Raw genomic sequence first — 144,179 nt, 5'->3', positions numbered from 1 at the left:
GTACTAGATGATAGGACGTAGAAGGCCTGTTCGAAGTTTTTAATGTGAAAAAAACGCCTAGGTTCGGTGGGGTTTTGTAGGGTAGGTCGGATTACCGAAATCATACATTTTTTTTATTTGGCCTTATGGACTTTATTCCAAATCCCTCTCCAACAATCAAGCAAGCATCGGAGAGGACTCTCATTTGAGTCCTGTATCTATCTGATTTGGACTCACAAAGGAACATTATATAAAGCCATACGCACAGTACCGAGTCTGTAAAGACAACAACAAGGAAGTATGCACAATTACACGCAAATGATTATTTTGCTTAAAACATCTTGATGTAGTGCAAGTTATTCTTGGTAATAAGGATCTGCCAATTGGTGTCAATATTTAGTGGAAGCTCAATGAATTCAGTGAAAGCAAAGTATAAGTCTTTGTTCCTTACTGTCAAGTTAATGTTGAGTGCTTCCACAGTAAGTGTGCTGCTGGCTGCAGATTTCAGACCAAACGAATGGATACTCAACGAATTAAATCAAAATACCAATAAACCAAAAGTGTACCTTTTGTCATTGAATATATCTACATAATCGTCTTATGAGTTACACTGATTTATTGAGATCTTCTCAAAATACTGGTAACCCAAGTGACCTTGCAACAAGTCAAAATTTACAATAAGTATGAAGTGGCTAAGGGAAAGGTAGTAAGATGGTGAGGTAAGGCGACGACACACTGTGGTAAAAGGATGAAGAGTCTCTGAGAACAAAATTGTAATCTTACATCTTTGAGACAAGCTTTGTAAACTTTCAATAATATTACAAGTAAAATATCTGTATCTCAAAAAAGTAAAATGCTTGTGTCGAGATGCTTAGTTATAAATGCTTCTTAAAAACTGATTACTGAAACAACCATATGCTAGTTTCAAACCATACAACTAGCAAACGTTTTTGTGTTGCGAATGTTCATTTCGGTTTTAGGAAGCTTACAAAAGAAACTTAAAGGAAGCCCAGGATGATTTTTCACTGAAATGAAAGTGTTTTAAAAATGCAAAAATAATCATTGATGTCAATTTCAGAGATCGTTAAACTTCTTTACCTCAATGTGCGATTGTTTGAAAGTTATGTTAAGATAGAAAAATTATTTTATAAAAAACATATTTGCAGTAGATCTTTTTAGGATGTGGTAAGAATGAAAAAAGTCAAATTTATATTTCATTTTCCAAGATTTGACATATTCTTTGAGATTGAAATACATCTGGAGAATTCTACAAAATGTTATTTGCAATACATGTACGGACAAATTAAAAATTACGAGTAACTTGAAATTATCGTAGTTTTTCAAATTCTTTGTTAGAACCTAAAAATGTCAACATTTTTTTAAAATGATCTTTGTCGCCATAGTCCGTAAAGGAGCCGTTTCAGTACCCTTTGCATTTGATAGTCAAGGGTTAGCTAGTGATTTCGTTCATTGATGTTTCTGGGATGTAATGGACGCAAAATCATTGGTTTGGGATCATCATCTTAAATCTTGTTTTATTGCTTTCAGTCATCATGGTTTTGGAAGACATTTTTCATAAATTTCTAGATTCAGATTATATCTTTATATCTGTACGATGTTTTTAGCTGCTTCCGTCGTAAGGTCACGTGTACTGTTCGTTGGTTTCTGTTTCAGTGCCTAGCGGCTGTTTCAAGGACAGAACAAATTTTGCCTCTTTTCTTGAAAATATTGTGTTTCAAACTAGAGAGGGTGTCATCCCATGGAGATAGGCCTACTTTTACTGTTGGCTATATAATAAACTTGCGATAGTGAGCGCGGACGGAAGTTTTACGTAAAACAAACTCTCTTGATTACTTGGTTTACTGTTGTATTGTATTACTGTCTCCCTGTGTGTTTCATTTTCAGTCGGCTTTGCCTGAAATAGATATTCAACAAATGAAAGGATAATGAGAACAGCATCATTTTGGCTGTCAGTATGGTACTGGAAAATTTAAATAAGTAATCGATAATTGAAAGTCTGACGACATTGTTAAAATCGGATAAGAAATCACTTCACAATATAATAATTAATATAAGTATTATATAGAAATAATAACATGAATAATAATAGTTTAAATTTCCCTGAAAATTTCACCATAAGAGTATTTTGGGTCGAAAAGACCAAATATATATCGATTTCACTGCCCCATGTTTCCATGGTAACCATTTTAGGGGTTGAAAATTTCGGATTTTCTAATATCCAATGAAAAGTTACTTTGATTGATATGAAAATTATCTAGTGGGGGAGTTCGGGTCAGAGAACACAAAAACTAGACTTATTTAATGTTTCAAGTTGCCATGGTAACTATTTTGGGATTGAAAATGTTACTTTTTCGCTAATTCCTATTAAAGAACTATTAATTGATGTAAAAATTGATCATAAGTTTTTTTTCTGGTTAGCACACCAAAAAAAAATCACACTCATTTTAATGTGAGATGTTTCCATGGCAACCATCCAGGAGTAAAAATTACCAGTTTTTCAAAGATTTCGCCTAAAATCCAGTGATCAACAGAATGTGTTATATCAAAGTGATATTTTGGGTAAGAAAGACCAAATATCCAGTCTAAAAAACCAGCAATCCACAGAATATTATACCAAAGGGTTATTTTGGCTTAGAAAGACAAAATATGATATCCATTTTGCTGCCCTGTGTTTCCATATTAACCTATTTGCATTTAAAATTTCATTTTATGTAAATCGGGGCCATTCTGGTCAAAATTATGTTTTCCATTAATTTTAGTATGTTAGAATTAATTTTATATAGACCAGAAATAATTTATCAAGCATTTTCAATTTGTTTCATGCGGTCATCCCAAATAAGTGTTATATAGTATAGTACTAACTTATTATGCATTCATTTAATTAAGTTTATGCCTTCAAATTAATTTTATGTGCTAAAATTAATTCTACTAGTAATTTCTACTAGTATCTCAAATTAATTTTATATACCATTATTTATCACAAGCAGTAACAGTAGCGCACAGTTTTTTTTTATTTAAAATAAACAACACCTCTTTTTCAGAATTCCCACAGCTTCAATGAACTGTTATTAGATTTCTATATAATACTTATAGCCCCTAAACTTGTAATAATAATAATAATAATAATAATAATAATAATAATAATACATTCATCAACAAGGTTACCGAAGCACAGTAGTTTATACGAAAGCCAAACCAACATGAATCGATGGCTTGCTTCGACTGATAATGCAAAATACGTAATGATATCAATAGCAACGGCTTTCAACATGATGTGATAGCGGGCGCAGTTCGGCTGAACGCCAGCTCCCTTTACCTCGCTTGCACTCTAATCAGACTTCCATTAATCCGAAGAGTGAACCCAGCGACCTTTGGCCTTTGCAGTAAAGAATAAACCTGGTTCCCGAACGCTGCTGATGTTTTTAGATTTCTGTCACTCATACGTTGTGTAAAACGTACAGCAGTGGAGTGATCCACAGAATTCACAGGTATGTGTTACAAATTACTGTTTGTCGTTAGAGTTCAGATGCCACTCTTGCCAAAGAAAATGTTTGTGAATCGTATCAAGCTTGAGGGGCTTTATGAGGCACGACTGACCTACATACACTGTAAAACTTTCCACAAACACCTGAAGAAGTGAGGTGATTATAGTAGTCACATAGACAATAACCCAATCTACTGCCTACGATCTCGGCTTACTATGATACTGTATTACAGCAGGCTAAATCACTCCCACAAGCCACAAAATACCTGTTAAAAGACTGAAGGGCGTCACCTTGATCCTTGAAGTCATTCCTTTCAGTACAAAGGCACTCAAACTTCAAGGTTAATCTCGCCTAACAAAGGGGTATACACAACAATAAAATGACTGCCAATGCGCTGACAGTCTCGAGGCAGGTAAAGCAAATATCCGATAAGACAACGATCTTCCATAGACAACAAAACGACTTCTAAGTGAACAGATTTTGATTCGAAAAACATCTTTGAGGCAAGGGACAAAAATGAATTTATTCGGTAAAAGCCTGAAGCATTCGATGTTGTTAAAGAGTACAATGAGAATAAAAGTTACCAGTCTTTCTTATGATAATTGGTTTACAAATGTGTCTGGTAAAATAACATTGGCACAAGTCAATGTATTTCGGATAAATTTCTTGCACCATACATCATGTCGCTAACATCCAAAAACCATACCAGCATGAATTAACAAACAGCAATACCAAAAACGATTCCAAAATGCACAAGTGAAATAAAACAAAAAGAATTTAAGAAGTTCCATTTAATATCAAACAAGTAAATAACAGTACTGTCACAGGCTTTTATAATCACAAAGATTGTCGTTTTTTCTCGAGTAATGAAATAATTACTCGAGTTTTTATCATCTGTTGAAAAGATCTTCTAAAAGACTCAGGGCTACTTCCGACTTTTGGAATCACTGAAAGGTGTAGATTCAGAGACCATAGAAATGTCAAAGGAAAGTACATTTAATATAGCTACACTGCGTTTTCACTATATTGCTTTGAAGAGTGGTTGGCCTGTGTAACTTACACTTAACTTGCAATGGCTGTGTTATAGATTAAAACAATAAACTTTATTTTGGTTGGTTTTATATATATATATTATATATATATATATATATATATATATATATATATATATATATATATATATATATATATATATATATATATATATATCACGGTGGCACCCAAAATAATTTGTTTACCGGTAAACACTCAGCGAGGAAAACTCTTAATAGATTTTGTCAAATCCGCGACTGAAGTAAAACGTGTAATGACTGTTATGAGGACTTTCCCTGGAAGGTAAAACAGATATTTGGAAAAAAACTTGTCAAAGTATTTACGGATAATTTATAGATGTGAAATATATTGGCGTACTGGTGAACTCTTCACAACGCTGATTTCCGTGTATCCAGAACGTAATCACGTAGTCCCTCTTCATTATCCCCCCCCCCTCGTTTTTTTTACCAGGAAATGCTGCGACTTGTACAACAATGCCGGGCGAATGTGTGGAGGACAGCATCATCAGTAGTGCCACGGTATTGCAGTTCGTCGCCAGACGAACGTCAGCAAAGTAGTGACTCGTCAACTCAAGACGGTAGGTTTAACCACAATGTCCTGCCAACAGTCAATTTGATACGAAATGTTGGGACCATGGAGCTTTAAAAAGGCTATATGGCGCCCATACCTTTATAGAATTAAAATGGCCACAGGTTTAGCCATGAATTGTACGCTGGCTTTATAAGATGTGAACTACCGGGGAGGGCTCGAGGACGAAGAAAATCTAGACTTAAATATAATCTCAGACAAGTACAATACTGTAGATGTCTGAAATATGGTGAAGTTTAACATTTAAACAAGACATGGAAAACATGAGCTAACAAATGTAATTCTTACAACCAAACATGCAGTAAGTGAATTTTTACTGACAGAAGTAATATGCTGATGAACATTGAACTAGCGACAAGAAAGGGAGTTTTAGTCTCTGCACCGTGGGCGCCTGTGTCTCGTTTGAAACAGTGAAAGGACTATCGATAAATCATTTTCAGACGTAAATTACTACGTTGACGACTAAACAAGTATTTTGGCACATTTTCCTATTTTTGTAGTTTGTTTTGTAAGCTTTTCGTCAGCCTTTTAAAGGGCATTCAATTTTACTATGCTTGTTGAAGTCCACAAAATATGTCCATTGTGGGCATTCGATTTTACTATGCTTGTTGAAGTCAACAAAATATCTCCACGCGTCCTTGTCTCAGTGGCCTTGAAATGGTCCTTTGTGCTCATTCACGGCGCATGACCCAACATAACCTCTTGCGAGATTCTTGACCCGAGCTGTCTCTAGCTCTACTGCAACAACAACAACTGTGGGCGTCTGTTAGGACCTCAAAAGTGTCGCTGACGTCAAAATGTCTTCGTGCTAAATGTGCAGTAAGATAAGGGGTTAAATTCAAGTCACATTGACGTTTTTGAAACAATATTAGCAGCTATTCTACAATTCAAGTTGGATAAAAAATATAAAAAATTAGAGCTGAGGACAATATTAACAATTGGGAGAGCAAGTGTCGGATTAGTACTGATGACGTTATAAAGTTTTACAACTTCATACAAAGATATGAATAAAAATTCTTTAGACAGCGAGGAAATCAAGTTCAACTGAAAACATTGGAACATCTTTGAGGTCAGGGACACCTACGAGGTCTTATATATCGGACGTCCTTCGAAATCAGTCAATGAAACTTGTTCATTACACAGTTACTAGAATAGCAAATTTCTTGGTACTGCATCTGCATGTTGACAAACACTCACCAATCTTGATGAATACCGAATATTTTGTAAGATTATGAAGTATGAAGAGCTGCAGTATTTAGTTCATCTTCAGATAAATCTTCTGTGTCATACTCTATAACTGTTCGTGTTCTGAGCAACACATTGCAGCAATATGCGACAGTCTGTTTTTATAGACGTTTAACAAATTTCGTCATTCTTTTCAGAGATCTACAAAGCTCCCGCCGTTCGAGTGCCAACTGTCGACAAGCTCGCGAAATTAGCAAGGAAATTTAATTTAGATACCACCGCCGACGAATTACAGCAATACATAGGTAAAGTTGAGCCTAACCAATAACCAACGAAGCATTTTCAAATTGTAATTGTAGACAACTGATTGACATTAATGAAATGCGCTCGTGATGAATAATTTCACCTTTCACTCGGTTTTGGAAAACCTACAATCATGCTTTGTGACGTCACATGGGACATCGTACTTGATGAAAATTGTGTCAACGATATATCAACACTGAAAAACGTTCCTTCCTCTGACAGATTTTATGGCATCTGCATGCAAGTCCTTTGATGTCGTAGACAGTCTACCTGAACCGTTACTTCCAGTCAAGTATCCAAGAACACCTGGTTACAGACCAAGACCTGAAGAAAACAAACACAATGCTTGGTAAACGTATCCTTTGTGCCTTGCAGTATTTCCATAAAACCGCGGTAAATGTATCGGAACAAAGTTAGCTAGTGATTGTCAGGTGTATTTAATGTAAGGAAGGAAAAACATTAGTGATAGACCATTATATTGTGAGAGAGGTGTTAGCATGAAGGCATGCCCCTGGTATTGGGCCTAGAGTCATACCAGAACAGCCTGTGTCTCTTCCACTAAGCTCGAAAACATGTACTTAAAATGGATAACTTTGTCCTTTTTTCTGTACTAAAATAGTGCATTTATCCAAGGAAGTAAGCTATTTATTGCCATGTAAGTTGATAAGATTTATTTCACCTGTGTGTAAAAAGGCCATACATACTGTTATAAGTATATTTTAAAATAATAACATTTTTTGCAAAATGAGCCGATATTTTGTCAATTGTCAGTGACCATACAGTTCTCTATTATCTTATTAATCCTACTATCTACTATCACTCCTCTCCCATGAGCTCATAGTTTATCCCTATTGATGATTTTCATTTTGCAAAATCTCGGTTGATCCCGTACTCTTCATATTTTTCAGGTATTGGCGATGTGACATAAAGGGTGCAGATACGGGCAAATTAGCAGGCAAGACCTTAGCCATCAAGGACAATATCCCAGTAGCTGGTGTTCCCATGATGAATGGCAGTTATGTTTTAGAGGGATACGTACCAGAATTTGATGCAACTATCGTTACTAGGATACTGGATGCAGGTACGAGTAATTAATCTATAAAACTTATTAGCATTAATCTTAGTCCTACGGACGTCTGTAACGTGTATGCCTCTAAGCTCGTACTACAAAGTATTGTTGAAAACAGTGAGCAGTGCATTTTAAACAGTCACCTGTAATCTAAATGTGCCCATATATGGGGAAAGGGGCCTTCCTTGGTATTCAAAATGCCCATGTGAGGGCGCTGTTTTTAAAAAGCGGCCACCCACTTAAAATCTGTGATTGGTTAGATTTTCTCTTTCCATGGTAACTGTGACAAAATTGGAACAGGTGACAGTATACCTTTAAGGAAGGGCAGGAGTTATGGGTTGGGTCATGCATCGGTTTTGTTGGTTGATATTAACCACACAGCAATCGAAAACCATACGTAGTCCACTGAAGGTCTTGTGTGGACACTAAAGGTAGAAGGTGGTCAAAAGTAATGAAAGTAAAACGTGGTAGGTTGATGTCCACAGACTCACATAACGACAAAGACTAATGCTTTCTTGACTGTCTGATTCCAATTCCAAATTCACTTGTCGTCACTGTTAGAGCTTTGATCGGTTCAGAGGGAGGCATCTTTAATAAGTGACATTGTTTGAAATCCATGCAGCATACAGACGCATATGAAGCAGAAGTATGAAAGGAAGCTGTCCGGAGACGATATTGCAAAACTTACCAAGTGACTTCTCCGATCGCAATTGAGATTGGCCATGTTCATCGTTTGTTACGTCTGCCTGCAACATTTGCCTTGGTAATGGAATTTCTTAGGTTAATTCTTTTTTCTAAATAGCATATACAATGTTCCTACAACTTGATGACTCACTGAAATTTACATTGTTCTGTCTCAGGCGGCCATATCCTTGGCAAAGCATCTGTTGAAGACATGTGTTTCTCTGGAAGTAGCTTCACATCCGTCAAAGGACCCATTCGAAATCCGCACAAGACAGATCACAGTTCTGGTGGATCGAGCGCTGGCAGTGGTGTCTTGGTAGGTAGAGTAACAAGACTGCGCATGTGCACGTAGGGGCCGTGGTGAATTAAACCACGCCCATGAGAAATTTAACTCACTGCATTTAAGGAGAGCAGGTTAACTTTTTCTATTTAGGTCGTCATGCGTAATTTGCACTACACGGATGCAATCACTGATTTTGATTTGAATATTTGTCGTTAAAACAGCGTTTCCAACTTTAAAAAAAACCATTTCAGATCGTATTTTGGAGGAATATTCACCATAATTTCGCCCTCGGATTTCGCGCTTCCAAAGTGTTGTTTGGCGGAAGGCATTAGGAGTCAAATGGAATGAACATCGTTTGCAACGCACGTTTTCATTTTCAATTGACCCTTCACTTCCAATACAAAGACTAGCCCCCCCCCCCCCCATCCCCCATTGCTAACCCAAACAATGCCGATGACTATGGACTTAAGATAGTATGCGCCTCGAAAGTGAAATACTTAAACGTTTGCTCAACCTTTCCTGAACGAAACTTTCAAGCATTCTCTTACCAAAATCAAGAATAAAATCTGTGTTATCTTGTAAAGTTTGAAACTAGCGAAACAAATTACCTAGCATTTACCGAAATTTGAAATTAACAATGGTTACCACCCCCTTGTTTTAACTCTTTGGGTAATATCAAAATTTCGATTGTGACGGTGAAGCGGTTCTTGCCCCAAGAGCTTTAGAATTAGCCCCCGTAAGCGGAAGACCAGAAAAGTATTGGAAAAATTGAGAGTACGGATATCTATCCTAGGGGTGCATTCTACCTTGATAACAGGCGTGATCAATTATGGACCTAACCAGGTGTTCCGAGATATCGTCTACCTTGTGCAGTGCTTCACCTCGTCTGAGGTTAGGTCTCTTTTGGTTTCAGGGTTGCATACGCGACGTTACTCTATCAATAACACAACATAAAGTTTTGAGCGAATCACTGTCGACGTATGTCTCCATATTTCAGTAATTTGCATTCCGTTTCTTGAAAATGGATTGCAGTGATAGAAGTGTGCAGTGGCCCTGCGATTCGCGTTCTTCCCTGTTGGAACACGCGCGCGCCCTTCAGAGACGCGACGCGAATCGCAGGGTCTGGACGTTCTTGCAAGCGACCGGTCGGATTTCTGCCTGATCCGGGTACTTTATAGAACTTTACGCATCCGTCAATCAAAAACAAATGACAAGTACCATAGCCAAATAAAATGTAAAATGAAAAATAAAAACATACCGCGTATATAGGTCTACCAGTTTCCACCCCGTTAGATAGGTTTTTCTTTTGACGTCACTACCCTTATGAATATTCATATCTTTGCAAGAACCGACAGTCGCTGTATCTGGCAGCGCGTGCTAACAGCTGCACAGCGTAGCCTTCGAATGCAGGCTTACTTTGGGCGCGCACAAAACAAGGCACAGCGACTGTGGAGAGTCTATTTTCCGACTATCCATAGTTTACCCTTTTCGGTGTTCAATTTCACATGTTCAAAAGGAATGCCCATCGACTCAGAATAAGCGTTTTGTTTTTCAAAGCACCGGACAACAATTCCTTGAAAGAGAAACTGTTAGGATAGTAAGGTAGTTAATCTACGTTTTATTTTCCATCTGCTCACAGGTAGCCTGCGGTGAGGTAGACATGGCTATCGGTGGCGATCAAGGAGGTTCCATACGGATGCCCTCGACTTGGTGTGGAGTGGTTGGTTTAAAGCCAACTTTTGGGTTAGTGCCATGCACTGGCACCATTTCCATGGAGGTTACCATTGACTTCGCAGGACCTATCACGAAAAATGTTTACGATGCAGCACTGTTACTGGAGGTGTGTCTGTTTGAACAAGTTTCGCGAAACTTCAAGTTTGCACAAATAACAGCGTTGAGGAGTGAATTTTTTGAAAAATTATCAAACGTTGTACCGGAATACGCTGTTTATTGAAATGCGCAGAGCATGATCTCAGCAGAGATACTATTTGTGTAAAATAATGACAATACTTAAGCCAAAACGTAAGTCCTATATTCTGCTCGTCATGCTTGAACCTGCAGTCATATAGTCATAGTTTTTTTTGCAGTGAACTATCTTCAGTGGATTATCATAAAAGTGCGCCCTGATCTGAGTGAGTTCAATTCAAATCAGCAAGAGAAAAGTATTTTGATGTGAAGGTAAAAAATGATGAAAGAAGTACTTTGAAAAGATCTTGATCAGCGTTTGGCACCAAATAGTACTTATCAATCTATAATTTCATTTTTGCTTGAATTGACAAAGTCAACAGATTTGCAAGTTCACACTTTTGGCATCTATTGATTGTGCAGTAACTCATTCAGTAAGTTAATTATTGATTGCGGGTCTTCTAAGCGGAGGCATGGTAATGTATACCGTTTTGAAACATCTGAAAAGTCAGCAATCACTCAACAAAAGTAATCATGTCAAAGGCATATGAAGTCAGGGCATATGAAGTCAGGGAATGATTTTTTTGTGTATCGTGTCTTGCGATCACACCTTACAGGCGATTGCTGGCTACGACGACGGTCTTGACCCAAGACAACCAGTTGATCTTGAAGTGAAAGAATACACAGAGGCGGTAAGCTGTATATTATCAAAAGTGATGTGAATTTGTCATGACCATTCGCAGATAATAACACTCTTCTATTGTTTTACCATTGTCGTGACTGCAATCAATATATTTTTGCATATTTGTTAAGAAATCATATATTTCAGAAATGACAGTGTCATATCTTATGAATCCTTTGTAAAACCTGTGACAAATTCCGAGGCCATGCTGTGGTTATGACGATGGTAGTGCTCATTTGCATATTTAATAAAATTTCCCAATTAGAGATATATATCTAGATTAACTTGACCAAAGTTGACAAAACTTGCTTTGTAAATTGAAGATACTATGATATGACAGTGATGAAAGTCCGGAGTAGAACAATTAGGAATGTATTTTTAGACTGACTCAACCAAAGCTATTTTTTAAAATAATCCTATTATGAAAAAGGCTTACGTACAAGATCGTTTATTACTGGACTCATGCCTTTGAAGACGCATGATAGTAAAAGTAAATATATATACAAAGTATAGTCAGTTGTCATCACTGACTTTTATTCAGCTGGTCACTTCTAGCAGGTATTACCACTTCATTCTGCACAGTCAGTAACTTCCACGGTATATGGCCTCGCACAGTTTTCGCATGGAATTAATGCACAGAAACACCACAAAGATGTCATTTGCAAAGTTTATTGGAAACGTAGCTGCATTTAGCAGTGGTCCCTGCCAGCTAAAAGTCAATGCCAGCAAAGCTAAGGTCGTATATTGTAGAAGTTACCGACATCAAAGAAAACGGCGACACGTGTAGAAGTAACCTGCTCAAATGGTGTGTGATAACACGTGGTGGAGAATTCGCGTTTACATACTTGAGTTTAATTTGCAACACAATGAAAGTAGAAATTTTAAGTTTTGTCGATCAAATGTCTTTTCAACGTAGTCTATAAAGCTTTGACACAAAAAATTATGATAGTAATTCAGCAGCAATGTTTTTACACACCAAACAAATAGTTTGAGATCAATGCACACATAGTTCTGCAAATTTTCGATCAGATTCGAAGTTACAATTTACGGCACCTATTTACCTAGCAAAGACATCAGCAGTCAAGACCGTTCAGCTAAACCTCAAAGGCCCGAGATCGGGATTAAGTAAGGTGTTCAGAAGATTATTAGGTGTTTGTGTCTTTTGTTTTCCCTTGAAATTGCCATCGTTATATAAATATGTTGCTAGATGTTTTGATTAAGTCCGAACGGGGGTTTAATTCAAGGATTAGAATCTGTACTGAGTTCTGTTACTTTTTGCAGTTAGTTACCGAGATACCAGGAACTAGAATTGGCATTGTGAAGGAAGGATTTGGTTTGCCAATGTCTGAAGAAGATGTTGATACCATGGTTAAGAAGGCAGCTTTTCAGATGACAAGCGTAGGTGCTGCAGTCGAAGAGGTTTCTGTCCCAGAACACACACTTGGTAATTGCAAACTTTAACATACCTTATGCCAATAACTTCTGATCTTAAGCTTGGTGTTTCTTTCATTGCAGTTAGTTGGGGTTGCATGCATTGCTTGTGCTATCCTCCCAGGGGAAAATCCTTATACTTTGTATCCAAATGTTTGTGACTTAACTGTCATTTGTGTCACCTTGATTCCTTCTTTGCATAGATGTATCAGTCCAATGCTACATGATACGCACAGTAAAGCTCAACAACGCAAAGAAAGAAGTCTACCCAAGCTAGACTCAGAAGCTTATCTTAATCATTTTTACATAGTTTACGATTCAGAAATGCACAGCGAAGTTGCAATAGTTGAATTTTCAAACGTTTGTACTTGTCGGAGATTATTATCTGATCGCAATCGCTAGCGCAACTGTTCTCCTTCAATTCTTCCAGGAGGTCACTTGTTTACGGCTTTTGGATTTGAAGGCATCGCCGGTATGATGATCAAAGGATGTGGTAAGTCAGCATCCAAATGTTGACTCTGGTCTTTGATTTAATGTGAATTATCCAGCGCATAAATGAAATAGTAATAACATGTCATTCACCGTGACGTTACACCAAAAAATTAAGTATCGATGACATGAAAAGTCTTGAGACATTTCCACTGTGGACGGCCAAAAAACCATATAACTACAGTCAACAATTATATGAACAGTTAATTACAAGGAAATTTTTCAAATGTAAATACAACTACACAAAATAAAATAATGCCAACTCATACGATAGACAGCATTAGCAGTGTCTTCATACATGAACATAGCAAAAGTGGTCAAATAAAGTGTCCGTACCACGTGAGACATGGCACAATTCTTGTGAGATACGCCCGAGGAACTAGTGCGTCTTTCTCGCACTCGTTCCTCAGCTTTTATGAGCTAAATCATAAAGGAACTTGTCTTGTCCTCCTTATCTCTACACCTTCTATCATTTTGTTTAAGGTGCTGGTAGCCAGTATAAAGGTTATTACCCATCTAGTGCAGTCAACGCATTACACAGAGGATACAGAACCAGAATTAACGATATGTCCCACATTTTGAAGGTATGTATACAGCAAGTTTAATAGTCCTGAGGGTTTCAGGACTTAGGATACAATATGTGTTTCAGAGCTTTAATTTAAATCAGAATTTCAGGACAAGGAATGCAGTGTATGAACAATTTTAATTAGTGATCATAATTTCTGAGTCAAACACGTATCAATCCAATGACATGGTCGTCGTTGTCGTCGTCATCATTATTGTTGTTGCTGATGTTGTTTTTGTTGTTATTTTCGTCGTCATGTCGGTGTTTTGATTGTTTTAAACTCAGCAAAACCCTTTGCGCACAGGCAGTTTTATCTTGCCATTGCAATTTTTTAGTCACCAAAAATCCTTTGGTGAACACTCTTTTCGAGACAATCGAAGACAGAGATGCAGCCCAATATTTATGACATAGAGAACTGTTATTCAGCGAAAGCAAGTCCATACTTGGGAAAGGCACAGGACAGTGTTGTCATAAATGCTCTATTACTATATCCCTCAGGGAGTCTTGCTTTTCGGAGAGTATCTGAAACAAGATTATGGTGGTTATTTTTATGCAAAAGCTCAGAACATTCGGATGGATGTTACTAAGGCATTCGACAGGGTATTTGAAGATTATGATGTGCTGGTTATGCCTACAATCCCCTTTAAAGCTCCCAAATTACCAAATCAAGATATCGCAGTTTCTGGTAAGTAATTTATTCCGAATTCAATATCCTATGTACACGTCTTACTGTAGCATGATCTTTCAGGTGGTTAAGCCATGACACATTATTGCTCCGTTTCATTTCATGGGAAATTCGATTGAATAGCTCTTCTGAGCATGTTGAAAAAGTTTATGGTGCAACAATATACATTGCCCGTTGCCCATGTGACAGGCCCTGTACAGACGTTCACACAACCCTATTATGCAGGTCTGTGTCAGCAAAGACTCCCATTCTGTGACGGGGTTGATGTACAGGTCTGTGGTCAGTGCTGTGCTGACATGGCTATACATACAGTGCTGTAGACACACTGATGTGACAAGGCCTGAAATTTCTGCCGGTCCCATAATAGCAATGTGAATACAGACCTGTAATAGGGTCAATAATTTTAATGTACACACGATTATGCCTGTATTCATTTCCGTCATCAAAATTGCACATTCTTCTGAAAATATACACCCCTGAAATCTGACAAATTTTCCGACCCTGTAACAGGCCCTGTAAATTTAACACTGACACACCACTGTTTGTACACAAGTATTTCAGTCATGTGGTCACAACACTGGATACACTCAGAAATTACATCACTGTATACATTCTTTTAATATCAGGCCTTAGGGACTGTTACAGGTACTGATCAGACTCTGTTACAGGCGTGTACTAAAATACGCCTGTGGTTTTCTTGCTGTGCATGTCGGATAAGGGTAGCGAAAGAGTTAAGTGTTGTAGCAATCGAAAATAGGCAACGCACAGAACATTCCGAATAAACAATCATTTTGTGTATATGGACGTAGAGAAGCTTTAAACTACTTTCATTTTTCCAATCACAGACGAACTTTCGTTAAAGTTCAGTGTGCGATTTTTCCCCACAGAAATATTTACAGCTGGATTAAATATGATTGCAAACACCGCTCCATACAACGTGACTGGTCACCCAGCTCTTACAATCAACACCGGGTTTTCTGATGGGCTACCTGTAGGCATGATGATGGTCGGAAGGAAATTTGACGAGTCGACGTTGCTCAAAGTAGCATACTCCTACGAGAAATTGCGAGACAAAAACAAATAACAAAGTGGAAAGGTGGACAATACGAGTCTGTTACTACTCATAAGACATTCTACCGGTCTTGTTTCGCCGGGCAGTGATAAACGCTCACCCTGAAAATGGCTTTCAATCAAACATGTTAAGAAAATTTGTATTGTTGAATTTTATATCACCTTCAACAAAACCAATCACCCCAAAACCTCTACTTGCGACTATATATATGTATCTTGAAAAATCGAAGCTAGGCAGGTTAAATTTTCTCACGAAGCAGAGCCGAAGAGCAGGTAAATTTTTAATCAGAATTCCTGTAACTTTCAGCTAGTCTTTCATTATTTTAAAAAAAAGTTGAATTGATGTTTAAAACAAATACTCTTCAAGTATACTTTACAAATACATTGCTTTTGTAACGCCCTGTCTTGTAGACATTTAATCTCGAAGCGTCCCTCACATGGCAAAGGCGTGTGGAGGTTGTTTTAAGATCGTACGAGAAGGAGATAGGAGATAAGGTATACGTTTTAATTAATCATTGGTAAAAACTTGAATGGGAACAATTGAGAACGGGATATTCCATGGTGTGATCTTGTTTAATCTTAAGAATCAATCGACGACTGGCGGAAATTTCCATGTGATGACCATTGTGTAATGGTGATAATTTTAGTCATGTAAGTTTAGAAAAATAGATGACTTCGTACAGGATGTACAATGGATCGAAAGAGAGATAGAATTCGTGACCAGGAACGTCGCTTAATTAAAATCTCACGTGGTGTATACTATAAATATCTTGGTGTGTCAGCTTCAGTAACTGAAAGCACTGCGATCCAGACTGGTACCTCAACTCGTATTCACCTAAATGCGAGTACATCAAATTGGTGGAGAATCCGGGCAAACTATTTTCCCCTAAAAGAGCGAAGCACTTTTTCGGTCAGCTTGCACACATAGGCTGACTATTTCGATGAGCAGGGTCTCACAACTAGGATATTAATTTTAAATTATGCATTTACATGTTAGTAGTACTATCTTCCAGATTTTTTTCAGAATATTATTGAAGTATACATTCAGATGCTATTAGTATTGTTTCCCTAAACATTTTTAGAAAACATCCTTTTTATATGATCCTAAGGAAGTCTTGAATGATCACACAAATATAAATGACAAGAATTTAGCATATCTTCTTCAAATATTAACTTTTATTATTATATATTTAATACATCTTTATGGAGCCGATTGTTTGCATATATTCTTCTGTTTTCAAGGCGTTAGACGTTCTCGGTGACATTCATTCAGGGTTATAAGCAAAGACAGCAATTTTTTTCCGAAAGTTTTCAATCTGATAAAATTCAAATGCACAGAGCATTCGCTTTCTCTAAGTGCTGGTCAAAGTCTGTTACACATACAAACATATATTTATGTGCCACTGACGTGACCTGAGCATTTTTGTTTTGCTGGTGGATTTCGACGAGTATTCCGACTGCCTCCACTGCTAAACGAACATTTTGGTGATTCGGCATCTGATTATCAAAGTCACTGTTATGTCAATAAAAATATGTGGAAATCTATTTGTTCACGGACCACCATACAAAGTCTTCACCAAATAAGATGACATTTTACATGTAGGTCTGTGTAGGAGTGGGTCATGTCAAAGGTTACATTAACGAACAAAGTTCAGATAGATTGTTCAGATTGACCTTTCAACGCAGGCGGGAAGATTATAGGGTAAGCGTTCAACATTGTTCCGCATTTCTTTCAAAACTATTGGTAGTTTCTAAACGATTTGTAGGCGGAAATAGTCCTACAGTGTTTATCTGCTCCAATCGACAGAAACAGTAACTGTTCTGTTCCAAAAATTCAGCTATCAGCATTCTGTGTCCAACAAAAGCGGTCTAACTTTCTCTGAACTTTACATAACCTGAACTTCACATACTGACTATTGTTGGTTAGGAATGACACGGTAGGTACCGCCAACTAGTAAATTTCGTAATTTTACAAAATCGTAACAAAAATATTTCGAAGGGTCATATACTGATTTTACTCATATTTGACCTTGACCTAAAATTCTCAGGGGAAAGTAGAGTTATTAGTAACTGCCCTCCCACTGGCACATATGGAAAACATGTCACCCACAATTTTAATGCCCATCGCCCTCAGTTTCTATGGTCTGCCCGCTCCCCTCTCCCAGCTGCCCCTCCCCACCACTGAAACTCCCGCCCACTTTTATTTACTAGATTACGTATATTTTTTTCCAAAAGGACAAAGAAACCTAGTGTTAATTTTGTACTGAAACATATTCTCCGGTACTAACTGCCAGAAATTTTCTCCTCGCCCCTTAAAAAACAGAAATGTCCCATCCACTGTAATTATAGACTTTTTCTCTCCTCCCGTTGACTAGTTTATTAATTTGCTCGCCCCCTGAAAAACTACGCACGAACACCTTTTTGCAGGAACAGCTTCGTTTGCGTCACCTTACAAGGAGGTACTAGCGAGTTGTCCTAGCTGATTGTTCACCTGATTGTTCAGGTGTCACGGTCATTCCAAATATTGTCGTGTGACCATGTAGACTTGAGTTACCTGTAAAATATGCGTGAAACAGCACAGTCGCTAGTGGTATGGAACACGGCAGACGGCCAATATGACCACAAAAATTGGTCCCAGGGGCCATCTACCATGTACCCTCACTTATACGAATGTCGTTATAAGTGTGTACATCTTGACGCCGATTCTTTTGAAGCGGACCATGGTTGGCTTTGCTCTAGATGACATTCATCAAATGAAAATGCCCGGAAGCAAAACGTTGAAACGTTGGTGCATTGTATGGTTAAAAATAACACACGTGCTTGACTTATCACTTTGCGGAGCCAATGTGATGCAACAACAGAAAAGGGCTTCGCGAAGTGACTAGTCAAGCATCTATGAAAAAACATATAACTTACTATTAGGCCTACGTAGGATTTTATTTTGTGGAGAGGCATGCAAAGCAAAGTAAACTGATGGATACTGATATTGAAATATTGCTATTAAAAATTTTATTTATTTATTTGCACGACATGATACATAAAATTATCAGCAAAAAATAACAAAATCGTGCATGTATTCCACATAAAATTCTAAGACATTTCCACTGTCATCCAAAATTACAAAAGACTGACAGACAAAAGACAAAAACAATCAAAATATAAACAAAAGGACATAAAAAACACTTCCGACTAAAACACTCCGAAAAGTCACAATATCAAAATTTAAATGAAATCCCTCCTTAGACGATTCACAAAGGAAGCTTGCAAATGCCTTTGTACCTTTTGTTTAAAATTATAACTAGCATCAACATTCCTTATGTTACATGGAAGACGGTGTTCCACAACTGCGAAGCTGAGTACAGAAAACTTATTTGAAAAACATTTGGCTCCTCCTGAGATTAAGCCAGAATTATTGTCAATCCTTGTGTTATGATTGTCTACATTTTGTCTCGTGATGACATTAGATGTAAGATATCATGGAGTTTGACCCCTTATTATTTTATGCATTAGATTCAGTTTCAGATGTGCCCTCGTTCCTCCTCACAAAGCCACCCTAGGTTTTCAAAGTGAACTGATCCAATGTGTTCCCTGGTGTGCATATCTAGAACAAACCTTATTATTTTGTGTATATATGATTATGTATGGTATATAGGATATTATAGATGTGAACTGATATGTCCTTTACTACCATTTAATTTTATTTCACACATACGAGCTTTGTGCATCTTTGCAGACATTTTACGACTATGGCGTCAAAGCTCCATGTCGATGAAAGTTCCCGCAGTGATAAACAAGGTAAGGTCGCCATAACTGGTATTTCTTTGGTTCGAAAGTGCGATATCGGATCAAGGTGAATACATGCATGACATCTAACGGACTCGGCAGTATGTTCAAATGGAAACTTTGGCTCAATTTCCTGTTGTCCCAACGGCCAGTTGGGGTCAAACTATAAAATTACCCTTAGGGTCCGCGCACATACATATGTTTCTCTGCGATAGTAAGATACGGAGGCGTTTGTTTGGTGATGGGCAGTTCAGTGCTTACAAGCGATCGTTATCGATTGCTCACCCAGGATTCTTTGGCAACTATTACTTCATTTTTTTTGAAAAATACTTTCACCCTTGTATTTATAAGTAGTGAATCTCGCAAAAGGGCAATTTCCTTGGTGGATGAACTCATCAAAGAAGTATTTCTGTCATCTCTGTTTTTTGGCATTGTAAGAGTAATTTTAATTTTTCCTATATAATATTAAATCGAGGGTTACATGCAGTGATAAAAGAGAAGAAAATATTTTTGCTTGAAAATAATTGACATTCTGTCAAGTGTTACATTACAAATGCAAACATTAATTCAGAGAATTTATTTGATCAAAAGAACTGGGAACTAAATGTGACACTTATGTGTATCGATATTGTGATATCAAAAATACACGACTATTCATGCCATAAATTACACGAAGAGACGCAAGTCATCTCTCTATTCTTTAGAATAAAGCATCTTAAATTCTGTTGATAGCATAAAAACCATAGGGAAGGCTGTTCATATAGTTTGTAAACACACGCCGTCACATTTGTCACCTTTTTTGCAGATGCTATATATAGAGCTCCTTCTGTCCGCGTTCCAACTTTAAACAAATTGACGGAGATTGCGAACAAATGTCATTTAGATGCAACGGACGAGTTACTGCAATACAGAGGTAAGTAAAAATCAAATCTTAGAAGGAAAATCGCGTTCTCTGTGCATGTGTGAGTAAGAACTTTTCAAAACCCTACGACAGTTGGGATTCAATGCGTTCCAGTACAAATACTCTTGTTTGAAATGATATCTGACAAAATCAAGAATATTTATGCAGACACAAAGGCAATATTGTGTAATAATGGAAATAGTTTTCATTTTATCGATTTTTGGAGCAACTAAGCAGTGAATGTAAGTTTTAAAATTTTAAGGTACTTTTTATCTTTCATGGATGAATTGAGTTGAAATGCTTTGCGTTTCCAGGTATAGTGTCTATTACATTGGAAACAACAAGTTGCACTTTGTTCTTTAACAGACTTCATGGCATGTGCATGCAAGTCCTTTGATGTTGTGGACAGTCTGCCCGAGCCGTTACTTCAGTCAAGTATCCAAGAACACCTGGTTACAGACCTAGACCTGAAGAAAACAAACTCAATGCCTGGTAAATCCTTACATTTTCATACATTCATTTCCTTCCTGTTGTGTAAATCAAAGTTAGCGTAAGATATTCTAGTACTTTCAGATATTGCAAATTTAAAATCAATATCAAATATTACATTTCAGGTACTGGCGATGTGACATAAAGGGTGCTGATACGGGCAAATTAGCAGGCAAGACTTTAGCCATCAAGGACAATGTCCCAGTAGCTGGTGTTCCTATAATGAATGGTAGTTATGTTTTAGAAGGATATATGCCTGAATTTGATGCAACCATCGTTACAAGGATACTCGATGCGGGTAAGATTTGTGTAATAAGCAAACCATGATGGGGGATAGTCGCCAGATTGATAGGTTCGTCCAACTTCGTATAGGAAGAAATTGCAAGTTGTTGCCGGGATTTCTGTGACGACGGCAATAACCTCGGCACGGGGAAGTTTATAAATCAGAAATGCCTACACTGATCGGGTTAGACGAAAAGTGAAGCCTTACCAATTCATGGGGACAAAGACATTAAACGCTGTCGCAAAATTATTATTATATTTTTGAATCGGATTCCTAGCCTGGTGTGGTACTATATGTAGACCACAGTTTCAAAGCTATTAACCTTCAGACTTTTCCCCGGGATTTACAAATGAGATCTTTTGTCCGTCGGTCAAAACCGAATGAGCACATCGAAAGGCGACGCAGAGGAAAAGGAGGCCAAAAAAACTGTCGAAAATAAACGCAGGATGGTCCTATATCAAAATAAAAGAAGCTCATTATCAGTTTCATTCAAACATAAGGGTCATTTTATGTATACTTGCCCCAAACATAGTAAAGTGATAGAATAAACTTAGGCAGACTGTCGCGAAATTGAAGCAATATATTAGTGAACACGATTGCCTACATCCAACCAATAATTGCCGCGTACGCCCGAGAAAAGCCGAGCGACTGGCACCAGTCTAATCACGTCTTTTACTGAAAAAACTGATTTGAACTTAATCGTAACCTTGGCACCCCACCCTAAATTTTCGAATTTAATTTTAATGTTTACCAAGGTGGTCGCATCATCGGCGCAGAAGACTTATGTAGGTCGGGAAGTAGTTTATCTTCTGTCAAAGGAGCTGTTAGAAATCCTCATCGTATAGACCACAGTGCTGGTGGGTCTAGCAGCGGAAGTGGTGCGTTGGTGAGTATTCTCGACAAGTAAATATGCGTAGCTGGGTGGGCGCTTAGCCAGTTTTCAGTTAACATGCAATATGCCCTCGTAACAGTCGGACTACATTTCAAGGCAGCTGATTCGTAATAAACTGTTCGACTGCAACACGGCCTTATATTAGGTATTTCATCAAATGCAGCTTCACACTTGTTTTACAGGTCGCTAGTGGTGAGGTAGACATGGCCATTGGCGGTGACCAAGGTGGCTCTATACGTGAACCGTCTGCGTGGTGCGGTGTAGTCGGTTTGAAGCCAACCTTTGGCCTTGTGCCCTACACTGGAATTCTTCCTATAGAACTCACCATTGACCACACAGGACCTATCACAAAAACTGTCTATAATGCAGCATTGTTGCTAGAGGTGGGTGATATCAATATTATAATTTACTATGTTCAGTGACAATCATCAGGCAAGCAAAAATATTAACTAGGAAAAGTTAAGAAAGTATAGACAATATACCGTCTTCCTCTGAAAAGTTTAATTTGCATATTAACTATATTGATGATTGGAACAGTTTCATTGACAGTTAAATTTACTGCTATGCCCTTAAAACGACTAGCCTGTACCTATTTTATTCAGTACAGTATTTTCACGGGGTTTCAATTTAGGGGATTCCATCTGCCACTGACGAGATTGATTCCCAGAGAATAATTAACATTCGATCAAGTCTGTCACTGTATTTGGGTAGGCAGCCATGTTACACAATGCAACTCGTGTAGACAACATTTACTATGAAAACCTAAGCCTAGGCGAATTGTATTATACACGGAATATTTCGTAATCTTTCAAATGAATGATACACTTGTGAAGCTAATAACCAGCAAAATTTAAGATAATAATAAATGATCAAATAATATAAATTTGCCGATTATTGGAATGAAATTTTGAATTTCTCACAAGCAAAATCGAAACTAAAACTTTGGTCTTTGACGATTGATCACAGCACACTATATTCTCTGGCGTACAGATACGCTCTTAGTTTTGTTTAGAGAGTTTCCAAGCTTGTGATAACAAGCTCCTAAGGTTTTGAAGAGCAGCATATGAAAGTCTCGGCCGCCATGGAATGTCTTCGTAAACTGTCGATCTTAGAAGTCGGCACTGTATACAACGTGTGGAAAACGGATGAGCAGCATGTAAAACGCGAGCAGAAATGGTACATTTATAAGACTTCCTATTACATAAATCCTTTCACGTCAGGTAATTGCCGGTCACGATAATGGACTGGATCCAAGACAACCCAGAAATCTTCAAGTTCCTGATTACACAAAGACGGTGAGTAACCGTCAAAAAGTGCCCAAACGTTGGTTGTGTTCCACAAGTGATGATTTCAATGCTACATTAACATGTTGAATAATATGTCTTCTTCTTTTCCCATTTTACCTACTAATATTTATTTAAGGAATACCAAGGTTATTTTTTCTCTTGGAAATCTGACCTTCATGAAAGGGACCGTGATTTCCCCAACAAATTCCAAGAACTTCACATTTGTCACTCATGGATGAATAATTAAATTTATGGAATGCACGAATCCTCTTAAATTCACAAATTTTCTTGGAGCATTAAGATGCATTATTTTAATTACTTTAAGGGTTGTAATTTAATATTAAATCTGCATTTTGTTACTCTGAAAACGACATTGTCGTCGATTGAAAATACTTATCACAAAATGCATGAGCCATATGCCGCAGTCATAACTTTCTTCAAACAATGGCCTCGCTGGAAACACAATCGATTCGCTATCTTGCTTGTTCAGTATGTGATGCAGGAGTTATATATTAATACCTCCCAACGAAGTAAGATGATGTGCGTTTCTTGATTACTTTGGCCCTTTATCTAAGAGCACGGACAGTTGGTGACAACGTTTCAACATTTCCAAGTATAAAATTGTTCGGAAAGAAGCATATTACCCGCTCATGTATTTTGTCTTTCGCTTGTTTATTTTTTCCTGAGCCATTTAACGAAACGTTTGGTTAAAAAATAATGTAAAATAACATTCTAACAGTATATTTGTATGACTTATTGGTAGGTGTGCCGTTTTTATTCTTTTCCTCTAATTATAATGGAATCTGACGGGCAAACACTACATGAGCGATGCCCAAAATACTTGAGCGGCTGTTGTATATGTATAAATCATTTTTTCGCAAATCTTTGTGAAAGGAATGTATTTGCGACCTATGCAATTTTTATTCCGTCAGTTGGCAACTGAATTACCAGGAATTAGAATAGGTATTCTCAAAGAAGGCTTTGGTCAGTCAAACTCTGAAGACGATGTCGATACCATGGTTAAGAAGGCAGCATATGAGATGACCAGTCTAGGTGCTTCAGTTGAAGAAGTTTCTGTCCCAGAACATAAGCTGGGTATGTTAATCGATGCAGTTAAACAGCCAGAGTACATTTTCATTTTTGTCTCGTCTCCAAATCGTCTTTTTACTTTCACACAAAAAACTTAGATTCTCTATCAAAGTGTAAAGAATACGGTCAGCTTTTTTCTGATCTTTACGTCGATAAAACAAATCTTTCGCAGATGTGATTTTCCGTTCCATGTCAGACGTTCTATTTATTTTGTCCAAAACAGGATGATGATTATGCAAATAAAATGCACAGCAAACATAGTTTTAAACTGTGTGAGTACCGACAACGAAATCACAGTGGCGTCAAAGGTCGTCTATAATAAACTAAAGGCACAAGGACTGAGCTTCATTTGTTTGTATGGAAACACTCGAAACACGACATTTTCACTTTCTTCATTATTGTCTCGAACTTCACAGCCTATCATCTGTACACAGCAATTGCAACAGAAGGAGGAGTCGACATGATGATGAGGGGATGTGGTAAGTTTCTACAGTATCCGTGAGAACGTGTAATTTGGATTAACACCGGGGAGAAAGTTACACCACGAAAGATCTCTGTCATGAGTTCAACTTATATAAATATGCATTTTCTAACCGTGCGCGATAATCATGTTCTGAGTTCCTGTACACGATATTTGTCGTTTTCTTGCACGCTGCAGGAGCTGGTTCGCAGTACAAAGGGTACTATCCGTCTAGCACCGTCAATGCGTTACATAGAGGATACCGAGCAAGGATAAACGACATGTCTCATGTCGTCAAGGTAAATAAGCTCAAAGTTTTCAAATTTCTGAGTATCGTCGACAATCTACATACAGAATCATGACCCCTTTCTTTAAATAAACGGAAGTTATTACTACAATGTTCCAAACTGCTTGCATTTCACTTAAACCTTGCGACATATTTTTGTTCAGAATAAAGGTGAAAATTTCTAGCACATTTTTTTCTCATACAAAATGTAATGTAAGATGCCTTTGCAAGGCTCCTGAGCGCTAGTGGCACTGTAGTTTTTTCCGCTCAAGATGTACATGGGTGCCTCTTGAAGAAATATTGCAGCTTCTGGTTCTGAATTTTAAATATGTTGAAACACTGTTGATGGCTTTATATTCGTTAATGTAATCTATCTATCCGTTCCACAGACCTCCTTGCTATTTGGAGATTATTTGAAACAAGAGTACGGTGGCTATTTTTATGCAAAGGCACAGAACGTTCGTATGGACATGACCAAGGCATTTGACAAGGTTTTTGAAAACTGTGACGTGTTGGTGATGCCTACAGTCCCTTTCAAAGCTCCAAAACTGGCCCTACAGGATGCGACAATTTCCGGTAAATGGAATTCAATTTGCGTTTATGGCCCTTGCATTCGTTTTTCATCTGAACCATTGTGGTATATCTACTTATCTATACTTATTGCTTGTTTTCCCGAGAGAACGTAACCATCTGAACTTAGAGTAGCCTATACTTGTGGGTTTCTCTCTGAATCAATCGCTGAATAGAAAACATCTAAGTTTCATTTTCAACATCCATAGTACGGAAATGCTATAGCATAGCTATAGCAAATCAGACTTCATTCAGCCCACTTCTCCTCATAGACAAACACAATTCACTTCGACTTTTTTAGCATCAGTACGATCATGTTGAAAAATGACACACGTCAACCTTTTGTTTCCTTTTAGAAATCTGGGAGCAGGCTACGAATTCGTACGCAAATATGTGTCCATACAACCTAACTGGCCACCCAGCTCTCAGCATCAACACCGGTTTTTCTGATGGACTGCCAGTGGGAATGATGATGGTGGGGAGAAAGTTTGAAGAATCAACGTTGCTGAAAGTGGCATATGCATACGAGAAAATGCGAGATCGAATGTAGCATTTCACCGAAAGAGGGCTTAGCATTCTCATTAGCAACCCAAATAATACAAAATTCAAGGACGACTGTTCCGTTTCAGAGAACAAGACTCTAACCTAAATGACAATACAGCAGTGTGCACATGTATATTAATAATATCCGTTGTGAATTGAATCTGCATTTTACTGATATTGGGAACTTGTCTGCAATCCTAGAATGAGCAAATAAAAGACGTATGCTCAAGTCCTAAATAAATATGTCTGATGGTCAAAGTCAGAAGTGGTCAGCTTTGAATGACTACTGAATGAGGTTTCTGCGCCATGGCTCGGAGACATTTTACATGTAGGTGTACATGTCTGAAAATGTCAATTCTGTGTTCCTGATTGTAACTCGGATAACAAGTTAACAAAGATCGGTACTCTGATTGGTGACGATTTTTGTGAATATGTTTATATTTAAACCAGAATGTGATGGTGTCAGGAAATCATTGCAAAACAGGTTCGCGTGAGCTATCATGATTCTCTCGTGCGATTAATCAAAATTAACCAAATTTGCTGGTGACGGAAACAAAATGTTGATATTCTAGATTTTCTCTGTTCCTGCTGTAATAGTTGTCCGTGAAAGTTGGTCAGAAATTAATACAAACGCTGGTAGCACTATCAAGATCAATGCTCTGAAGTTTATTTGTCAAAGGTCGCTGTTCGACAGAATAGAAACCTAATAAAATGCAATAGAGAAGGAACTATAACATGACAACAATATGACAATACTAAGTACACTGAAGGGAATCAGATTCCTATCAGATCCTATTAGGTGTGTCGGTAAAATGTTGTGTAAAAGTTTCAATGGAAGTCTCTAACTTTTGTGCCAATTGTAATTTTTATAGGCGGTAAATAAAATGGTTCACAGGCACGCATATTGGTATCAAGAATATTGTTAAAGAAAAGTTGGGCTTTAGGTGGGATAAAACGCTTACCAACTAATTTTGGTGTAATGAGCTATTGACAACTATCTTACATTGTAAAAAATTATATGAAGCACGAGGGAATGAAATAATGTTCTCATCGTCATTTCGTTGCAAGGCTGTAAAATCTGTTATATTTGCATTGGTTTTCCACTTCAGGGAGAGAGAGTGTACAATGCCCTACCATTTTACATGTAAGAAAGCATCTTGTAGTACACCAATAGCAGATATGTTTTCCCATCGTAAAAGATGGCCTCTTCTGTCAAACATTTGACCCCCATAGTCTTCGAATTCTTAATAAAAAACACTTTTACCACCTATGAGGATTTTACAATCGCTCCAAATTAATTAGTTCATGAGAAGTGTTTTTGTTTTAGAAATTTAGAAGCATATTGCGATTTGGCGAGTAGGTAGTGGAAGTAATTGGCTCTTAATAATCTGAGCTTGTCATAAAAGCAATGAAGAGAGCGAGGTTTCAATCGTATAATGCCTTTAATATCAATAATAACTTTTACAGTGCGTTTTTGTTGTACCAACCTGTTATCAGATTCGAACAGTCATGTGAATGTTATTTAAATCTTCCTTTATGACGTCACTGTTTGCCAAATCGAACTGGGCATGCAAAAAATCTAACTTTCAAGAGCGAATCTGGTAATATAAAAAGTTGTGGTTCAGTTGCAAGGGATAACGTAACAGCCAATCTGATAAAATTCCGTATACAGAGCACTAGAGCATTCACACTCTGTAAGCGCCGGTCACAGTCTGTGACACATACAAAAACACCAGTCCTGTATGTTCCACTGATATGACCAGAGCCACGGTCGCATATTTCTTATGCAAACCACAGCGGCCTGTATCTAACCACAAGCGACTGTGACCTATGACAGTATGACATGTATGCCTGTGCAGGAGCGGGTGATGTCAAAGGTGACCTTAACGACCAAAGTTCGCATCGCAATTTAATTGTTCGGAGTGAACTATCGATGCAGGTGGAAAGACTACAAGGTAACGTTAGCCTAAACAGTTTCTGCATGTCTTTCTAAATTATTTAGTAGTTTTACTTTAAGTGAAGGTAGTTCCATAGTTTTCGTCTCTTCAAGAGGACCGAAACAGTTTTTTTTCTGTTCAAAAATTCAGCTATCAGCCGCCTACGTTTCCCCAAACGTGTTTGCTCGACTTCACACACTAATAGCTAGTACTTGCATGGAGGTACGTGCTGGCAAGTCGCCCTTGATAAGCGTGAACTCGTCTCGTGTAGGTGTAACAGTCATTCCTCCAAATAGTGTAGAGTGACCATATAAATTTGAGCAGCCTGTAGAAATTGAGCAAAACAGCGCAACCACTTGTGGTTACATACACAGTGAACGGCCCATGTGACCCAGAAATAAATTGGTCACTAGGTTCATCCGCCGTGTGCCTGAGCACCTAATAACTGTCATAAGTTCAAGAATACATCTGCACACAGTGTGTGGTGTGGAGGGTTAAACATTAGTAACACAGGCGATTGGCGCGAAGCCCACGTGATGCAACAAGAAAACGGGGCTCTTCGCAAAGCAACGAGTCAAGCACGTGTGCAAATAAAATCACATTTACGCCTACAGAGGACGTCTCTGTGTTGTGTTGAGCAAATGAGCACGGCAAACTGATGAGAACTGACATATATTGAATATTTACCACAAAGTATAAAGTGGTTAAGGTCATGCAATATTTTTAAGTAAAAATGTACAAATAGATCGTTTTCTGCTATTTGAGTTTATTTCACACATACACATGTTGTTCTGCCTGTGTCTTTGCAGACATTATACGACTATGGCGTCAAGGCTCGATGACAATGCCCATTGTGATAAACCTGGTAAGGTCGCCTAGACTGGTATTTTTTTCGGTTTGAAAGTACGATATCAGATCAAGGTTAATACGTATCATCTAACAAGCTCGGCAGTATGTTCAAATGGAAATGCAGTGCACCAGAAATACTGACCCATTCCCACCTGAGTTCAAATCGCCAGTTGGGGTCAAACTGTGAAAAATGTGATCCCTAGGATTCGTGCACATACATAAGTGTCTTTGAAATGACAGGACATGAAGGTGTTGATTTAGTGAATGACAATTTGATGTTTACCGATGATATACTAGGATGGATCCATAGATTACCCAAGATTCTTTTGAAAACCACCACATCACTGTATTTGTAAAAGCAGTTTTCCCTTGTGTTTAGTAAGTAATGATGTTTCTCGCAAACATGCAATTGGAAATCATCAAAAACATTGTTTGCTCATTTTAAAAGTGATATTCGTTATTTCAATATAAGATTGATTCAAGTGTTTCTTGCTAAGGATAAGAGAGAAGATCTTTTCGCTTAATAATGGCATTCTCTATTGCCTATACTTGTCCATTAATTCACAGAATGACTTTGATCAAAAAAACGATTAGTGATTCCGTGTAATATTATATATACAATCACAGCTGTTCAGGCAGTAAACTATACGCACAGACACTAGTCACCCGTCCATTCTTCAGAAAAAGCGTCGGTATTTCTGTTTACACAACATTACAGGAAAGGCTGTTCACATCTTGTAAACACATGCTTTGACATTTTGTTGACTTTGCAGATGCTACATATAAGGCTCCTTCTGTCCGTGTTCCAACTTTACACAAATTGACGGAAATTGCGAACAAATATGATTTAGATGCAACGAGGGACGAGCTACTGCAATACAGGGGTAAGTTCGGAATCAAATCTGAGAAGGAGAACCGAGTTCTGTATAGAGAAAAAGAAACATGGGGAAACTTATTCACATGCGAGATATAAAGATACTATAAAAAGCCAAGTCGCCCAATTACAACGCAGGCAGAGGTACAAGCAGCGCTTTCTCGTGCAATATTTGTGTATCGAGGATTCGTATACAAGAAACATATCGTTGGTACTGTAATGGAACACTTTCTAATTTTAGCCATTGCTCGCAGCGACTAAGCAATAAGCACAACTTCTAAAGTTTCAAAATTTAAATGTTTCATTAATGAATTTAGTCGAAATGCTTTGTGTTCCAAGCGTAGGTGTAGTGACCCTGGAACCATATGTTTATTTCAACATTACTTCATTCCTTAACAGACTTTATGGCATCTGCATGCAAGTCCTTTGATGTTGTGGACAGTCTGCCTGAACCGTTACTTCCAGTCAAGTATCCAAGAACACCTGGTTACAGACCAAGACCCGAAGAAAACAAACTCAATGCTTGGTAAATTCTGACATTTTCATATATTCACTTCCTTCCTTTTGTTTAATTGCGTATGAAAGGTGGCATAAGATACTATGTATTTTAAATTTTGAAAATTTAAGATTAATATAAGATATTACATTTCAGGTACTGGCGATGTGACATAAAGGGTGCAGATACAGGCAAATTAGCAGGCAAGACCTTAGCCATCAAGGACAATGTCCCAGTAGCTGGTGTTCCTATGATGAATGGTAGTTATGTTTTAGAGGGATACGTACCAGAATTTGATGCAACCATCGTTACTAGGATACTGGATGCGGGTAAGATTTGTGTATTATGAGACTTGATAGGCACCGGATCGATAGATTCGTCCCACTATACTTATGAAAGATTTGTCCTTTTATCACCCAGAATTCCGTGACGACGTCAGTCATTAACTTTGGTAGAGGAAAGTTTCATAAATCAGAATTGTCAAATCTAATTTTGTCATACTAAGAATATAGCTTTACCAATTCTGAGCATCTGAGACCTTTAATGCTGTCGCAAAATATTTATTTGATTTTTTGAAGGGGATTCCTATCCCGCCGTGATACTTCTTGTAGATCGTAGTTGCAAATCACTCCTTCAGAGTTTTTTCCGGGGTAATAAATGATTTCTTGCCATTCAGGCTTACCTGGATGAGCAACACAGAAGGAGATGCGGAACGAAAAAAGAGGACAAAAGAAATACTGTCGGTAATGCATAAAGGAGGCAGCTCACAACAAAAGAAACTTATTATCAAAATTTAATTCTAAATCGTCACAAACTGGGGTTTACCTGAAGACGCTTGCACTTGCATTAAAACGTAAACTTGGAACTTTAAGGTATATGATTAAAATCTCATTTTATGATTTTACCAAGGTGGTCGTATCGTCGGCAAGGCATGCGCAGAAGACTTATGTATGTCGGGAAGTAGTTTCTCTTCCGTTAAAGGAGCTATCAGAAATCCCCATCGAAGAGATCACAGCGCTGGTGGGTCTAGTGGTGGAAGCGCTGCATTGGTGAGTATTCTCGACAAACAAATGCTCAGGCGAGCAGGCGCTTAGCTGACGGCGTTCAGTTTACATGAAATGCTTTTCGAACTTAACCGCTCAATGCCGTTGGGACATTTGGAATGCATTTTATTACGTGTCCAAAGAGTTGACAATATACAATTGTGACTGCTCAACTGCCGCACGACCTAGACCTAGCATAGCATCTTCACACTTGTTTTTTCAGGTCGCCAGTGGTGAGGTAGACATGGCCATTGGCGGTGACCAAGGTGGTTCTATACGAGAACCATCTGCGTACTGCGGTATAGTCGGTTTGAAGCCAACCTTTGGCCTTGTGCCCTACACTGGAATTCTTCCTGTAGAAGTCACCATTGATCACACAGGACCTATTACAAAAACTGTCTATGATGCAGCTTTGTTGTTAGAGGTTGGTTATATCAACATTACAGTTAAATATAAACATTTACGATCATCAGACGAGCACGAACATTGAGACTATGGAAAGCGATGAACACAGACAATATGCCGTCTTTCTCTGAAATTCTCACCTTTCAAGGGGAATTCATTGTATTGTCCTGTATTGATGATTGAGGTAGTTTCACTGACATTTAAATTTACTCTTATACAAATCAATTAAATCCATTTTTATTTAGCATTTTCACCTATAAGTGAAAATGACGAGATTAAATCCCAGTCAATAATTAATACTGGTACCATATTTGAGTTGGCAGCCAGGTAACACAATGCAATGTGTTCGTAAATGAAGTTCGTTTGAAAAAACCATAGTCTTGGCGAACCGTGTTGTACGTATGATATTTCAAGTGATACCCTTTTGTAATATATGAAATATGAAATATGAAAATTTCGACCGCCATGGAATACTTTTTCGTAAAGTGTAGATGTTAGAAGTCGGCGTTGCATAAAACGTTTGAAAAGTCATAAGTAGCATTCTTATGAAGCATGCACAGTGGTAAGTTATAAGGCTTACTATTCACTCATTTTCTTTCATGCAGGTAATTGCCGGTTATGACAATGGACTGGATCCCAGACAACCCGGAAATCTTCAAGTTCCTAATTACACGAAGATGGTAAGGAATCGCCAAAACGTGAATAACGTTGTGCTCTGCTAATGATGATTTGAAGATCACCATAAAATGTTGACTATTTCAAGTTTTTCGCATTTTTTCCATAAAAGGCTTATGAAAATAAAGGCTGTATAACAGTACCTGTGATTCCCAGACGAAACAAGGATTTGGCATTGTATATGTCACTCATGAATGAATTAATGGACCAATAAGCAAATTTATGGAATGTACGAATCCTATTAAATGCACAAAATGCCATGTGTCTTGGATAGTGATTAAGTATTGAATCTGGGTTTTGTTACCCTGAAAACCGAAACACCATTGTCGTCGATCGAAATACATATTACAAAATGGATAGATCCATACTTATGCTAAGGTCACCTTCTTTTAAAAATGGCCTTTGAGGAGACACAATCGATTAGGTTTGCTGCCTTACTTGCTAGGGATATGATGCATAAAGTATATTTACACTGTACCAGTGACAACGTACGCTACCAAATGTCAAGTATAAAATTGGTCAGAAAGATGGTATATCATTAACAGCCGTTTTGTAAATCTTTGTTAAGGGAATGTAGTTTTGCGACCAATGCAATTTTTATTCCGACAGTTGGGAACCGAGTTACCAGGAATTAAAATAGGTATTCTCAAAGAAGGTTTTGGTCTGTCAAACTCTGAAGACGATGTCGATACCATGGTTAAGAAGGCAGCATATCAGATGACCAGTCTAGGTGCTTCAGTTGAAGAAGTTTCTGTCCCAGAACATAAGCTGGGTATGCTAATCGATGCAATAAAACAGCCAGAGTACATTTTCATCTCGTCTACAAATCGTGTTTTTTACTTTTACACATTGAAACAAGTCTTTCCCAGATATGATTTTCCATTCCATGTTCAAGATATTTTGTTTTATAAAAGGATGATGAATATGCAAAGTACATGCAGAGCAAACAGTTCAATTGTGTAAATGCCTACATTTTAATTACAGTAACTGTGACATCAAAGGTTGAGTATGGAAACACACCTTTCACTTTCTTCAATATTTTCTCCATACTTCACAGCTGACCATCTATACACAGCAATTGCATATGAAGGACAAGTTGACATGATGATGAGGGGATGCGGTAAGTTCTATATAGTATCTGTGAGAACGTGTAGTTTGCTGTAAACAGCACAGAGAGAGAGAGAGAGAGAGAGAGAGAGAGAGAGAGAGAGAGAGAGAGAGAGAGAGAGAGAGAGGAGAGAGGAGAGAGAGAGAGAGAGAGAGAGTATGTGTGTATGTGTGTCTAAGTGTGTCATCTCCGAAGAGTGTTACACCTCCAAAGATCTCTGTCGTCCTCTGTCTTGCATTTAACTTATACGATAATCAAGATATTTGTCGTTTTCTTGCACGCTGCAGGAGCTGGTTCGCAGTACAAAGGGTACTATCCGTCTAGCACCGTCAATGCGTTACATAGAGGATACCGAGCAAGGATAAACGACATGTCTCATGTCGTCAAGGTAAATGAGCCCACGGTTTCCAGATTTCTGAGTATCGTCGACAATCTACATACAAAATCGTGACCCATTTCTTTAAGATGAACAAACTTCATGGACATTATTCCCTGAATGGTCCAACAGTGTTGTCCTTATATTTAAAAGTAGCCAGGTAATTTAAGAAAGTAGACGGGTGGACTGCGAGGAAGCGAAGCGACCGAGCGGCGAGTAAGCGTAGCGAACGAGGGGGAGAGCGCGAGAGGGGGGTGTCCCCCTCTCGCAAGGCGAAAAATGAAATTTTGGAGTGGAAATGGTGTTCTCTGGTGACATCTGAGGTGACATTTAGCTGAGACTGGAAACAGTGCTTTTGTTGTGTGTCTTAGACGTGGCTCACATACAACAAAACAAACAAACATGATTTTGTTTTGTTGTATTATTTATGACACACTTATGGTTTTATTTGCAGTGAAGATGTAACATTTAATCTTAAATCACCCGCTGTCTGCTCATTTCATTGCTCATTTCCCATTCTTCATTACCACATAGTAGTTTCCCAAAAACCATCAAACTCATTCTATTCTAATCAAAACACATTCGCTTTTCTTAAGAACAACATCGGTAAGATAATTCACTGTAACAGTGTTCGCATTTACGAAAAAAAAATGCGTATATAGAAAACTCATAACAATGAAAAAATGCGTAGAGAGTCGATCGCATTGGATTGAGTCTCTACGCATTTTTCATTGTTATGAGTTTTCTATACGCAAACGGTTGCGAAAGCACTCTCCGCGACTGAGCTTAGGCGACAACAAGACGAGATGAGTGCCCGCTTAACATTAAATTTTTTGCAACATTTCTGTCAATCACTCATTTTATGTGGAAAGTTTCAGATTCTCTGAGTGTAGTCTGAAAAATCGGCAGCGTCGAGTCAGAGGCACGTTACCATGTCAGTTGCTAATTTTCAGGCTAGCGATAGTTTCTGAAACTTATGACACAAAGTGAGTGATTGACAGAAATGTTGCAACAAATTAAATGCAAACCGCGCACGATCATCGCGTCTCGCTGTCCCCAAATTTGATCAAAGCAGATATGCAGCAAGGCGTCGGAAGGAAACAACTCTACTTTCTTTCAAATTTGCTCCACGAGTCCGTGAAAAAAATGATTCAGAGGGTCCATCGAAAGACACTATCGGGCAACCCAACATGGAGAAGCGCAGTGAAATTGAACCCATGCCGGAATCCACGACGTATTGTCCTGTTGTCTTAAGCAACAGGGGATCAGCGCCAAGGTGAAGCCGTGAGCCGTGACGCGTCGATGATGCGCCGGTCGGCAACACACATGCCTGTCACCGTGGATTCTATTACGTAATAATAATCAATGAAAAAAAAAAAACCCATTCAAATAAACAGTTGCTTCTAAAAAAAATCAGTTCTAGCTCATTTTTTTTTAAATCTAGAAAATGCGTCGGTATTGCTCTGAGAATAACTTGATTTGTTGAGAAGATCATATGTAGTGACCGTGACGTTGGCAGCCAGCGCGGCGGCGGAAAACTAGCTGCAGTCTCATGAACTTCGAATCGTCGATCAAAATCACATCTTTTCGGCGCTTTTTTCTCACAAATTCAGCGAAATTGAAGTTTTTCATACGTAAACTAAATATCTTTTTGGAATCAAGTATACCTTTCGAACGGGCTTTCTTCGGGTAAAATATTCCATTGGCAAGGTGCCAGTGGCCGACGCCACATTTCTTTTTGACGCCATCGTTAAAAATCATGACCTAAGATGACCTTCATACTAATCAAACCAATTACACTGCTCGTAACAAAGACAGCACCATAGGCGCGTCCATCAGCCAATCACACTATTTAACAAATAGAAGATCGGGCTCAAAAAGCCAAACGGGTATTTAGAAACAGTACTGTTTTATGTTTGTGCAGTTCCATGCGGGGAAAGAGGTAGCGAAACTGTTAATCGTATGTGTGCCGTCTAACAGCTGGCAGTGCAATCCCGAAATTACAGGTCTATAAAATAATCTAATGACGTTAAAAGTAGCCGGGAAAAATGCTAAACAGCCGGGTTATTTACCCGGCACTCGGCTTCTAAGGACAACACTGGTCCAAACCACTTCACTTGCACCCAGACGACATATTCGCATCTGAAATACATGTAAAAGGTACTATCCGCAAGTAATTTTCTCACACAAATTGTACCGTGTAAGACGTCTTTTGCCAGAAATTGTGCCATTGTACCGTGTAAGAGGTCTTTTGCCAGCAACTTGTGGCATTGTATTGTTTTTAAGATGTATACAGGTGCCACCTGAAGAGATATTCAGCTATTCAGTCATGCATTTACAATATGTTGAAACATCATTGCTGGTTTTACTCGTCTTTTTTCACGTATGCGCCATTATCTTTTCGTGCTACAGACCGTCTTGCTGTTTGGAGATTATTTGAAACAAGAGTACGGTGGCTATTTTTATGCAAAGGCACAGAACGTTCGTATGGACATGACAAGGCATTTGACAAGGTTTTTGAACACTATGACGTGTTGGTGATGCCAACGGTCCCTTTCAAAGCTCCAAAACTGCCCCTCCAAGATGTGACAGTTTCAGGTAAATAAGAGTTCAATTTGTGTTTTCACGTAGACCCTTGCAATTTTCTCTGTACCGTAGTGTTAAGTGTACCTCACTGAATTAATTGCTCGTTTTACCGAGAGAACCTGACCATTTAAAGACAGGGTAAACATCCTCTTTTTTCTGAGTCAATCGCTTGACAGAAAACATCCCAGTTTGATTTTGAATGTCTAGAGCATGGCCAGTGCATGTATAGCAAATCAAACTTCATACAGCCAAGTTCTTCTCATAGACAGCCAACAATTCAGGTCAAATTCTCGGGACCTTATTTTGCTACCTAAGTGAGTCTGAAGGTCTAAGACAGTCAACCATATTACAGTTAAAACACATAAGATTCCGGAAGCCAAATTGAAGTGTTTGGTTATACGGGATTTTCATACCAGAAATGCCTAAAAATTTGAAAAGATGCACGAGTTATGCTAGTTCCATGAACAAACAGAACTTCGTCAATGATAAGGATTACATTCGCGCTAACAATATTTATCAGTTCAATATATCAAACTCTTGCTTTGGTGAAAAGTCAACTTTTTGCCCACAGTGCATTTCAATATCTCGTAGTTTGCCCACTTAGCACAACACAAAAGCTATGTTCAGTAATGAGAATTGTTCAGCATCCGTACATTTTTAAAATAACACATGTCCACCCTTTTGTCTACATTTAGAAATCTGGGAGCAGGCTATGAATACGTACGCAAATATGGGTCCATACAACCTAACTGGCCACCCTGCTCTCAGCATTAACACCGGTTTTTCTGATGGTCTGCCAGTGGGAATGATGATGGTGGGGAGAAAGTTTGAAGAATCAACGTTGCTGAAAGTAGCATATGCATACGAGAAAATGCGAGATCGAATGTAGCATTTCACCGAAAGCAGCGTTAGCATCCTCGTCAGCAACCCAAACAATACAAAAACCAGATATGAACTGAATATGCTCACGTGTTTTACAACAGCTTCATTAATAGTAGTACGCTTCACATAACAATAAGAGATATGTTATATCACTATATGTAGCAGGTTTAATCAACTTCGCACAGTAGTTTCAAAATTTAATAACTAATTACAAAACTTTATTTAATATGCAAATGAGCTGTTGATTAACTTGACACTGCTCAATGCTTCATGGGACAATTGGTTACCCATCAGATCAACATTTCTAGTAATTTAATGCTGTAATTTTAGAGTAATGTCACTAATTACGAAGTTCAATAAATATGTAAATGAGCCCTAACTTAACTTGACACTGTTCAATGTTTCATAGCACTATTAAATATTTATCAAATCAATATCTCTGGCACGTTTCACTAAATTTGGTGCCGTAATTTCAGAGTTATATACCTAATTACAAAGTTTATTAACTATGCAAATGAACCCTTAATTAACTTCACAGTACTAAATGCTTTACACCACACTTAGATATCAGTCGGATCAGTATCTGCAGCAGATTTCATCACATTTGGTGCAGTTATATCGGAGTTATATGACTAATTACAAAACTTCATAAAATATGCAAACGACCTATTGTTAACATTACACTGCCAAATGCTTCTCAGTACAATTAGATATTTATCAGAACAGTATCTGTACCCAATTTCACTGACTTAGATGCCATAATTTTAGAATAATATATACCTAATTACAAATTTCATTAAATATGCAAATGAACCCTTAATTAACTTCACAGTACTAAATGCTTTACACCACAGTTAGATATCAGTCAGATCAGTATCTGCAGCAGATTTCATTACATTTGGTGCTGTTATATCGGAGTCATATGACTAATTACAAAACTTCATGAAATATGCAAATTAGCTATTAATTAACCCGACACTGCCCAATGCTTCTAAGTATAAATAGATATATATCAGATCAATATTTGTTGCGAGTATCATCAAGTTTGGTGCAGGAATTTCAGAGTTATCTCACTTATAACAAAAGTTCATTAAATATGCAAATGAGAAGATAATTGACATGACACTAACAGTATCATGATAATGTTCTGAGATTGTCATCTGTGAAAAGTTTCATGAAATTTTGTGCAGTATTTCTTGATATATGTCTACACTGTCATTACCGTCTCCATAGGGAAACCATTGTACGGAAAAAACGATATTGCATAACTTCATTAATATGCAAGCCACACCAACATAAATCTAATCAGTTCTTGCAAGTAGCATATCGTACCTGTCCAACAAATCTAACTTGCATCCGTTCAGGCGTTTTTAAGTTATCGTGTAAACAGACAGACAGACAGACACACACCAACAAGTATAATTCACTGAAATTTGAAATTTGTCTGCAATCTTCAACGTTGTAAATGGTGTACTATATCGTCCTGTGTGATTAGGCAATCGAATGACACACCAGTATAGCAGCCGTTCAGGGTATCGTAAAAATATAGCGGCCGTTCAGGGTATCGTTAAATCTCGGTGAGAACGGAAATCGTTCACTACTAAACACATGAAGATAAGAGGACAGGTCACATTATCGATCATCACAGGTACTCTATTGACGGGGCGAGCTCCTATTTCAATTCTCAACTTTGGAGGTCGATTTTTAATTATAGCAATTAAACATTCGAGCGATCAATATTTGTATAAGCTTACTGGTCGCAACATTGTAAATTTTGTTAATTATAGGCCTATAATTTGTATGTAAGACACAATGAAGTTGCTCAACTGTTGTAATATTTTTCAAGGGCATTACAAGAGAAAAAGAATGACTAGAAAAAATTAATAAACTTTAAACAAGTATACTCAAATCCTAAGTAAATTTGTCTCGAAGCCGAATTCAGAAGTGGTCAGCTGGAAACCACCGCTGAATAAGGTTTCCGGGCCACGGTACGGAGACATTTCACAGGTACGTGTCTTACGTTCTTGATAGTGAACTATGAAGGGTAACGAGTTAACAAGGGCAGTACTTTGATGTGAGAAAACTTTGTTGGATTTATTATATTTAAACCGGAATGCAATCAAAATATGTTAGCATACCATTACAAAGCCAGTTTTGGGTGAGCCAGGACCGTTGCCTGCGTGGGGGAGGGGGGGGAGGGGGCAGGTGTCTCCCTCCTCCCCGTAGAATTTTCAACAAACTCAGTATGTAAATTTTATGTAATTTACGCGATCCTAGCTAAACAGCTTAATCTGGCCAGGCTACGGCCCAGATGGCCCATCAATATCCTCGAGTGAGGATAATCGAAAAGAAATTTAAAAAACGTACTGGTTACGACGGAAACAAATCTCAGCTCCGGATTTCCTATGTTCCTGTTGACTACGAACATCAGTCGGGAATTAATACATATGGTGGTAGCACTATGAAGTTCTATGGTCTTATGTTTGGATCGATGAAAGACGCCCTACATACACATGATGAGGCCCACTACATATTTAAATATCCATATGTAAATGTAAATGTAATTGAAATGAAAATATATGACAACACAAAGTAGAGTTGAGAACACGAAATTTAATTACTATCAAAATATCGAAAAATCGGTCATTGAATGACGGAGAATATGTGTGACCTTCATCGGGTCGGAAATATAAAAATTAAGCTATCGGTAGTGTGAAAACAAAATTATCTCAAGCAACATTATTAAGGACAACCTAACAACGTTGTCGCACAGTGGTAGATTTATTTGACGGTAGACAATACCCCCGGGACAATACCACACTAAAGATTAAAGTTGAAAAACGGGTCAGCGGGCTATATTTTGTCGAACTTTTACAAAATGCTAGTACATTATTTAGTTGGAACATTTATAACTATGCACGATCGCTGCTGGGTTAAAAAGATATATCTTTACGGTAATTTTCCTGAGTCGCAGCAGTCCGTGGCACTTGGTGTCGTCCCGTCTCTCTTCAACGAACATCTACCCTTGTCATTTCGAAACCAGCCTGGGCGCGGCTTCTCGAAGTTCCACGCCTTGCAACCAGGATAGGCAAGGCATGACAGACAACATTCCCTTGGACTTTCTACTGTGTTTTCGATTCCGTCGATCAAATCAAAACCATAGCGTTGTGTATTTGTGTTGATATCACATTCTGAGGAAAAAAGTTAGAGTGAATAGTATGAAGTAATTGGTCTTCAGTCAGGAAAAAATCATTATATAATTTCCAGTTGTTATGGTTGCTCGATGGCAATGACTGCCGTAGACGGTGCTGAAAGAGACAAAAGTATACCCACAAAGATAAATCAGAACCCAAAATTAGTCATAACCATAACCGTGGTTTACATTTGAATTAATACCCCCATTTCAGACCAAGTCGCTGAAATACCCACTCCAGTGGGCGGTACGTATACATACTGGCAAGTAATGGGAGTGCCACACACCCCGCGTAGTTGATTGTAATAAGCCTGTAAAATAGAAGAAATCGTGTTCAGATAATTGATGAAGTTTAGCCAAAACTTTGTTACGTTTCACTGGTTTTTTAAAGACTAACAGTAACTGATGACAAACAAGGAAAGGAAACAGCTGTCAAGTGTCATTGGGACTGTCAATGAGTCATGCATTGTGTCAGCAGCCATGAGCAAGGTGCGGCCTTATAAATGGTTGTTTTGCTGCATTTGAATGGCCAAACTTCTTATAAAAGTTAAATCAAACTGAAACTTACAATGTATAAACTTAATATCTGAGCTTTCATTAGGCTGTAAGGCATTTGGTCGAGCTGAAGTACGCTAGCATAACATGAGACTTGCCATGAGGCCATCAAACTGAAGCGAGCACAATGCGGATCGCACGATCGACCGCTTCGATTTTGTCAGAAATTAGAAACATTTTTTACGAGCTATACGACGGAAACTTTACAAATTTAGCATGATGACTTTCATGCTCGCCGGAAAGGGGCTATTTTCCATGACACGCGTACGGCAAAAAAAATCGCCCGAAATACAGAAGTATAGACTTTGAACACACTACCCCTGCGTAGAGAGACGACGAACTTTCATGAGGATTGACTTCGACTGCAGCAGAATTTGGTCAAACTGACGACATGCAAGCAAACTTCCGGTGACATTGAGGAAAGGGTCTATTGTATGGTGCCTTTACATACAATAACAACTTTTGTAATGAGTTTTTACTTTAACCGCAGCGTTATCAGATGAGAACAGACATGTGAATATTGGTTTACAACTTCCCTTCATGGTGTCCCAGCTTTCCCAAACCGAAGAGGACATGGGAAAACCTTGTACAGTATATCAAGTAATACAGAAGATTAAGTTCAGTTGCACAGAATCCTACTTAGAGTTCGGCCAGGCTTCACCAAAATGAAAGTACTTTTGTAATTTTTTATCACAACATACGCTATCCCAAGTACCCTTGCAGGCAGACTGCGAAGGAGTCAAACGGAAGATATTCAAAATACAATTAATTACCTTTATAACTTCGAAGTTCTAATCGCAAGTTCGATAGGCGTGTGTTCTTTTCAGCAATTTGTCGTTCGAGGTCACTGATTTCTTCCTGTATTTGATCGATTCGACTAATGTTAGCCTCTGTGGTGTCACTGCCCGAAATTACGGGTCGATTATTTACTTCTGCCCGCTGCAGACGCATTTCGTCAATTAGTTCTCTGATTGCGGTCATTAAGTCACCAGGAATGTTATCCTTTTGCTCAACTCTCGTGTGCAGCTCGTTGATGACATTATTCTGGTAATGGGTCACCAATCTGACACCTTCCAATTCTTGTCTCACAGTTTCTACATCTCGCTCGGCAGACGCTGTCCGCAGGCGAAGCAGGTCCACGTCGTCCTCCAGATCGTTGACCTTGCTGAGTGATTGCTCAAGATCCGGGCAAACACCGTTATCGTTAGTCTTGAAGGTGAATACATAGGCACACACGTCAGGCCGGTAGCAGTAGTTTTCCTGGGAGATGCATTCCTGGCTGCGAATCAATTCCGCCTCAGCGGTAAAACAAAGCAAAACAAAGAGGAAAGCTCCAACAACGACCGCCATGCTTTGATTGCTTGACTTTAACATGACGAGTTTGCTTAAGGTATGGCAAATTATCATACCCCTATTGTATTAAATTATCATACCCTATTGTAGTCAAATTGTATTATGACAGCCGAAAGGGGGTGTCATTATACCGTTTTACCTTGAAGGGACGCACAGGAGTCGGAGAAAATCAGTATCACGGGAACAATATGTGAAGCTTTTGAGCACAGTGGTATCAGTTTTGTTTAGGGTGAACCATTTGATATCCTGGAAAGGGAAGGGGTCAACCATTTGATATCCTGGAAAGGAAAGGAGTCCTGGAAGGGCGTCTTGGGAGCATTATTTTCCTCCCTGCTTCACTAGGAATTGGTTTTCAAACTACTGCCAAATATGGCTGCTATGTTGCTTATTTTCTCTCTAAAGGACTTATTTGAGCACCTAATTGTCAATATTCCCTGTCCTTTTAGCTCATGTGTTCACACACGTGGGCTAATGTCGCAGCGATGTCTGTCTGTGAGTCTGTCTATCTGTTGGCACGATATCTCAAGAACGGCTCATCGGATCACAATCAAATTTAGTACATAGATTCAGTTTGAGAATGGCAAGAAGTGATCAGTTTTTATTGACCGTGACTTGCATATTTAATGCTCATTTGCATTATTAGCGATTTAATAAAAAAACAGACATACATTCAGAATGGCTGCACAGAATAGGATGAAATTTGCTACAAATCATAAAAGGCCATAAAAGGCATAAGGGTGTGACATGCGAAGTAGAGCTTACGAGATAGACGATTGTCCCTAAACTTCGGTCAAGTGTAGGTCGATTTAGACTTCTTACATTCATTGAGACATCACGGAGATGTGTGAGCTACAAAGGTGATTTCAATATGTTTCCATGACCTCTCATGCGTCACATGCCTTATGTATAAGGTACTAGAAAATAAGAAACCAAGCACCTAAAACTACGCCTTCAAGGAATAACGATACCAGCTCACAATTACAGCTTTAGAGACCACTAAAGTCGTAGTCTTCAATTCTGTGTTGAGTTCATTACAGCGTTTTATTTCAGGCAATTACCCAAGGAAGCAATCTTTCTCAACTACACTAGAGGAGTCATTTTTAAACATTTGACAGGCAAGTTTTTCTTCCAAAACCTTCCATCCCAGGTATAAAATGGGTCATCCCTACGTTTGAGAAAGGGTGACTAGTAAATATAGCATTGATAAAGTCGATAACGGGAGCAAGCCCTATTGACCCTTTCACATTTGTCTTCTGTACTGAAAGCCTTATACTTGGGCTTCTGTTGTATGATTAACAATAGGAAATAACATCTATCTTACTTACTAGTGGTTATCATCCACCGGCCGGAACTTACTCTACTTCAGCTCCATACTTGTGCTGTGGTCACCTTCTTTCAAAAATGGCCTTGGTGAAGACACACTCGATTAAGTCTTGCTGCCTTACTTGCTAGGGATATGATGCCTAAAGTATATTTACACCTTTCCCACAAACTAAGGTGTGGCATTTCTTGATCATAATGTCCCTTTATCTATGAGCATAGGCATTTAGTGAGAACGTACGCGACAAAATTCCAAGTATCAAACTATGAGAAAGAGGTCTATTATTAATCACTGTTTGGTAAACCTTTGTGTAAGGAATGTAGCTTCCGACCAATGCAACTTTTTGGTTTGTCAGTTGACAACTGAGTTACCAGGAAATAGAATAGGTATTCTGAAAGAAGGCTTTGGTCTGTCAAACTGTGACGAAGATGTCGATGCTATGGTTAAGAAGGCAGCATATCAGATGACAAGCCTAGGTGCTTCAGTTGAAGAAGTTTCTGTCCCAGAACATAAACTGGGTATGTTGATTGATGCAGTTAAACAGCCTGAGTACGTTTTTCATCGTTTTGCTTTTCCACTAAAAATTCTCTACCATACTCTCAAGAATGAACTGAGCTTTTTTCTGAGCTTTATCGTGATAAAACAAATCTTCCGCGGATACAATTTTCCATTCCATGTTCGAGATGTTTTAAAAAAGGATGATTATGCAAATTACATGCAGAGCAAATAGAGTATTAGAGTAAATAGAGTATTGCGCTTACTATTTTCGAAACACCTGACATCACTTCTTGGTCTTTTGGCCAGAGGTCCATATATCTTTCTTTTATGAATTTGACTTTGTTTGTGTACCGTCTATTTACTGTCTGTTCTGTGCTGTTTTGTGTCTATGTTTACAACAGTTATTGTCTTACAAATTTTGACCTAGTGTTATTGGATTGTGGATTGGTATGATTGCGATTTATTCACTTGTGTGAATGCCTACATGGCAATATTACAGTGACGTCAAAGGTTGATTATGTTGAACTAAAAGCACCAGAACTGAGCTTCATTTATTTGTATGGAAAGACTCGAAACACGACCTTTTCACTCTCTTCAATATTTTCTCCACACACGACATTTGCATTTGAAGGCGAAGTCGACATGATGATGAGGGGAAGCGGTAAGTTCTAAGTATCTATGAGAAAGTGTAATATGCATTAACAGCGAGAGAGATTTACGCCTCCGATGATCTCTTTCGTCCTCTGTGTTGCGATTAACTCATACGATAATAATTTTCTGAGCTCCTGTACAAGATATTTGCCTTTTTCTTGCACGCTGCAGGAGCTGGTTCGCAGTACAAAGGGTACTATCCGTCTAGCACCGTCAATGCGTTACATAGAGGATACCGAACAAAGATAAACGGCATGCCTCATTTCGTCAAGGTACATGAGCCCACACTTTCCAGGTTCCTGAGTATTGTCGACAATCTACATGCAAAATTATGACCCATTTCTTCAAGACGAACAAACTTAACGGAAGTTACTCTGAAAGGTCCCAACTGGTTAACTTAAAAATTGAGGGCATATCTGTGACCGGAATAACCATAAAAGGTATTAGCTGCTCGTTATTTTCTCACGCAAAATGTGTTGTGTGAGACGTCTTTTGCCAGCGACCTGTGGTACCATTTTAAAGCTATATGTTGGTGATACTTGAAGAAATATTGCAGCTATGCAGTTATTAATTTAAAATATGTTGAAATATCCCTGATGGCTTTACTCGTCTTTTTTTCACATGTGCGCCATTATCTTTTCGTCCTACAGACCGTCTTGGTGTTGGAGATTATTTGAAACAAGAGTACGATGGCTACTTTTATGCAAAGCACAAAACGTTCATATGGACATGACCAAGGCATTTGACAAGGTTTTTGAAAACTGTGACGTTTTGGTGGTGCCTACAGTCCCTTTCAAATCTCAAAAACTGCCCCTACAGTATTCGACAGCTTCAGGTAACTAGAGTTCAATTTGTGTTTTCACGTTAACCCTTGCAATTTTCTCTGTACCGTAGATTAAGTGTACTGCACTGGATTTAAGTGCTTGTTTTACCGAGAGAAGCTGACCATTTAAGTTGGGGGTAAACATCCTCGTTCTTCTTAGTCAATCGCTTGACAGAAAACATCCCAGTTTGATTTTCAATGTCCAGAGCATGGCAAGTGCATATATAGCGAATCAGACTCTATACAGCCAAGTTCTTTTTATAGACAGCCAACAATTCACGTCAAATTCTCGGGACCTTATTTTGCTACCTAAGTGAGTCTATAAGTCTAAGACAGTCAACCATATTACAGTTAAAACATAAGATTCCGGAAGCTAAATTGAAGTTTTGGTTATACGGGATTTTCATACCAGAAACGCCTAAAAGGTTGAAAAGATGCACGAGTTATGCTAGTTCCATGAACAAACAGAACTTCGTCAATGATAAGGATTACATTTGCGCAAACAATATTTATCGGTTCACTATATAAACTCTTGCTGTGGTGAAAAGTCAACTTTTTGCCCACAGTACATTTCAATATCTCGTAGTTTGCCTACTTAGCACAACACAAAAGCTATGTTCAGTAATGAGAATTGTTCAGCATCCATACATTTTTAAAATAACACATGTCCACCCTTTTGTCTTCATTTAGAAATCTGGGAGCAGGCTATGAATTCGTACGCAAATATGGGTCCATACAACATAACTGGCCACCCAGCTCTCAGCATAAGCACCGGTTTTTCTGATGGACTACCAGTGGGAATGATGATGGTGGGGAGAAGTTCGAAGAATCAACGTTGCTGAAAGTGGCATATGCATACGAGAAAATGCGAGATCGAATGTAGCATTTCTTCGAAAGCAGCGTTAGCATCCTCGTCAGCAACCCAAACATTAAAAAAACAATCACGGACATCTTATCCGTTTGAGAGACTAAGACTGTAACCAAAGTGACATTATTATATGTAAACATGTGAACACAGATGTATCCATATGACAATCTGTGAGAAACAATTGTACCATACTAAGGGACTGGTCAGTTTCTTCGGCCGGGGTGGGTGGATTATTTTTTGCCGACGTCAAAAAGTGGCTGACCCCCCCTATTCCAAATTTTGAAAACAGGGTGACCCCCCCCCCCATCCCAAATTTCGAAAACAGGGTGACCCCCCCTGCGCACGCGACAACTGTAAAACAAAAGGTGTACATAAATATATATATATATATATATATATATATATATATATATATATATATATATTATATATATATTTATATTTTATATTTTACATACATTTATATTTTAACAGTTATTCTGTGTTTTAGTGAAATTGTTGACATGTCAGTTGTAAGATTGGAATTTCAAAGTGTCAATCTTGAAGTTTGAATACAGTAGGGTACATTTTGAATGAGTTGTGAATGTATTTCACATTTTCTATGCTTAACCAGATGTCCTGAACAGAAATGGATGTCAATCATTAATATCAAAGAGGAAAGTGCAGTAAATCAAAAATTTTGATGGGTGTTAAGACTTTCCAGCCATCCAATGAAATCTCCTGAGGAGCCATAGAGAGACATTTTCGCTAAATCTGATGTGTGCAGTGTCTGAGATGACCTTTTCTTGTAACATTGAAACCATAAAAGCACAGCTAATAATGACAAAAACTGCCTTTTTAACTGTTATTTTGGTCATAAAAAAGTATCATTCTACAGAAAACCTGAGACACAAAGGAAAACAGCTGCATTAATGACAACGAAAGATATCTTGTCATTTTTCTATCTCTAAAATAAGTCACTTTATCAAATATATATTGTGAAATATTTGTGCATGTTGCTTTCTCATACTGAATTCTCATACAGAGAACAGAAAAGTATCAGGAATTGTTCACTTTCACTTAGCAAACATCAAGATATCTCTGGCATATTCTTTGATTTATTACAGTATGGTGCCCGAAGGGCGCGGAGAAAAATATGAAACATCCTGATACCTCTGATATATATTTCTTGTATATTAAAGTCATGCACAGAAAGGGCGTGCTGAAAAATGTCTGATATATTAAAGTAATGTGCTCGAAGAGCACGCTGAAAAATATTGAACATACAGATATCTCTGATATATGTATGCCTGATATCTTAAAGTTGGGCGTGCTGAAAATATGTCTTATTATTAAAGTTACGCGCCCGAAGGGCGCGCCGAAAAATGCAACTGAATGATGAAATTTGTGGCTGACACGATGCATTTTAGGCAATGATGAGCCTGTGTCGAAATTCAAAAACACACTGACCCCCCCTATTGGGCATTTCAAAAACATGGTGACCCCCCCCCCCATCACCAAAGTCAAAAACAGGGTGACCCCCCCATGAATCCACCGGCCCCAAAGGCCGAAGAAACTGACCAGTCCCTAAAACGTTTTCCCACTTAGTTATCCATAGTGTACTTGCGAGTCTGTTGTAAATTGGATCTGTGTAATTTACTGATATTTGAAATTTGTCTGCAATCTTCAACGTTGTAAATGGTATGCTAAATCGTCCTGTGTAATTAGGCAATGGTATCTTAAAATCTCGGTGAGAACGGAAATCGTTGACTACGAAACACATGAAGATAAGAGGACAGGTCACATTATCGATCACCAAAGGTACTCTATTGCCGGGGTGAGCTTCTATTTCAATTCTCAACTCTAATTATATTATAGCAAGAAAAACTCAACTCTAATTATAGTAATTAAAACATTCAAGGGATCAATATTTGTATACTGGTCGTAACATTGTAAATTTTGTTCATTATCGGCTATAATTTGTATGTCTATATTCTACAAGACACACATGAAGTTGCTCAACTGTTGTAATAGTTTTCAAGGGTATTACAAGAGAAAAAGAATGACTAGAAAAAGTTAATAAACTTTAAACATCAAGTATACTCAAGTCCTAAGTAAATTTGTCTCGAAGTCAAAGTCAGAAGTGGTCAGCTGGAAACTACCGCTGAATAAGGTTTCCGCGCCACGGTATGGAGACATTTCACATGTCCGTGTCTTACGTTCTTGATAGTGACTAGGGTAACGAGTTAACAAAGGAAAGTACTTTGATGCGAGAAAATTTTGATGAATTTATTATTTATTAAACCGGAATGCAATCATAATACTGGTAGTATACTATTACAAAGCAAGTTTTGGGTGAGCCAGGGCCGTTGCCTACGGGGGGGGGGGGGGCAGGCCCCCTCCTCCCGTGGAATTTTCAACAAATTCAGTATGTAAATTTTATGTAATTTACGTAATCCTAGCTAAATCTGGCCAGGCTACGGCCCAGGTGGCCCATCAATATCCTCGAGTAAGGATAATCGAAAAGAAATTCTCAAAACGGCCCAGGTGGCCCATCAATATCCTCGAGTAAGGATAATCGAAAAGAAATTCTCAAAACGTACTGGTTACGACGGAAACAAATGTCAGCTCTGGATTTCGTCTGTTCCTGTTGACTACGAACATCAGTCGGGATTTACTTCATATGCTGGTAGCACTATGGAGTTCTATGATATGAAGTCTGGATCGATGAAAGACGCCCTACATACACATGAAAAGGCCAACTACTACACATTTAATATCTATTGTAGGCCTAAATGTAATGTAGATGAAAATATATGACAACACAAAGTACAGTTGAGAACACGAATTTAATTCCTATCACAATATCAAAAAATCGATCATTGAATGACAGAGAATATGTGTGACCTTCAGCGGGTTGGAAATATAAAAATTAAGCTATAGGTAGTGTGAAAACAAAATTATCTCGAGCAACATTATTAAGTAATTAAATAATTCTTGTGGGGGTTCATTTCATTATTTGAACACAATTATTAGAGTTGTATGATTGCCCTCTTAATTGAATGGAATCATACCCTGTACATGTTAAGACTGTTACAGTACATACTAACCCTTTACATAACCGTAGTGTCTTAGTTTGTTGACTTTGATTGATGCATTTTCTCTGTTGACAAATGTCATCGTTCTGTTGATGTAATTTACCAACCAACGATTACCTAACAAGGAATGATATATTCTTGTATCTGTACCATGTTTGTTGGAGAATTAGTACAAGTTGAAATATCTCCTATCATTGAACACAAGTTGGTTAAGTGATAGGCCTGGCCGAACTATCGAGATAGTTACACAAGTCATACGAAAAGCCATGAAAGCAGGAGTATGGGAAACAAAAATAGACAAGGATTGTATTTAAACTGGTTAGTGACCTATATTGAATAGCGCAAAAATTTACTAAAATACAGAGGTAAAATATGATAAGTAATATCTCTAATACACTTTCAACAATACACCAAACACGATTGGAATTAATTCGTGATAATTCAATGGTGAGGTTTAGTCTGCAAATAAAAGCTCATATGCTTTTCTTTTTAAGCTATACACTTGTTTTTATAGGTAGGTTATAATATTGCAACATTCAGCTATAGGGCACCTAACAATTTTGAGAAATATGAAATACATGAAGATCCATTTATCTCAAATTAGTTCCAATCGTGTTACTATTAGATACTTGGTAGTTTCCTATGACTAATGACAATTTTGCATACTAACTGCATAGGACAACCTAGCAACGTTGTGGTAGATTTATTTGACGGCAGACAATACCCCTGGAACAATACCACACTAAAGATTAACGTTGAAAAATGGGTCAGCGGACTATATTTTGTCGATCTAATACCAAGTGCTAGTACATAATTGAGGTGATCAACTTTAATAACTATGCACGATCGCTAGGTTGTATAGATGTATCTTTACGGTAATTTTCCTGAGTCGCAGCAACTCGAGGCACTGGGTGTCGTTCCTGCTCTCTTCAATGAACATCTACCGGTACCGGTGAAATGTGGAAACCACCCTGATTGCCGCGGCTTTTCGAAGTTCCACGCCTTGCAACCAGGATAGGCAAGGCAAGACAGACAACATTCCCTTGGACTTTCTACCGTGTTTTCGATTCCGTCGAGCAAATCAAAACCATCGCGTTGTGTATTTGTGTCGATATCACATTCTGAGGAAAAAAGTTAGAGTGAAAGTATAAAGTAATTGGTCTTCAGTCAGGAAAAAAAATCATTATATAATTTCCATTTGTTTTGGTTGCTTGACGGCAATGACTGCCGTAGATGGTTATGATATTTCTTACTTATTGTATCCTACGATTTTAACATCTTTAGAACTTTGCTGGAACAGATTAAAGTATACCCACAAAGATAAATCAGAACCCAAAATTAGCCATAACCATGATTCACTTTACTAGCCTCCAGGAAATGGTTAAAAACAAACATTCGTGACGAAGTGCTATCCTTTCAGTTGGTACTCAACATTACATGTTATCAATTTATGCTTTACTGTAGTCACTCGCTATTAAAACTGATGTGATGGAAATTGCAAATGAAGACACGAGGATTGCAAAGCATACAATCAACAAGTAAGACATATTTTTGTATGCAAAACAATTACATATGGTGTAGAGCGATATGCAACATTTTCTTGTATTAAAGTTTTATAAAATAGAAATAAATGATGTTCAGACAATTGATGAAGTTTAGCCAAACTTCTGTACGTTGCACAGGTTTATTAAAGACTAACAGTAACCACCGTCCCTCCACCCACGGTGCAGTAACTGATGACAAGGAAAGAAAACAGCTGTCAAGTGTAATTGGAACTGTCAATGAGTCATTGTGTCAGCAGCCATAGGCAAGCTCCGGCCATATACTACTAAATGGTTGTTTTACTGCAGTTGAATAGCCTAACTTATTATAGAAGTTACATCAAACTGAAACTTACGATGTATAAACTGAATGTCTGAGCTTTAATTAGAATTTAAGGCATTTGGTCGAGCTGAAATACGCTAGCATAACATGAGACTTGCCATGAGGCCATCAAACTGAAGGAGCACAATGCGGATCGCATGATCTACCGCTTCGGTTTTGTTAGAAACTAGAAACATTTTTTACGAGCTGAACGACGGAAACTTTACAAATTTAGCGTGATGACTTTCATGCTCGGTGGAAAGGGGCTATTATTCCATGACACGGCAAAAATCGCCCGGAAATACAGAAGTAGTCTTTGAACACACTACCCCTGCGTAGAGAGACGACGAACGTTCTAGAGGATTGACTTTGACTGCAGCAGAACCACAGGGGAAAGAAATACACCACTATAATTGCTCAGAAAAAATTGCCAACTTGCTAATCCGCTGTCCGTATCAGCGGATTAATTGATTGAGTCAACACCACAGCCGTCACACACGTAGTGTTTTCGGAGCAATTACAGTGGTGTATACACCAGTTGGAGATAAATAATCGCACAAGCAATACGAAAAGCTGAGAATTGGAGATAAATAATCGCACAAGCAATATAAAAAGCTGAGAAAGCAGGAGTATGGGAAACAAAAAACACAAATATTGTATTTTAACTAGTTAGCGACCTATATTGAATAGCACAAACATGTACTAAAATAGAGAAGTAAAATATGATAAGAAATATATATCTTATATATTAAAAATTCAATAATACACTACGAGATACTTGGTGGTGTCCAATAACTCACAACAATTTTGCATACTAATCGCACAGGACAACCTAGCGACGTTGTCGCATTGTGGTAGATTTATATGACGGCAGACAATACCACACTAAAGATTAACGTTGATAAACGGGTCGGGTCAGAGGGCTATTTTTATCGATCCAATACCAAATGCTCGTACATTATTGAGGTGGAAAATTTACAACTATGCACGATCGTTATGTTGTAGAGACATGTCTTTATGGTAGTTTTCCTGAGTGGCAGCAACTCGTGGAAGTTGGTGTCGATCCTGCTCTCTTCAACCAATAGAAATGTCGTGAATTGTCTCCTATGTTACATTTTAGTGTATAACTGCCATCACTCGCTACTGAAAATGATGTGATGGAAATCTCAAATGAAGACAAGGCGAACAATCAACAATTAAGACGTATATTTTTGTATGCAAAGCATTTACATTTAGTATGGAACGACATACAACGTTTTACTGTAAGTTTTCCAAGCTTGAACGAACGCTCGGGGTTGATGTGGTCAAAGCTAGGGAAACATCAACAGTACCGTAAATCTTGGCATTGCAAATATGGCTGTTTTCGAGAACTGTATCCCCGCCAATTTAGTCGCATATTGTAACTTGGCGAGTTGGCAGTTGAAATAATGGTTTCTATATCGGGCTTGTCGTAAAAACAGTGAATTTAATGATGTTTCGATTGTGTAGATTAGAATAATAACTTTTTAATGGGTTTTTATTCTACCGAAGTGTTATCAGATGATGATGTCGCAGTTTTCGCAAACCAAAGAGATAGTCTCAATTGCAAGAGCATATCTAGTAATACAAAAAGTTGAAGTTCAGTTCCATAAGATCATGTGTAGAGTTTAGCCAGGCTTCACCAAAATGAAAGAAACTCTTATACTTCCACATACACTATCCCAAGTCCCTTTTAGGTCGACTATAAGGGAGTAAAAAAGAAGATATTCAAACAAACAATTAATTACCGTGATAGCTTCGAAGTTTTAAAACTTCATGTTGCAAGTTCGTTATGCGTGCATCCTTTTCAGCGATTTGTCGTTCGAGGTTACTGATGGCAAGACTGGTCTGTTCCAGTATACGGACGATTCGGGTACTGTTTGCGTCTCTCTCGTCACTTCTGTTGCTCGAAATTTCGATTTGATTATTTATTTCTGCCTGCTGCAGTTTCACTTCGTCAATTTGCTCTCTGATTGAAGTCATGAAGTCGCCAGGAACGTTATCATATTGCTCCATTCTTGTGTGCAGCTCGTTGACGGCATTATTCAGGTGATGGATCACTAATCGCACACCTTCCAGTTCTTGTCTCACAGTTCCTACATCTCGCTCACCAGACGCTGTCCGCAGGCGGAGCAGGTCCACGTCGTCCTCCAGATCGTCGACTTTGCCGACTGCCTGCTCAAGATCGGGGCAAACACCATGGTCGTTAGTCTTGAAGGTGAATACATAGGCGCATACGTCAGGCCGGTAGCAGTAGTTTTCCTGGGAGATGCATTCCTCACTGCGAATCAATTCCGCCTCAGCGGTAAAACAAAGCAAAACAAAGAGGAAAGCTCCAACAGCGACCGCCATACTTGGATTGCTCGCCATTGAATTGTTTTTTTATGACTTTAACACGCTGAGTTTGATTAAGGCATATCAAATTATCATACCTCTATTGTATTCAAATTGTTTTATGACAGCCGCAAGCGGTTTACGTTGGAGGATGGCGATCAGCTTTGTTTACGGATGAAATAATTTGTGTAGCTTTTGAGTATAGTGGCATCAGCTTTGTTTACGGGTGGACCATTTCATATCTCAGAGAGGGGAGGGAGATTTTGAACTTATTTTTGCTTCCTACTTCACTTTGAATTTGTTTTTATTTTTTTAAGTGTGCAAATTCTGGCTGCTATTTTATTTATTTTCCCTCTAAGGGACTAATTCGAGTACCTAATTGCCAATATTCCCAGTCCTTTTTGTTGAAATGTTTTTATTTACAAAAGCAAATTGTGAACGAAATGCACAACGGTGCAAAGTTGACAGGTTTAACTAACAGGGATAAGCATCTGCTTCAGGACGCTGTAAAAATTGAAAAAAAAAAAGAAACAGCCTGTACTACAGTAAGATATAACTAGTGCAGGCATCGAAGATATATTGCAGAGAAGTACAAAAAATAAATAATCATGCAGCTGAAAGTATCAAACTGAAATGATTTAAAAATTATTCATAACATGGCGGTCAATGGAATAAGATTTTATGAAAACGGGGCAACAAGAAGGCGCGACGAAAATGTTGAGAATATAACGAGTAAACGTAACTGTAGTCATGGATCATGTTTACTTCAAGTCTGTTTGCAGCCTTTTTCTCCTGATTTTTATTTTCCGAAGGCAATATCTTGGAATGCCCCTTCAATTTTCCAGACTTTCAGAAAATCAAAAATGGTCCACACCACCCAGAAGAGAAAATCAATTTGTTCTCATTTTCCATATGTTGAATCACCAAGCAATATGTAGTAAAATGCAGTGTTCACAAATGTAAATAAAAAGAGTCCAGACTCTAGTTCAGTACAATACAAGCAAGCTATGTTGACTGGAAGATTACAAGGCAAGCATTTCGACACTATTTTTGTCGTACGAGTAGCTCAGTAGCTGCACTTACAAAACCAACAAACATGCTGGAAAGGACATTAAAAGTCTCCGCTAATGAGGCCTTGAAGAAATCTGTTTTGAAGACACTTTCGCCTCAGTGATACCTTGAAGCATCATTTTCCCAGCAAAGGCAAACCATTGTTCCACTCTCCCCACTGCCAGCGAAGTAGAGTTTTACGAGATAGACGATTTCCATAAATTTCAGTCAAGTGTAAGTCGATTTAGACTTCTTGCAATCATTGAGACAACACGGAGATGTGTGAGCTACAAAGGTGCTTTCAATATGTTTTCATGAACTCTCATCGGTCACATGTCTTATGTGGTACGAGATAAATGATAAACCAAGCACCTAAAACTACACCTTCAAGGAATAACGATACAAACTCACAATTACCAGCTTTTGGGATCACTTAAATCGTTGTCTTCAATTCTATGTTTATTTCAATGCATTGCAGCATTTTATATCTGACAGTCACCCTGCAATAATTTTTCACTGTTTTAAACCACACTAATGGAATCATTTTTTAACATTTGACAGGCAACAGTTATTCTTCCAAAATCTTCCATCCCAGGTAAAAAATGGGTCATCCCTACCTTTGAGAAGGGTGACTAGTAAATATGGCATTGATAAAGTCGATAACGGAAGCAAGCCCTGTTGACCCTGTCACATTTGTCTTCTGTACTGATTTACTGTACTGGGCTTCTGTTGTATGATTTACAAGGACAAGTAGGATCTATCTTACCTGCAGTGGTCAGCAAGGTTATCATCCACCGCCCGTAACTGACCTAGACTTGGTTCAAGTCTGTGATTTGTGAATGTTTTAGCTTGGTGAACGCGATGATTTGTGTTCTGTTTTCATAATGAAACTCGCAAGTGGGGTGAACGCGATTAGTAGGTGAACGCTATGCAGGGGAGTTTCTCCCGGAATCCGGCAGAAACTAACTCACTACTGCGCAGACTCAAAGGTGACGCGTTCAATCGCGGGCAAAACCTGGCCTGCCAAATTTCCAAATAGGTTTGTATGAACTGTGCAAACGATTTTATTTTTTAGACATTCACCGACTTGAACCAAGTCTATAACTGACCCTACTTCACCTCTGTTACTGTATAAAGTCCATCGTATACTGTGCAATGCGGACTTTGAAAGCGGTACAGGGGTTACGGATTCGCAGCAAGGTATCTGTGTACATGCTTTGTGTGTTGTCAAAAGTGTACAATCACGAGTATACATATTCTGTTCTAATGAAACCAAGAATTAGCATACAATATTATGTATCGCGATAGAGCAACGATGACCCGTACCCATCTCTTTGAAGGAGCTGCAATGAATGCGCTCAGGATCGCGTTCTTCAACACCGAGATGAAACGATGCTGATATCATGACAGCCCTTTCGCCGTATCGGTGTATACCCGAAAATTTGACTTTTCAAAAGCACAACATTTTAGCGTGTTGTCAACCATATCCTAAAAGCTCCAGTATTTCATCGGAAGTTTTAACGATTTCATGAACCAATGAATTATTCTGTAGATCTCATTCACGACACAGGCGATCTGAATTCATGATGCTAAGCCTTGCCACCGGATTGATTTTGTGTCCCAGAAATCACGGTGTGAAAAAGGAAAAGGGGTCTTCCCAAATGAACAGAACTAAGACGCGATTATCTGGATCTGACGTCGGGAAAAAAGTATCAACATGCAGCAACGACGCAATCGGTGCTCTGTATCAATCATTCGAGGGTGGATTTTTGCACGTGCGTCGGTGAGCTCGATTTCATACAAACTGACAAAAACGCTTTTTTAAACTGTTCATGTCCTGCGTAGGGAGACAGTATCTTCAAATTTGTCACATTAGTGTTGTGTTTCTATCGGTGTAAACTTTAAGGACTTCCAATCCCCGTCCATCTGGCTTTAAAATCAGACTGAATCAAATGTGCGGCCTTTAAGAATGGGCCTCTTTTGTAGAATTATCTAACGTTCACGGGCCTGATCGCTGGATTTATTGAGAAGCTGCTCGTCCGCTGAGTTTCCTTCAATTAAATTTGAGAATAATCTGTCTGCTATGAGGTTGTTTCTCATTTACTATAAATATTGAGCGTATAAGATTGGTATTACTTTCAAAATGTTAAAGTCAAAAGAAATATCACTGTTGAATATTTGATTTATTAACTTATTTGCGAGCAAAAGCCGTGTGGCACATTGCCCTGTAAACATTGTTAGAAAGAATTATAATCTTATGTAATTAATATAGATAAGCGTGATGAAATATGGCTTGATCCGTCCTCCACGTACATACTAAAGTCATTCATTGTAACCTGTCTCGACTAAAATTATTTAAGGAATTGCTACAGGTTTATCAAATCTGAGGATACCAATGAGGGCCGGCAGCAGCCTAGCTGCGACAAATCGTGAACATTACACTGTAAATGGTTACTCGTGACATTAAATAAACGTCATTTGAAGAGCTCCTATAGTGTTATTAATTTTTTGAAAGAGAGCAAGTCCAAGAGAAGGCCATTTATGACATCACACAAACTCCATTTAGTGGCCGTTCTGTTCGTCTCTCAGCTGCTCGAACGCATGGGCAACCTTCAAAAGCGTCGACTCCTCAAACTTCCTTCCAACAATCATCATGCCAACAGGAAGGCCATCGGAAAAGCCTGTGTTAACAGTAATCGCTGGGTGACCAGTCAGGTTGTACGGAGCAGTATTGTCAATCATATTCAGAGCGACATCAAACATTTCTGGAAAGGGCAGAAGAGAAGAGAAAGTTGTACTGTTACTGGCCTGACTTCGCTTGAACAGATTTACCCGAACCTCCTGAAGGTTGACTGAATGTTCTTGTGTTGAGCTGACGATTAAAGACCATCGTAGTAATTTGCTATTCATGACATTCGTGATATCACTGCAACAACGCAATTTCATTTGCAAATTAGTAACTAATATTAATGAAATATTGTCATACCAAACGTTTTAGACGATACTACACTAACGAGGTTTAAATCGTACTTCGACATTATATTCGCCTGATAGTTCATTTCTCGTACGGCGTAATGAGATCTCGCGATACTTCGGTATCCAATGAGTAGTCAGTTGCCAACTGGGTGAAGCAAGCAGACAGACACTTAACTCCGATGGTGTCTGTACAGTTCAGCTCAATTCCACTGAAACGAGTTACTTTTACGCTACCCATGAGACTGTAAATAACGCTCCGTTTGTCCTGTTTCATATGACTTGACACCATCCTGCAAACAATGAAGCTGCGCAAAATCTCGTGAAGTCACGTTAAATGCCGCAGAAGAAAATGTATTTTGCTGATATTCCTTCAAACTATAAGGACATACAGACCCTCTTTTTCTGTGGTTTATTATGGAAGTGGCCAATGGATATGCAAGTAACAACAAACATATTTTTAGGCCTGAAATCATCGTCCTATAAGATGCTATGCAATGACTTTAGTTGTATTTCGAAAGTTATTCGGAGTTGACTTAGCTGTCACCATGAGGAACATATATCTGATATTAATCTGACGTTTTTTGACATAAAATCACTTTGTCATCTTTAATACTAAAACGTACATATTGTTTCATGCTTCGAATGGCAGAATGGCAGCCTGCCTTGCCTACATGTAAAAACATCCATCCACACTTTGCTTATGGCCATGCCTCACTGTGCAATGAATGTAGATTTTAGATTCTTTTTATGGAAATGTGAAGGTTTCAACTGTATCTTCGTATGATCTTTGCCCCGATCCATCGCTAATTAAGACAAAAAAACAAGTTACCCTATATTTGTGTCTACATATGTACACACTTAATTCATTTATATGCAAAAGTTCACAACAATGTCATATACTTATTTATTATAAGTATTCTTGTCAAGTTTTGTTGAGTATAATGCTACTATTCCTGAAACATTTCCACTGTTGAATGAATAAGAATCGTGCGAAAGATTCCTCATTTTAAATATTACACCAACCATGCTTGCTAAAGTATAGTCAGATTTTGAGACTGACGGACTGGGGAATATGATGCTGAAATTATCCAAAAGTTAACGTCTGTACCAAGTTGCACATATACCTCGGATTGAGACCCCTTCCTTTGGTAGTTTCGGTGCTTTGGCGGGCACTGTGGGCATTACCAAGACATCGTAATGCTCGAATGTCTTGTCAAATTCTTCAGTGACGTCCATACGAATGTTCTGAGCCTTAGCGTAGAAGTAACCGCCGTATTCGTGTTTCATATAATCTCCGAAAAGCAAAATTGTCTGTGGAACAAATTAGAATGCACTTTATTATAGCGCTCAGGGCGACTTCAAGATTTAAACCACTCTTAAACTTACGATCATCTTGAAGATAAGACAGAAAACGGTCGCAGGCGGATATAAAATGAATTGTTTAATCGTGTCTTGTTCAATTGCAACTAATATGGGTTCCAACAGTTTGCCAATAGCAAGATCACGAAAGTGGGTTACATAAATTACCAATGAGGGCGCTTTACCTTCAAAACGTGAGACATGTCATTTATCCTCGTTCGATATCCTCTGTGCAAGGCATTCACGATACTTGATGGGTAAAATCCATTGTACTGCGAGCCAGCACCTACAATGGGCGCATGAAACAAACTGATATTTTGCCAAGCCTGGACACATACAACCATCACAAAATTACGCTTGCAAATTTGCGAACAGCACGTACCCGTGCCTTCGGAGCTTTGTAAATAGGAAGCGCATGTTTAGTGTATTCGGCAGACATAGCAATGAACGCAAAAATATCGGGTAATCATATAAATTTAACGAGTAATATACCTGCAAACGCTGACCAGACTGGTATCACTTATGTTTCCTTGAGATGATAATGGATTATTGGCCATACTGTCGACGATATCGTAAAGTTCTTCATTGAAAATTTCCACCTCGAGTGGATTTTATTTTGTGATAACTACATGACTTGGAAGCACTCTTTCAATGCAATTACGTCAACAACAAAACCGCTCAAAGCTTACCGCATCCTTTCATGACAAGATCGGCACAACCTTCGAAGTCAATCGCTGGAAAGAGTTTGTTTGCTGCAGAAATTTAAACAAAATTATCAAACAAACGAGCTATCAACATGTATTAGATCAAAATAAATGCACCGGCTATCAGAGTTGTACTATAAATCATTGAATTGCATTTGGAATAATCGAAATGCGTTGTTGGACGCATGTTGGTGAAGTCAGAAACAGAGAAACTGCTCCTGATACCTGGAGAATAATTTTTGCACGTTTCATTTGCGTCGACCCCATTTTTGCATCTATTTTTGTACTTTGCATGTTTAAGTCAGCTGCTCTTCGTATGACATTGCTAGGATAGTCAGCACCTCTCAAGTAAGGCGCTGGTGCTTTATCAGGTATAAACTGGGACAAAATTATCGAATAAATGTGCTGTCAAGTTCTACACTAATGATTCATTGAATTACGTTTGCAATGATCGAAATAAAGGGCGTTGTTGTACGTCTGTTGGCTCCTGATAAAGACCAAAACAGATATTTCCTTCTGATACCTGTTGGAGAATTATTGATTATCTTCATTGGTTGTAGATAATCAGGGTTGACAAGACACGTGTATTCATTGAGTACACAATTGTGTACACAATGGAAGAGCCAGGGACCTGGTGCCTAAAGCACTAGCTTTCGGAGACACTAAATTATCACCACAGTTTTAATACTCACCGATTCTGTGTGCAGGTACAGAGATCTCTTCAATTGTGGCACCGATGTCAACCATTTTAAATGCTGAATCCTGAACCATAGCATCAACTTCTGCATCAGATTTTGCAAGACCAAACCCTTCTTTCAGAATGCCAATTTTTATTCCTGGTATTGTAGTTGTTAACTGAAAGGAAGGTTTTCCCAAATTTAGTCGTTGAGACGCCAAGAGTCACGCAAAATGCGATCTACATTTAGATTGGAAAAGGTCGCTTGGAGCGAATGTGAATGAAGAAACTGAAGTGGAAGACTTCGACAGGAGAACAAAGAGCTGAGGGACATGAAATTCGAGTACATTAAAGGTATAGTGTCACCTGTTCCAATTTTGCCACAGTTATCATGGAAAGAGAAAATCTAACCAATCACAGATTTTAAGCGGGTGACAGCGCCCTCGCATGGGCATTTTGAATGCTGAGGAACGCCCCTTGGACCATATATGGGCATATGTAGATTATAGGTGACTATATACCTTTAAAATGAGAAAGACACCTTGACCTAACCATCGACACCCTTAGCTTGCGTCACATTTACCAATATCTATCCAGGCAATATCTTTACTCGACGCACATATGCCTTACCATTTTGGTGTATTCGGGAACTTTGAGATCCACGGGTTGCCTTGGGTCGAGCCCGTCATCATAGCCAGCAATAACCTGTATAAAAGAAAACACACATATTGAGGAGAGGGTCTTCCCTTTAGCAGCTGTAGATAGTTCCTCAACGAGGAAAGTATCTAAGTAGTTTTGTCAAAATTGAGTGCCATCGGTATTTACAACTCTATCAGTGTGTCATTCCGGTGAGTTTCAAAAATGAAACTTCTGTGCTGTGCAGTCCGTTAAGTATATATTTTGACGATTAATACCTGCACATCTTTGAGTTTAGCATTTTATTTGTTGACATACATACATATTGAGGAACTTTTAAGAAAGATATCAGTCATCCTTATGCTTTCTGACATACGTATGTCCCGTCTGTCTGTCCGCCCCTTTCACTCGGTCTCTCATATGTTTTTTATTTTTATTTTATTTATTTTATTTTATTTGATACACAGATCAACGGGCAAACCCACTAACAGATCTGCGAAACAAAAAAGTCACACCATCACAAGACAAATGTACAAGACAACCATAAAAGTAACACGTTACATTAAATTGAAAAAAAACATACACGAATCAAAAAGGAGAACTGTTAAAATGACTGGATAAAATAGTTTTAAAACTACACAGCGTAGAAAAAATATCTATATTACATTTAAAAGAGATATCATTAAAAACAGACATGCATCTGGGCACTGTCGAGAATTTTCTGCAATTAACAGAACACAAGTCTGGTTTAAAAAGGGGTTTCTTGCGTAAATTTCTACTGGGGGCATAAAAGCAGATTTGATTTAGAATATTTGGAGAATCATAATGTGAATGGATTATTTTGTATAAAAAGCACATGTCAAGGGTTAGTCTTCTATTGTGTAACTTAGGAATGTTCAGAATTCTGCAATAAAATGGGTAGCTGGATTTACTGCAGTGAACATTGAGTTTGCGACAAATGTATTGAGTTTGCGACAAATGTATTTCACAAACTTAATCTGTTTGTTTGTCTGTCTCTGTCTCTGTTTCTATCTCAGTCTGTCTGTCTTTGTCTGTCTCTCGCTCTCTCATATTCTTGAATTATCAATAGATGCTCAAGTTCAAGTATTATATTCTTATAGACCTTTCATTAATTAAGAGTTGGGCATGGGAGGGTCATGTTTCTCAAACCTGGCCTTGCAGAGGGTCACATTGTACAAAATTCGAGAAAAAATATCAAAATACGAAGCGGAATAAGCTTCTTCAGTAGTTTCCATCATCTCCCATTCAGGAGGATAAATCATAGGGAGCTTGTCACTGTATTTGAAATTATTCAGAGAAATGACATAATCTATGTATCTTGATGTAAAGTTGGAAGTTTTAGCCAAAGAGACCTTCTTTTCTTTGACTAAGTTTTTGTATGTATTCCGCTTCGTATGAATATAGAAATAACTAAGCAAGCAAAGAGGCGCAAAAAGTACTCTATGGCACGGTCCTCCACAATAAGGGGGGACCGTATCTATGGGAATGACCAGGCACTGTTCGAAAATGTGTGCTTGCAAATTCAACACACTTACCCAGGTATTGAGTACTCCATATGGGTGAATTATAATGAGTACTAGTATATTTTTTGGTGAGAGTAAAACTTAGTATGTTATGAACATGAACAACCCGGTCAAATTCCAAAGAATAATCGAATGATAGGGGCACAAATGAAGGGGTATAAAGAAATGGTAAACATGGGGATTAATGATGGGGCAAAGCAGCTCTGGTAAGGTCGTACGAAAATATAAAGCGTTAAAAATGTCATGTTTTACAAATTAAAAAGGGGAGGGTCACATTTTAGAAACAGGTACTGGGGAGGGTCACATTGTACATGATGGAACACCACTGATTTCCCCAGGTCAACCCCCTCAGGGTAACTGAAATCTTCCCTTCTTCCACGGCATTAATTACACAAACTTACTTCCAGAGCCAAGGCTGCGTCACGGACATTTCTTGCAATGGGTCCTGCACAATCGATGGTGAATTCGAGGGGGACGATTCCAGTGTATGGCACTAACCCAAATGTTGGCTTCAAACCGACCACACCGCACCAAGATGCGGGCAGACGAATTGAACAGGCTTGGTCACAACCGATGGATATGTCCACTTCACCGCTGGCAACCTAAAAATAATCAATCCGAGATTATGTAGACGTTTAGCTGTTGTTCATTGGATGAGTTTGTTTTGAAGAAGGTGCAGACCGCAGTCCCTGGACCAAGGAGGCACTGAGTTTGATGGAGGGACGTGTTACAGACCGGCCTTGTCAACGGGAAAATTGAAGCTTTAAGTCAAATCTGGGATCCTAAACTATTGCTCTTTCATATGTTCTGTGAACGAATGTACTACTCTGGAATTGGCAGGAATATATATCTTTACTTTTTATGTTTCTTCGTACCTAATGTTCTCAAAATCTACCGTCATTTTAAAGTCGAATATTCAGCTTCATTTTCCTTTCGAGACGCTCTCGTCACTTGCTATTTCATTGATTTCGAATGTAGAATTCATTTCCTCAGTTGTATTTCTTGAATAATTGCGTAGAAAAGCTTTCATGGGAATAGCAATATCTTTATCGTAAATCACATTATCCTCAACAAACAAATAATAATTATTTCTCCTACCTCTTTTGCTACTACAACTACTACTACTACTAGCGCAACAAATAAGCTCGTTCGCAAGTAGCTGTTATATACTGCCCGCATCTTTGTGAAGCATTCGACACTCACCGATGCACAACTCCCACTACTGGATCCCCCAGCACAGTGGTCATTTTTAAAGGGATTCCTAACTGCGCCCGTGGCAGAGACAAAGCTGTTACCAGAGAAACACAGATCTTCAGTCGACGACTTGCCCATGATACGACCACCTATACTAGGCAATACAAATAATACTTTTTGTTAGTACATTAATGAAGCAGCTTTAAGAACGGTAGTCTCGTTCCAAGCGAATGAGCACGTCTGCAATCATGCCACACTGTCACAAACATAACACGATTAAATACACCAAATTCTCCCTATTCAGTGGCAAAGCTACATCTTAACATTGTTTTGAATTCATAACAACTCGTCACACCACATCTGAGACTCCAAGGCACAATGCACCATCGAACTGGCGATAAGGTATGCACTGAAAGTGTGTATAGCCAACTAGTGGTTCTCAGAAAGTTGAGAGCTCCAGGGGCTTGTCGCACCTGCATCCAATATCCTCGATATGACAGTAGCGTCGAACTCTGGCACGTATCCCTGCAGTATGTAACTTCCGTCCATCATCGGAACACCAGCTACTGGGATATTGTCCTTGATGGAGAAGGTCTTGCCTGCTAATTTGCCTGTATCTGCACCTTTTATGTCACATCGCCAGTACCTGAAATGTAATGTCTGATTTAGTTCACAATTTTGCAATAACTCAAAATACACATGTCATTATATCTTTCATAGAGAGCAATCACAAGACAAGAAAAGAAATGAACATGTGAACATGTCAAAATTCAATTTACCATGCATTTAGTTTGTTTTCTTCAGGTCTAGGTCTGTAACCAGGTGTTCTTGGATACTTGACTGGAAGTAACGGTTCAGGTAGACTGTCCACGACATCAAAGGACTTGCATGCTGATGCCATAAAGTCTGTAGAAGGGCAGCAAAAAACACCCGTTACAAAGAAAAGCCGATAACTATTATCTTGTAGTTGTGCACAACAACCTCAGTCAATAATAAAGTTCTGCAATCGTCACGTGACGTAAAAATAACTTAGCTTATTCGCCGAATATGTTCTTCATATTGTAGGCATACGTCTGTGATCTTGTTCAAATACGTAAAGGGTTTTTACCCGATCCAAGGGTATTAACTGTACTGATTTAATCGACATGCGATGTATCTTCTATTCGAACTTTCATGAGACTCGTTGCATCAAGTATATTTGAATTAACTGCACCCCTGGACATAGGGGAGCGTTCAGTTGTCACAGCCAGGGTGGACCGGCAAATTCCTCTTGCACCTTTCTGAAAATAATAGAACCCTCTACCCACTCAAAATACTTTGATGCCCCTTTAAAAAATAATAAAAGAATTGATGACCCCCACGTTGCACACCATTGCCAGGGAAAATTTTGATATTTTGTTATTTCAATATTTAAGCTTATGTTGTATCTATAAGCGCTACAGTAACTCTAACTTTTGACAGTATTTTGGTATTTTTGTTCCATGTATCAACTGCAGATTATTGGTCTCCTTCCAACAGCATTTTGAAATACCAAGTATTGTCACAACGCGACTTGTCAGCGTGACATGTGCATTGTTATTGTTGAAAACTAAAGTCCGGACCTGAATTTGATTACCAACACTAACAACGCAGGACACAGACATACTGTCAATGTCAACAGACTGGGTACTGGGTATTTCAATATGCTGTTAGAAACAAAGAAACTGTCGCTGGCACATGCAACAAAAAACATTCCTGAAAAAATACATGCATGTTGCATTGAGCATGCGTTATTTGGTGTAGGATTACAGTTTGTGAATATATATTTTTTACAGTCTATTTTAATATAGAATTAAATTCAATTGCTAACAATGTAATGGCCGCTACCACTACATATATATGCATTCTTTGTATTGACAAGAACATCAAGACCATCATATTTTTGTGTAGTACTGCCACGAACTCACGTATCAGTAAGCCTGCATCACATAGCTTAATGATTTGGTTCTCAAATATGTATTATGAGACTGTTGATATTAAAAGCAAAATAAATATATTTTGTAAAATGTATCTGAAAGAGGGCTTACTTTTAGACACATCGACCATGAAGTAACATATTCTAGTCAATGTAAAATGTTTGCCAATGGGCAATATTGACCCATATATAGGGTGTTAGCCATGTCCCACAGGCAAATACTTACCAAATTGTTATTAGAAAGTTGTTAATGTTGTAACTTCAAATGAATATAGTATACTAAATGTATTAGCGGATGAGATCTGACTTCGTTTAAGATCCACCGTGGAGTAAAAATAACTTGTGGCAATTAGTATATGTTTTCTGTCATATGGACCCCAATAAATAAGATGTAGAGGCTAAACCATAGACCCTCGAGAAAAACCCATGTCTTATATATAGACACTTCCCAAAATTTTAGTAGAAGGCTGTTGACATTGACACTTTGACTAAATATAGTGCAATAAATTTATTTATCCTAAATACATTTTACCTTGATACAGATTCATGATAGAGTAAAATACAATCTATGTCAATTATATTGTGTTTTGTATTACGGTGGACCTCTCGAATGTATATACGGTATATGCCATGTTTCATATGTCGACACTTCCCAAATTTGTTTGAATGCTATTGAAATTGAAACTTCGTTTAAATATACTGCAATAAGTGCAATATTCTTAATACATCTTTCTTTTATTAAGATCCAATATGGCGTGAAAATGATTTGTGTCAAGTAAGCATATGTTCTGTTATGTGTGCCCCAATGTATAAAGTATAGGCTAGGCTGTGTCTCATAGGTAAACGCTTCCTAATGTTTTTTATCAATAGGCTGTTACCATTGAAACTTGAATTCAATATCGAGTACTAAACGTATTATGCTTAATTAATTTTACTTTGATACAGATCAACCATGGACTAAAAATACTCAAGTTGTGTCAAGTATCATATATTCTGCGTTTATGTATAGGTCCCATGTATAAGCTATATGCTAAGCCATGTTTCATAGTTGCACCTAACTTTAACTGCAGCATGCAAAGAGCCTGCAAGACCCACTCTGCTGGTCGAACCGTTGCAAGATAAGTATGTATAAACTTGCAAAGACAAGAGGTCAATAAGAGTGAAAACCCATGTATTTGTAATTAACACGATGGAACTAATTTGGGATAATTGGATGGTGAAGTAATGTCTGTTTAACCTGCCAATGTAAGCTCGTCTGCTTTCCTTTTTAAGGTATACACTTGTTTTATGGGTAATTTGTAATATTGCAACAATCAGCTATAGGGCACCTAACACCTGTGAGAAATTTTAAAAATATGAAAATCCAATTATCCCAAATTAGTTCCAATCGAGTCGTATTCAAACCACAGTGTACTAACTTCAGAGAATGAAAGCGCCTTTATTTCGTCGCATGTTTGTGTACTCTTAAAATCAAGTGACCCTCTCTGCACTGTTTAAAAAAGCATTACCACCCCCCCCCCTTGCAGTTTCCCAATTTCAGATAAACCCCTCCCCTTCCTACCCGGGTTGTAATGACTGAACGTCCTCTTACATATAAAAGGAACACAAGATATGTCAACGGTTGCCACCATTAAAGGTATCTATGGTACGCGTTCGTAACATTCAACCACATTCTCCGTGCCTACCATAGCATAAAGACCGCTCTGTTTACTGTCACTACAGATTTTCGACTCGTGTAATCCTTATATGCGACTGAAGGTACATGCAATACTTCAATTTGTATATATCCGAGAGAGCTTTACATTCATCCATCGTTTTGCTTCAGTTCTGAACTAACCTCTATATTGCAGTAACTCGTCCGTTGTTGCATCCAGTCCATATTTGTTTGCTATTCCCCTTAACTTGTTTAAAGTTGGAATGCGGACAGCAGGAGCCCTGTAAGTATCTACAATGAAATCGGAATGTAAAGGTATTAGATACCAATAACTTTATGAACAGTAACAGCTCCATAAACCGCATCTTTTGATATTGTCCATTATTTTTGAACATCACATGTTTCTATTGATAATTGAATTCCATTCCGCAACTCATTCGTTAACAATGGCATTGCACATTAAAAACAGCGAGATGGTGTTGACATAGCTAACGATTGTAGTTCAACACATTTTATTTAGGAAAACAAAAATCATGAACACATCATCAAACTTTATAAGCAGCGTCGCTTAATCGAAACATAGATGTGAAAAGAGACCCAGATCGAAAGAACAGCTATCTTTCCGGGTTGTACTCCAGACGGATCATTCAAAGAAACGTGTATTTTCATCACAGTCACTGACACACTTTGCAGCCCTTTGACCTTTGATCTAGACTAGCGACACCAATAAGAGACAGAAAAGGTGCAAGAGACTGTTGGTAGTCTACCTTTGATCGAATGTATTTGGAATGTAGAAAATATTATGTCACATTTTCGAAAAAAAAAAGATAGCTGTAACCATATTAGTGATGAAGGCAGCGTTGACTACTCAAAATCATACGGTAAGCTTGCCGGCAGAGAAGAGTATAGCTTTGTAGACACCTGCAAAACGGGTTTATAAGAGATATGAGGGTTGGGGTCAAATACGCGTTCGCGTTAATACCAGTTTCTTCATCGCATCTAATCCCCGCCATCATAGGCTCGCAGTTTTTTGAAATCTTCATGACCTAGTAATTTGTGATATAACAACAGGGAACCTGGTCTTTGCGAGAGAGCACTTGGTGCATTTGTTGAACACCTATATAGAGGCAACCTTGTGTCCCCTCTTTCAGACTCTGACCCGGAACGGATCTGTAAAAGGTGGCTGTGGCTTATACATTTGTGCATTGGCCTTCAACATAAAACATACCGTCAATATCTTTAGGAGGCTCGTATTGACCACTTTGCGATGTCGAACTGAAGTTTTGTGAACCAAATAATGCCGTGGACGTTCGCAGGCATTTCGGAGGAGATTTCAGTGAAAGACTTCGTTTCCATAGCCGCTGCATACCTGTAAAACAAAATGAGGTCGATGAATGGATTTTAGGGTCTTACTTGTATGAATTTTGTAGAGACAACGTAACTGATGTCCAAGCATATGTGATAACAATTTTGTACAAAAAAGCAAACCTAAATTACTTGTCCGTTCACACTACAACAACTGTGCTGTCTTACAGTCTCGAAAGGTCAGCCCACTCGAACCTTTACCAGTCGAAATTCGTACCAGTCGATCGTCTGTTAACGTCGGGAATTCTAGTCATTTGCACCGGTGTCACCTGACCTCTCACTGACCGTTGTTGGTTGCAGAGCTTGGTTCACCTGTATATGACCCCTTAAACAACTGAGGCCAGAGCAAGCGATAGTCTGATGATATTCAATTAGAATTCAAAACAGCTCCAATGATGAGTGTCATTCAAGGTAAATAAGTAGTTTACCAGGTCCAAGAAACAAATAGAAAATGACAATAACAATTGGGTTACCTTGAACCACTAATTAGTCGTTCTATAGCATGTGTCCGGAATGGGTAAGTCCAAGGTCATTCAAGTGGAGTGACCGTGGCAAATCACGGTTGCTGTGCCGCATAGTTACTCTTCCCCGCTGGTTTGGAAACTCACAAGACTCGTTTGTTTCAATCCATGTCTCGGTAAGCACTTACGATTATTTACCTTCCAGGTAAAGAAGTGTAAATGAAGAGCAAAACAAGATAGGGGTAGAGTGACCATCCATCGGTATGTGTACCCTACTAACAAGATTGACCCATGTGACATTTTTAATGTAATCTGGTGAAGCCACAAAGTTACTGTTGTGAGTCAAAACCAGGTATGCTGTCACTCATCATTCAAGAAACAGGTTTTTACCATATTTCGATACAGCATCTCCATACCTACCATAGAACTGCTCAAATGATTTCACTAATCTACTTTCCGAGAATCCTGCCTTACCAGCTTTTGCGCACAAATAGGCTGTGTCTCATACGAAAGTCTTAATGTGAGATACAAGCTCTTCCTATGTCAGGAGTTGCACATGTGGAAAGTATGCACGTAAGCTGAAGCAGGTGGCATATTACTTGACAGAGGGGAATGTTTATTATTTCAAAATGAAATTCGTCCGTTTTGTCACCAAGCTTTACATCCTGTGTGTCTTGTCTAATTTCGAAAACATGTCTAGTATATGTTGCTGAGTCCGCACTTTAAGTTGTTTCTTTGATTACATAGTCATCTGGGGTAGATGTTGTGGAGATGATTGGATGTACAATGATTGTTTAAATGTATGTGATCATCACTATAGTTATGTGTTATCAAAACACTCGGCAGTCCTCTTACATGCCAATCTGTGAAGGGACTGCATAGGAATACAAGATTAAGTCTGTAAGAAGCACTGCACAGTTTGTTTTCCATGAGAATGCCTATAGTTTGCCTTAACGTCATACCAGCAAATTTTATAGATATGTTGTCAATTCAGAGACATGGCATGTTTACAAGCCTGGGGAGTAAGTGACGTTTTCACTGTCGTTTAAGCGGAATTCAAAAATTTGATTATTTTCCGTCATTTAGCGTACAGCGGGAAAATACAGGCCAATTTTGAGTCCAAATATAGGTAACTTTGGGGTAACTTGCTTCTCTTGTATCAAAATTGCAAAATCACCCCTGATTCCAGAGGAAAGTTGCAGGCACATTGTTGAGGCTGCTTGTAACCAATGAAGGCTGTGTACAGAGTGCGGAGAACTCAAACATTATTTTAATAAATAATCATTCACAGTCAGGTTATTAGAACTATTTAGGGATTGTCGGATTATGGAAACTTGGTCAAATTTTTTTTAAAGAGAGAAAAAAAAAACAATACTAGCAGACAGTGATTCATCTGAAAGTATCATTACAAATGGTTCCCCTGCTGCGTTTACCACGTGACAACGTTCACTTCATCATAGATTTGGCTGACAATTTGAAACCTTAGGAAGTCGAACTAGAATTTTTTATCCTAAATCGTTGGTATTTCAGACCTGTTGTACTCAACTGATTCTTTTTATGATATTTTTACAGCAAATGTGCCTTGGTAAAATACATTGCTTCTTGAATCAAGGTTGGTCCTTTCAATAGCATGTCTAGAGTAACGCAGTTTGTCAGGTTTTCACGTTAACTTAATGCATAAGAGGATAACAATGTTTGAGGACGCTACTAAGACATCATACAAAAACGCCGATACCACGCATTCCAGTTACACAACCATGTAGCGTTCCATGTGCGATTTTCAGCGACCAGAATGCGATTTAGACTGAAAGATTCAGTCGTGTACGGGCGCTCCGGGGCACTGCGACCTACGACCGTATGTACGTCGCAGTGCGCCGGAGCGCCCGCAGCGAGTGAATCTTTCAGTCTGAGTGTGATTGAAACGTGAAAGTGATCACAGTACCCAAAACTTGTAAAGTTATTAACTAAGTCCGACTGGGCACAAAATTAGGCGTAAACGTTTTCTGCCAATAAAGGTAGATTTTCTCTCATGTCCGTAACAAGCTACCACTGAAATAAATACTCTGACAAAAGCTGAATAATAAGGTTTATCCACTCCACGGAGTCCACTTTTCGGTTCTTTTAGTGTGAGTTGCATTCAAATACACTGGGTGAGTGGGGCTGGAGGAACTGCGATTGAAATCTTAATTCATCTTAGAACCCCTCAATATCCTTAAGTCCATCTTAATATATGATCAAAAGGTTGAATCCCCCACTATTATATAGCCTAATATTTATTAAGCCAAAAACATTAAACTAAAATTTTGATATTTTTCATTATTATTTGTGCGCTTTGTAGTTACTCCAATCCCTTGTTCCGCACCCTATTAAAGGACTTTCATACTTTTCATCAACCTTCTAAAAAGAAATGATATCCGGCAGATAATGCAGTGACCGAACAGTGCAATTATTGTGCGATGCAATCAATAGTATTATTTGGTAGTATTATGTTGAGCCTGTGAACATATACAGTACATTTGTACCGTTGACAAAAGAATTTTAGTCCGGACGCCAATTCAATCATGAACAATAGTAAAAACATATACAGGCTTTGTTGACACATTGAATATTGTGGGCAAACTGTAGTGAGATAGCAAGGAAATGTAGTTGAAAACAATTATCAGAACTTGCAGCATCTGTCCCCTGTTACAAGGTCCCCTTGTTGATTTTCTGATTGAAATTCAATGGCATTCATTCTGTTTTATATTTTTGAAAAGAACATTTAAGGTCATGGGGGCTATAAGATGATTCCAGAAGTTGTTTGATTATATTTAACATCAGAGCCATTGAATGGCACAATTATTGTTTGTTGTTGTTGAATTACCCACCAAACTGTGGAATCTGGAAAAGCAAAAAAAGGGAAGCCAAAAGAATTCCGATCCCACCCCTATACCAAGTGCAAACCGTTCAAATACCCCTCTACAACCCCAGAACATTCAAATCTCCCTTGCATTCTTCCAGTCTCCCCCCCCACTCCCCCGCCCACCCTTTACTTGTGAATGCAGCTTCAACAGAGTACAGATCACGCCGTAGATACACGACGTAAAAGCTAGAATATTAGTATAGGTTGGGTGCAGTCATCGTCTCTATTACTGTTAAAACAAGGTCACGAGTTGAAAGGTCACAGAATATGATATACCAGCATTTTACCTTTCGAAACCTTCCCGCTTGTTGCATCAGTTTCACTTGCAGTCACAGTTCAAATATAGCAGTCCTTCCAGTTCACGGCCTGATTGCAATTCGTAAACTATCAAGCGAGAGCTCTTCGGACTTCGAATGGGCTGTCACTGAGTGGCACTTCATTGAAGACCCGGAAATACAAGTACAAGTGTTAATACTTTATAAAGAGGTAAGGGTGTAAGTGCCATTTTCAGGTCTTTCATTTGACATTTTTCTTTGAAATGGCACCTTCAGTTTATAAAAGTACATGAAAAATGATGCTGAATCGCGCAGTATATGTATGCCGAGACTGTCGACGGTCCAATGTGCCGCCTTTTCTTTCTTTTACATGTATTGGTACAGCCTCTCGCAAATATTGGGGTTGGATTGGGGTCCGTCGAATTCGGCCGAAAATCACACGAAACGAACGTTTTTTGAGCAAATTAAGTACCAGGTATGAATGTTGAGAATGCTAGGGAACGATCGACGGTTACATGATAGACGAACTTGCTACTTTTCACAGTAAAATCGAACGTCGAAAATGACATGGTTGCATAATCCCTATAGGAAATAGCCATTCTGTTTCCAGACTTGGGTTGTTTCTCGCTTATGTACATACGTCTATGGGGCGAATATTCCCATAAGTATCCGCTGACCTCCCTCCGAGCTCAGACATTTTCTCCGTTCTGTGACGGAGCAGGTCGTACAATTTGCATAGTTCATTGCGCATGCTAAGTAGACATTGCCAATATAATCTACAAGATTTTTTCGCTTTAGCTTGTGAAAGAACCTTCTTTTACGGGCCGGGGTACCATCAGTCAACTCACCCGATTCCAACTCGCCCGATACCAACTCGCCCGATTCCAACTCGCCCGATGCCAACTCGGCCGATACCAACTCGGCCGATATTATTTTGCAATTTTATGAGTACCTGGTACGCTAGCTCTGCATGGCAGGGCTGTGTGTTTACCGGCGTTATACGGAGGCTGTATAACGCCGGTAAACACACAGCCCTGCCATGCAGAGCTACTGGTACGCTTGCTGCGAATCCGTAGCCTTTGCCAATCGGGTAGCTTGGTCATTGGAGTGGAAGAATATGACAAGGAGTGGCAGGGCTCGTTTTTGCAGCAACTGGTACGCATAAAACGTTTTATTTCTAACAACAAATATTTCTAACATAGAGAACCACAGGTGCGGCTTAAAATATGTGCCAACACGGAAAACTTTTTATTTGCGACTTTCACGTTTTGCAAATCTCTTGAAAGAATAAATTTCGTTTGGCTTCTTTACGTATAGGGATAGTTACTGCGTACTGGCTCCCCGGGGGGGGGGTTTAACTCCATGGCTAATAGTACGGGGGGGGGGGGGGGCTCCTCACGAACATGGAAACCCAAACTGTTGTGATACCAGTTTTTAGCAAAAAAACCTACCCTTTCTGATACCATACAATATAATAATCAAATCAGTCTAAGAACAGTCGGACTGTTCTTAATATGTGTGATTGTCTCAGTCCACTTCCACTGTAATTGTGTGTTGATGGAGGCACTGTCAACCGGATGATACCATCACCATCCAAGGCACCATCAGCAATATGATCAATATTAGGGGTGGACCATTTGATATCCTGGGGGGGCTTGGAAGATTTGGGGGAAAAAAGATGCCAGGTGGAGTTGCTCGAAAAAAAAATCTGGCTTTAAGTGGCTGATGGAAAAACAATTATGGACCATTGCGACTCGGAAAAAAAAATCTTGGCAATTGTTCGATGCACACTGCAGCATCAATAAAAATCAAGCAGTAGCTCTGGAGTTTTATAAAGCATAAACCATTTCAAGCTTGAGGAACAATAACTTAGAATTTATTAAACGAGGAACTGAAATAAATACACAAACAAAAACACTGAAAAATTGTCAAAAGTTACAGCTACTATCACTGTAGCTTTCAGCAACTGAAAACAAGAACTCGTCTGGAACAAAACCAATAAATATTTGTCAAAAAATAAAGCAAAACACCAACACTTTAATAAAGTCTCAATGACACTGTGCTCTTTTGGTTTTAATTGGTAATAGTACATACAAGTTCTCATACTGATTGAGTTCAGCAGACATCTGGTCAGCCAGGGAGCAATATGTCACATGGAAAAGTTCAATCATCAGTATTTTGTATGAAGTCATACAATCATTGTTCCTTTTCAACTATAGTGTCAACAATTGAATATGAACAATTGTACAGTATACATGACCTTCTGATTAGAGGAAGTATGCTGAAATTGAAATTGCTCACCAGTGTTTTCCAGAAATGTGTAAATCTGAATGTATGGATTTTGTCAAAATACCACAAGAAGAGATACAGCCTGCCATGAACTGGGTCAAGTGGACTCAGTCAGTCAAGTGGACTGTTCAACTAATATCACTCAAACCAGGACACTTGTCAGACAATGACATATTTTTTTCAAGCACAAGTAAATGCCATAAATGTACATGATTTTACAAATATATGTAGGATACCATCATCTCTTCTGATGACACCAGTGATGTTCTCAGAAAAGTTTTCACTGTAAGTTTGTTAATGCTTAATGTAGAACTCAGTAAACAGGTTTGATTTGTATTTTCAGTGTGTTACCCATGGTATAAATAAGATCTATAAACTGATATTTTTGTAAAGTGAATCAAAAATGTACATGTATTTACATATCTTTATTTAGTTTCTTGAATATAGTCTGTGTGCGATAGAACAGCATCTTGTTACTGGGTGTGAAAAACCAAGCAAACAAACATTGCACCGAAATTTGGTAAAAAAAAATATATCTCGAAGAAGGAAAGTGAAAAAAAAGTTGCCAGCATATGCCCTGTAGAAAAAAAATAATTCATGGTGAAGCAGGTGGGAAAAAAATAATGGCTCTCCACCAATCTTCCAAGCCCCACCCAGGATATCAAATGGTCCACCCCTTATTGTTGACTGTTTCTTGTCTCTTTATCTTACGTATAGGCCTACATTTACGACTCACTCGCCTTGCGTACCAGGGGTACCAACAGTCCAACCGACAGATCGGAAATTTTGATGGTAGATCTGGGATGTAGATACATGGGTTTCCAGTGTTGACAGCATGATTTTTTAACAAATGTCAGTTTGTGTTTAAAACCGGACCCTTTCTCATACCAACACCTCGTGAAAAGTATACCCTTTCTGATAACAAACAGTGCAAAAAAAGGACCCTCCCCGTATAGCCATCTATGGGAGTTACCCCCCCCCCCCGGGACTGGCTCACTTCTTTAGGAACAGCAGGACCGTCTTTCACGAGTTACTGGCCTGGCATGACATGAAAATAGCTGGCCTCGGGCCATCGGGTTAGCGTACATGGAATCTACAACACCGTGACCCTATCTCAAAACAACGGACGAGTTGGTATCGGGCGAGTTTGAATCGGGCGAGTTGGTTCTGGGCGGGTTGGAAAAAGTGCGAGTTGACTGTAATTCTGTTTTACTTTACCAACCCTTTAGGAAGTGAGGAAAAACCCTGTCGCCAAATAGAAAACTTTCCCCTGAAAGGAATTTATTTATTTTCCTACAACCAAATACCTAATCAGTGATATTTTAAAAAGTATACGTTACGGTCAAAAGGCAGAGAGGAAATTCTTCCGTACTGATTTCCTGTATTATTGTACTTGGGCCTCAGCCCAAGTACATTTGTTTTCATTCCGTGGAAAAAACTGTAAGGTATAACCATTTCTGGCTGAGACCAGGGAGGGCAAAATGTATTGGCTTCATCTTTCTTGGCATAATAAATGGCGTAATGATGTTAACTGAATGGAAGTGCTGCTCTCAGCCAGTCTTGAATAAGTGAGATGTGAATATAAATGCTTCTCTATCTGAGTTTTGGCCACAAAATCTTCTGAATATAATCAAAATGTGCACCTAAATGCAACAATTAATACACCCTCCGTTTCCTAGGCGATGGCACGACCCTTGCTACACCCACTGGACGAGCCAAAGTGGGAGGGGTAATTTCGGTTTGGTCGAACAGGAGGGCTCGAGACCAGAATTTAACATTTAAACTTGAAACATGTTTAATCACTGATAAGATGTGGATTAGTGTTAATCAAAGAGAAAGTTTGAAAAGGAAAGGTTTTATATCCCGGACTCAATGAAAAACATTACGACTGGAAACTGTACCCCCGTTGAGAATAGTAATGCCCACAGCGATGGAGAACACTTATCCTTGACCTGAGAAAACCAGACCATCATTTCGAAATAGAGCTGCAGATTCGAGAAGCTCGTTAAAAATAGCTAGGTACACCCCAAAGGGGTGGTTTCGAGTCTTGAGGGCAAATTTCGCCTCCTTCATTTAGAAATCGTACGTTTGTTTTTCCAGGGGAACACATCATTTGACACAAAATTTGCATGAAAAGGGGTCGCCAGTAAGCACGTGGTCAAATCTGGCATAAGAAACAATATGAAATGTTGGGTAAAGCCAGTCCAAAATAAACTGATTTGAACTTTTGTGTTTTGTAATTTATACCACTGCAGTAACATGACTTTTTTTTGACAACATCACACAATGTAATACGTTTTGAAACTGAATACTCCGACGTATTCTGTGTCCCCTTTGCTAAAAAATACGGTATGCCGATTACCATGTAAGGAGATGATGACGTCAAGACAGATTTGTAGTGCGTTTGGTCTTGGATGGTGCACGAAGTTTTGTCGAGGTAGCTTGTGTATTTATTTCCTAAATGGGAGATATTAGGGTCGATCTAAAAGAAGGCCGAAAAATGTTATGATACTCTAAGCGAGCTGAACTCCAATGCGAATGGTTGGATAATTTGGAGGATGTCTAGACTGATCTCGTCTCATTAAGATTATTTGGCAGTCAGTATTGAATTTCAACTGCGTCACAAGTTTGCGTCGAACGGTCAATGAACGATATTTGGAAATCTGGAGACATGGCACATCGCAGTTTTATTTTAGTATTTTATATTTTACAAAAGATGTAAGAAGCAATGATTTTGTTGAAAATTCTGAAAAAAATATAGGAAGATTTGATCGCGAACACATTTTCACTTGGGGGTCAACTAGCCCTGCGTACGATGCTGTGTGTTCCGCTCAGCTAACCGCCCCGCTCACCACAGCCCTGCAAAGACCCGTACGCGTACCGTTGGGTCGGTGACTTCAAATCCATTTTGGGACTTGACGTAAAAAGCCAAATTACTGCCGAAATTCAGCGTTCTTGGGCCCAAGTCGTATCCCAGCCTACCTCAGCTACTCGATCGCTTCCAAAAATGACAGTCTTTTATTCACTTCTCGTAAATAACCGTCGATGTCGGCAACTCTCTCGCTGGCCCTGCGTACGATGCTGTGTGTTAGCTGTAGCACATAGCATCGTACGCAGGGCTAGGGGTCAACATGGGGTCGCAGCCATGTTGCCTCAAAACTTATTTCTGTCTGCACTCAAAACTCAAAAATGTCGCATATGAACCTGAAAAATCGATGTAATTTTGTAAAACTTCGGCGAAATTTCAGCCTAATGACAAAATTTCATCTAGGTAAGGTAAATTTACTGAAATTTGATCGACAAATAATCCTGAGCTTGAACGTGACAGCGCGCCTTCTCCGGGAAGTCATGCATCCGGCCAGCTGCCCATATGGCCGGGTGCATGAGATTGTTTTCAAGCGACGGCGGCAGACCGTACGGGGCTCTGGATATGAACCTACCGCCGGTGTAGCTGTAATAACTGTTGCGTTGTTTTTAATCACCACGGACGAAGTCCGAGGTCCGTGCGTCCGTTCACGCCTAGTACCCAACCCATACAGATGCACGTCGATTTGTTTCACAATGCTTTCAAATTTGGCCGTGTTAGAGGACTTTTTAGTTTACACCTCCATAGACTCCATGTATAAGGCAGTTCTCCATAGATTCGCATGTATGATGCCAAGAAAAATAAAAATTTAGTTTCTCATCGTATTCATATTGCCTAAAGGATGCAGTGACACAGTTTTTTTGTCCCCACGGATAAAGTCCAGGGGCTTTTAGATTGGCTCATATCTGTCCGTGAGTCCATCAGTGAGTCCATCGGTTCACGCAGTATCTCAGACATTTTGACAAAATATCATGTGACCTTGATGACCTTTGACCTCAAATATACATTATTGTCCATAACTCAGTAACCACAAGTGCTAAACCTTTCCTATTTGGTATGATGGGACACCTATGACGCCACATATTGTACCCCATTAATTATGTGCATATCTAATTATGGGCGAGCCAATAGAGCAAGAGGTCTGATTTCTGGTATATAGGGATAAGTTAACAATATAATTTGTTTGACAAAACTTCACGTGACCTCAATGACCTTTGACCTCAAATATACATATTTGTCAACAACTCAGTAACCTCAAGGGCTACACCCTTCATATTTGGTATGAAAGGACACCTTATGACACCATATATTGTACCTCATTAATTATGTGCATATCTTATTTTGAGCGAGCAAATAGAGCTAGAGGTCTGATTTTTGGTATATAGGAATAACTTAGCAATACAATTATTATGACAAAATGTGACGTGACCTCAATGACCTTTGACCTCAAATATATATATTTGTCCACAACTCAGTAACCACAAGTGCTACATCCTTCATATTTGGTATGATAAGACACCTTATGACACCACACATTGTACCTCATTAATTATGCGCATATATAATTTTGAGCGCGCCAATTGAGCTGGAGGTCTGATTTTTGGTATATAGGAATAACTTAGCAATACAATTATTTTGACAAAATGTCACGTGACCTCGATGACCTTTGACCTCAAATATATATATTTGTCCACAACTCAGTAACCACAAGTGCTACATCCTTCATATTTGGTATGATGGGACACCTTATGACACGACATATTGTACCTCATTAATTATGCGCATATCTAATTCTGAGCAAGCCAATAGAGCTGGATGTCCGATTTTTGGTATATAGGGATAACTATAGGGTAGAAATCTAAATATGCCCATCAAAATATTAGACATCTACCATCGAGAACACAAGAAATTTGCTGTAATTTGAATATTTAAGGAGTTTAAGCAATTCCCGCTATAAATAAAGAACCCCTGCCTCAAACTCCACAAAAGTTGCTAGACATATTTTGCCGTTGTCATGCCATTGCTTCGTTTAATAACCAGTTAATCAAATGCCTCATTGACAGGAGGAAATTCAAGACCATATTTGAATAGTAGTATATATTGTCCTCAAAATTACTCTATCACGGCCCAAGTACTCATTGCCTTCAGCAATACTGCCTTGTTATTATTATTATTATTATTGTACTTGGGCCTCAGCCCAAGTACATTTGTTTTCATTCCGTGGGAAAAAACTCTGTAAGGTATAACCATTTCTGGCTGAGACCAGGGAGGGCAAAATGTCTTGGCTTCATCTTTCTTGGCATAATAAATGGCGTAATGATGTTAACTGAATGGAAGTGCTGCTCTCGGCCAGTCTTGAATAAGTGAGATGTGAATATTAATGCTTCTCTATCTGAGTTTTTGCCACAAAATCTTCTGAATATAATCAAAATGTGCATCGAAATGCAACAATTAATGCACCCTCCGTTTCCTAGGCGATGGCACGACCCTGCTACACCCACTGGACCAGCCAAAGTGGGAGGGGTAATTTCAGTTGGTCGAACAAGAGGGCTCGAGACCAGAATTTAACATTTAAACTTGAAACATGTTTAATCGCTGACAAGATGTGGTCTAGTGTTAATCAAAGTAAAAGTGTAAAAAAGGAAAGTTTTATATCCCGGACACAATGAAAAACATTACGACTGGAAACTGTACCCCCAGCTGAGAATAGTAATGCCCACAGCGATGGAGAACACTTATCCTTGAGCTGAGAAACCAGACCATCATTTCGAAATAGAGCTGCAGATTCGAGAAGCTCGTTCAAAATAGCTATACACCCCATAAAGGGGTGGTTTCGAGTTTTGAGGGCAAATTTCGCCTCCTTCATATAGAAATCGTACGTTTGTTTTTCCAGGAGAACACACCATTTGACACAAAATTTGCATGTAAAGGGGTCGCCAGTAAGCACGTGGTCAAATCTGGCATAAGAAACAATATGAAATGTTGGGTAAAGCCAGTCCAAAATAAACTGATTTGAACTTTTGTGTTTTCTGATTTATACCACTGCAGTAACATTACCTTGTTTTGACAACATCACACAATGTAATACGTTTTGAAACTGAGTACTCCGACGTATTCTGTGTCTCCTTTGCTAAAAATACGGTATGCCGATTACCATGTAAGGAGATGATGACGTCAAGACAGATTTGTAGTGCGTTTGGTCCTGGATGGTGCACGAAGTTTTGTCAAGGTAGCTTGTGTATTTATTTCCTAAATGGGAGAGATTAGGGTCGATCTAAACGAAGGCCGAAGAATGTTATGATACTCTGAGCGAGCTGAACTCTAACGCGAATGGTTGGATAATTTGGAGGATGTCTAGAATGATCTCGTCTCATTAAGATTATTTGGCGGTCAGTATTGAATTTCAAGTTTGCGAAATGAGTATTCCGTCGAACGGTCAACGAACGATATTTAAGAAATCTGGAGACATGGCACATCGCATTTTTATTTAAGTATTTTATATTTTACAAAAGATTTAAGAAGCAATGATTTTGTCGAAAATTCTGAAAAAAATATAGGAAGATTCGATCGCGAACACATTTTCACTTGGGGTCAACTAGCCCTGCGTACGATGCTGTGTGTTCCGCTACAGCTAATCGCCCCGCTCACCACAGCCCTGAAAGACCCGTACGTAGGTCGGTGACTTCAAATCCATTTTGGGACTTGACGTAAAAAGCCAAATTACTGCCGAAATTCAGCGTTCTTGGGCCCAAGTCGTATCCCAGCCTACCTCAGCTACTCGATCGCTTCCAAAATGACAGTCCTTTATTCACTTCTCGTAAATAACCGTCGATGTCGGCAACTCTCTCGCTAGCCCTGCGTACGATGCTGTGTGTTAGCTGTAGCACATAGCATCGTACGCAGGGCTAGGGGTCAACATTGCAACATGGGGTCGCAGCCATGTTGCCTCAAAACTTATTTCTGACAGTGTCTGCACTCAAAACTAAAATGTCGGATATGAACCTGAAAAATCGATGTAATTTTGTCAAACTTCGGCGAAATTTCAGCCTATAGACAAAATTTCATCTAGGTAAGGTAAATTTACTAAAATTTGATCGACAAATAATCCTGAGCTTGAACGTGACAGCTCGCTTCTCCGGGAAGTCAAGCATGCAGCTGCCCAATGACACAGTTGTCCATATGGCCAGGTTTATGAGATTGTTTTCAAGCGACGGCGGCAGACCGTACGGGGCTCTGGATATGAACCTACCGCCGGTGTAGCTGTAATAATAACTGTTGCGTTGTTTTTAGTGCCCACGGACGAAGTCCTGGGGAGTTATAGGTTTGGTCATGACAGTCCGTCCGTCCGTCCGTTCACGCAGATATCTCAGACATGCCCTGGTCAATTTCTTTCAAACTTTGCACAAGAATGGTACCCAACCCCATACAGATGCACGTCGATTTGTTTCACAATGCGATCGAATTTGGCCGTGTTAGAGGACTTTTTAGTTTACACCTCCATAGACTCCCATGTATAAGGCAGTTCTCCATAGACACCATGTATAAGGCCAAGAAAAATAAAAATTTAGTTTCTCATCGTATTCACATTGCCTAAAGGATGCAGTCACACAGTTTTTTGTCCCCACGGATAAAGTCCAGGGGGCTTATAGATTGGGTCATATCCGTCTGTGAGTCCATCAGTGAGTCCATCGTATCACGCAGATATCTCAGACATTTTGACAAAATATCATGTGACCTCAATGACCTTTGACCTCAAATATATATATTGTCCACAACTCAGTAACCACAAGTGCTACATCCTTCATATTTGGTATGATAAGACACCTTATGACACACATATATGTACCTCATTAATTATGTGCATATCTAATTTTGAGCAAGCCAATAGAGCTGAGGTCTGATTTTTGGTATATAGGAATAACTTAGCAATACAATTATTTTGACAAAATGTGACGTGACCTCAATGACCTTTGACCTCAAATATATATATTTGTCCACAACTCAGTAACCACAAGTGCTACATCCTTCATATTTGGTATGATAAGACACCTTATGACACCACATATTGTGCCTCATTAATTATGCGCATATCTAATTCTGAGCAAGCCAATAGAGCTGGATGTCCGATTTTTGGTATATAGGGATAACTATAGGGTAGAAATCTAAATATGCCCATCTAAATATTAGACATCTACCATCGAGAACAAAAGAAATTTGCTGTAATTTGAATATTTAAGGAGTTTAAGCAATTCCCGCTATAAATAAAGAACCCCTGCCTCAAACTCCACAAAAGTTGCTAGACATATTTTGCCGTTGTCATGCCATTGCTTCGTTTAATAACCAGTTAATCAAATGCCTAATTGACAGGAGGAAATTCAAGACCATATTTGAATAGTAGTATATATTGTCCTCAAAATTACTCTATCACGGCCCAAGTACTCATTGCCTTCAGCAATACTGCCTTGTTATTATTATTATTATTATTATTATTATTATTATTATTATTATTTTGTGGTTTCCAAAGCTTACATAAAACGAAAAAGACTAACATTTTGACAGGACAGGAAACGCCAGCTGAAAGCCATATTAGAGGTGTTGCTAAACACATATTTTCCGCTGCAAAAAGTTTTAATATTTTATTAAAGCCCGGCAGACAGACACTTTATCAAGTTCACCAAGCTTAATTTTCAATTTTGATAAAAAAGAGGGTGAAAATTATCTCCATGGCAATTAAGCAAATATTTACAACGAAAACATCACGAGATTTCTAAAAGTTAACAGTATTTGCGAATAGAGGTCACTTTCGCAATTTCCGAAGTTATTTTGTGAACACTTGTCAAGGAAGTGTTCGAAGATTAAAGAAAACTCCTCCACGCTTATGGTGTCCAATCCATGCCAAAATTACTACTTTGATTTTACAACACAACATGCCATTCCGAATTCTATTTTACAATTCAACATGCTATTTCACAACTCATTTTGTTTAGATACACAATGTACTAAGCTGCGTTTTTAGACTTGTGCAAAGTTCGCATTTCTCTCTCTGTGCGAGGGGACCATTTCGCGTCCGCCATTTTGAATCTTGTTCGATAGCCAGTAACACTCCCTGCTCCGCAGAGCTAGCTTTAGAATGGGATGTTGAATTGTGAAATAGGATTTGGAAGTCCATGATGTGTTGTCAAATAGCATGTTGAGCTGTGAAATAGCATGTTGAATTGTCAAATGAAGAGCATGTTGAGTTGTAAAATAGGATTTGGAAGTCCATGATGTGTTGTCAAATAGCATGTTGAGTTGTGAAATAGCATGTTGAATTGTCAATGAAATTGGGAAGAGCATGTTGAGTTGTAAAATAGGATTTGGAAGTCCATGATGTATTGTCAAATGAAATTGGGAAGAGCATGTTGAGTTGTAAAATAGGATTTGGAAGTCCATGATGTGTTGTCAAATAGCATGTTGAGTTGTGAAATAGCATGTTGAATTGTCAAATGAAGAGCATGTTGAGTTGTAAAATAGGATTTGGAAGTCCATGATGTTTGTCAAATAGCATGTTGAGTTGTGAAATAGCATGTTGAATTGTAAAATAGAATTCGGAATGGCATGTTGTGTTGTAAAATCAAAGTAGTAATTTTGGCATGGATTTGGACACCATACACGGCTTTTCATTTCATTTCTCCATTGTACAACATACATTGTGACGCAAATAGATAACGACTTTCCGATGCTGCTCGTCGAATTATGAAAAAAAGGTTGACACAAGAATACCTTGAAAAGATTACAGTAGCGTGTAGTTGTGACACGAAAATAGTTTGCAGCAATCTGTACTATCTGACCGCACCAGCTATGCGTGTAACAAAATTATTTAATTGTCTCAGAACTGAGTAACCTGCACTATAGCGTTAATCTCCTATTTTGTTAAGAAACGACGAAATCATCTCAATTCCAAGCATTCTTCAATATGCTCACGGCTATCCATTGTCTTCAGTTTCACTTTGCTGCAATCTGCAATAACCGACAATCTATGACTCGGCTCCGAGTAACCTTCACTAACGTTAAAACTCCGTCTAGGCTAAAAAAATTACCAATCCGTCTCAGTCTGCAGCATCCTCCAATACACTCAGGACTCTATCAAAGTCCACACATAAGAAAAGTCAATCACTTTGCAGCTATCTGCAATATCCAACATGGTAAGTGTAGGTACAAAAATGATTAAAGTCTCAGCTCGGAGCAAACTGCACTAACGTTAAACTCCGTCAAGGCTGAGAAATTACTTATCTATCTCAGGCCGTAGCATTCTCCAATACACTTAGGACTCTATCAAAGTCCACAGATATGAAAAGTCAATCGCTTTGCAGCCATCTGCAATATCTGACAAGCTATGTATAGTACAAAATGAAATAATGTCTCAGCTCAGAGCAAACTGCACCAAGGTTAAAACTCCGACAATGAAAACAAATTTCAAATCGCTATCGCAGTCTTTTGCATCTACAATAAACTCAAAACTGTATCTACAGTCCATGCATACGAAAAGTCAATAGTTTGCAGCCATCTGCAATATCTGACACGCTATGTATAGTACAGAAATTATAAATGTCTCAGCTCGGAGCAAACTGCACCAAGGTAACAATTCCGACCATGTAAAGAAATTTCAAATCTATGTCAGTCCGTTGCATCCATAATAAACTCAGAACTGAGTCTCTATCTACAGTCCATGGATACGAAAATTCAATAGTTTGCAGCAATCTGCAATATGCAATACACAGTGTGTATGGAGAAACGGTCAAAATGTCTCAGCTCGGAGCAAATTGCAGTAACGTTAAAACTCCGTCCAGGCTACGATATTACAATTCTATCTCAGTCTGTAGCATTCTCAAATACACTCAGGACTCTATCAAAGTCCACAGATACGAAAAGTCATTCACTTTGCACCAATCTGCAATATCCGACACACTATGTGTAGGTACTGAAGTTAGTAAAGTCTCAGCTCGGAGCAAACTGCACTGACGTTAAAACTCCGTCCAGGCTACGATATTACAATTCTATCTCAGTCTGTAGCATTCTCAAATACACTCAGGACTCTATCAAAGTCCACAGATACGAAAAGTCATTCACTTTGCAGCCATCTGCAATATCCGACACATTATGTGTAGGTACAAAATTATCAAAGTCTCAGCTCGGAGCAACTGCGCTAACATTAAAACTCTGTCCGGGCTAGGAAATTACTAATCTATCCCAGTCCGTAGCATTCTCTAATAAACTCAGGACTCTATTATATGTCCACCGTTACGAAAAATCTTTCACTTTGCAGCAATCTGCAATATCCGACACGCTATGAATAGTACAAAAACAATAAATTCAGGACTATCTAAAGTCCACGGATACGAAAGTCAATTATTTGCAGTAATCTGCAACATGCAATACGCTATGCATATTACGAAACGGTCAAAATGTCTCATCTCGGAACAAACTGCACTAACGTTAAAACTCCATCCATGTTAAGAAATTACTAATCTATCTCCGAGTCAGTAAGTAGCACCATCCAATATACTCGGCATCCTATCTATAGTCAACATTTAAGAAAAATGCTAAGTTTCCAACAACTGTATAGGCCTAGGACGAGTTAAAATGTCTCAGCTCCGAGTCGGAGCAAATAATCTCAGGACTATATCTAAAGTCCATGCTTACGAAAAATTTAATCACTTTGCCACAATATCCGACATGTTATGTGTAATACATAAATTATCAAAATGTCTCAGCTCGGAGCAAACTGCACTAATGTAAAACTCCGTCCATGTCAAGAAATTACCAATCAATCTCAGTCCGTCGCATCCTCCAATATGCTCGAGTCGCCGTCTATAATCAACATTTAAGAAAAAACCCCGAGTTCCCAACAAACCCCAATATCCAATACGCTGTGCATATGACGAAACTTTTAAAATGTCTCAGCTCGGAGCAAACTGCACTAACGTTAAAAATATTTCCATGATAAGAAAATTCAAATCTATCTCAGTTCGTAGCATCCTCCATTTTGCTCGACACTCTATCTATAGTCAATATTTTAAAGAAAAAACGCTAAGTTTCTAACAAACTGCAATATCCAATACGCTGTGTAGGCCTATATGACGAGACTTTTAAAATGTCTCACTCGGAGCAAAATGCAGATGAAAACTACATCCAGGCTTCGAAATTTAAAATCTATCTCAGTTCGTTGTATCCTCCTATAAGCTCATAACTCTATCTTAAGGCCATGGATACGAAAAGTCAATCATTGGCAGCAATGTGCATGATCCTATATACGCTGTGTATATGACGAAAACGGTTATAATGTCTCAGCTCAGAGCATACTGCACTAACTAACGTTAAAACTCCGTCCACGCAAAAAATGACCAATCACTCACGTTTGGTTGCATCCACAATAATCTCAGGACTATATCTTGGCCCAAATTTACAGAGCAACTCACAATCTAACCCCTGACTATGTAGCCAGTATGTTCAATAATTATATCCCTTCCAGATCACTTCGTCTTCCAATCAGAACCTCCTTAAAGTTCCCAAAGCACGTACACTTCTTTATCAAAACACTTTGTCTGTTGCGGGTGTGGATGAATATAACAATCTCCCCCAAGCAATCATAGCTTTAAGAAATCTTGTAACAACTTTCTGTATTCTATTTACTTGTCTGATGCTTCTTCGTAGTTTTTTTGATATTTGTACTCTGTGTTTTTCGTGTTTTCAAGTTGGTGATGTAATATGGTTTTCTTTTGTCTAATCGACCTCAATGAAAAGAGGTGTTTCATCTATGGAGTTATCGAATTTAAAGGCACTGTCTGTAAAAACCTGCAGAGCGCCTATATGAGGTGGCCAAGGGTAAATTTCAAAAACATATAAATTATATACCAAAAGATAGGCCATGATCTAACTAAAGTACCAGTATAATAATTTTGTTCTGCTACCTTCTGTTACCATAGTAACAGCGTTTGAAAAGTAAGACGTCAATGGCGCAAATGTTTACATCAAACGGTCAAAAACAACATTTCTATATAACAAATATACAAATATTTCACCAATTATTACTTGCCTTGTCTAATTTTTCAATCGTACAAGTACAGTAAAATAGTTAGGCGAATGGTCAAGTGAATTAAGACAATGGGTATAATTTGACCTTTGACCCCATGTTAAGTTCGTGATAGCGCCCTCAAGTGGCCATGTTTTTCGGATTTGTGGAAAGAGAGAAAACTTCTCAAATTCAAACGTGTTTAACTCAAAAAGGAAGCGGGACCGTAATAAGTTGATATAATATTTACATTAACCCATGACCGATGTCTAATAATCCGATTAAAAACGTGCGGGCCCTCATTGTTTTTTTGCGTTAATTTTATTTTAAAATTATGGAAAATTAGAAATATTTGCTAAGCCTTCCCGTTTTTTAAAAACTGTTTACTGGAGAAAAACTAAACTGGATTGTGATATCTTGTACACTATGAAACATCATTTTCAGTTCTATCAAAAATATTAAAAATCATATTAATTTGGCAAAGTTTGTTGCCATGGCAACACTCCTAAAATGGCGTTTTCTCGTCATTTTCAATGATTTTCACTGATTCTAGCACAATCCCGCGTGTCCCTGGCGGAATGGATAGTGCTCATATGTTATTATTCTTAAAATATGTACATTTTAGTTGTTAAATTTCCTTGTACTGCTTTTATTTCTGTTTCCACTGATATCGATCAGACTAGTATAAATGATTGAAATTATTAATGTTTTTGTAAATTCTTGCAATAATTATACAATTAGTTAAATTGTATTATACCAATTATTCTGCTGCATGCATAGTTGTTAACATGAATAAATATTACACGTCACAAAAAAAATACTAGAAATGTTGTGTTATTTATTCGATATGGCACTAAATTTCGGTTAAGGGCAAAGGTCAAAGGTCACTTTTCTAACCATCAGAACTGCTTGATTTTATTAGGGATCTATGGGGAAACGAATATTTGGCGAACAGGAGTATTTTAGTGTTCACAAACATACAACCTTATGTCATCGAACACATACAATATTATAACACATTTTGGAAGAATCCAAAGAATCTTAAGGTATACTGCATCTCTGTTATTTTTGAATTTTGCGCATAGTTCTGCGCAGTATGTCACAGCTCATTTTCGGTATGCCAAAACAACCCTTTCTGTCGATGTTTATGTACACGTTTCTGTCGCCTCCATTTATCACTTGTAAATATGATTCAACCAGTCCAATTATGGGAGACTAAATCATATAAAGAAGTTATGGCAGCATTTTGAAGTGTTTTATCATAAAGACGGTGAGTGCATAGGAGCAGAATATGCCCTATGCTGTGTAATAACGCACTTACAGTGAAACTTTTAGAGTAAGTTGGCATTTGAATAGTAGCTTTTAATTTCGCTCTGTTGTTTATGATGCGGTTTATAATATGACATTATTTGTTTGATATGTACACCCATGATATTTCCATACCATATCATCATTTTTTACCATTGCAACCGAACTAGCGGGCATCATCTAACACTATAAAAACATTCATATAGTCTACCTTGACTTCTTCTACTTTAAAAGTTTACGTTGTGACCCCCAAATTTTTTAGCCTTATTTTCTTTCAAATATCGCCTATAATTTATTCTGAAAGTTTCAACAAAAGTTTAAATCTGGAAATGGCAAAAAGAGTCAACGGTTTAAAACGTGACAATTTTACAAAATTCGAAGTACGTAATTCAGCATTGAAAAAGACACAAAATGATGATATAGTGCAAAAAAATATCGGCTTCGGTAAAGTTATTCTTTCATGATGGGTCCATTCTATAACGACCTGAAAACATGACAGCACAACCAAAACAATTATATTTAAAGTCGTTATGAAAGCGTATCGGGAAATTTGGCGCCACCAAAAATAATGACCGATAGAAGGCGCTCTATCCCAAAAACTACCTTGATGACCCCATATTTTTATTACACAAATAACACCGTCTCGTTACTGAAACTGTCCGAAAACTTGTGACAGTACTAAATCTACTAGGGCTGTGAACCCAATAAGGTGTGTCTACAATATTACACATTAATATTAGCCAAGTAGATAAAGTTTTCTTTTAACTTTTACGTGCACACTGAAGAGATGATATTGTGTTGCAACTCCGTTAACTCCATACTTAAAATGTCTTCAATGGCATTTTGAATTTCTGGAGTCAGTTCTTGATCTTCCATAGAGAGACTTGTTGATGTTGAATGCAACCTTCTCTTGGCTGTTAAAACGTTGAAGTGACTTTTGATCTGTTTGCCTGTCAACCACTCATGGGGTTGGAAGATACGTTTGCCATCTTGATCTTTCGCAATCCTCATCGATTTCGCTGTGTCCTCGGGATTAGCCTTCACACCGCATTTCTCTCCATTAACAAACACATCTTCTAGCCACTGTTTAACTTCTTTAGGCCAAAGTAAGTAAATTCTTTGTTTTGCGTCCGCGCGCGCCTAGGTTTTTGGAGATTTTTAAGGGAAAAAAACACAAACGTTCCTTTTAAAATTTCGCCGTTGGTGGCGCTATTTGTCGCAAAAACAGGTCGTGGCTTTTTACTTTGCGGCGAAACACTCCTTTACGGCAGTCGGATTTCACTAATGGACCATGCGGTGACGTAAAACGGTACTCTCTACACATTTACCCCTGTCGATACTCGCCGCCTCACAATCATTCTCGCTGTCTGTTGTGGCTTTACCTGTTGTTGCTTTGCCTTGTCACGAAAGAAAATTGATGAAAGCAGGGAAATAATCGACGTTACAAAACAGGAAACCTTTGCACGGCAATTAACTTGAAGGCATAGTCATCGCGAGCAACCCGGACTTAAACAGAGAGAGATTCAGTCGGCCGGTTGGACTTGAGTAAGCTTATGGCAGATGGAAAAAATCGGAAGTGTTGAAGCCTATCATAGTTTATCAGTCTTTCAGGTTTGCCAAAAATTTGGTTCATCTGTCCATTTTAACTTTAAACAAAACAAACCAGTGATCAGTCCTGTAAACGAAATGCCTTTACGTGCTATTTTGTTCAGTTTGGGTAAGGGAAAGTTATCCTTAAGGATAAAATTCCTCTGTGAAAGTTCAAACTTGTAGTAGGCAGTCGTAGCTGCTTTTGAAGGAGGTCACACTTTCTGCATTAATGACATCGGCTGGTAATTTATTCCAAGTATCCACAACTCTTGTTGAAAAAAGTACTTCCTTGTGTTAAGTCGAACGGCAAGTTCTCGAGTCTGCTGCTAACTCAAGTGAAAGGTTACAGTGGTCGTAGTCTTTTTGATAATTTTGTAGAGTTGAATCATGTCGCCACGAATTTTTTTTTTGTTTAAGTGTTATAAGTATTATTAAACCAAGCTGTTTGAGTCTGTTTTTGTTAATTGTAGTGTGGGGGTTCAGGTATCATTTTTGTTGCCCTGCGTTGCACTTTTTCTAAGATGTTTATGTCCTTTTGTAGCCATTGTGACCAAGCTTGTACCAAATATTCGAGCAAAACAGCAAGTTGCTTGTAAAGACGAAGAATGACATTTTTTGATTTGATTGACAGTGATCGTTTGTTTAAACCAAACATTCTGTTTGCCTTTTTGCAAACTTAACACACTTGCTTGACGGCTTTAAGGTAGAATGAAGAATTTTTTGGCTTGTCAAAATCAGCTTGTTGAATTTTAGGGTCACTACAATTTCGCAAGGGGTGATATTTCTTGGTATTGTCAGTAAGTTCAGAGTTCAGAACTAATTTCAACGTCAGTGTGATTAATGTAGATTAGAAAGAGTACTGGTCCAAGAACTGAACCCTGAGTGACACCACTTGTGACGTATTCTCCATTCACATGATGCTCCATTTATGACTACTCGTTGTTTTGTATATGTCAACCAAGCTTTGATCCACTGTAGAATATTTCCATTTATACAATGATACTTCATCTTTTCAAAAATCTGGGTGTGGTACTTTGAAAGTGCAAGGAAAATAGATGTGAAGTGTCCACCTAAATTCGGGTCTGATGAGTCTGTGCTTTGAGACTGGCAATTGCGAAATGTTTCATTGATTTGATGGAAAGGAAAGGTGCTGGTTTTACGGATTGTCCCAAGGAAGGTACAGGGAAGACTTTTGTCGATAATATCGCCAGTGTCTTGTTCTCTCTGATACCCCATACAGAGGCTTTAAGTTACCCGATCTGTTTAGTGCTTTCTTACAAAACAAAGACACCTATCAGCAAACTATGACATTCCATCAGAGCATAAACATTACCCAAGAAAATTAAACTTGAAAGAAACGTGCAAGAACTTGAGGACAAAAGACTGCTACTGTATACTGTTATAGTGTACCCATTCCTCAAATTGTCCAGATTTAAGTAATTTGATGAGGCTGTCAAGGTGCTGTGCATGTGGACCCTTTGAATGCACAAGAAAGACATCTAAAACTAATAAGAGAAAAGCAAACTTTCAAGAATGACTTTATTTTGATCCATTTGTTATGAAAATGCATACAGCGATCATACAGTGTGTCACACTATGACAGGAGTATTCATGTTGTTTGAGAAAAATTGTCCTATAAAGGCAAACTGATTTTGTGTTAAATTTTCTGTGTGTGTTTTTTAACCGCTTACCCGCGTACCTTTTAGGATTTTGAGTGGACGCAAAACAAAGAATTTACTTACTTTGGCCTTATTCTTCCTTCTTCCGTGGGATGGTTTCTTCAACGCAAACCCCATACAAGGCATATTTGGATGGTCCACGGGCGTTTGCCTTCCATCGGTATGAGATGGCATTATTGGATTAATGGCGGCTGTTTTTTCAGCCCATTTTATTTTGATGGAATCACCGATAGGTCTTGTATGGAGCTTGTCGTTGTGTTTATTTATAAGCAAGTGTCTCTCTAGGTTTTGATAAGTGACATATGACTTGGATCATCCGGGTACTGGACACTGCCAAAACTCGACATCGCATCCATCACTGTCGCCGTCATTGTCGCTCACAACATCATCACTGATTGAAGTCAACAAAGGATTTGTCTGTGCGCCCCTCCGGTCGTGAATAGGGAGTTCTGTTTGCACATTGTGTCGTTCCTCCCTAAGGGATCATTAAAAATAATTAAATATGCTTAGGAATTAAAATAAACTATGCGTTTTCGACAATCCCACTACTACAGTATAGGATGTTCACACACAGTCAATTAATACGGTTCTAAAACTTCTTAGGGTTGATAAGGTCAAAGGTCATAAAGGGTCATAGAGGTCCTCAAACGGCATAGAACATTATTCAAGACCCGACAAGAGACGGGTGTTAGTATAAAACATACGGGCAACGACAATAAACCATACAAGCACTTGCACCAGTGTCTTAAAAGTACCAAAACACGGACATACATGGACATAAAAATATTTGGCCTTGGTATTTTTTAAACACAAATACTGTCTATGAAACATTTCAAGTTTTGTTTAATGTGAATGTAGCAGTTCAACGCTCACTCGTAACCTTTTAGTCATATGAAAGTAGGTAACGCAATTTGAATTCTACATGAATAATTTTAAATCTTGCATATAAACCGTACGCACATCATTTATTTATGTTTGTTGCTTTGGTTGAACTATGATATATCGGTTTGCGGGAAACCAATGCATGTTTTCTTAGCCCTATTTTATTCTGCGTTGTAATGCTTAGTCACTCTCATTTAATTTGTAAATACTGAGGTCTTACCTAGAATCATGTATTCTAATTGTACCACCCTCAAGATCTGGTGTCCCGAAATCAGCTGTAGTTGTTAAGGTACATATAGCTGAGTCATCTGACCGACAAAAATGGTGAACTAACCCATCTCCGATATCATAAGCTCTCCAGTATTTTACTCCCGCCTGCAAAAGGCAAATTAAATAGAAATTTCAGTAACGTATTTTTTTCCAATTCAATAGATACTTATTTTAAATTATAATTAAGTGACCCAATGTTAAACATATTGCAAGCACGTACATAAAACAAACTGTATTACTGCGAGCAATTTGTGAAGACTAATCTGATAGAATGAAAATCTTTATGTAAGGGGAGATCATTTGATTTCTGCGTTGGGTGGAGGAAATGGCTATGTCAGCATTTTTTTTTTCTGTTCATTGTGGCAGGTTTATATTATATAAAATTATATATAATTTATATGTAAATATTACCTCATGTATTCGATATTGTTATACTTTGAAACACCGGGCCAACTGGACTTGGGAGGTTGTTTCTCTGTATCAAGTGATATGCAGCAGGCTCTAGTTCCCTGGATTCCTCCAAAGGACTCGATGGCTTTCTTGAGCTGTTGTGGAGTCTCCACATCATTGCCAGAATGTATGTAATTTCTTACATGCATTTTGACAGGAGCATTTCTGCGATCGCATATATCTTTCCCGTCACTGGACTCAGAGAAATCCAAGCGTTTGATAAGGACACCAGTGTCAGCTGATATGGCAGGCAAGCTTGCTATAGTTGATGCGCAGTGGTAACACCCAGCATTATCACATCTAAGATACGCTGTGCTTATCTCAGGGTAGATGCTTTTAAGATGGCGGAGTAGATGTTGAATAATGGCAGTAACTGCAATCCAATCTTGGATTCCATTCTCCAATACGTGGTAGTATGTTTCTACACCAAGTTCTCCATCAACCCATCTACAGACGACTGAAACATGCCAGCTAATGCCCCTCTTTGCGTAGAAATCGACCATGGTTTCTTTGAATTTCTGTGGTACAAATTTCATTGCCCAATCCATAAATACAACCACAATCCAATCTTTACCTCTAGCGAGTGTAAGGATGTTGTGTTTTGCCCTTTCTTGCTGTAGTGACCGTACTATGTGAGCCCTCCATTTCTCTATATCCGAGCTAACAATGTTTAAGTCAAACAGTACTTCATCCAGAATGTGTACAGGAATATTGACATCTGTTAATGTTTCTCTAATATCGCTACACAGAGTCTTAATGGATTCACATGGTAGACACATCATGTCATGGTCATGTGTGCATTGCGCGGTCAGTTTTGGAGCTTTGGGGTCAGATAAGGCATATGCAATGCAGTGATCGGCGCACTGACTACTCTGTTTGCAGGTGACGTCTATAATCAAGTTTAAGGTAGTTGCGACCATTGGCAATTCGTTCTCTAATTCTGCGACACCACGCGGATTCTTGGCCAAATGTTTTGATTTGGTCTATGATTTGATCGAGCTTGTCAAATGCAGCAAGTCCATCGGCTGTCAGAGTGTCTAGTCCTTGTAGTGACTTTAACTGTGAAGCACTGCAAGCCCTACCTATTCTCCATAGACTGGTTTCACTCAAACATTCATAGTTGATTTCCTCACAGTACCTCATGTACAGGGATATCAACCTACCAATGACCACTTTTCGTATCACGTCTGGCATCGGGACACTTTCTCCTGTCGACAATTTTAGGTTGCGGGTACCATAAGCAACGTCTTAAAGTACAAAGGAAATGAACGAATAAAAAAAGTGCTTCACCGTTGATTATATATATATATATATATATATATATATATATATATATATATATATATATATATATATATATATATATATATATATATATATATTATATATATATATATATATATATATATATATATATATATATATATATATATATATATATATATATATACGTAAAACGTACAATGTTCTTTTTACGTCATATAATTAAATAATTGACTTCAAGGTGTGTTAAAAATTACGTAAAATTGTAAATCTAATGCTGATTTTGGCGGGTATGTACCGTCTGATAGCGTTTTCAGTATTTCGATATGTTTAGCAACTGCATTTTCTTTCCACTTTCTCTAACATGTCAAAATATCAAATACCCAGCGTGTCACCGGAGCATAACCCAATATTGTCATTATTAATTTCTGTCCATAATAATATTCAGATGTGAACAATAACGTTACACTCTATATGCTGACAAGCTAAATACTTGATGCTTCAAAATGCAAAGGACTGTAGACCAAGAAATTGCTGTTAATATACAAAACCAACATAGCGAAAAAATCGCCAACAGCTATCGTTCCTATAACAGAACTAGGATAAATTAAATGTACCTGAGTGTACTGAGGTTGTAATATGAAGTGCATGAAGTGTTCGACTTTCTCCATTGGCATGCGTCCAGGTCGATATGCTGGAATATTCGCCACCAGATGGCCCGGTCCCTGTTGCCTGGCATGACAACGGGCCCGATCAACATCCCACACAGTTACGTTGTTTATCGATTGTAACAGTTCTCGTTTCGTGTAATCAAGAGCTACCAAAGACAGAAGCTGGGTTTTCATCTGTGGTAATGAGGCATCTTCAATCGCCTTGACGACTGGTTGGTTCAATGTAATTGTCACGGAGTTGTCTAATTCAGACCCCCAAAATCATATGAACGAATGTGACCCCATAATTTGTGCGACTGCGAAGGTGCTATCAGTTCCAGCAGCGATTGTACAAGTTTAAGTGACATGTCCTTGTATCGTCTTTTGGTGCGATCTTGTATGGTTTCCCAATCAGATGAAAGCTGGTGTAAGTCAGAATCAACCTGCAATAACTAAATCAACAGATAGAACAAATATCAATGCTATTGAACGCGTACCTAAATGTAAATGTGTCATCAAATTTTAGCAATTGAATTGAATTTTACCAAGAGGAGAATTTCAAATAAAACACGATAACGATACTATAACCAAACATTACTAAAGAGGAAGGTTACCCAACAATTCGGTGATCATCAATTAAAAAATCTGTGAAAGACTGGTGCGAAATCCGTCTTTGTTATTTACTTAATGATGGCGCAATTGCGCTCTTTTTAAAAAAAAATATGGTTATAGGTGGAAGTGTTGTAAGAGCGTAGTGCCTAGCATAGTCTACAGGTGCCCTGCACTCACACTTATAAGGCTTCTCCAGTTGTAGACTATGTTAGGCACTAGGCTCTTATATGGGGGCCCGTCCTGGTCAACATTATGTTTAATTAATTTTAATGTGTTAGAATTAATAAATTTATCCTAACACATTAAAATCAATTCACATAATTTGACCAGAATAGGCCTCATACTCTTACGTCACATCCACCTAAGGGCACCATCGCGCTACAGAAAGTGAAAATTAATAACAAAGATTTTTATTGATGAAGACAAGATCCCATTGTTGCGCTCGTAGTTAGGGGAATTACGAGTTGAGAGGTACCAGTCTGGATCGTAATGCTTTCAGTAACTCAGTGAAGCTGACACACAACGATGTAGATTGTAATACAACCTTGTACTTTATTGCAAGATGGCGACCGTAACGTTACCATCCAACGTCTGATCTCAAGTCCCTAGTCTAAGCTCTCTACAAAGTTTAATACATATTCAAACTTACATAATTACAAAAGTTATCACGTGGTAATTTTCCCGCCAGTCTTTGATTGTTTCTTAAGATTAAATAAGATCACACCATGGAATATCCCATTCTCGATTGTTCTCATTGAAATCTTAACCAATAATTAATTAACTATCACACTATCTCTTATCTGCTTCTCGTACGATCTGAGTCAATGACCTTCACATGCCTTGGCCACATGAGGGACGCTTCGAGATAAATCTCTACAGGGAGGTGAGGGACGCTTCGAGATAAATCTCTACAGGGAGGGGCGTTACACCATTTAAACAACAAAACCTTATGTTACATGCGAAAGTATACTACATAGATGTATATCAGGCAAGTTACAGGGTTAAAAAGAGGGCCCAGGCTTAAAACATGTTACGGATCCACAATGTGTACCTGGGAAATCTCCTTGAGTTTCTCATTTGATGTCTGGGATGGCATATAACCTTGACTGTGTTGTTTTGTGCTAGTACATGAAGACTGACTGTCTGCCAAAGCACGTTGCTCTGCAACCTCACGCCAACTGGAATGAGCTTCACGACATTTCCTGCATACTCCTGATAAAAAAAATAAAAAATAACAATTTACTTCCCAAATTGACAGGGCTAATACATCTACGTGTGCGAGACAAAACTTAACAGAACTGTGTTAGGCCTACTTGGTTGCAAAACACGGCCGCTAGTTTGTTTTGAGTAACAGTGTGTGGAGTATTTTACAACTCAAAGCTATACGAAAACGCTGTTATAAAACTCTAAATTCGCATCGCTTATTTTGTACCTTTCCCTTATCACTCAAAGGAGCTCACATTCAAAAAATTGGCAAAATATAATGTTTTTCCATCTTTGATGGTTGGTGAACAAAACTGCAGAGGAAATATGGATATTTATGAAAATTAAGTGCTACGATACTCATGGATTTTATTTTGAGTATTAGTTCTCTAGTACTCACCACTACCAAACAGAACATGTACACCCCAGGCGAATCTTATTTGCGTCACCATATCAACGCCAATCGTTCGATCACACGGTTTCTTTGATACTCGCACACCGTGGAGGGGATGTTGACATGAACCTTTCACTGTACAGTGCGTGCCAAGAGTATCTCTATGATAGTTGCAAACATTTTCTACAGCAACGTCATCATGGTCAATACCAGCTCGCAAGAGAATAAGTTCAGACTCAGTGACAAGAGTTTTCGACTGACGAACTCTTCTGAGATGTGCAGTGATGTCTCGAGTACACAATTCAAGGGCTGTTAGCGATCCATGGCATTCACTTGCTTTTCGGCAGCAATGCCGACATCACAACCCACAGCTGTGACAGAGATATTCATTTCATGACAACAGGTAGATCTGAAATTATTGTGAATTGAGAATAAAACAAAAGTACGTTCCTAATGATTATTTTCTTGTACTTCTCTCAGACACTTGTACACACTCGCCTATTTCGAACATGACCGGCTAATCTCTCATACGCAGCATTTGATAATGTGATGCGACAACGGTAGGTCTAATCATTCGACACTCAGGGCATTGCTAGTGCTAGCCTGGTTTCCCCTACTGCCTCTATGTTTCCAGGTAAAGTGATCGCTGATAATGTCACAGCAATTCAAGATAGCAGTACGTTGCTAGGATTCATCAAGATATCAAGCTGAAATATGACATTGACTGACATTGACTCATATTTTGATAAATAAACGTCAAGTCACACACCGGGATCGCTATCACCAATTTGAAATTCCCGCTGTTTCGACCGATGCAGGTTGGCTGGATTTTATCACTGAATTTCCCTTCCGATGTTTGTAAAACTAAAGAAACAAAACTGTTTGGTGTTTCGAATCTTTTCGTTGATAATATCATGGATAAAAATGCCAATACTCACCATTTTCTCGGAGCGCACCGGCGGCTGCTTCCGGATTGCGGCAAGCGGGTCTATTGTTTACGTTGGACTGCGTGTTGCAGCTATGGTTACGTAATGTCATTAACCTTTGACCCCAAAGTGACAGAAACCTTTGGACTATTTGCTTTTTATTTCTTCACTTACAAACGTCAAGGAATCCTATTAGCAGTTCCAATGACGGTAAATATTTTTATAGTTGTAGTAGTAGCAGTGCTTACTTGTTTGCTGTATCTAAACACTTCCTAATGTCAAATATTTTCCAAGGCGACAGACTTTCAGTAAATACATACAAGAAGTCTAACCATTATTTGTAGTACTCACAGCTACTTCAAGCTTACAAGGAAATGTGTTATCGTATTTTGTTCAGTTTGGACTTTGAAATTGTTCAAACTATTTAGTGTGTGTGTGTGTTAAATGTCATATTTCATTTTTTCGAAAGTAAATTGTTAGCAATAAAGCGATGATGAAAATAATAACAAAGAAATTAATTTATGAATTCGTCACCCATATTCCCGGAGTATATATATTCGTATGGTACAAATAAAACGTGTCACGAAGTTGCTACTTGTGTTGTTGTTGTTATTGTTGTTGTTTGTAAATTTGAAAATATGTTTTTGGGTTTATTTTTTGTCAATGGTATAAAAAACGAACTTGTTGATAAATGATTGAGACAGGCTTTAGCAAAATCAAAATAAGAAAGTAGCAATATTTCATCACTTTTCATGACAGCATAACATAAAAAATAACTGTTTGCCCGCAAGTTTTAAAAGTGATTCACAAAACATTAGTCATGTTATGTAACATGATGTACATGTCACTACGGGATCTCGCACAAGGGTTACCATTTTTAATTTTTAAAATAGGAAGTTTTTAATGCTGAAATTTGCTCAGATTTCACTTCTCTGGCATTAGAGCGCCCTCTACGGCAGAAAAGGGTCAAAGGTCAGTATAAGGTTACGGACGTACTAAGGGGACTTTACTCATGACAAATATATATACTGATATCGTCACTTTTTGTTAGTTAAAAATCTACAATAAAGTGAATATGTTGCATTTTTACAGAATTTTCAACCTTTTAAAGGGGAAATCGTAAGAAAATATTAGGTCCTCACCATATCACGTGACATGGCCTGTAACATCAAAATGGGTCCGTTTAAAACAAAAATTTAAATTCATTCCTTCTTAGTTAAACTATGACCTATCATATGTGATATGTTTCGTCTTAACTGAAAATTTGACCTTGGCCACCTTTTGCAGGTTTTTACAGACAGTGCCACTTAAATAAAGATTAATAATATTAATAATATCTAAAGTCCATGCTTACGAAAAATGTCATCACTTTGCCGGAATATCCGACACGCTATGTGTCTTAATTATCAAAATGTCTCAGCTCGGAGCAAACTGCAGTAAGATTAAAATTCCGTCCACGTCTTAGCTTAGTCCGTAGTATCGTCCAATATGCTAGAGTCTCCATCTATAGTCAACATTTAAGAAAAAAAAACCGCTGAGTTTCCAACAAAATGCAATATCCAACACGCTGTGCATATGACGAAACTTTTAAAATGTCCCAGCTCGAAGCAAACATCACTATCGTTAAAACTATGTCCACGATAAGAAATTTCAAATCTATCTCAGTCCGTAGCGTCCTCTATCGGGTGTTGCCAATGACTGGCGACGAAATGACTTCTGACTTTTTGTAGCCTGTTTGGCCGGAAATCGTAGGCCGGGCAGATTGGACAGTGAATAACATTTCTTTGTGTTAGTACAAACTATGGAAATCCGGTCACGACATGCGACATGCGACCTGCGACTTCAAAACTGCGACCTGCGTGTTTGTCAAACTGCAACCTGCGACTTCAGGGTGCTCTGGCCTAGCTGCCACCTGCGAGTTTGAAACTGCGACCTGCGAGATCACGACCTGATCCATGATTTTAGGTATTTGGTGTTTATTGAGAGTATGAAAAGCAGTCACAAGTAATATCAGTGATAGGTGGTGTCATTTAGGAAAGAGATGAGCTTCGATGACACAGCTATGTTGGCCTACGTGTTGTTCGGTTGCTTTCAAAGTCCGGTTTCAAAGGGACAATGCTCAACTGATCACCGATTTTCATGAATAAAATTTGTTTTGATAGGCCTACTTCAACAAGCATGTTGTTATATATGTTGTTTCCTAAAGTGGTGGCTATTTCACAGATCGAAATGACCTAGTTTAGGCCTAAAGAAGTATTCTGTGGTTGTTGTACTTCGATTCGGTGACCATGCACCCGACCCAGCCTTAATGCAAGATTAATCGAACGTGGCTAAAACAACAGGAAATGTCCAGTCACATCGCAAGCACAGTTCGCCGCACGAATTACGCAACTAGAACACAAGCGAACAAAACACTAGTCTTCACAACGAAAACTATAGCAACATATTATATAAGAACACAAGCTATAAAAACAGCAATGTGCGAAAACTGGGAACACATAGACAAGGACGAAACACTATAGCCTGAATGAAATATTTCCACAACAACCGATCATCGCATACAAAAGAAATGATTAGCGATATACTGGTACAGGCCAAAGTCCACGGCATTTGGAACAAGGCAAGAAACAAATATACACAAAACGATCCAAACATAATATTCTAGTTTCCCGGCTAGAAAAACAAGAGATCAACATCATAGACACAATATATAAAAATAAGAAAGAGATATACATAGGCGACTGAGGAAGAGACCGCTCTGGTTTCGAAACGTGGGGACAAAGTCACGGTTGTCAAAGACACACTCGACTACGCCCACGTCTCGCAATGGTTTATTTTAAAACTAACGACTCGTTTGTTAATTTTACAGCCAAACACAACTCAGACACTAAACACACCAAAGCACATACAAGACGAGATGGCTGATGTGTGAAGCCACTTCCTTTATTGGCCTACTATTTACATCGTAGTTGTAAAGTCGCAGGTCGCAGTTTGACAAACACGCGGGACGCAGGTCTCTGTTGTGAAGTCGCAGGTTACACCTAGATCTAAATGCCGAAGTCGCAGGTCGCATGTTTCAAACTCACAGGACGCAGGTCGCAGTTTTGAAGTCGCAGGTCGCATGTCGCATGTCGTGACAAGAGTCCCACGCAGTTTTAATTGGCTTGTATGGAAGACCGGTCACGACATGCGACATGCGACCTGCGACTTCAAAACTGCGACCTGCGTCCCGCGAATTTGAAACATGCGACCTGCGACTTCGGCATTTAGACCTAGGTGTAACCTGCGACTTCACAACAGCGACCTGCGTGTTTGTCAAACTGCGACATGCGACTTCACAACTGCGACATGCGACAACAACACGTAACGTTTCATGGTGTTTTCCTCAGTATTAGATTGGAGGCGTCTTGCGTGAACTTTAATCCTTTGAGCGCCAAAGTCTATTTTTGTCCCCTTTATATAATAAACCCCTGTCAATTTTTGCAAAAAAATTGGGAAAAACCTGTAGCCAATGAAATGTGATGTCGATTTGGTCCAAAATTATCAAAAAATTACAGAAAATCAAACAATTGGTAAAATTTTGCACTAAAATTTTGGTGGGAGAAAATTACAGCGCTCAAAGGGTAAAACGTGGAAAGGAGATTTAACGTTCAACACCGATCAATTAATAAGCCATTGCTTTCGCTTTGGTAAATCGTTCACCAAGTCTGGCAAAACTCAATTCATGTACACACCAGTTCACTCATTTTCATCTGGAGAGATAATTTTATGACGGAAATGTTGACAGTCCGTGTTAATGCATGGAAAATAATATGCTACGTGATAGGCATTTATATGTTTATATTATAATTTCAAATTATTTTAGATATTCTTCGTCTGCCTTACCTCGCTTTCCTTATGTTATCGACAAACTTTTTGATTTTTAGAAATCTCTGGTATTTATCCTCATTTCACTGTGGTATAACCATCTAGCTGTCTGTTTAATTCATCAGTTGTCCCCCTGTATCATAACTGCGTCAGTGTCATTGCAAACATTCGAATTTTCAGTTATTGTCGTTCATTTTCTAACATTTCCAGTTTTGTTCCAATTCTCTAGTGATTGATCATCGGATGTTGCCATCTTTTCGTCTAATTTCATTTTTACTTTTCGTCAAAAAATCGAATTGATCCAACTTTTGTTCAGTTGGAAAAATAAAAATATTCTTACTGGTTAACTTCGGACTACATTTGTCTACACAAATAACATATGCAAAGTAAAGCAGTTAAAATAATACTGATATTGACAGAAGTGCAAACATATTTGCTAACCATGAATAGCCAGAGACCGACTCAAGTTCTTTATAGATAACGCGAGTTAAAACTGTAAAACAGGACATAATTAAACCCTCCTACAATCCTATTTTCAGTCTTTAAGCCTAATATGTACATACTATAATATGTACATATTATTTTTGTGTGTATATAATATTTTAGATCATGTAGGCAGAAAAGTTCCAGAAACTATTAAACACTGATGTAGACGTTTAAAACCCTATTGCTATTGCATTATTTCAGATCGGTTTGCCTTTCGTAAGAAGGAAAATAAATTTGTGCTCTTCGTTTGTGGAATTCTCTACCGTCACAGCTTCATGCACTTCTATCGCTGGTTGAATTCTTTCGCTGGCCGATTTTTGCGTAGGCCAGCGGTGCGAAAATAATGCTCTGGTCGCGAGAATGCGGTAAACCGGCTGTTTTAATATAGTGCAATGGTGTCCCTCGTGTTTTTCAGGTTCGTGTTCAGAGCAATGGTGCGAACAAATCAAGACTGATATCGCAGTTTGACAAACACGCAGGACGCAGGTCGCTGTTGTGAAGTCGCAGGTTAGGCCTACACCTTGGTCTAAATGCCGAAGTCGCAGGTCGTATGTTTCAAACTCGCAGGACGCAGGTCGCAGTTTTGAAGTCGCAGGTCGCATGTCGCATGTCGTGACCGGTCTTCCATAGGCTTGTCATATTGCCAAGACTGCGTCTTACGTAGATCGTCATATTGCTAATGTCTACCTAGCATGCGCAATGAACTAATGCAAAATTTTGACCTGCTCCGCCACAGGACGGAGATAATGTCTGAGCTCGGAGGGATGTCAGCGGACCCTTCTCAATATTCCCAGAGCTGAATAGCTCACGAGGGACTGTGGCCCAAGGCGTAAGTCGAAGGCAGGAGGCACTGCTCTGAGCCGCTGCGCCCTCGCCGACAACAATACCAACAATACCCGAGGAAACCCTGTGTGCTTGCTCTGGAAATCGACCGTCGACTCAACCGTGCACCGTGTCCAGCGCTACTGCAGCGACGAAAATGGCGCAAAAGACTGTCGACAGTCTAATGTATTCCCAGCCCGGCTCACAATCGTATACGATGATAATAAAAGGGTGAAAAAAGAATTCTTGTCCGGAGAAAAATTCAAACTTTGTACCAAGTTTGCTCAATAAATTGATGAGAGAGAGAGAGAGAGAGAGAGAGAGAGAGAGAGCATTACAATAAAAAACTCATAACTTAACCGTCGTAATCTTTGAACTAGACTTTTTTTGCTTCTTGTGCCGTTGAGCAGAGTATTCAACATGTTTTATATATTTTGCCCCTGCGGTCATTTTGTACTGTCATGTGATTTCCACGCGCACACGTTAGTAAAATGGACGTCACTTTCTCTGGCGCACACAGTAAGGAATTTTCCTCGCGAGGCAAAAATATCAAACATGTTGAATATTTACTCAACGCCACAAAAGGAAAATCGCCCACATACGAGAGTAAAATGGCTGAGCAAACACCCTCAAAGGTCATTTTTCTCAGATGACTTATCTCGTGTTCCGCTAGCTGCAATAATTGTAGCCCACGGGCCTACGGGCCCTACGGGCCGGCGCTACACAGCCCAACACGTCAGAAAGAAAAAGCCGGCGCACGGTCCGTGGACTACAATTATTGCAGCTAATGTTCGGCAGACTTTGACTCTCGGGAAAGTTCAACTGTGCGCAATCTGATGATGGCATTCGGAACATTCAACTGCTGCTCATCAATCTCCTCGCGTAAATCTACGATTCCATAAATGTCACAGTCAGTGAGCTGCGACAGACAGACTCACTCCCGTAGGAAGCAAGTCCAAGTCTAAATTATTTTAAAATGCCACAAGCTAGTATCAAACACGGTAATGAATAATTTTGAGGGAGGTATCGCGAAGATGCATAGGAGCAGGTCTACAATACCTGAACAAGTAGACCTAAAGTTGAGTTCACAAAACCACGGAGGGGGAGGGGGGGGGGGGGCTCGAAAATTTTGGGGTAGTAGAGGGAAACTTGAGAGTTTTGCTCTGCCTATAGGGGACCTGAAAATCTTTGGTTCCCTTTTACTTTTTACATTTCCCGATTCCGGTTTGGTAGGTATAAATTCAAATGAAAAATGAATAACATCTTAATGTCATCAAATTGTTGTAATGTTCCGGTTTGGTAGGTATAAATTCAAATGAAAAATGAATAACATCTGAATGTCATCAAATTGTTGTAATGTTAGTAATAGTTTAAACAAAATCTAAAACATTTTGCACATTTCATGACTTTTATCTTGAAAAGTCTGAACATTTATGATTCTTCATTAAAAGACTTAGGCCTAGTGACGGGGCAGAAGTTGCAACTGTTGATTCTTTTGTCAATATTTCTATGCAATGTATCAAACACGGTTTCTTGCTGTCTACTTACCGCATTCGTCTAAATGCATCAATTTAGATCTTGCCTTGGGAATATGGCTCTACAAAACGTAAAAACAGGTAGTGTCGAACACGTGCGCGCAGAACTGCCCAATACATGATTATTTTTTACTTTGTGTGTATCCCTCATAAATATTCAGCTATATGATATTATAACACGCCACATGCTCATTCCGTGTCGCGATTCGCCAGAATACGTCACGTGACGAGAAAATAGATACGTCTAGTCCCCACCGGATCGACAAAAGTGACGTCAGAGGATATTTTTTGAAAAGCTATTTCCCTAGGGAAATAGTTCTGACCAAATTTGGAAAAGTGCCCGGTCACGTGACCGTAGTGTCGTCTGCAGCTTTGCAACAATGGTGGGTGACTAGAGCGTGATATGCGTCCGGGATAGGTGACGACACATTCTCTAAAACAGATTTTCCAACATTTTCCAACATTCCAACAGCGTAGGAACTTAAACAGCTCATCGACGGAAAAGATTAAAGTGCAACTAAGGATGTCGCTAGTATGCTTAGAATATCTTTTGAAAGAAAGTTGTAAATGAAACCGCTGTGGAAATATCGCCCAGTAAACTTGTCACAATGATTGTTGAGGTGCAAATATCAAACCACATTAAAAACTATATAACAATACAACATGAGCATGTTGTGTGTTATAAAACACCTATACCCTGGTCTTTATTCGGCATGGCCAGGCAATAGGTGTTTAATATAGGTGGGACTTGAACATTTTTGATCACATAGCCAGGGGACTTGAAATTTTTTGAGGGTATCGAGGGGGATCTGAAAAAAATAAGATTTCAGATTCCTCCGGCCCCCCCTTCACCCCACCCCACCCACCGTTATTTGTGAACGTAGCCTAAGATAGAAATATTCGATATCGGAATTATGTGAACATTTACACTAAAATTGACACAAATTCACGTGACAGGTAAACTCGGACAATACACGGATTTTTATCGTGTAAGATATATTTTTGCACACTTTTTAATACCTCCCTCACCTCCTCACCTCTGTCAAAAAATTCTCTGAAAAGGGGTACAAAATAAAACACAACAAAAATAAAAGAAAATTAAAAATTACGAGCATTGAATTTAGATATTATCATATTACCCTGGCTGGATTAATATTCATGCTGTGTGTGAGGATACTCACAAAGTACATATTATTACAAGATGGAGGTCGAAGCATCGACCATGAGTAAATAAAGCGTATTGATTGTGGACCTTAAGACGACGCATTCAGACGCACTGCATTTGAACCAATTTTGCTTTTCTTTCACCTTGAATTACAACAAGGGAATCCTGTTTCAATTATTTTTTTACTGTGTTACCCTTTCTTTATCAACCTACCCATAAATCACAGTGGAAAGTCTCCATAAATATGCACGCGTCGGCATTGTGGCAAAGGTGAAATGTGATCGTGTGCACCTTGGCAGTCGCGAAAAGCTTTGTGGAAGAAACGCTCATGACGTCATCGGCGATATCTCCGACAATTAGTTTCGTCTGAGGTGACACCTGCAAAGTGGTAGAGGGTAGGAGCTTCTTATCGTTTCGCGCTGTTTACTTTCGGAATACATTTCGGAACCATTTTGTTAGTGTCCGATCATTCTAACACATGCTAATTGTTGAGAAAAACCGATCTAGACTCGTTTACAAGTTCTACTCGTTGTTAAATAAACTGTTTGTTTAGTCCATAAAACACATCGTCAAAACCGGCCAGTACCTCGATTGCTATACTGGTAGACACAAGTCAAATGATTCGCTTATTATCGTCTGAAACATAACATCTATGGCGTCTCTGTTTGCTTTGACAATATGTTTGCTTTGCAACGCGGTCAGTTGTTCATGATCGTAACGTGTTTTTTTGCTCGTACTTTGGTCTCATTGATAAAAAACCCAACAATCACGTCGAGATAATTTTGTCAGTTGTCACAATGAAAATAATATATACACCATAAATATCACCATAAACCCACTGTACAAGACCATTTGTTGTATTACAGGTCCGGCAGTTCAGTTGCACTCAACAAAGTTTGAGTCAAAAATTTCACACGACAAAAACATGGCAAACTTAGTTGGCGGATTCTACCGCTACAAGGGGATCCCATTTCTGGACAAGGTGTTTCCCAAATATTGCTTGGAGGCCATGGAGACTTTTGAAGTGAGAGAAGACGACGTATTTGTCGTGACTTATCCTCGATCAGGTGGGCATAGATATTTGAATAACGTTGTGAGGGGTAGCTACATTTTACATTAGACGCAGTCGTCTGACATTTGACCTCATGCTACCCGACAAGTGTTATAGTAAAACTGTCGACTGGAAATTAAAAATTTTCTTTGAGCTTGCCACTAACATAGAGTTTTTCATCTGAACAATTGCATCGTCTGTCTTACTTAAAGGGAAGTGGTCGTCGGAACTGCGCATGTGCAACTTTCTTGTTACCAAACAATGTATTTCATGCACTATATATAGAGGCATAATGTCCAAATAGCTGCGACATTTAAATCTTACGATGCACATTAAGACAAACATGTTTTAACTTTCATCAATCGCCAACTTAGTGTTTATATCAGTCGTAGTAGTCGATATAGTGTTTATATCAGTTCGCAGGGGTCCCTAGCGACCTTTGAGCGCCGTTCCGACGACCACCGCCCTTTAAGCTGAGATTCTACAAAGCATTGACCCGAAGAAGACATCATTGATTTTTATTTTGTATAGAGAGCTTCAATCCACCGAGCGTGTCATTGTAAAATTTTTGCCGGATTGGGTTCATGCTTCATGCGCAGTCACTCAGTCAATCAATCAATCAATCTTTATCGCTTTCTGTCATTTAGCTGTCTGTCAGATCTGTCTGTCTGCCCACCCATCAACCCACCGATGTGCAGCGATCCAGCTATCCACTTACGTACGAACCTACCTAGACCGACCTACCTACCTACCCACCTACCTACCTATCATCCTGTGTTGGTCCATACGTCTGTCTTTATTACACATTTATCTTCCGATACGTCAGTTTGTTCACGTGTATGCTTACACACACTTGAACACACTTTTTGCTTCGCAGGAACCGTCATGATGCAGCAGATTGTCTCTCTCATCGTCGATCATGAAGACGCAACAGCTCCAACAGAAGTACAGCTGCGAGATAGGATTCCTTTTCTTGAGCGTCACCACCCCGGGAAGGAAAAGCCGGAATTTGAGATTTTGCAAACCCTTCCATCGCCTAGACTCATCAAAACTCATTTATCCCGCCAATTAGCGCCACCTCAGATGTTTGAAAAAAAGGCAAAGGTGACGTAATCTCGCAGTGTTTTCCATAACTACAGTTGCATCAAACGAGGGGCGGCAGGGTGTTCTGGAAAGCATTACATACATTTTGTCGATTGTTGTTACAATGCAATGCTGTGCTCGTGTGCGTGTCGACGTTACTACAAATATGAAGTGGAAAAAGATGTCACAATAATCGGCTCACACATTATCTGTGTCTATGCGCAGAAATTAAACTTAGAAGGCAACTCCCATCAAATATTTACCTTATTTACATGGTATCACTATCAGTAGAATGTAGATAAACTTCCTATCAGGAACACCTCTTAGATATTTACACGGGGCCATGGCTTGAACATGGATTAACCCTTTGAGTGCTGTAATTTTTCCCGCCATAATTTTAGAACAGCATTTTACAATTTTTAGAATTTTTCTGAAATTTGTTTGATAATTTTAGAACAAATGGACATCACATTTCATTGGCTACAGTTTTTCATCAAAATTTTGGCAAAAATCTGAAAAATGGCTGGGGTATATTTTATAAAGGCAAAAAAAACTTGACAGGTGCTCAAAGGGTTTAGCATTAGTGTGTAAACAGTACCTACCAGACTATCTCGTTCAGTTGTTGCAGAAACACTCCATCATTGACGAAACGATATCGATCGATCGTACAAATTATGCGACCTAAGTCGTATTCGGTATGTCGCGTTGTTTGAGCTAAAAAAATGTATACTATAAATGACATCGCGCAATTTAATATATATATATATATATATATATATATATATATATATATATATAATAATATCTGTCCACGATGTCTGTCTGGCGATGCCTTCAGGCACTGTCATTCTGGTGATCGTTACCGATGCACAAAGTGAGAACACAGCATTTCATTCAAACCATTCAAAATGAACCAATTCAATTTTTAAACAAACTCATCTGGTCCATATTTCATATTGCTATGTATGAAGAATAATTTGTCATCGAGCTAAAGGCAGCACAAAATTCATATGGATGTGAAAATGAATTTGCCATCATCACTGGTGCTGTTGCCAGTAACAGTTGTGCCATTAACAGTATCAGTAACAGTAATGTATCGTACGTAATATGCAAATTAAGTGAAGATGATCGTCAATTTAGGATATTCATGTTGAACTGTTGATTACAAAAATAAAAAAACACTGCCAAACGTTAACATTGAAATGTTAATTATATTGGTACAATGTTGAGGGCGTGTCGAATTTTGTCTAGGTACAGTAGTTGCATAGTAAACGCGATCACAGTTTGCGTCCTTGCTCACACATTGGAATGTAGTAACGTAGATTGAATTTTATTGATCCTATATTATATTACTCTGCCACCGTTCACAGCAATCCATTATATTATTGAGGACATGAATCTCAGTAGCTGTTATGGCTCAGGTACGAATTGCCGATTTTCTCATCGTTTCATGTGATTTGCAAACATATGAATATATACATTTGTAATATTCAATCAACATCTTTGTTCCTTTCCAGGTACTTTACCTAGTTAGAAACCCGAAAGACGCACATTCGTGTCTTATTATCATTTTCAGCAGGCTTTTAATCCTAATACATCCTTCAGTGAATTTCTGGACAATTTTCTGGATGGTGAAGGTCAGTAAAATTTCAACTTGTTTCACCGTCAGAAGTATTGTATTCTCAAGACTAGATTTGATGTTATTCATCTGTTCTGTTCGCGGCTGGAAAATGTCCGTGTAGCCCTCAATTTTAGGGGCATAAGCACCTAAACTGAGAACATAGTCAGTCCTATTTGTAAGATCCATGCTATAGCATGCTTGGTTTATTTACTCCTGCATGCATGCATGCACGTACCCGAGCACAGTCATTATTGGTAGCCATGTTTTACTGTTCTTTGTAATCCTGCCCCTGTCGTTATGATTTGTATATGTGTGAATGTTATCATCCCAGTTAAGTTTCGCAGGGGCTGATGATATCGCTGATCGGTATACGTTCAGCGTACTGTACTCTTTGCCTGCCTCATTTTGTATTGGTAATTTATGATGACTAGAATAGCCGGTATTTTGTGAATAACCTTTACACCTTCTGTTTTTATGAGAAAAGTCGAAAATATAGCCTTTTGAGAATGCCATGTTGCACACTGCATGGTGCTATCGTGAGCAGACTGCACGACTGCGACTGAGAACCCGTTCAGTGTGTTACAGAAGTGCAGTGCACGTGCTAGACATTGCAGTTCAGCAGCAGAATTTCACATAAATTCACAGGTTTTAGACTGAAAATCATTTACTGCATGATTAAGTCAATGTCAGATGTAATTTTTTTGAAAAAAAGTGAAATCTTCCCCACCCCCCGATATTCACAAACAAAAACTTGAGGTTAAAGGTCAATAGTGCACATTGACACCAATAATTATTTGTTCTCCGCAATACATCCTTGTATACTGAAAATTAGTTCGATGATACTCCATAGCTTACAGATATAGGTGTACAATTATAACCTTTATGAGCCTGCATTAATCATTAGCTGTTTTCATCCTTCTAGTTACATTCGGCTCGTGGTTTGAACATACCAAGCATTGGCTGTCCTTAAAAGATAGAGAAAATGTTATGGTTCTACATTACGAAGATGTCGTACGGGTGAGCTTATTATTGACATTTTTCTAAAAAAAACCGAAAAATAGCATGGATTACACTGTGATTTGATCAGAAATGACGCACAATTGACAGACGAAATTTAAGGCTACTTCAAGAGTCATTCCTTTCGCTGCTCTTCCCAACGTCCAAACAGGGCCATAAGACATTATTAGTTAAAACAAACGTGTAAAACAATGGTTGTTAATAAATTTATCATTATGAATACTGTTGATAAAAATTTAATATTCCTGTTGTTACTGTATTCTTACAAAAAGTACCAAATCTTCAATGATGATCAGTATGTATGCCAAATTCACTGTTGTACTTGTTACCTTAGTATTAATAGTTCTATGATTACAATTATTGTTGATAAAAATTTAATGTTTTTGTCATTGGGTTATATTTTTGAGGGTCTCTACTGCAACTGCGTGACTTTGGCATAAATACTGATCATTCAGGATTCCAGTGTAGTTGGTTACTTTTGCAAGTATACTGATTAATAGCAGAAATGTCAAACATTTTCTCATCAGTTTAATACATCATCATTGAGTCATCTCTGTGAGATTATACATATGATAGCTTTAAGCTGTGATAAACGTCTTTGGAGGAAAAAAACCTACTGTAAACAAAAATGGGAATATTGGCTCCAAAATGTGAATTTTGCCATTATTTTGAATGAATTTGGATAAGGTGGTTTGTATGATTCTTAAACCAGTTGACAAAGCTATCAGACAAGTAGCTTCATAGAAAAGTATTTAAGATTTCTTCCACAAATGAGGAAACATTCTGAAAGTTTATATGGAGCTTTCATGTGCATTGAAACCTACATAGGTCACAGCATCGCAGTGAATACATCTACCAAATATGAAAGCCGACCAGTATTTCCAAAGTTTGGTTTTTTGGGGGGCATTTTCACTTTTATCTGTGTCATATTCTTTGCATATTCTTTGAAGCTGCCCATTCATCTTAATAAATCCCATCTGTGAAACTTGTTATAACTCTACACAGTGGACAGGAAACGGATGTCTGCAAGTTTTACAGGGGACATACATACATACATACATGCATACATACATACATACATGCATGCATGCATGCATACATACATACATACATACATACATACAACATACATACATACATACATACATACATACATACATACATACATACATACATACATACATGCATGTATGCATGCATGCATGCATGCATACATAAATACATACATATATCCTTTTACCAGCTTACATGATGAGCAGTATAATGGCCTAATATTCAAACGTATGCTTTGCCTGAACTGAAAACCTCTTCACGCAGCACTTCTTTTCACAGCAAATACACCCAGTATATTTAAAATGGTCAAAATGATACACAGAAGAGAGATTTCCAAAGTTATTACTATTGTTTGGAAGGAAAACTGTTAATTTTCAATGTGTTTCTCTCCATAGGATATGAGCCATAATATCTTGAAAATAGCTGATTTCTTGATTGCCAACAAGATTTCGGAAGAAGAGCTGGAAGAAATAGTAAAGAAGTGTTCATTTGATAACATGAGAACGAATAAGTCTGTAAATAATCGTGGAACTGATTTCGGCAGCAAGGAAAAGAACATAGTTGTTCGCAAAGGTATGCACAAGCAAACTGCAGAATGTGGAAACAAAACCTATCCAATGAAATCAACTTTCATTGCAGTGAACGATCTCCCACATTTATGGGATCTTTTTGTGTTATCTCTTCTATGCAGTTTAATTATGCCCTGCACAAAGTTCATGGTTGCCTTTTAGACACTAAATAACATGCGAAAAATGTTGAAAACGAATTCACCACTTCCACCATTTCAATGAAATTTTACACTTGCCAATCAAATGTCCCTGATGTATTAGATTTACGTATGAGCCATTTATGGTGGTGAAAAATAGAATGTTGATTTACACTGGCCAATCAAATGGCCCTGATGTATTGGAAGATTTTCATATTGAGCCATCTAAGTTGGTGAAAAACAGAATGTGGAACAGTTATTATGCCCACAACTTTGTTTTAGTAAAACTGCTCAAAAGCCATGGTATCCTCTCTAAAATTCACACAAGTGATTTGGAGTCCTGTATCAGATTATGTGGGAGAATCATTTAGTTTTAACAAGTTTTGGTGTTTTATTTACAGGGGTTATTGCTGATTGGAAGAATTACTTCACTGTTGCTCAGAATGAGCGCTTTGATGCAGAGTATCGCAAGAAAATGGCAGGTGTTGATGTAACTTTCCAAGATGCAGACCTGTTTTAAATCGAACTGGAAAAAGCATTTGTACATGAATGTTTTGGACATTAATACCAGAATGCATATCTGGAGGTAGCTCACTCTTCCCATGTAACAGAATGATGCACCATTTGACTAATCTGAGTCTAAGAAAAATTGCAATTTTCCCTAGCCATGTCATTTTTCTCCGAACATAATTTTGGTTGCTATGCAGTGATTCTATTTTTGTTTTCGTGAAAACTAAGAGCGGAGCTCGTAATCTGCCACTAGGTTGCTTTTTATAGCTACTATAGACTATAGTCTATAGAAGCTATTGGGATGGGTATCCGTCCGGCATCCGTCGTCAGTCTGTATGTATGTATGTATGTATGTATGTATGTCCGTTTGTGAGGTGTCCGTCCACTCAAATATCTTGAGAACCACAGTACTTACTGATTTGATATTTGTTGTGTAGATGAAAAATATGATTTTGAGAAACTGTTTTTTTTAATTTTTTGATATTGTTGAAAATAGGCAAATTCATGCAAAAAAGGTGTTTTTGGTAAAAAATCTTCTTCTTCATAACCGCTGGTCAGACAGCTTTGTTATTTGGTATACAGGTCCCTAGAGATAACCCAACTTAGATTTGTTCAAATTGTGATGAAATATGCAAATGTGTATTTTTAAGGATTTTTTTGGTCATTTTTGGTCAAAATTTGACTTACATTGTATGTAATTCTTGTACTGTATAAACCCTATCAATTCACCCAGAAAAAATAATTAATATGATTTTAAATAATTGAATTAATTAGGAAATCATCAAAGCCAAAATATTTTAGTGTGGAATTATCAGAAAGTTCAACTTTTTTTGACAGTTCATAGTGAAATGCTTACCATCTTGGAGGATTAAAACATGTAAAGGCAACTTTCCTGAATCCCAACTTTGATATATTCTGAACCACCATTTATGTTATCTAAAAGAAATTGCTCATAATAGTTTGTCATGATAGGGTGGTCAAATAAATAGAGATAGAGAAAGTTCTAATTTCCATTTATGGTTGACTTGGTAAGGATAAAATTACTTTTGAGGAAAAAAATAGAGTGGTCAATTAAAGAGTGGTCCAAGTGATAAGGTTTTTATGGTAAAGCTGGGCTGTAAGATTCCTCATGTGCAATTTATAGCAATTATGCAATCTGTGTAAACAGTGCAATGAAAGTGTAACATGATTCCTTATAATGCTTTTGATGACCTTGAACTTCTTAAGTTTCAAACATTTGTCTCTTCAGTGTGCTTTCTCTGAGTACGTACAGTCTCAACTTATTCAACAGAACTTACTTACAATGTTAATTTGAAAGTTAAAATGTGCTTGGTTAATAGGATGAAAATACTGATATTAAAAGATAACCAGCCTCAAGATTCTTTATAACCTGACAGATATGCTGTTTTTTTTATGACGTAAATCTTGATTTAAGCAAGTCTTGTTTACTTTAATTAGAATGTAATTAACTCTCGTTTATTTGCTATTATAGACTAATATAGTCTGATGAAATATGCAAATCTGTATTTTTACGGAATTTTTTCCATTTTTGGTCAGGCCATCCTGAAATGAGCTATCAAAGATATCCACCTTTTCATCAATACATGTGTCACAAAAGGTTATTCTCTACATAACACAGCAGAGCTCTGTCAACTGTTGAGTCGCTTGTTTTTTCAAAACCGCTGATCAGACAGCTTTAATATTTGGTTTACATGTCTCTCGGATGACCTAAGTGAGATAATTTCATACAGTCAGGAATACTTAATTTTGTATCCATGTCTATAGTAGCTTCAGGGACTTTGGCCCATGTTCATTATATTTCTTGACTTCCCACTATTACCTACCTCCTACAACATATAAAATTCGCAATACTTTTACTGTGAGTAGTCACCCACCTTAATGAACTATGTTGGTATTCTGGGATTCTGATCATACCCTCTGTGGAATGTTGCTACTTCAGTGAGAATTTAGACCATGTATGCAGAGTTTGTGTTAGGAAAGAAAAAGTTCCTATAAATGACCACAACTGAAATAAATGTATTTTAGTTTACTGTAATTGGATTATAACAGAGTAACTTTACTGCCCTTCATGAATTTCACAATAAGCAAAACTTCATTCAAAACATTCACTACCTCTGATCTCATGGCATTTCCATGGCAGAGAGTGTTGCCAGTCATGATATGCAATTGTGTTTTATTTTTTAGTTTTACCTGGGAGGGTGGATGGAGTGTGCAAAACAGATATAGTGTGAAAACAATTGTTGTTGAAGTATCAAGAGCTGTAGTTCGCTCAAGGAGATTAGACAATTAGATAAGAGTTTGAAGTAAAAACTACAATCAAAGAGAAAGATGACAGGACAAGAGTAAAATCAGTACCCTATATCCCATGAATGTGTTTGATCCACACTCAAAGAAGTGACATCCATTGATACAAATAAATAAAATAAGAACATCACTTCGTCTGGGCTTCTTATTTTTTTGCCTGATCTTAAGGTAGAATGTGCCTCAAGGATTCTCAAACTTTTACAATTCTTATCTGATCTACAACCTGTGGGGGTTCATGTTAAAGCCCCACTAGCTGTAACTCTTGAAATTTGTTGACCTCAAAATATCTTCCTATTCTCTCCTGGTTTCCTCTGAATTATATCCCTCTGAAGGGATATGGGCTTTTACTGCATTAGGAAACCATTAAATTGTGAAACAGTTGTCAAGTAAATTCAAATTTTAACGGTCATTTTGATTTTCCGCCATTTTTCAAAATAGGTAATATTACAAAGGAAACAGAACATAACAATGTCACAGTTGAAAACATTCACCCCTATGCATTACTGTACATTGGATTTCTCAGTGCAGTTTATGTGAAGATTTCAGTGCAGACATGCACAGTATCCATGTTTTTTGCTGTTCCGCATGGGGTTGGGATTTAATGTTTGGGCAAACATTGAATCGCAGTGTAATCTTTATCTTGTTCAAAATTGCATATACAGTCCCAGAGGGAACTTAATAGTAAGTGGATAAACACCTAAATTAGTACATTCTCACAAACCTATTTTAGCTTGAAAGAAAAATTTTGCTGGTAAGAAATAATGCTAAAAGATACAGGTAGTGGGGCTTTAAAGCTCTGGCAAAAGAAAACTTTTTACCCTCTTAGTTTTTCAAAAATTTTATTTTTCTCCATAGATATCACCGGGATAGCAGCCATTTAGAATTTCAAATATTGTTAAATCTTGGTAATTTGTGTCTCTAGTACCGGAATTTGCACGGTGACCCCAGATTTTTATTCTTGATTTTGAAATAGAATGGTTGGAATATTCCTTGAGGAAAGTTGGCGCAAAAATGTAAGTCTTTCACTTTCGAGGCACACACTACCTTAGAACATTTGACACAACATATGCTTTGCTGTAATGATGCACTAACATGTCAGATTACTGTTCTGTAGTGGAAATGTTAAACTGCAGCCCATTGTCGCATGAGCTATCACAGTGATTATGGGGTGACTTGATTTGGCAAAACCACAATCAGCAATACAGAATTCAATTTTAGCATTTAATGTTACAAACTAGAATAATAAATCCCTGTTGGTCCCGGTGTACAATAGTCATGTGTGCAGAGCTGTTCAAATGACATAATATGACTTTGTGTGATGTTTTCTTACATTGATAGATCAGTATGGAATGTATGTATTGTCACCAACAGCACTCATAGAGCTAAAAAGGTATAATTTAGAAGGAATGAGACAAAAATTGAATATTATCATGTTAAAGGAAAGGTACATAAAATGGTGCCAGCGGGGCTTTCAAATGCACTCCTTGAAAGTCATTTTGCCCAGCTGTGCATAAAAACACATAGAATACAGCAGAGAGTGGGCTGAAGACTGACATATAACCTTGCCTCTGGAATAATATGTGACATTCATGAACATATGTCAAACAGGCATTACACATCTACTGTGATAACAAAATTTGCTTGCCATCAATTGTAATATGAATATCATACCAGCCCATGACAGACTAATACTTCATTAAGGTTTTGAAATCAAGTCATCCATATCCGCAGGAAAGATTATTGTACTGTATTAAAAAAGTTCTCATCAGCTGTCTACTAAAAGCTTTTCTAATTTGTGTCAATATGAATGTCCTTGAGGTGGTTCTTTCAATTATCATATCAGTCCTCATCATTAGACCCCTTATGGCTACTACGATCCACACCATGTACCATCTGAACACAACAAGGTTACCTTTGTGTGTTACTATTCAGCTGTTATGTAACAGCATGGAATCAGTCCTCAGTGGCAGACTCCTCACAGCTACTTTCAATGATCACATCCACATCACCATACTGATCCTCCCCATTCAATGTGCCATCTGATACTTTGGACAAAGACAGACTCCCATAAATCTCTTCATAAGTAACCATCCTCTGATCGTCTGCAGACTTCCTTCTGTGTCTGCCAGCTTTGCAGACAACCTTGCATCTACGCTTTGTAAGTGTCTGCCTTGCTGCTTCATTCTGGTCACCAGAGTTGTCAAATTCTGTCAGGGCAGAATCACAATCTTTCAGGATGCACTCTTTGCCATCAACGCTATTGCTACTTTCTGTGACTTTTTCCGGATCCACTTCTTTGTCCAGACATTTCTCCTTTGTTGTACAAGGTGTAGATGTATGTACTTCTTGAATCCCTGAAGTGATGAATTCCTCGCGAAGGTCAATGGCCGACTTTTGCAAATCGGATAGGTGACTTAAGTCTTCAACTACAGCCGTAGATGATACATGGCAGGTTGCCCTCTTACTTTCATGAACGATATCCATCATCTCTTGCTCTGGATCTTTTTGGATATCTGCTTGATTGTCATCTTCTGATATATCATTCTTCAGTACAGTTGCACCTTTCTCACCAGTACCATCGTTATTATCATCTTCATCTTCATCGGCATCATCCTGCCCACTCCAGATGTCAGATGAGTCATCCTGCCCACTCCAACTGTAAGATGAGGAGTCAGACCCAAGTGATGAGGTGAAATGAGTTTTTGTACCAGAGACCCTCGAACCTTCATCACTGGAAGGAGTGTCTGACGCTGCATCATCTGAAGACTCTGTAAAGTCAATATCTTCAGAAGAGGACATCTCGTCGTTTGTGGAATTACTTGCTTCATCACCCTCTTCTGTCTCTGATAGAACATTAGAATGACTTGAGCATGGAAATTCTGTAGGAGCCCTGTCAAAATCTGTAATACTACCAACAGGAGGTGTTGTAGATCCATTTGTTTGATTAGTAGAAGCTTCATGATTCAACTCGTTTATTGGGTCTTTTGAATTCTCAGAATCACTACTATTACAAGTAACTGAGTAAAGCCTTTCAATATCCCCATCCACACTAAAGACCTCATCATTTGCTTCTTCTCTGCTGTTGATGGTATAGCTGTTGCCTGGTGATCTCTTTGTACCTTCTCCTTCTCCATTCATGATGTAACTGTTGTCTTCCAATGCCTTGTTATCGCCAATGTCATCATTGCAATTTGCCTTATCATTACTGTTCTCAGTATAATTTCCTCCTTGGCAGCCTACTGAAGCGGCACTACTATCGGTTACAGCCTCTACAACAGTATTCTTCACTTTCTCATGGCTTTGTGAGTCTTTCCTTGCATTATCACTTTGTGTGACTTCATCTACACCCATATTACACTCAACTTCTGCTGCTTGTTTCTCCCTTCTTCCACAAGAAGTTGCTTTGTGTTTGTACTCATCGGCATTCCGAGTCAGTGCGCCAAGGCATTTCTCTGTTGCTTGAATCACCTCCTGTCCACTACAGCCTGGTAGGTCTTGATCGTTGTGGGTATCTGTTACATTACAGTCTTCCTCCGTGTCATGGCAGATGCCTTGGTCAGCCCTTGAACCCAGGCTTTGGATGTCTTCGTTGTCCTCTTCTGCAAGACTTGGTGAGTTGAGGTTTTCTCTTGTATTCTGTTTAGATGTGTCTAGGTCCATACCATGCTCAGTGAAGAGAACATCAGCCACTTCCTCATCAAAGTTTGGGAGTTCACATCCTGTGTAGGCATTGTTCCTGACACAGTAGCGCAACAGCTGTAACCAGTAATAGTCCTAGCAGAATGGAAAACATTGTCCATGCAGTTTTGCATACATACAAATCAAAATGTCAGTGTTATACAGTTGTGACCATTATAAGTTATGTGTTAGCTGCAAAGTCTGAAAGATGTTTGACAGAAGTATTGTGCGACCACCAAACGATCAAAGTTATCCTGACTGCCTCATATTTTTGCTTCTATAGTCTGTCTTGTACACACAATTGCACCAAAATATTTTGTCTCTTATATAGTTCTCAAAAAGTAAGAGTATCCTTTAATAGTGCCTTTGAAAGTTCATGCAATTTGTATACATGTTAGCACACTGAGTTTTCGGAATGGATCTCACGGTCACCTTCTTCTTCATTATCAACTTGAAATGTACACAGTATTCAGCAAAGAATAATTGCATTGAACCTTTGAAAATACTGTTTATTCAAACTGCCACTTAAGGCACCTCTGCTGGTGAATCAATCTTTATATGACCCAGTGGTCCAAGGGGGAGGGCCTCGTGCAACTCATTTTTGACAGTCCTATCACACACGATAGTTCATATTGAAACATACCTGGACAAGGACATGTGGATTACCAATAATGATGAGCAATGCCTTGGCTCTGGTGATGGCAACATTGAAGCGTTTGGGATTGCTAAGAAACCCTATATTGTGTCTTGTGTCAAGACCAAGCAAGTTCTCAGAGGACCTCACCTTCAGTGGAAAAACGGGAAATGTTATTGATTTTGCATCATGCATCCACTGAGTGAACTGCTGTGCCTCTTCATGTCTATCTTTAACACCATACAAGCAACCTAGCGGCCGATATAGCTCCGCTGTGTTTATGTAAGAATAACTATTTTTTACACATGTTGATGAGGAAGGTGGAAATCTTTGATAGCTCAATGCAGAGGCCAGAAAAATGGCTAAAATAAGCTGCAAAATACACAATTGAAGATTTCTTTGATATATCACATCGTATCTTCCCTAAGAACATGTCAACCAAAGCTATCTGATCAGTAGTTTTTTGAGAATAAAATTTTCTGACCAAAAATGGCAACAATTGCCCCAAAAAATGAAATTGCAGATTTCATCATAATTTCAAGAGATCAAATTTAGTTCATAACTTCATCTGTAGAAACCTGTATACCAAATTTCAAAGCTGTTAGACCAGTACTTTTTTTGAGAAACACATTTTTTGACCAAAAATGGGAATAATTGCCCCCAAAATTCAAAATTGCAGATTTCATCATTATTTTTTAATAAATATCATTTAGTTCATCTATAGAAACCTGTATACCAAATTTCAAAGCTATCGGATGAGTAGTTTTGGAAATACACGTTTTGACCAAAAATGGCAAAAATTGCCCCAAAATACAAAATTACAGATTTCATCAGAAATTCATTATATATTACTGAACTCATCTGTAGAAACCTGTATACCAAATTTCAAAGCTATCAGACCAGTAATTTTTGAGAAACACATTTTTTGACCAAAAATTCGCAAAATTGCCCCCAAAATTACAAAATGGCAGATTTCATCATAATTTCAACAAATATCATTAAGGTGATCTGTAAAAACCTGTATACCAAATTGCAAAGCTATCAGATGAGTAGTTTTGGAAATACACATTTTTTGACCAAAAATGGCAAAAATTGCCCCAAAAATACAAAATTTCAGATTTCATTAGAAATTCAATATATATTACTCAGTTCATCTATAGAAACCTGTATACCAAATTTCAAAACTATTAGACCAGTACTTTTTGAGAAATACATTTTTTGACCAAAAATGGCAAAAAATGCCTTAAAAATGCAAATTTGCATATTTCTGCACAATTTGAACAAATCTGAAATAGATCATCCCTAGGGACATATGTACCAAATATCAAAGCTATCTGACCGGTAGTTTTGAAGAAGAAGATTTTTAAAAATTTTTTTACCAAAAATGACAAAAATTGCCTTAAAAATACAAATATGCAAATTTCACCACGATTTGAACAAATCTGACTGAAGTTACCCTAAGTAAACTGCATATCAAATTTCAAAGCAATCGGACAAGCGGTTTCAGAGAAGAAGATTTTTTTACCAAAAACACCAAAAATTGCCCCAAAAATACAAATATGCAAATTTCACCGCGATTTGAACAAACTTAAGTGTGGTCACCCCAAGTGAACTGCATATAAAATTTCAAAGCAATTGGACTTGCAGTTTCAGAGGAGAAGGCAATTGTTGACGGACGACGACGACGGACGACGACGGACGACGACGGAAAATCAACCTATTTGATAAGCTCCGCGTCGCTGACAGCGGAGCTAAAAAATTACACAATGAACTCGTCATTGTTGATTGTCTGCAACTTGTAGTCCACCACGCAACCACAAAGCAAAGAATTTCCATACATGCATCTCACAATTGAGAAAATATTTGAAAATGGCAACTCTGAATCAATTTTGAAGGGCAAATATCTATGGTACATAATATCAGAGTCTAAAAAGAATTAACAGAACTCAACCCCTCCAAAAGATTGGGAAAACATAACACATGATGCATCAATCTCTCTCGCAATTCCGAATGTTTCGCATACGTTATAATAGATGTTGCTCATCCGCACATAAGAACGTTCAATGAGTTCACTTTACCGTAGAGATGATAACAACCAATCTTTCTTGTCCTTGAAATTCTTCAACTGATCCAACTTTGATGTCTCCCATTCCAAGGCTGTCTTTCAAAAGACGTATCTTCTCCACCTGAATTTCAAACATTGGATTACTTCAAGTACATCAGCACTTCATGTCTAAGAATTAAATCATCTGGATTTCAGAGTTCTATTTCCAAGATTTGTAAAAATGCCTTTCATGGGTCCTGTCAGAGAAGTTTTGATAATTTACTGACAGATACTCTGAGTCAACTTTAAAGATTTACCTGTTTCCTGTATGGTGTAATGACACAAACATCACTCCATTCCAGTTTGTGGACACCGTTATTCATCATAGCGCTTAGGTACTTCATTACTTGGACTGCTTCCACTGGATTGAACCAGGATGGACTGTTACCTTCTCTCATATCTTCACCCTATTTCCAAGGTAAATTACACATTGGAAAAGTAAGTTAGGTGCCAGATATCTTATTATTGGTCTGTGTTTACAGCACTATCAGCATTTAAATCAAGATGCACTGACAAAATTAAATATGTTTCCTCAAAATTCATCTTGTGTTTAGCACTGAACATGGAAAAGAAAAGGTAAATTGCTGACGTACCATTTTACAATTTGAAGTATAAGACACATACATATCCACTTGCAATTTTGGATGAGAAAATAAGAAAACTCACTATGACCGTTACTGTTTAAACAAATCATGTGACCACATGAAATATGCCATGTGAAACAAACATACAGCATGTGCGTGGCATGTGGCCACTTGATGTAACCATGTGACTATAGTAAACACATCATGTGATCACTTCATATATTACATTTGGAAATTAGGGGAGGATCATGACCATTATTTAGGTGTTTTAAACTGGATGCAAATACCGAAAATAACGCTTTCACAATGATAGATGAGATGAAATAACATTGCAATATATATCATTTACCCTAATGCCATGGAACAGAATTGGAAATGCATCCTTGTTTGGTAGGAGATCCAACGTACATAGACACTCTCTAATCTTGACATCAGCTTTTGCCAATAACTCGTCATGATAAAAAATCTGTGATGGAAGCTTGAGTAGCGCTGGATGGGATCTATAGTTGTCAACCAATTTAGAGATCTGTATAAGGAGATAATAGTATATGTGTTGATGACACTTAGCTTCAAGTCTTGTGAAATTTCTGGGTTTTTTCACAACTCACATCGAGAACAAAGCTTTGTTTTGAGAGCATTGCTTTCCTTAAGGGCCATGCAATCATGACCAACTAACCTGAGCTGCATTTGTTGCACATTGCTGGCAATTTTACACCTTCACTTTTTTTGTACTGGTCTGTAAAACATTGCAATTTGTCATGAATATGGACAAACAACTACGTAGACTATTTCGTAGACAGAGGAGGAAACTTAAACAGTCTCCTGTAAATGCACAGTTGACTTATATATATCAAAGAAATGTAACTGATTCTTTTGCAGCAGGCTCTGTCAAGTGAAAGTGAAAGGAATATTATGTTTTTGTAAATGATATTAACTTGGGCATAATGATATTTTGGTAACAGTGTTATTATGTCCATCCATGGTCTGACCAAACATTCCCATAAGATGTTCTTACCAAATATGGATTGTAGTTTCCATGTGCTTTGTACTTCGCTTCATCCCTGCAATATGGCGGTCTTGACGTCAGTCTCTCAAGGAAGGACACATTCAGCCCATACTTGATGGCTACCTTGCTGGTCAGTACTGGTCCGAGCTGCCTTGGATCTCCTGCAAGAACAATCTAACATACAAATTCTCCATGACAAAATTCTGATGATTGGAATATCGGATTCATATTTGCAAATCCTGTCCATCTTCTCCCGCTGCTCCAAACTACTTGACTGATAATATCATACCGATTGTACAATGATGGAATGAGCTCCTCTCTCTTATCAACCTGAATTATGGTAATCCAATGTTTCTGCTAGGGTCAGGATATGTAGCTACAAATACATGATTTTGAATCTCGGATACCACTTTAGCTTTCCATAGTGTATTTGTTGATATGGAGGGTACCCCATTAAAATGGTGTTAGAGCCAGACAACATTACTGATTTACAACCAAGTTAAATACCTTTTGATGAAGATGCCATTGCCTTTTGAATTCTACTGACACCCTGGCATTAGAGTTACACCCATTTATTTCCATGCATGTCTAGTTATCATGTTCCCTCCGATTACCATTATAGTTTCAATTTTTTCTCGCTCTTGCTGGTGTTTGGTGCTCGACAAAATACAGACACATCATGAGCTTTATGACCTCTCATCTTAAGGAACCATTCATATGCAGATTCACCTAGAACAGTCACTTCGATTACTTTGAGCACAAAATACAGTTATATACAGGTGCACAGTTTTACCTGTCCATCCTCTCCCGCTACCAGACCCACAGCAATCAAGCACTCTGGTTCTGTTGCCTGTCCAGCCTCATCGACAAATACGTGTGTGAAGTGGCCTGACTTTAGGCCTAACTGATACAGCATACCAGCTGAGGCGCAGGTGGACACGACAATCCTGTGGTGAGCTACAAGCTCAAGGTTGTTGCCATCACTGCAGTATGGTTTTATCACATCCGATACGGTCTGTTACCATATGAAAAGAATTGATATTGTACAAATCCGGTTCAAATGTTGGTGACTCAAATGCATGACATTCCATCGTTATAACACCTGACATCACAATACCTATACATCCCATACCACCTGGTCAAATGACATACGTGCTCTTGCATTATATTGCCTTTAACCCTTTGCACCTTGACCCCCTAGTACTCGATGACGTCATCGGACACTTATGTCCGAGCCAGATTCAAAGGGTTAACAATATCAGTGACAGTGATGTGGATGCCTTAATTTGCTCTGATAGGATCCTTACCTCTATCACATACATGAGCAACAGACAATTCACATATGAAAAGGACAAAATCTCAAGGCAATCGTGGTGGTGGCTTGTGAATGAAAAACTGCATTGTCACGGGTGACATGATCCTTCAGTATTGAAAAATAGCGTCAATGACACTGTAGCTCCCATCCTGGACTATTTAGTGTTTGTTCTCTGGTCAGATATTTGAACATGTGTGAAAGGGATAAAGTGCATGAAGTGAAAATACTTAAATGAAATGTACTGGAGACAGTGAAATATGTTTAATGTAATTATTCAGAATATAAAATGGAAAAAATACAGAATGAGATATATCGAATACTGTGATACAACCATTAACTCAACAAGTCATTTACAATGACATAGTCCCACTTGTAATAGGAGTATTAGTCTTGATGGGGCAGGAAAATATGGTCATTAAGAAGTATCACTGGAGTGTATATGTTGAGATCTATGGGCACATAGGTCTATGTCGTTGTTCCCAATTTGAAACACATGAGGCATGTCTAAGTTATGGTTCTAAATCGGGAAAAAAGATCAGACCTCTAGCAGTATTGGCCAGCCAAGAAATACATATGCGCATTATAAATGAGGTACAAGATGTGACATCTTAAGGTCTAATATCCTATCAAAATTGGAGGGTATAGAACTTGTGGTTACTGAAATATGCATATATATGTATAATCAAGGTCAAAGGTCATCGAGGTCACATGACATTTTGAAAAAAAAAATTATATTGCTAATTAATCCCTATATGCCAAAAAATCAGATCTCTAGCTCTATTCGCTTGCCCAGAATTAGATGTGTACATAATTAATGAGGTAAAGCGTGTGTTGTCATAAGGTCTCCCATCCTACTAAATACAAAGGACATAACACTTATTTATTGACATAAACATATATTTTAGGTAAAAGGTCATCGAGGCCACATGACATTTGGTCAAATAATTTCTCTCCTATAGTTATCCCTATATACCAAAAATCAGACATCCAGCTCTATTGGCTCGCTCAGAATGAGATATGCGCATAATTATTGAGGTACAGTATGTGGCGTCATAAGGTGTCCAATCATACCAAACATGAAGGGTGTAGCACTTGTGGTTACCGAGTTATGGAAAAATATGTATATTTGAGGTCAAAGGTCACCGAGGTCACGTGACATTTTGTCAAAAAAATGTTTTGCTAAGTTATCCCTACATACCAAAAATCAGACCTCTAGCTCTATTGGCTCGCTCAAAATTAGATATGTGCATAATTAATGAGGTACAATATGTGGCGTCATATTAAAGCTGTCCCATCATACCATACATGAAGGGTGTAGCACTTGTGGTTACTGAGTTATGGACAAATATGTATATTTGAGGTCAAAGGTCATCCAGGTCACGTGACATTTTGTTAAAAAATTGTATTGCTAAGTTATCCCTATATACCAAAAATCAGACCTCTAGCTCTATTGGCTCGCTCAAAATTAGATATGCGCATAATTAATGAGGTACGATATGTGGCGTCATAAGGTGTCCCATCATACCATACATGAAGGCTGTAGCACTTGTGGTTACTGAGTTATGGACAAATATGTATATTTGAGGTCAAAGGTCACCGAGGTCACGTGACATTTTGTCAAAAAAATTGTTTTGCTAAGTTATCCCTATATACCAAAAATCAGACCTCTAGCTCTATTGGCTCGCTCAAAATTAGATATGTGCATAATTAATGAGGTACAATATGTGGCGTCATAAGGTGTCCCATCATACCATACATGAAGGGTGGTAGCACTTGTGGTTACTGAGTTATGGACAAATATGTATATTTGAGATCAAAGGTCATCAAGGTCACATGACATTTTGTCAAAATATCCGAGATATATGCGTGAACGGATGGACTTACGGATGGACGAACAGACGGACATGACCCAATCTATAAGCTCACTGGACTTCATCTGTGGGGACTAAAAATTGTGTCACTGCATCCTTTTTGCAATATGAATACGATGAGAAACTAAATTTTTATTTTTCGTGGCCTTATACATGGGAGTCTATGGAGATCTGCCTTATACATGGGAGTCTATGGACGTGTAAACTAAAAATATGCAAATTTCACCACGATTTGCCCAAATTTGGGAAAGGTCACTCCTATGCACTTCCATACCAAGTTTCAAATCAATCGGACTTGTGGTTTCAGAGCAGGAGATTTTTGACCAAAAATGGGAGAAAATTACAAAAAATTCATGAAAAATAGCAAGTCCAAGATACTGACCCAAGATGTGCACAATCATTTCATGTCAGCCCAAAGTACTTACATGCTAATTTTTCATGTAATCTGCTCAGTGGTTATTGAGTTTTTTCAATTTTGACTGTTTTTACATTTTTTCACTTAATTTGCATATTTTGGCAATGACAACTTCATTTGAACAAAATCTCATCTACAGCCCATCATCCATGTACACACCAAATATCAAGATGAAATGTACAGCGGTTTTGGAGTTTTGATGTTGACGGACAGACATACAGACATACAGACATACAGACGTACAGACATACAGACATACAGACATACATACATACAGACATTTCCTAGCCTATAAGAATAGCTTCCATTGCCATATATACATATGGCTATGGGAGCTAAAAATGGTATTACGTAAACTGGTACTAAAGCAGATCACTTGTTTCTGACTGTCTTACACCACCATAGACTAAGTAAGTTAGCAATCGTTGCTTGAAGGTCATCAATTGGATCTCTGCATCAATATCATTTTACACTTTAAACATGAACAGTTGCCATCATGTACTGACAACTTGCAATGTCTTACCTCCTCATGCCTTTGAAAACCATTCAGTCTTGACATATCTGACAGCTTCACTCGACCACTTTCATGCAGTCTTTCGGCCTATCGAATTTAGACGAGGGAGGTGTACATAAGGAAGAGATTTGCAAATTTTGAGCAACTTTGCAGGTACAACATCTACCCAACAAAGCCAGGATTACGGATGACAAAAGTTTCAAGCTGTATGGAATCATTGTTTTGGATTCACTACTTCACAGCTGTTGACAATACTTTCATTCAGCCAATTTTGCACGTACTGGTAGTTTGATGGATGCAAAACCTAGTTTTAATACTTTCCAGATTTAATTTTCACATTTTGAACATATGCATCAGAATATTACATGGACTTGATAATTAAGAATTAATCCTCATGAACAACCCACACAAATCTGTATATTTCAAGGTATGTTACTGGATGAACTAAGGCAGGGATATGTTAAGCAAAAATGGCTAAATGGTCAAAGACCTGTACATACCAGCAAATCAGCCGCACTGTTTGAAGGAGCACACACAATAATTCTGCTTGATGGAATGTAACTGAATACTTGTAGAATAGCTTCAACTAAGGTAACAGTCTTTCCAGTGCCTGAAACAGACATTTGGCATTCAATATGTTGTAAAAACTAAAATGTTTGGGAAGGGACAGTGTATGCTAATATTACTTTCTACCAAAATCATTTTTAATTAGTAAATGGTAAAGGCAAAATTATTCTGAAAAAACTGTGTTCATGGAAGCAAAAACATTTCATTTTGCTATGAGCTAACAAACATGAGGAGAGTATATATCTCAGACATTTACGCCCAGTGAAAAGAAATGGTAGTTTACTGATGTGACTTAAGTTGGTTTATGTACCCGCCTGTCATTGCAAAGATACTATTACATACTTACAGCTTTCACAGACTGCATTTGTAGCTATATTAGTGCTACAAACTTCAGAAGATGTTAAGAATGTTGAACTTGACTGTTTCATGATACACCTGACACATCACTGCTGTAGGTAAACACAGCATTAGAAAACCAGTTCTGACGCAAAATTGTACACAGTGACAAAGCTATAATATCATACCTATAAATTGACATACCTGGTGGTCCAAATATCACATAGGGTGTGGGTCTGGCCCGTCCCTCCAAGATTCTGAAGACTGTTGACCTCTGCCTTTCATTCAAATGAGTATTGAAAAAGGGCGCCATGTGGAGACCATTGACGTGTTCAACAACACACCCATGATCCTATCTGCTTGTGTGTGCTGGTTGCACTGGAACATGGAAGTTTTGTCCTTTACAGCAAAGTTGCTAAATCTGTGAAGAGCTAAAATGTCTGATACATTTATCATCTCTGTAGCCACACGACATCTTGTCAATTCTTGTGATTTATTCTTCCACTGCAAGTTTTTTATGGCAGCCAAACTCCACTGGGGTGATTTCAATGCCACTGGCTGTTGGAAAAAGCACTGTGAATGAAGATGATAAAAAAATGAGAAGACAAATTCCTCAAATGCACACAGAGAAAGTGTCAGAAACTACCATGCTGTCATTGGTAGCGCAAAATGACTGTAGATGAACCAATTGAAATATCATGGTATACTATCCCACAACAATTATGAATAGCATACATATACAAACCTCATTAATTTAATATTTATCTGGTAAAGACTAAAACATAATGGAATTTATCAAAATGGCTAATGTACATAGATAATTTAAAGCCCATGAAGTGTTCTTACTGAGTGAATTTTACATTTGGAGAACATTTCATTTGAAGAAAGATGATAGTGACAATGTAAACAGTCAAGGAGGTATAAACTGGTCATAAACATTGCTACTTATTCCTGTATCTGTCACAAAACCTTTTCAAAAAAGAGCACCTCATCATGCTGGTTGCCATTTTATCCAACACAACTAAAGAAATTACTTAGAAATGATAGGCTTATTGTTAATGAAATGAAAAGACAGGAATATATTATATACACAGAAGACATGAGACCAGAGGTGACGCTCATACACATTCCTACCTTGTTCACCCACATTTCTGGCAAATTCAACGGCTTGATGGCATCTACGTAAAACAGCCCTGATTGATTGGAAAATAAATGTTTCACAAGTTTTAGAAAATATTTTTTCAAAGGCTTTTTTGCTAATTTCCTCAGCTGACAAAAATAATAATTTCACAGTCTACAATTTCACAAAATACACTGTATATTATATATGTTATTCTTAAATTTACTCTGATGTGCCACGGTGAATCTTGCTTGCACTGTATGCACGACAGGATTGCCTTGCTTAATTTTTCATTAAAAGGTTAGAAATTGACCACTGTGCAAACTTGTTGGCCATTCCAGGTGTATGTACATGTACATGTATCTTGTTTAGAAAATTGCAAATTGTACCCATCAGGACTCATGAATGATTTTCAAGCTGGTGACAAGATCTTATGAAACTCTGAGATATAAAATGTACAAGGCAGTATCAGATTGTGTGAAACAGGTCAACTTTGCATGGAAGTGAGCATGTGTTGCACGACTGTACCGGTACTGCAAACACTACAGGCAAAATAAAGTATTATCCAGTGTGGGTTGCCCCATCTGGAAGTCCAGTGTGTGAACATAATCTTGTATCATACTGGAATCACAGAACAGAGAACAAAAGATGGTCTCCCTCAGCATGACAAAAAAACCAAGACATACCTGTTGAATGTAAACATAACATCATATTCCTCTCCTTTGTATCGCTGATGGAATTCAGGATGAAACTTCAACAGCAATTCCTCACTCAGCACCTGTCATAAAAACAAAGTCGTTGGACTAAATTGACACTATGAATTTGTGAATTCTTGGGACATTGTGTATTTTGAGTTGAGTGAATGAACTTAAAGGTTTGGTTGATCACTGCAAACTATTGGTTACAGTTGGCAGTTCAGCTGTCAATTACAAATGGCCTTATGCTATCAGGAATATTATACAATGAAAGCTGAATTCTATCGACTATGGACTATGGCAGAAATCTTGACACTATAAGTTAATAAATAAATAAATAAATACACAAGAATGAAATGGTAAAACTACACTTTAAACCCACATGTACCAAGGAAGAAGTGAAGCATGATGGATGTGATATACTTCCGACTGTGAACGTGAAACATGTGCAATTGCACACAAACTTAAAAGAACGAGCAAATAGCTCAACTGCAATAAAATAGGCATCTGTAAAGAATGTGATCCTATGTTCAGTTATCAGAAAACAAAACTCAGTCACCAGCAGTATTGAAAATACAAGAAATTGGACCTTGAACAAGAGAAGACTCACATATTTTCACTTACTTCATGTACAAATCCTTCATACTGTGGGCTACCATTCACTCCATCCGGTACACTGAGTATAACCTTATCACCAACTAACACAGAGGGTCTACCCTCTGCCAGGCCAGTACTTGTAACACCAAGTATTCATTCAGTGGTTTCATGCTCACTTATTCATGGGCAAAAAACACATCTAATTACTTGTCACTGACAAGATATCAGTACATCATATCTCTGTAAAGCCCAGTGAAAGCAGTCTTGTAAATATATGATGGCTGGAACTCATTTTCATCACTTATTGTCTTCTTTCTGGATACATACGTACATACATACACACCTGCATACATACATGCATGCATGAATGAATACATTAGCCTGGACTTCGTCTACACTCCGTCTGTCCTTGAGATCTACTTTTAGCTCCGTAGAATGAAAAAACAGCTCATTTGAAACAAATGTTCTTCAGGAGAGATGATGATTTCACTGGTGTCCCTTTGAAAGTTCATCAGTCAAAATGTTCATCTCATAATTGGCCTATAATTAAATGGGTGTTCCTCTCATGAGAGGAACATTTGGACTGATTGACTTTCAAAGGGACGAAAGTGACATCATCATCTCTCCTGGAGATGATTCACTTTCAAATGAGCTGTTTTTTTATTCTAAGGCGCTAAAAGTGGATCTCGAGGCCAGACGGTGTGTGGACGAAGGCCAAAAGCAGAAAATGGGGCCCAGGATATGAATATGCACACACACACACACACATACAAATATTCAAGAGATAACAGACTTCGATATGTTCCTACTTTTGTGCCATACTATCAACTGTCACATGGGAGCTACAATTGTGAATGATAAAGAATATATCAAAGGGCAGACATCTTTTCTTTCTGTAAAGGGCTGTCTAAAAGAAGGACAACTACTCTTACCTTCTCCAAGTCAAAATCTCTTATGTCAATCTCCATTTGCATTTCTTCTAAATGCAGTAATGTTGAGAAATATGAAGAATAGTTTTGAAGGCAAAGGTCCTGTCAGGATTCGAATAACAATGCTATGATACACATGATGGAATGTGTGAGCTTTCAGTGATTGGTTCACGTCTGCTGTGGATGGTTCAAAATGACCTGATGTGAATTCTGTCAAATACCAGGTCATTCACTTCTTTCATGAATAGTAAATATTAAATACACCATCTGTAAATTATTGTCAAATATAAAAGGATCATTGGACAACATTCCTTGTGTACTCGGTAAGGTATATACCACGGGTAAAAACAAGGTGTTTCTGGCAATTTGCAGCAGCTAGGACGTTTGTAGCTTGTTGGTAGGAGATGTTGCAAAAGAGATGTTGCAAAGCAGACCAGGTGTTTCTTGTCATTAAAACTTTTCTCTGAACTACAATGAGAGGCATTATTCAAATAAATATGCATTCTCACAAGGTGAATTTTGTGACGCAATACAGTTGCTCTGGGCATAATATATAAACATAGGGCCAAAGTCCTGAAGCTACTATAGACATGGATACAAAATTAAGTATTTCTTGACTGTATGAAATTATCTCACTAAGGTAATCCTAGGGACTTGTAAACCAATGAATATTAAAGCTGTCTGACCAGCAATTTTGAAAAAACAAGCAACTCAACAGTTGACAGAGCTCTGCTGTGTTATGTAGAGAATAACTTTTGTGACACATGTATTGATGAAGAAGGTGGATATCTTTGATAGCTCATTTCAGGATGGCCTGACCAAAAATGGAAAAAAAATTCCTTAAAAATACACATTTGCATATTTCATCACAATTTTAACAAATCTAAGTTGGGTTATCCCTAGGGACCTGTATACCAAATAACAAAGCTGTCTGACCAGTGGTTATAAAGAAGAAGATTTTTTACCAAAAACGCCTTTTTTGGCGCTAATTTGCCTATTTTCAACAATATCAAAAAATTAAAAAAATTGTTTCTCAAAATCATATATTTTATCTACACAACAAATATCAAATCAGTAAGTACTGCAGTTCTCAAGATATTTGAGTGGACGGACGCCTCACAAACGGACATACATACATACATGCATACATACTATATTAGTCTATAGTAGCTAATAAATGAGAGTTAATTACATTCTAATTAAAGTAAACAAGACTTGCTTATCAAGATTTACGTCATAAAAAAACAGCATATCTGTTAGGTTATAAGAAATCTTCAGCTGGTTTAATCTCAGTATTTTCATCCTATTAACCAAGAACATTTTAACTTTCAAATTAACATTGCAAATAAGTTCTGTGAATAAGTTGAGCCTGTAGGTAATCAAAGAAAGCACACAGAAGAGACAAATGTTTGAAACTTAAGAAGTTCAAGGTCATCAAAAGCATTATAAGGAATCATGTAACACTTTCATTGCACTGTTTACACAGATTGCATAATTGCTATAAATAGCACATGAGGAATCTTACAGCCCAGCTTTACCATAAAAACCCCATCACTTTGACCACTCTTTTAATTGACCACTCTATTTTTTCCTCAAAAAGTAATTTTATTTTATCCTTACCAAGTCAACCATAAATGGAAATTAGAACTTTCTCTATCTCTATTTATTTGACCACCCTATCATGACAAACTATTATGAGCAATTTCTTTTAGATAACATACAGAGCACAATATATGACGGTTCAGAATATGTCAAAGTTGGGATTCAGGAAAGTTGCCTTTACATGTTTTAATCCTCCAAGATGGTAAGCATTTCACTATGAACTGTCAAAAAAGTTGAACTTTCTAATAATTCTACACTAAAATTATTTTGGCTTTGATGATTTCCTAATTAATTCAATTATTTAAAATCATATTAATTATTTTTTCTGGGTGAATTGATAGGGTTTATACAGTACAAGAATTACATACAATGTAAGTCAAATTTTGACCAAAATGATAAAAAATTCCTTAAAAATACACATTTGAATATTTCATCACAATTTGAACAAATCTAAGTTGGGTTATCCCTTGGGACCTGTATACCAAATAACAAAGCTGTCTGACCAGCGGTTTGAGAAGAAGATTTTTTACCAAAACGACTTTTTTGGCGCTAATTTGCCTATTTTCAACAATATCAAAAATTAAAAAAAATTGTTTCTCAAAATCATATTTTTAATCTACACAACAAATATCAAATCAGTAAGTACTGCGGTTCTCAAGATATTTGAGTGGACGGACGCCTCACAAACGGACATACATACATACATACATACATACATACATACATACAGACTGACGCCGGACGGATACCCATCCCAATAGCTTCTATAGACTATAGTCTATAGTAGCTAAAAACATGGGATTTATTGACTGGCACATTTTATTTTTTACATAATAAATAGAACCTGAAATATTTTCTACTTTTTTTCAAAGCTGTAAGATCAATTATTTACATCCATGCAGGATAGAGTATGTTTAGTATCCCATACCTGTGAGAGTTCAGGTCTTATCCTACTCAAATCTTGTCCATCACTGACACTCTCTCTGAGCTCCATGGGAATGAAATACTGGGATAATTTCACTGGTAGTATTACATTTTTCACTCTGGAAGAGAAAAAAAAACAAAACAAGAAAAAGATCATGTTTTCCAAAGTCATACAAACTGTCTGGTCAGAAATGAAAAGCCTTAGAATGGAGACTATCTAGGGAAGATAATTCTGCAATGGGTGAAAAATTGGTCCTCCTACCATCATCCTACTATCACCACAATGCCAAGAGGGGCAGGTAGATTTTGTCCCCAGATATGCAAAAATCTGTGTATGGAAAAATCAATTAGTATGCCACTATGAAAATATTTCACTCCTATTAAACCTTGATAAGGGTCTTATCCAACTGGTGTTGTGCCCCCTGAGAAAATCCCTACAGAATGAATATCTGGCATTTTTTACCTCCAGCATACATCTGGCAAATCAACAGAGGCTTTTTCTCATGAAAGGACACTGTCCAGTATCATGACACACTTATTTTCACTTTAATCTACACCTACCTTATTGGTCGTTCACCAGGCATGATCCATTGATCACTAGGTAATCCCTGTCTATCCCCTCTTCCTCTTTTTCCTCTCTGTGATTGGCAGAATCTGGAATATTTGGAACTCACTTGAAACGGCTGACGCTGGGCAAGTGCTGTTTGCTGGGGGTCCTCAACTTCAAATTCAACACGTCTTCCAATGGTGAAAATACCAAAATCGAACACTGCTAACTGACTGTGACGACCTAGGAGGCTGGGCAAAATGTAATAAAAACCCTTAGTGGGAAGTTATAAGATTTAACCCTCAGAACCTAGTTTTGGTGAAGAACATGTTACCAATCCAGTGAATGGAATGAAACAAATATGCATGCTCTACCTTGAACTTGTAGTCAAGAATACTAACAGAAAGACTCTTCTGGGTCTCCACTAATGATCTCTCCAGCTGTGTTGAGGTTTATTTTCAGTGCAAATGTAATACTTTGATGCCTTGCATTATATTGATGCTCCATGTAATATGGTCAGAATTACTGTAACTATGCAAAGTTCTTGTCGTTTCCTGCTACTAATCATGTTAAATAAGAAAAAAAGAAAAAGTTTTATTACAATTCAGATTGTTCAGGCTGCCTCAGCTGTAACCTGTGATGTGTTTTACTGCATAAATGTTCATAAAGTTTTGGCTTTGTCCTAAAATCATGTCTGAATGCCAAGTATTCAACTTGTAAAAGAAATCTGTATGTGTGCAATGTCCAGTGCTACATCCATTAGAATTTGATAATCATCATATCGAAAGAAGTGGCGGATTTAGAGTGCCCTTTGCGTGCACACAGCGTAATAAGTATTCTTTTGCTCAAAAAGCTATTTTAGACTGCAATTTTTAATCAAGCTGGGCAGATTTTTAAGCAAGTATGTTTCAAGTATGTTTTTCTTACATTTTATGTTTGTGTGTGAATGCGCTTGACTTTCTGTTGTTTGTTGCTGGATTGTTATGAAGCAGACATGGTAATTTCTCCGCGAAGATTAATAAAAGTAATGTATTGTGTTATATTGATGACAACTGAATTAAGCCCTGAACTGGCTTTCATTTGCCAACTATATCATTTCACTCAAAACAAATATATTCTGTAAAGCGCCCTCTGTTGATACATAATATCAAAGAACCAATACAGATAAATACCTTGCATTACATATAACGTTCACATACACGGACGTCTGTGGATAAATGATGATGTTCAGAACTGGAAAGCTATTCTGTTTCAGAGTCACTTGGCCACATGGTTGATTGACATTTGGAATTTCAAACTTCAACTGGATGTCTGTGCTGATGATTTTACATCCTCGAAGACTCCTTGGAGACAGACTGTTGTTCCTGTGGTAAAGTATGGCACCAGATGTTAATGAAAAGATGTATAGAGGAGTAGTTTTTATTTGTCACTGGGTGAAAACACAATTTTCAGCACTGTTGTTGTCGATTATCTAAGAACACAAGATTTCTCTTTCCGAAAAAAATTGAAATAATATGCTTGTGCATTTCTTGTAATGTACCATATGATGTGATATAATCAATTGCAAAGAACGTTTCAAAGATCACTCTGCTTGCAAAAGAAAAAGGAAACTGAAAGGGAATAATAAGTCAGTGATTAGAGGTGACAGAGAAAGTAAACACAGACAGGTAAAATAATGAAATATATGAAAAATGTGAGAAGGGTACATTGAAATAGCCTGTCCACTGATGATAAGTATCACTATGACCCCTTTCACACAAAACTCTGGTATGGTCCTTTTGTTTCTGATAAGGTGGATGGATCTACATACAGGGAAATGGGGGGAAGGGGTGACAGGTTTCAACTATCATAGCAATCAAACGATTCACAAAGGTATGATGCTTAGTCAACCATGAAGGGTGTCAAAGAATATTGCTTTTACTCCTGGGAGAGATCCTGATACTATTTCCAGGATAATAAGGATAATGGATATTGATTGGACACTTACTTTATCCAGACGGTGATGTATTTCTCTTCTCCCACTTTCAGTTTTCCAAAAGTTAAGGGCGTGGAGATAGCAATTCCTCCTTTGTTTTCCAAGAGTTTAGCTAAGTTGCTGGCTGGTAGTGATGAGAGTCTCCTGTCCACGGACCTACAACACACACCGAATCATTGTCAATGTCTCTGCACAAAAACCATAAATTAGTTTACTTTTGAGTGGAATATCAGGCTGCTCGATGTGGAAGCTGGATGCACTGATGACTGACTGACTGGAAATAATTCTGGAACTAATTCCCAGAGTTGGATTTTTTCCTGTAGTCAATGCAACACACTGAAAATGTTAGAAATCAATGTGGACATGCTGTGTATGATGTACCGGTACCATTCATTTCTTGGTATACTCTACATGCTGTGGCAACTAGCATAGATAAAGATAACTTTTGATTAATTTGCAGCAAGCACTCGAGTATGCACACAAAAGCAAACAAAAAAACCAAAACATATCACAAGGTTTGTTATAAAAGTCTGCAAAGTTTCCAGGCTCAAATTGTCACATAGAGCAAGGCATGATCATCTGAATGAAAGACTCCTACCTAATAAAGTCATGTGATGATTTGGGCTGCACAGACAATGCTCTCCAGCTGCCAACATTCTGTTTGCTCTCAATAGCTGTCCCAGTCACACAGTCTCCTTTCTTAGGGATGTAACTCCTGGGACAGACATGGAAGGAAAAGTAAATCTCTCCATCGATCACACCGTAGCTGTGGAGACAAGCCGTCACTTCTCCTTCAAAGGACCTTTCTCTGAGTGGCTGCACAGACACTGCTGTCACATCCAAAGTGATATCATTTGTCTGTGTTTGGCACTGCACCCAGTCACCACGAAATGGCTGATAGCCTGCAGGCAGGACATCAGCAGTGAATGTTACGTTGTTGTTGATGGTTCCTCCATCTTTGGACGTCTGTGTGACGGTGCCAACCAGGGTCTCAGCTACAGGTCTTGAGGGGGTTTCTTTCACATCGGCATCCCATTCTGTGAAGGGCATCACAGATCTTGCTTTCCAGCCCCCCTGGTCATGCTCTCTGTGAGCAGTGACATGGACCTGGCTACCAACTGACGGTCTCGTCCCACCAATGACAGTATCAAACTTGAAGTAGATGTCATTATCAATCAGGCCGTAGCCACTATGTAAATGAGTGACCCTACCAGTGATGTGTTTGACGACATTACAATGTGACTGGTCTCCTTTTTGGATTATGACATTGCAATCTTTCCTTGGAGGAAATTTCTGAACGCCAGCTTCAGAAGATATATCAGAAGAGGGAGCTGTTACTCTTACAGTCTGATTTTTGTCAGAAAGGCTATCTCCAGAGTCAGCATCTTCACAATTTCCACCGCTGAAAAAACGACTAACTGCTTTTCCTATTGCACTGAACATGGCTATTTCTGAGCATTCAATTCCAACCTGAAACAAATCAAATTATTTTTACTGAAGATGCTGAAAGTGTGTCCTGGTGAGTATTGACTCATAATCCATTTTGAAAAACAAAAGTAAATAAAATCACATGAAAGTGATGAAGCCAAATCTTGCATGAAATCGACCCGCAAGAATGTCAGTCCCTACGGGGGGGGGGGGTCGGCCAAAAGTACATCTGCTGTGCTTGGTGTGCGGTGTGCATCATCTGCCTGCTGCCCAAGCCCCAAGGGCCCTGGGCTGAGTGAACTACATTACTCCTAATACCACACTGGCATACAGCCCAGGGAGTGGTTGGCACAGCCGCTCGTGGTTAGGTAGACGGCGTACGACCCATTTTTTCAAGGTCAGGGTGCTGTCCGCCGCGTACAAAACCATAAGCGACTGTGGTGGTTGGGCTTCGGCAGCGCGTGAGGCGTTAACCGATCATGACGAACAGTGGCATGTATGATCCATAGGCTGCGTTCAAAATTCTCTGCGTGTAGGTCTGATTACCGTAACAAACTTTCGTAAAAAATTGTCACGGCAGGAGTGCGATTTAAATATTCATTTCGCACTTAAGTGGCCTGGTGTTCAATGGCCCAATGCTCAGGTCAAATTGATGTCGGGTCGCACAACTTGCCAAACAACCAACAACCAACCAAAAGACTGAGTTGAGGTTTCATTGACGCAAACTTTATATATATTCTACATTATTTACAATGTGTAGACGACCCTATTACATTAAAACAAATTATACAATACTCACAGTCGACGAAAATACGCAGATGTACCAATAGTTTGCTGTAACTTTCAGCAAACTGAAGCTGCCCAACTGAACACTGGAGACGTAATGTTCCGGCCTGTGCCCTCGATCAGCTGATCTGCACTGAAAGCGAAATATAGCGCCCTCACACCATCACGTTATTTTACCTTCCCTTCCTTCCTTGCAGATATCCTTTTCCCAGTCTTGTTCTTTTGTTTCGTCATTTGGAGTAAATGTAATGAGGAAAGATAGGGCACACATTCCCGTATCTTCAATACATACAGCTCACACTCAAAATGGTAGGAAATGCAGAGTTTTAATACAGGGTTGTTATGCTTGAAGGTTCTGAAATATTTTGAAACACACTGAACATTCCTCATCTCTTCCACAATTTTTTTCCTCAAGGTGAGGCGAATAATCTGATATCAACCTGTATCAAATAGATGCAAAAGAATGAAAATATATAAGCACTTCATATCAGTAAAATATATGTATATTTTAACATCTGCTTTTGTGGGATTTTATTAGGAAAATAAATGTTGAATTTCGGTTTCACTTTTAGGTAACAAAATTGGTAGTAGCCTATTAGGTACCGTTCAGTTTTTTCGGCCGGGGGGCCGGCAAAATCCAGGGGGGGGGGTCATCATAATTTTGGAATCCGCAAAGGGGGGGGGGTCATCGCTTTTTCACTGGTAGGAAAGGGGGGGTCACCACATTTTCAAAAAACATAATACCAACAATAAGGTTCACTTTATGCCATGGCCATGATCGACCCGTCTTTACCGGCAGGCCGCCTTCGGCGGCCCACTACAATAAATATACATTATGTATTACCCATGAGCCTCTTAATGGGCAGACGCCTTTGGCGGCCCACTTAATTAGGTTACTTCATGCAATGGCCATGATTGACCCTCTTTACCGGCGGGCCGCCTGCGGCGGCCCACTACAATAAATTGACTTTATGTAATACCCCACGGCAATCTTACCGTAAAATTCCCAATTGAAGCCGCGGCTTGTATTAGAAACATTTTTGAGGGACCCCTGGGATCACGCACTGAATAATGGTAATGGCCGCGCGCCTTCAGCGGCCCTGTCCAGTAAAGTCTACTTTATGCAATAGCCATGATCGACCCTCTTTACCGGCGTGCCACCTTTGGTGGCCCACTAGAATAAAGTTGACTTTACGTAATGGCCAATGACCCTCTTAACCGGAGGGCTGCCTTTGGCGAACCACTCCAATAAAGTTTACTTTATACAATGTCCATGGACATGCGTTGCCTATGGAAATGAAGTTAAAAATTGCCTTACAGTTGTCCTAATTAACAGACGTTTCAATGGATGTGGCTGAGAAGTTTGTGCACTGGCATCGAATAAAGTGCGCCGCGTACCGGAGTTCAAATCCAAACCATGCGGGTAAATTTGACATATGGGTTTTGGTTATTTTTCGGGGGGGGGGGGGTCATCAAATTTTTTCGTCTGACAAAGGGGGGGTCATCTTTTTTTCGCAAAAAATGCAGGGGGGTCTATATGTTTTTGAACACCGGCGACAAGATTTGCCGGCCCCCCCCCAGGCCGTAAAAACTGAACGCTCCTTAGGCCCGGTGAGAATAGTAAACACGACTGCCATTGGGGAGAAGATTCAAGGCTTCATTACTTTCATGTTTACATGTGAATCAATACAATTCTTAGCCTGATGGTCTTGGACAGCCCCGTCGTACACTAAAGCAAGCGTATATACCCAGTAAACCTTATTACATCACAGGGGTCTCGATCTCCAATGACGATGATGATGATGATGATGATGATGATGGTGGTGGTGATGGTGATGGTGATAATGATGATGATTAAATATTTTAAAAATGAAGAAAAATAAGAATATATTTGGACTCAGTGAATTTGTTGTTGTTGTTGTTGATGATGATAGTATTTGCAGAAATGAACAAAGTATGCGCTGCAAAATTCAACACAGCCTAATTATACACATGCGCTGCAAAATTCAATACCTCAATACATACAAATTTGCTGAGTCAAAATATATGTTTATTTTTCTTAAATTTCTTAAATATTTAATCATCATCATTATCATAATCACCATCAACACCCCACCACTATCACCACCACCATCACCACCACCACAACCATCATCATCATCACCATCATCAGAGATCGAGACTCCCGTGATGATTTGAGCAATTATTACACCCTCCCCTATCTTTAGAAGATTTAATTAACTTCTACCCATGCTTTTGTGATGGCTTAACACAGGCGACCATAACACACAGGAAAGATGTTTATTTTTCAGTGATATTTCATTTACTTTTCATGTACTAAGTGTATTGGTTGTTTATTTTTATTTACTCTCTGATACAGCTATACACAACAAAATTTTTAAAAAATCGAGAACGATGACCATAATGATGATAGGCCTACTCATCATCATCATCATCATCATCATCATCATCATCATCATCGTCGACAATTAGCAGATACTTTTTGAACAGTTGCATATTCATCGTGAGCGCTTAGGCATCAACTTGGCATTCGTTTCCTTCTATGTCTTATACATTGTAAATTGATGAAGTTTGATTTGCTTGTACGAGCTGAACTTTTGACCGGCTCGAGATAAAATAAACGAAAGTACATGACACATGTCACCATGTTTGTTTATGGGGATTGCATTACATAGCAGACATAAAAAGGGAATTTCACTCGAACATGAGTCTTTTCGTCACTTGAGTTAAACGTTTTTTCAATCGAGTGGACATCACTCTATTTAGGGAGCCTTCAGTAATTACAGGGGGGGCGGGCCGGGGGAATTTCGCGAACACCTGTACCGTAAAATGTGACCCTCCCCCCAATCCTCCTGTCTAAAATGTGACCCTCCCCCTTGTCCGACATTCTAAAACTTGACCCTCTCCCCCCCCCCCCATCACTGCGGTATTCTCCCCGGGAATAAATAAAACAGTACCAGCTAATTTACATAACAATTGGTTCAATTGTTATGTTAGGGACAAATTACAGAGGGGAGGGCTGGTGTTTTTGGAGGGACAGTCGCAATTTATCACGCAAGAATTTTTCAAGAGATATGGTATTTCATACAGTTTAGGGAGGGTCACCATATTTTGTGCAACTATAAGAAGGCAAGATGTAGCTGATTTAGTGCTTCATCCAAAAATATCAAATCAAATACATGGAGTCTATCAGGCAAATTATTGACAATTTGCCCCCACAAAACATGCTATATCTGTATTTTATACATGTTTGATAATGTATTTAAATGTACTTTGCTTGAAAGGGAAGTAAAATGAACATTTGTGTACAAGAAATTGATTTCTGAATTTCATCTAAAAAGTTGGTTCACTATCCATGGTGTTTATGATGAAATTATGAATAGTTTTTCCCAATACAAAAATAGGTAAATCTTTGCATTTCTGTACTATTGATTATTGATATTAATTTTCTTGATTAGACTAGAGTGGTTACAAGTCTATGGTTGTGTAAGAAATTTGATTTTGGAATTTCACCAAATGTCATTCAATACACTATGCATTGGGGTCTATGATGAAACTATGAATAATTTTTTTCAGTACAAAATTAGATATAAATCTGTGCATTTATGCATGCTTGATTATTTAGATTATTGTTCTTGATTAGAATACATTGGTTACAAGTCCATGGTTGTGTAAGAAATTTGATTTTGGAATTTCACTGAAATGTCGAATCACTATGCATAGGGGTCTATGACGAAACTATGAATAATTTTTTTCAGTACAAAATTAGATAAATCTGTGCATTTATGCATGCTTGATTATTCACATTATTGTTCTTGATAAGACAAGAGTGGTAACATTGAGTCCATGGTTGTGCAAGAAATTTGATTTTGGAATTTCACCAAAATGTCGATTCACTATGCATAGGGGTCTATGATGAAACTATGAATAATTTTTTTTCAGTACAAAATTAGATAAATCTGTCATTTATGTATGCTTGATTATTAACATTATTGTTCTTGATTAGACTAGAGTGGTTACAAGTCTATGGTTGTGTAAGAAATTTGATTTTGGAATCTCACCAAATGTCAATTTACTATGCATGGCGGTCTATAAGTGTGTGCGTATTTTGTTGGTGATTTCCTATTCAGGAAATATCACACGGACAATCAAAGTTTGGCCATAATATCAGCTTCTGTGAAAGTGACCCTCCCCCAAGATAGGTTTATAAAAAGTGACCCTCCCCTTGAACTGTTTTCTAAAAAGTGACCCTCCCCCCAATT

The 144,179-nt window shown here is 38.3% G+C and overlaps 10 protein-coding genes and 2 long non-coding RNA genes across 17 annotated transcripts in view; 6 read left to right on the top strand and 6 right to left on the bottom strand.

The window, feature by feature from the left end:
* LOC139135216 (amidase-like) overlaps window positions 1–1,306 on the top strand; it is an 8,861-nt gene extending 7,555 nt beyond the window's left edge. For all 4 annotated transcript variants that reach the window (XM_070702494.1, XM_070702493.1, XM_070702492.1 and 1 more), the window contains exon 13: window positions 1–1,306. This exon is cut by the window's left edge and continues 214 nt beyond it. The gene's annotated coding sequence lies outside the window, so the exon portion shown is untranslated.
* Window positions 1,307–3,324: 2,018 nt separating this feature from the next.
* LOC139135233 (amidase-like) lies at window positions 3,325–16,244 on the top strand. The gene is made up of 13 exons (XM_070702519.1): window positions 3,325–3,488; window positions 4,989–5,115; window positions 6,509–6,616; window positions 6,837–6,963; window positions 7,523–7,695; window positions 8,544–8,687; window positions 10,294–10,490; window positions 11,173–11,247; window positions 12,519–12,681; window positions 13,099–13,161; window positions 13,641–13,741; window positions 14,221–14,407; window positions 15,295–16,244. Exons 2-13 carry the CDS (start codon window positions 4,992–4,994, stop codon window positions 15,489–15,491), a joined length of 1,659 nt encoding a protein of 552 aa, XP_070558620.1. The 5' UTR covers window positions 3,325–3,488; window positions 4,989–4,991; the 3' UTR covers window positions 15,492–16,244.
* Window positions 16,245–19,224: 2,980 nt separating this feature from the next.
* Window positions 19,225–24,703, top strand: LOC139134395 (amidase-like). Its single transcript, XM_070701257.1, has 8 exons — window positions 19,225–19,273; window positions 20,558–20,654; window positions 20,777–20,949; window positions 21,690–21,820; window positions 22,009–22,209; window positions 23,047–23,121; window positions 24,045–24,207; window positions 24,618–24,703. The coding sequence occupies exons 1-8, from the start codon at window positions 19,225–19,227 to the stop codon at window positions 24,701–24,703; spliced, it is 975 nt and encodes a 324-aa protein (XP_070557358.1).
* A 67-nt stretch (window positions 24,704–24,770) lies between these two features.
* On the top strand, window positions 24,771–26,230 carry LOC139135241 (uncharacterized protein in nthA 5'region-like). Its single transcript, XM_070702531.1, has 3 exons — window positions 24,771–24,960; window positions 25,337–25,523; window positions 25,874–26,230. Exons 1-3 carry the CDS (start codon window positions 24,943–24,945, stop codon window positions 26,065–26,067), a joined length of 399 nt encoding a protein of 132 aa, XP_070558632.1. The 5' UTR covers window positions 24,771–24,942; the 3' UTR covers window positions 26,068–26,230.
* A 1,733-nt stretch (window positions 26,231–27,963) lies between these two features.
* LOC139135215 (amidase-like) lies at window positions 27,964–37,675 on the top strand. The gene is made up of 13 exons (XM_070702491.1): window positions 27,964–28,015; window positions 28,807–28,862; window positions 29,620–29,730; window positions 30,120–30,246; window positions 30,373–30,545; window positions 31,126–31,265; window positions 31,483–31,683; window positions 32,270–32,344; window positions 32,949–33,111; window positions 33,397–33,459; window positions 33,735–33,835; window positions 36,236–36,421; window positions 37,105–37,675. Exons 2-12 carry the CDS (start codon window positions 28,820–28,822, stop codon window positions 36,362–36,364), a joined length of 1,326 nt encoding a protein of 441 aa, XP_070558592.1. The 5' UTR covers window positions 27,964–28,015; window positions 28,807–28,819; the 3' UTR covers window positions 36,365–36,421; window positions 37,105–37,675.
* Window positions 37,676–39,884: 2,209 nt separating this feature from the next.
* LOC139135239 (ERC protein 2-like) lies at window positions 39,885–42,405 on the bottom strand. Its single transcript, XM_070702528.1, has 2 exons — window positions 41,813–42,405; window positions 39,885–40,482 (listed from the first exon to the last, which is right to left on the bottom strand). Exons 1-2 carry the CDS (start codon window positions 42,387–42,389, stop codon window positions 40,241–40,243), a joined length of 819 nt encoding a protein of 272 aa, XP_070558629.1. The 5' UTR covers window positions 42,390–42,405; the 3' UTR covers window positions 39,885–40,240.
* Window positions 42,406–48,810: 6,405 nt separating this feature from the next.
* Window positions 48,811–53,900, bottom strand: LOC139135238 (uncharacterized). The gene is made up of 2 exons (XM_070702526.1): window positions 53,260–53,900; window positions 48,811–50,751 (listed from the first exon to the last, which is right to left on the bottom strand). The coding sequence occupies exons 1-2, from the start codon at window positions 53,879–53,881 to the stop codon at window positions 50,501–50,503; spliced, it is 873 nt and encodes a 290-aa protein (XP_070558627.1). The 5' UTR covers window positions 53,882–53,900; the 3' UTR covers window positions 48,811–50,500.
* A 3,160-nt stretch (window positions 53,901–57,060) lies between these two features.
* Window positions 57,061–69,281, bottom strand: LOC139135214 (amidase-like). 2 transcript variants are annotated; one of them, XM_070702490.1, is made up of 13 exons: window positions 69,081–69,262; window positions 68,821–68,961; window positions 67,776–67,883; window positions 64,764–64,890; window positions 64,458–64,630; window positions 63,994–64,133; window positions 63,192–63,392; window positions 61,241–61,315; window positions 60,627–60,789; window positions 59,920–59,982; window positions 59,416–59,516; window positions 58,996–59,182; window positions 57,061–57,660 (listed from the first exon to the last, which is right to left on the bottom strand). In XM_070702490.1, the coding sequence occupies exons 2-13, from the start codon at window positions 68,957–68,959 to the stop codon at window positions 57,458–57,460; spliced, it is 1,680 nt and encodes a 559-aa protein (XP_070558591.1). In that variant the 5' UTR covers window positions 68,960–68,961; window positions 69,081–69,262; the 3' UTR covers window positions 57,061–57,457. The 2 variants fall into 2 exon arrangements, with proteins under 2 accessions (XP_070558591.1, XP_070558590.1); XM_070702489.1 differs by having other exon boundaries at window positions 57,068–57,660; window positions 69,175–69,281.
* A 3,294-nt stretch (window positions 69,282–72,575) lies between these two features.
* Window positions 72,576–116,399, top strand: LOC139135240 (sulfotransferase 1C3-like). Of its 2 annotated transcripts, none has more exons than XM_070702529.1 (7): window positions 72,576–72,806; window positions 107,770–107,970; window positions 108,832–109,058; window positions 110,555–110,674; window positions 111,581–111,675; window positions 113,124–113,301; window positions 113,836–116,399. In XM_070702529.1, exons 2-5 carry the CDS (start codon window positions 107,829–107,831, stop codon window positions 111,626–111,628), a joined length of 537 nt encoding a protein of 178 aa, XP_070558630.1. In that variant the 5' UTR covers window positions 72,576–72,806; window positions 107,770–107,828; the 3' UTR covers window positions 111,629–111,675; window positions 113,124–113,301; window positions 113,836–116,399. The 2 variants fall into 2 exon arrangements, with proteins under 2 accessions (XP_070558630.1, XP_070558631.1); XM_070702530.1 differs by lacking the exon at window positions 72,576–72,806 and adding an exon at window positions 106,981–107,298.
* Window positions 116,400–118,222: 1,823 nt separating this feature from the next.
* Window positions 118,223–125,597, bottom strand: LOC139134394 (uncharacterized). The gene is made up of 8 exons (XM_070701256.1): window positions 125,583–125,597; window positions 125,069–125,290; window positions 124,285–124,449; window positions 123,619–123,795; window positions 122,943–123,092; window positions 122,660–122,767; window positions 120,591–120,731; window positions 118,223–120,043 (listed from the first exon to the last, which is right to left on the bottom strand). Exons 1-8 carry the CDS (start codon window positions 125,595–125,597, stop codon window positions 118,223–118,225), a joined length of 2,799 nt encoding a protein of 932 aa, XP_070557357.1.
* Window positions 125,598–128,399: 2,802 nt separating this feature from the next.
* LOC139135212 (uncharacterized) lies at window positions 128,400–129,633 on the bottom strand. Its single transcript, XR_011552951.1, has 3 exons — window positions 129,498–129,633; window positions 128,891–129,000; window positions 128,400–128,477 (listed from the first exon to the last, which is right to left on the bottom strand). It is a non-coding gene; the product is annotated as an uncharacterized lncRNA (long non-coding RNA).
* A 6,450-nt stretch (window positions 129,634–136,083) lies between these two features.
* LOC139135213 (uncharacterized) lies at window positions 136,084–137,818 on the bottom strand. Its single transcript, XR_011552952.1, has 3 exons — window positions 137,695–137,818; window positions 136,880–137,071; window positions 136,084–136,267 (listed from the first exon to the last, which is right to left on the bottom strand). It is a non-coding gene; the product is annotated as an uncharacterized lncRNA (long non-coding RNA).
* Window positions 137,819–144,179: the final 6,361 nt, after the last annotated feature.

Source organism: Ptychodera flava, chromosome 6 (assembly GCF_041260155.1).
Source record: "Ptychodera flava strain L36383 chromosome 6, AS_Pfla_20210202, whole genome shotgun sequence".
Lineage (NCBI taxonomy): Eukaryota > Metazoa > Hemichordata > Enteropneusta > Ptychoderidae > Ptychodera > Ptychodera flava.
The sequence above is the reverse complement of the archived record's forward strand: the minus strand, read 5'-3'. Positions and strand labels throughout refer to the sequence as shown.

Excerpts from the sequence above, each read along its gene's own strand:
- LOC139135240 (XM_070702529.1), top strand. The coding sequence starts at position 107,829 with ATGGCAAACTTAGTTGGCGGATTCTACCGCTACAAGGGGATCCCATTT. Across the intron at positions 107,971-108,831 it reads CGTGACTTATCCTCGATCAG|GAACCGTCATGATGCAGCAG; the intron begins GTGGGCATAGAT and ends TTTGCTTCGCAG. Across the intron at positions 110,675-111,580 it reads CAATTTTCTGGATGGTGAAG|TTACATTCGGCTCGTGGTTT; the intron begins GTCAGTAAAATT and ends TCATCCTTCTAG.
- LOC139134394 (XM_070701256.1), bottom strand. Across the intron at positions 123,796-124,284 it reads GAAACTACAATCCATATTTG|ATCTCTAAATTGGTTGACAA; the intron begins GTAAGAACATCT and ends CTCCTTATACAG. Across the intron at positions 122,768-122,942 it reads TTACACCATACAGGAAACAG|GTGGAGAAGATACGTCTTTT; the intron begins GTAAATCTTTAA and ends TTTGAAATTCAG.
- LOC139135233 (XM_070702519.1), top strand. The coding sequence starts at position 4,992 with ATGCTGCGACTTGTACAACAATGCCGGGCGAATGTGTGGAGGACAGCA. Across the intron at positions 5,116-6,508 it reads TGACTCGTCAACTCAAGACG|AGATCTACAAAGCTCCCGCC; the intron begins GTAGGTTTAACC and ends CATTCTTTTCAG. Across the intron at positions 13,742-14,220 it reads ATATGTCCCACATTTTGAAG|GGAGTCTTGCTTTTCGGAGA; the intron begins GTATGTATACAG and ends TATATCCCTCAG.
- LOC139135214 (XM_070702489.1), bottom strand. The coding sequence starts at position 69,211 with ATGACTAGAATTCCCGACGTTAACAGACGATCGACTG. Across the intron at positions 67,884-68,820 it reads GCCTCCTAAAGATATTGACG|ATACTTACAGGGCTCCTGCT; the intron begins GTATGTTTTATG and ends ATTTCATTGTAG. Across the intron at positions 59,183-59,415 it reads ACATGTCTCACGTTTTGAAG|ACAATTTTGCTTTTCGGAGA; the intron begins GTAAAGCGCCCT and ends TTTGTTCCACAG.
- LOC139134395 (XM_070701257.1), top strand. The coding sequence starts at position 19,225 with ATGGCGTCAAAGCTCCATGTCGATGAAAGTTCCCGCAGTGATAAACAA. Across the intron at positions 19,274-20,557 it reads TTCCCGCAGTGATAAACAAG|GATGTTGTGGACAGTCTGCC; the intron begins GTAAGGTCGCCA and ends TGCAAGTCCTTT. Across the intron at positions 21,821-22,008 it reads GCAGCGGAAGTGGTGCGTTG|GTCGCTAGTGGTGAGGTAGA; the intron begins GTGAGTATTCTC and ends CTTGTTTTACAG.
- LOC139135239 (XM_070702528.1), bottom strand. The coding sequence starts at position 42,389 with ATGGCGGTCGTTGTTGGAGCTTTCCTCTTTGTTTTGCTTTGTTTTACC. Across the intron at positions 40,483-41,812 it reads AGAACTTCGAAGTTATAAAG|AATGTGATATCAACACAAAT; the intron begins GTAATTAATTGT and ends TTTTTTCCTCAG.
- LOC139135241 (XM_070702531.1), top strand. Across the intron at positions 25,524-25,873 it reads ACAGGATGCGACAATTTCCG|AAATCTGGGAGCAGGCTACG; the intron begins GTAAATGGAATT and ends GTTTCCTTTTAG.
- LOC139135238 (XM_070702526.1), bottom strand. The coding sequence starts at position 53,881 with ATGGCGAGCAATCCAAGTATGGCGGTCGCTGTTGGAGCTTTCCTCTTT. Across the intron at positions 50,752-53,259 it reads AAAACTTCGAAGCTATCACG|AATGTGATATCGACACAAAT; the intron begins GTAATTAATTGT and ends TTTTTTCCTCAG.
- LOC139135215 (XM_070702491.1), top strand. The coding sequence starts at position 28,820 with ATGGCGTCAAGGCTCGATGACAATGCCCATTGTGATAAACCTG. Across the intron at positions 31,684-32,269 it reads ATGCAGCTTTGTTGTTAGAG|GTAATTGCCGGTTATGACAA; the intron begins GTTGGTTATATC and ends TCTTTCATGCAG. Across the intron at positions 33,836-36,235 it reads ACATGTCTCATGTCGTCAAG|ACCGTCTTGCTGTTTGGAGA; the intron begins GTAAATGAGCCC and ends TTCGTGCTACAG.